Source organism: Lepidochelys kempii, chromosome 23, assembly GCF_965140265.1.
Source record: "Lepidochelys kempii isolate rLepKem1 chromosome 23, rLepKem1.hap2, whole genome shotgun sequence".
Lineage (NCBI taxonomy): Eukaryota > Metazoa > Chordata > Testudines > Cheloniidae > Lepidochelys > Lepidochelys kempii.
This window is the reverse complement of record NC_133278.1, coordinates 13748016-13872833: the sequence shown is the minus strand read 5'-3', so window position 1 is coordinate 13872833 and position 124818 is coordinate 13748016. Positions and strand designations below refer to the sequence as shown.

The window sequence follows — 124818 nt, the reverse complement described above, 5'->3', positions numbered from 1 at the left end:
GATGAGGTGTGGCAGATGGATGGATGGAGAGCTAGAGGGTTGTGTGGGGGTGGATGGATATGGGAGATGTGGGGGATGGATGGATGGACAGATGAGGTGTGGAGGGGGACGGATGGATCAGGTCTGGGGGATGGATGTATGGATGGAGAGGTAGAAGATGTGTGGGGAGGGTGGATGGATCTATGGATGAGGTGTGTGGGGACGGATGGATATGGGAGATGTGGGGGGATGGATGGACTATAGGTTTTTGATGGGAGGAAGGTTTTATAGCTAGCTCGACAGAGGAGTATGGGGCTTGATGGATGAGGGGTGGATGGGGATAGATGGATGGGGATGGATGGAGATAGATGGATGGGGGTGGATAGGGATAGATGGATGAGGGGTGTGTGGGGATAGATGGATGAGGGTGGATGGGGATAGATGGATGAGGGGTGTGTGGGGATAGATGGATGAGGGTGGATGGGGATAGATGGATGAGGGATGTGTAGGGATAGATGGATGAGGGGTGGATGGAGATAGATGGATGAGGGTGGATGGGGATAGATGGATGAGGGGTGTGTGGAGATAGATGGATGGGGGTGGATAGGGATAGATGGATGAGGGGTGTGGGGATAGATGGATGAGGGGTGTGTGGGGATAGATGGATGAGGGTGGATGGGGATAGATGGATGAGGGGTGTGTGGGGATAGATGGATGAGGGGTGGATGGAGATAGATGGATGGCTGAGGCGGGGGGTGGGGGTGTGGATGGACAATGGGGGAGCAGGGATTGGGAGCCAATGAGGGTGGGGGGGGGAGAGGGATCCACTGGGCAGGCTGGGGGTTGGGGGCCAATGGGAGGGATCCCCGTGGGGAGAAGGGAACAGGAGGCCAATGGGGTGCCAGCAGGGGGGCAGGGGAGGGGGATACAACCACCAATTTAGTGTGGCCACCAACGTGCTGCTGCCCCCAGCCTCAAGATGGGGCAGGGGCCTGGGGCCTCCCTCCCGTGACGCGACCCCCCACTGCGCCGGGCAGGGCCTCCTAGATCCGGCAGGGACCGGCCTGGTTTCGCTAAATGTCCTTCAGCCGGCAGCTCAAGGACAGAGCCTGGAGGCCGCTCCTGGCACTGCCCCGCCCCCGCCCCTCCGCGGCAGTTCTGGGGGGGCGCTGGCTGAATGAGAGGGGCGGGGGAGGCTGTGAGGGGGTGCTGCAGTGCCAGTTGCTCCTTGCCCAGCCCCTCACAGTCCCAGCAGCCACCACATGTGGGGCAGGGAAAGGCTCCCCCCAGCTCAGACCAGCAGAGACTCTGTGGGGTTCTCGTTTGCTGTGGGGCGCGGGGCACTTGCCCGGCTTATCTGGGGACTGCTCACGTAACCAATTCCCCAGCACTGCGGGGGTTATGGGGCCTGGCGGGGCGGGGGTCAGCCCCACTGGCAGGGATCCCAGGCTAGAAGGTTCCCTGGGAGGCGGAGTACCAGGGTGGATGGGCCAATGGGGCTGATCCCAGGGGGCCAGGAGAGGGGGTGGGGTACCAGGTAGATGGGCCCGTGAGGCTGGTGCTCGCCATGCCCAGCCCCCCTCCTGTTCTCCCACACCAGGGTCCCCCCTCCCCACGCCAGAGGCTCTGGGCACCCCACCTTCCTCAGCCATGCCAGCGTAAGTGCTCCCCTCTAGCTCACCCATCAGATCTGGGCTGGCCAGGGGGAGGTGCCCTGCCCTGGTCACTCGGGGCGGCTGATCAGAGCCGTTGCTTCAGGCCACAAGCTCCTGCAGTGGGTGGGGGGACATAGACTGGCCCCTGCTCCATCCCTCCTGCCCTCCTCCCACCTATGGGGCGCTCAGCCCTGGCCTGGGAGCTGGGGGGGTGGGGGAAGATGGGCCCAGGGAGAAAGTTTAGCCAGATTAAACTCAATGTGGGGGCCAAGGAGGGGACCGGCTGCCTCAGAGGGGTGGGGAATGGGACAGGGGGGACCCCATGGAAAAAGGGGTAAACAGTGAGGTGGCAAAATTTGCAGATGATACAAAACTACTGAAGAGAGTTAAGTCGCAGGCGGACGGCGAAGAGCTACAAAGGGATCTCCCGAAACTGGGTGACTGGGCAACAAACCGGCAGATGAAATTCCATGTTGATCAATGCAAAGTAATGCTCGTTGGAAAGCTTAATTCCAACTATGCATATAAAAATGATGGGGTCTAAATTACCTGTTACCCCTCAAGAAAGGTTTCAGAGTAGCAGCCGTGTTAGTCTGTATCCACAAAAAGAAAAGGAGGACTTTTGGCACCTTACAGACGAACAAATTTATTTGAGCATGAGCTTTCATGAGCTACAGCCCACTTCAGCGGCTGCATCTGTATCAGCAAAAAGAACGAGGAGTACTTCTGGCATCTTACAGACTAACATTTATTTGGGCATAAACTTTCGTGGGCTAGAACCCACTTCATCAGATGCATAGAATGGAACATATAGTCAGAAGATAGATATATACACACAGAGAACATGAAAAGGTGGAGTAAGAGGCTAATTAATTAAGAGAAGCTATTATCAGCAGGAGAAAAAAACGTTTGTAGTGATAATCAAGATGGCCCATTTAGACAGTTGACAAGAAGGTGTGAGGACACTTAACATGGGGAAATAGAGTCAATATGTGTAATGACCCAGCCACTCCCAGTCTCTATTCAAACCCAAGTTAATGGGCTCTCGTTTCCATATTAATTCAAGCTCAGCAGTTTCTCTTTGGAGTCTGTTTTTGAAGCTTTTCTGTTGCAAAATTGCCACCTTTAAGTCTGTTACTGAGTGGCCAGGGAGGTTGAAGTGTTCTCCGACTGGTTTTTGAATGTTATGATTCCTGATGTCAGATGTGTGTCCATTTATTCCTTTGCATAGAGACTGTCCAGTTTGGCCAATGTACATGGCAGAGGGGCATTGCTGGCACATGATGGCCTATATCACATTGGTAGATGTGCAGGTGAATGAGCCCCTGATGGCGTGGCTGATGTGCTTAGGTCCTATGATGGTGTTACGTGAATAAATATGTGGACAGAGCTGGCATCGGGCTTTGTTGCAAGGCTAGGTTCCTGGGTTAGTGTTTTTGTTGTGTGGTGCCTGGTTGCTGGTGAGTATTTGCTTCAGGTTGGGGGGCTGTCTGTAAGCGAGGACTGGCCTGTCCCCCAAGATCTGTGAGAGTGATGGGTCATCCTTCAGGATAGGTTGTAAATCTTTGATGATGCACTGGAGAGGTTTTAGTTGGGGGCTGAAGGTGACGGCTAGTGGCGTTCTGTTATTTTTTTTGTTGGGCCTGTCCTGTAGTAGGTGACTTCTGGGAACTCTTCTGGCTCTGTCAATCTGTTTTTTTCACTTCAGCAGGTGGGTATTGTAGTTTTAAGAACGCTTGATAGAGATCTTGTAGGTGTTTGTCTCTGTCTGAGAGGTTGGAGCAAATGCAGTTGTATCGTAGAGCTTGGCTGTAGACAATGGATCATGTGGTATGTCCTGGATGGAAGCTGGAGGCATGTAGGTAGGCATAGCGGTCAGTAGGTTTTCGGTACAGGGTGGTGTTTATGTGACCATTGCTTATTAGCACAGAAGTGTCCAGGAAGTGGATCTCTTGTGTGGACTGGTCCAGGCTGAGGTCGATGGTGGGATGGAAATTGTTGAAATCATGGTGGAATTCCTCAAGGGCTTCTTTTCCATGGGTCCAGATGATGGAGTCATTGTGGAGAGTTCTCTGAAATCATCCACTCAATGTGCAGCAGCTGTCAAAGAAGTGAACAGAGTGTTGGGAATCATCAAGAAAGGGCTAGATGATAAGACAGAAAATCTCATATCGTCTCTATGTAAATCCATGGTACGCCCACACCTTGAATACTGCGTACAGATGTGGTCGCCCCATCTCAAAAAAGATATTTTGGAATTGGAAAAGGTTCAGAGAAGGGCAACAAAAATGATAAGGGGTCTGGAATGGCTTTCAAATGAGGAGAGATTAATAAGACTGGGACTTTTCAGCTTGGAAATGAGACGACTAAGGGGGGATATGATTGAGGTCTATAAAATCACGACGGATGTAGAGAAAGTAAATGAGGAAGTGTTATTTACTCCTTCTCGTAACACGAGAACTAGGGGTCACCCAATGAAATGAATAGGCAGCAGGTTTAAAACAAACAAAAGAAAGTATTTCTTAACACAACACACAGTCAACCTGTGGAACTCCTTGCCACAGGATGTTGTGAAGGTCAAGACTGTAACAGGGTTCAATAAAGAGCTAGATAAGTTCATGGAGGATGGGTCCATCAATGGCTATTAGCCAGGCTGGGCAGGGATGGTGTCCCTAGCCTCTGTTTGCCAGAAGCTGGGAATGGGTGACAGGGGATGGATCACTTGATGATTCCCTGTTCTGTTCATTCACTCTGGGGCACCTGGCATTGGCCACTGTCATCAGAAAGGATACTGGGCTAGATGGACCTTTGGTCTGACCCAGTATAGCCGTTCTTATGTTCCCCAATAGGGGGTACCGGCCCCAGGGCAGGGACTGGCTGGCTCAGGGGGCAGGGAATGGGGCATGGGGCCTTTCTCCTCTAGGGGGCACTGACCCCAGGGCAGGGGACTGACTGACTGGGGGAGGGGGCTGGCAGGGGCTGGATCCCTTGCCAGAGATTAGATACTGACTTTGTTGTGAAATGCCACTTACAACCCTCCCCCTCCCCTCTGCTGTGCGAAAGCTAGTGTGGGGGACGGGACGGGGTGGTGGCGGCTGTGGGATCGGGGGAATGGCTCAGGGCAATTCCAGGTCCCTGCTAGGGGGGCGGGGGGTCTCTAGACACGTGTCCGCCCCTCTCCCCTGCCAAATTCTCATTGCAGAGTCATATCCTGGGCCTGACCTCTAGCTTGGGGAGGGGAGTGGGGTTAGGACAGTGGAGGGGGGGTGTGGCTGGGAGCCAGGACACTTCTGGCTCCCTTGCTGTATGGTGTTAGGCAAATCCCTGCCTCAGTTTCCCCTTGTGGAGAATGGGGACGTTATACTGAACCATGTCCCTGCTTGGTGATGGCGATGGTGGGGATAAATTTGCCTTTTGTGGGAAGACACACCCTAGGAAGCCAGACCTGAGCATGGGGTCCTGAGGCGGGGGGTGTCTCTCAAAACCCCTCCCTTTTCTGGGGCCTCTTTCCCTCCACAGCTCTCAGAACCCCCCAGGGACTATTCTGTGCACCCGCAAACTCCTGTTTAAGCCCACCCCACACCTCTCTCCCTGGCTCTGTCTGTTGATTCCCTCTTAGACAAGGGAAGGGGCGGGATACTGGGGTAGATGGGCCCATGGACCAGATTCAGGGGGGCAGGATACCAGGGCAGATGGGCCTGTGTGACTGATCCAGGGGGGCAGGGATGGGGTGGGATATCGGGATAGATGACCCCGTGGATCTAATCCAGGGGGCACGGAGGGGGCAGGACACTGCGGTAGATGGGCCCAGAGGACTGATCCAGGGGGGCAGCGATGGGGCGGGATACCGGGGTAGATGGGCCCATGGGTCTGGCAGGCAGGATACCGGGATAGATGGGGCTGATCCGGGAGAGCGGGGCACCGTGCCCCATGTCACACCCCTGCCCTGGCCACCTGCCATCCCCCCCCAGAGCCCCACGACCCCCCTCTCCTCAACCCTGCCCCTCCATCTCTCTCTCCCCCGCCCCCTCCAGGCTGGGCAGGACCCCGGGGCCGCCCCGAGCCGCCGTCTCCCGCTAACCGCCCCGCGCCCGCCGAGGCACCGAGCCGGGGCGGGGGGGGCCTCCCGGGCCATGGGGCCGGAGCCCCTGCGGGAGGAGGAGGAGGAGGACGGGGGGCCCCCCCGCCGCAGCCGCTTCGTGAGGAAGGACGGGCACTGCAATGTGGAGTTCGTCAACCTGGGGGAGAGGAGCCAGCGGTACCTGGGCGACCTGTTCACCACCTGCGTGGACGCCCGCTGGCACTGGCTGGCCCTGCTCTTCTCCCTGGCCTTCGTGCTCTCCTGGCTGCTCTTCGGCCTGGCCTTCTGGCTGGTGGCCGCCCTGCACGGCGACCTGGGCCCCGCGCCCGCCCCGCGCCCGCCCTGCTTCACCCAGGTCACCGGCCTGCTGGGCGCCTTCCTGCTCTCGCTGGAAACCCAGACCTCCATTGGCTACGGCTCGCGCAGCGTGACCGAGGCGTGCCCGGCGGCCGTGCTGGCCGTGGGGCTGCAGTGCGTGGCCGGCTGCCTGCTGGACGCCTTCCTGCTGGGGGCCATCGTGGCCAAGGTGGCCAGGCCCAAGAAGCGCAACCAGACGCTGCTGTTCAGCCGCTGCGCCGTGGTGGCCCTGCGGGACGGCGAGCTCTGCCTCATGTGGCGCGTGGCCAACCTGCGCCACAGCCACCTGGTGGAGGCCCACGTCCGCGCCCAGCTGCTGCAGGTGGGGGCCGGCGGGCGCGGGGGGGGGCGAGGGCTCGGGGAGGGGAGTGGGGCCTAGTGGTTAGAGCCGGGGGGGGGGCTGGGAGCCGGGACTCCTGGGTTCTCTCCCCAGCTCTGGGAGGGGAGTGGGGTCTAGTGGTTGGAGCGGGAGGGGGCTGGGAGCCAGGACTCCTGGGTTCTCTCCCCAGCTCTGGGAGGGGAGTGGGGTCTAGTGGTTAGAGCAGGAGGGGGCTGGGAGCCAGGACACCAGGGTTCTCTCCCCAGCTCTGAGAGGGGAGTGGGGTCTAGTGGTTGGAGCGGGAGGGGGCTGGGAGCCAGGACTCCTGGGTTCTCTCCCCGGCTCTGAGAGCGGAGTGGGGTCTAGTGGTTGGAGTGGTAGGGGGCTGGGAGCCAGGACTCCTGGGTTCTCTCCCCGGCTCTGGGAGAGGAGTGGGGTCAGGGGGCCGAAGCGGGCAGGGATACGGCTCCAGTGGCCGAGGACGGGGAGCTGACAGGGTGGGGGGTGGGTCTCCCCGCTTCCGTCCCATCACTAACCCCCCCGCCCCGTCGCCACCCCGCAGCCCCGCGTGACCCCCGAGGGCGAGTTCCTGCCCCTGGACCAGCGGGACGTGGACGTGGGCTTCGACAGCGGCACCGACCGCCTCTTCCTGGTCTCGCCCCTCACCGTGGTGCACCGGATCGACGACACCAGCCCCTTCTACGGGCTGGGGCCGGCCCAGCTGGCCCGGGCCGACTTCGAGCTGGTGGCCATCCTGGAAGGCATGGTGGAGGCCACAGCCATGACCACGCAGTGCCGCACCTCCTACCTGCCCGGCGAGCTGCTCTGGGGCCACTGCTTCGCCCCCGTCCTGGCCCGTTGCCACCGCGGGCGCTACCAGGTCGACTTCCACCACTTCCACCGCACCTACCCGGTGCCCGGCACCCCCCGCTGCAGCGCCCGGGAGCTGGGGCAGCAGAGCCCCGGCCCCGCCGGCGCCCCCCGCGCCTCCTTCTGCTACGTCAACGAGCTGGCCCTGCGCGAGCAGCAGCCGGAGGAGGAGGAGGAGGAGGACGGGGCCACGGGCGGCCACAGGGCCACGGAGATGTGATGGGACGGCCCCTGCGGGGAAGGGGGCTCATTGGGCGCCGCTCCGTGGGGCTGGATGGGGAGGGGTTGGGGGTTAGTTCCTGGGGGGGAGGCGAGGTTGGGGTTGGGGGTCAGTTCCTGGGGGGGAGGCGAGGTTGGGGGAGTCAGTTTCTGGGTGTTGGAAGGGCTGGGGGGCAGTTCCCTTGGGGGTTGGAGGTTGGCTCCTGGGTGCTATTGGGGGTCAGTTCTTGGTGGGGGGCTGGGAGGCAGTTCCTGGGGGGCTGGGTGTCAGGGGGGTTCAGTTCTTGGGGGGGTGGGGAGGCAGTTCCCGGGGTTGGTTGTTGGGGGGTCCATTCCTAGGGGGCTGGGTGTTGGGGGGCAGTTTCTCGGGGCTGGGTTTTGGGAAGGTCCTGGGGGCCTGGTTGTTGGGCGGGAGGTTGTTCCTGGTGAGCTGGGTTTTGGGGGAGTCAGTTCCTTGGGGTGTGGGAGGGGTCAGTTCCCGGGTGGTGTTTGTTGGGGGGGGGTCCGTTCCTGGGGGGCTGGAGGGGCAGACGTTGGGGGCTGGTTGTTGGGGCTGGGATGGAAGGAGCAGCCCCAGCTTGACTGGGCAGATCCTGACTCCGCCTGTCTGTCCATCCACCTGTCTGTCCCCCCACATGGCCCCAAAGCGACAACTGGTGACACAGAAATAAAGAGGATTTGGAGAGGGAAATTGGCTCCGTCTGATTATTGGGTGGTGAACGGGGTTTGGTGGGTGTCACTGCCCCCCCCGGACCCTCCCCACCCCGTCAGCTAATGCTGCCCCCCGGGGACCCCTCCATCCCATCAGCCAATGCTACCCCCCAGGGACTCCCCAAACCCTGTCATCCAACGCTGCCCCCCTGCATTCCCCTGTCAGCCAACGCTGCCCCCACAGGGTCCCTCCCACGCCATCAGCCAACGCTGCCCCCCCGGAAGCCCCACCCCAGGGACCCCCACTCTCCCCAGCCCTGCAGCGGGCGGGCGGGGGCTGTTCAGGTGGTTCCTGGCCAGGACTCAGATGCCCAAAATAACCAGCAGCAGAACCCATTTACTAGAAATAGAGATTCCCGGCGGGGGGGGGGGGCGGGTGATGGAAAGTTTGGAGAGAGTTGAGGGATGGAGGAGGGATGACAGACAGGATGGAGGGGGGATGGAGAGATGATAGAGGGATGGACGGAGGGATGGAGGGATGATAGAGGGATGATAAAGGGAGGGAGGGAGGAATGATAGAGGGATAATGGACAGAGGGATGGAGGGATGATGGAGGGATGACAGAGGGATGGAGGGATGATGGATGGAGAGAGGTTTGATAGAGGGATGGAGGGAGGGACGCAGGGATGATGGAGAGAGGGAGAGAGGGAAGGAGGGATGATGGAGGGATGCAGGGAGGGCTGATGGAGGGTTTCAGGGAAGCTGGAGGAGGTCTGGGAGCTCAGCTAAAGCTGACAGAGTTTCAATCACTAATCCCGGCCCCCGAGCCGGGGAGAGTGCGCCCTATTAACACCGCCCAGCCTGGCTCCTTCCACCACCCCCCCGCCGTCCCCCCAGCCCGGGCCAATCCCCCTCCCCCAGCCTGGGCTATCCATGGGGCAGGGTGTGGGGACCTCGGTGCTCAGCACCCACTCCAGCCCCTGCCCGGCGCTGCCGCGGGCATCTCTCTCACACCTTGTCCGGGCGATAAGGGGCAGGCCCAAAATAACCCCTCGAGTGCCCCTAATCTTGGGTCATGGGATGGGGGGAGGGGCGGCGCTGTCTGATCGGGCCCACCCCGCAACAAGGGGTGACCCCGGGGAAAGGGGCCCGGTCCAAATCCAGCCCTCCCCCCTCCTGAGCCCGAGGGCAGGAGATCAGAGATGGGGATTAGTGTGTGTGTGTGGGGGGGTGACACGGCCAGCTGTTCCCCCAGCCCCCCCCAGCCCCAGCTGCTAATTCCATCCCTGGGCATCCAGCCTGGTCCTTCCCTCGTCATCAGGGACACAGGGCTTGGCAGGGCGATGGGGGCACAGGCTGCCAGCCAGATGCTGCCAGCTGCCCCTGCCAGTGCCCTTCACTCCCGACCCACAGCCCCCCGCTAGGCCCCCCCAGCTCTGCCGGTGCCCCTCAATCCCACCCACAGCCCCCCGCTAGGCCACCTCTCCAGCTCTGCCGGAGCCCATCACTGCCGACCCCCAGCCCCCCGCTAGTCCCACCCCCCCAGCCCTGGAGGTGCCCCTCACTCCCGATCCACAGCCCCCCTCTAGGCCAGCCCTTCCCCACCCCAAAGCTCTGCCAGTGGTCCTCCCCGCCCCCCCCCCCCCAGCCCCGAGTCATTTCAGACCCCTGGGAGCTCTGCCTCCCCCCACAAAATAGCCATTTCTCAGAATAGCCCAGGGACAGACAGCTGCAGCTGGGGGGGGTTCACCCCCATTTTCCCAGCCCAGGGGGTAGACGGGGCCCCTGGATCTAAGCTAGGTTCCCGGCTGGTCCCCTTGGAGCCCGCAGAGACCCCCGCAAGTGAGATCAGATCGCCCCCTGGTGGCCTCACGGGCACATGGCAGGGCTGTCTATGGGACTGTCCATGGGGGTGTCTATGGGGCAGACGGGGTGGAGAAGGGAGGAGGGGGTGGTTATGGGGCTGGCTATGGGGAAGAGGGGGTGGCTATGGGGTGGAGGAGGGAGACTGTGGCTATGGGGGTTTCTATGGGACAGAGAGGGTGGAGGAGGGAGGCGTGTCTATGGGGCAGAGGGAGTGGCTATGGGGCAGAGGAGGGAGGGGGTGTTATTGGGAGTGTGTCTATGGGTCAGAGGAGGGGGTGTCCATGGGGGTGTCTATGGGGTGGAGGATGGAGGAGGGGGTGGCTATGGGGGAGGGGATGTCACTGGGGTTTCATTGGGGTGTCTATGGGATGGGGGGGCAGCTATGGGAGTGTCACTGGGGGTGTCTATGGGGCAGAGGGGGAGGCTATGGGGGTGTCACTGGGGGTGTCTATGGGGCAGAGGGGCGGCTATGGGGGTGTCACAGGGGGTGTATGGAGCAGAGGGGGAGGAGGTGGGAGGGGGTGTCACTGGGGGTGTCTATGGGGCAGAGGGGGAGGCTATGGGGGTGTCTATGGGGGTGTCTATGGGGCAGAGGGGGTGTCACTGGGGGTGTCTATGGGGCAGAGGGGCGGCTATGGGGGTGTCACGGGGGGTGTGTATGGAGCAGAGGGGGAGGAGGTGGGAGGGGGTGTCACTGGGGGTGTCTATGGGGCAGGGGGGCGACTACGGGGTGTCACTGGGGGTGTTTGTGGGGGAGGGGGGGTTATGGGGGTGTCACTGGGGGTGTCTATGGGGCAGGGGGGCGACTACGGGGTGTCACTGGGGGTGTTTGTGGGGGAGGGGGGGCTATGGGGGTGTCACTGGGGGTGTCTATGGGGCAGAGGGGCAGCTATGGGGGTGTCACGGGGGGTGTATGGAGCAGAGGGGGAGGAGGTGGGAGGGGGTGTCACTGGGGGTGTCTATGGGGCAGAGGGGGTGTCACTGGGGGTGTCTATGGGGCAGAGGGGCGGCTATGGGGGTGTCACGGGGGGTGTGTATGGAGCAGAGGGGGAGGAGGTGGGAGGGGGTGTCACTGGGGGTGTCTATGGGGCAGAGGGGCGGCTATGGGGGTGTCATGGGGGGGTGTATGGAGCAGAGGGGGAGGAGGTGGGAGGGGGTGTCACTGGGGGTGTCTATGGGGCAGAGGGGGTGTCACTGGGGGTGTCTATGGGGGTGTCTATGGGGCAGAGGGGCGGCTATGGGGGTGTCACGGGGGGTGTGTATGGAGCAGAGGGGGAGGAGGTGGGAGGGGGTGTCACTGGGGGTGTCTATGGGGCAGGGGGGCGACTACGGGGTGTCACTGGGGGTGTTTGTGGGGGAGGGGGGGCTATGGGGGTGTCACTGGGGGTGTCTATGGGGCAGGGGGGCGACTACGGGGTGTCACTGGGGGTGTTTGTGGGGAAGGGGGGGCTATGGGGGTGTCACTGGGGGTGTCTATGGGGCAGAGGGGCGGCTATGGGGGTGTCACGGGGGGTGTATGGAGCAGAGGGGATGGAGGTGGGAGGGGGTGTCACTGGGGGTGTCTATAGGGCAGAGGGGGTGTCACTGGGGGTGTCTATGGGGCAGAGGGGCGGCTATGGGGGTGTCACGGGGGGTGTGTATGGAGCAGAGGGGGAGGAGGTGGGAGGGGGTGTCACTGGGGGTGTCTATGGGGCAGGGGGGCGACTACGGGGTGTCACTGGGGGTGTTTGTGGGGGAGGGGGGGCTATGGGGGTGTCACTGGGGGTGTCTATGGGGCAGAGGGGCGGCTATGGGGGTGTCACGGGGGGTGTATGGAGCAGAGGGGGAGGAGGTGGGAGGGGGTGTCACTGGGGGTGTCTATAGGGCAGAGGGGGGGTGTCACTGGGGGTGTCTATGGGGCAGAGGGGCGGCTATGGGGGTGTCACGGGGGGGTGTATGGAGCAGAGGGGGAGGAGGTGGGAGGGGGTGTCACTGGGGGTGTCTATGGGGCAGAGGGGGTGTCACTGGGGGTGTCTATGGGGCAGAGGGGCGGCTATGGGGGTGTCACGGGGGGTGTGTATGGAGCAGAGGGGGAGGAGGTGGGAGGGGGTGTCACTGGGGGTGTCTATGGGGCAGAGGGGCGGCTATGGGGGTGTCATGGGGGGGTGTATGGAGCAGAGGGGGAGGAGGTGGGAGGGGGTGTCACTGGGGGTGTCTATGGGGCAGAGGGGGTGTCACTGGGGGTGTCTATGGGGGTGTCTATGGGACAGAGGGGCGGCTATGGGGGTGTCACGGGGGGTGTGTATGGAGCAGAGGGGGAGGAGGTGGGAGGGTGTGTCACTGGGGGTATCTATGGGGCAGAGGGGGTGTCACTGGGGGTGTCACTGGGGGTGTCTATGGGGCAGAGGGGGTGTCACTGGTGGTGTCCCTGGGGGTTTCTATGGGGCAGAGGGGGGCTATGGGGGTGTCACTGGGGGTGTCACTGGGGGTGTCTATGGGGCAGAGGGGGAGGCTATGGGGGTGTCACTGGGGGTGTCTATGGGGCAGAGGGGCGGCTATGGGGGTGTCACGGGGGGGTGTATGGAGCAGAGGGGGAGGAGGTGGGAGGGGGTGTCACTGGGGGTGTCTATGGGGCAGAGGGGGTGTCACTGGGGGTGTCTATGGGGCAGAGGGGCGGCTATGGGGGTGTCACGGGGGGTGTATGGAGCAGAGGGGGAGGAGGTGGGAGGGGGTGTCACTGGGGGTGTCTATAGGGCAGAGGGGGTGTCACTGGGGGTGTCTATGGGGCAGAGGGGCAGCTATGGGGGTGTCACGGGGGGTGTGTATGGAGCAGAGGGGGAGGAGGTGGGAGGGGGTGTCACTGGGGGTGTCTATGGGGCAGAGGGGCGGCTATGGGGGTGTCACGGGGGGTGTATGGAGCAGAGGGGGAGGAGGTGGGAGGGGGTGTCACTGGGGGTGTCTATGGGGCAGAGGGGGCGACTACGGGGGTGTCACTGGGGGTGTTTGTGGGGGAGGGGGTGTCACTGGGGGTGTCCCTGGGGGTGTCTATGGGGCAGAGGGGGTGTCACTGGGGGTGTCACTGGGGGTGTCTATGGGGCAGAGGGAGAGGCTATGGGGGTGTCACTGGGGGTGTCTATGGGGCAGAGGGGCGGCTATGGGGGTGTCACGAGGGGTGTGTATGGAGCAGAGGGGGAGGAGGTGGGAGGGGGTGTCACTGGGGGTGTCTATGGGGCAGAGGGGGCGACTACGGGGTGTCACTGGGGGTGTGTATGGAGCAGAGGGGGAGGAGGTGGGAGGGGGTGTCCCTCGGGGTGTCTATGGGGCAGAGGGGCGGCTATGGGGGTGTCACGGGGGGTGTATGGAGCAGAGGGGGAGGAGGTGGGAAGGGGTGTCACTGGGGGTGTCTATGGGGCATGGGGGCGACTACGGGGTGTCACTGGGGGTGTTTGTGGGGGAGGGGCGGCTATGGGGGTGTCACTGGGGGTGTCTATGGGGCAGAGGGGCGGCTATGGGGGTGTCACGGGGGGTGTATGGAGCAGAGGGGGAGGAGGTGGGAGGGGGTGTCACTGGGGGTGTCTATAGGGCAGAGGGGGGGTGTCACTGGGGGTGTCTATGGGGCAGAGGGGCGGCTATGGGGTTGTCAGGGGGGGGTGTATGGAGCAGAGGGGGAGGAGGTGGGAGGGGGTGTCACTGGGGGTGTCTATGGGGCAGAGGGGGTGTCACTGGGGGTGTCACTGGGGGTGTCTATGGGGCAGAGGGGGAGGCTATGGGGGTGTCACTGGGGGTGTCTATGGGGCAGAGGGGCGGCTATGGGGGTGTCACGGGGGGGTGTATGGAGCAGAGGGGGAGGAGGTGGGAGGGGGTGTCACTGGGGGTGTCTATGGGGCAGAGGGGGTGTCACTGGGGGTGTCTATGGGGCAGAGGGGCGGCTATGGGGGTGTCACGGGGGGTGTGTATGGGGCAGAGGGGGTGTCACTGGGGGTGTCTATGGGGGTGTCTATGGGGCAGAGGGGCGGCTATGGGGGTGTCGCGGGGGGTGTGTATGGAGCAGAGGGGGAGGAGGTGGGAGGGTGTGTCACTGGGGGTATCTATGGGGCAGAGGGGGTGTCACTGGGGGTGTCACTGGGGGTGTCTATGGGGCAGAGGGAGAGGCTATGGGGGTGTCACTGGGGGTGTCTATGGGGCGGAGGGGCGGCTATGGGGGTGTCACGGGGGGTGTGTATGGAGCAGAGGGGGAGGAGGTGGGAGGGGGTGTCACTGGGGGTGTCTATGGGGCAGAGGGGCGGCTATGGGGGTGTCACGGGGGGTGTATGGAGCAGAGGGGGAGGAGGTGGGAGGGGGTGTCACTGGGGGTGTCTATGGGGCAGAGGGGGTGTCACTGGGAGTGTCTATGGGGCAGAGGGGCGGCTATGGGGGTGTCATGGGGGGGTGTATGGAGCAGAGGGGGAGGAGGTGGGAGGGGGTGTCACTGGGGGTGTCTATGGGGCAGAGGGGGTGTCACTGGGGGTGTCTATGGGGGTGTCTATGGGGCAGAGGGGCGGCTATGGGGGTGTCACGGGGGGTGTGTATGGAGGAGAGGGGGAGGAGGTGGGAGGGGGTGTCACTGGGGGTGTCTATGGGGCAGGGGGGCGACTATGGGGTGTCACTGGGGGTGTTTGTGGGGGAGGGGGGGCTATGGGGGTGTCACTGGGGGTGTCTATGGGGCAGGGGGGCGACTACGGGGTGTCACTGGGGGTGTTTGTGGGGGAGGGGGGCTATGGGGGTGTCACTGGGGGTGTCTATGGGGCAGAGGGGCGGCTATGGGGGTGTCACGGGGGGTGTATGGAGCAGAGGGGGAGGAGGTGGGAGGGGGTGTCACTGGGGGTGTCTATAGGGCAGAGGGGGTGTCACTGGGGGTGTCTATGGGGCAGAGGGGCGGCTATGGGGGTGTCATGGGGGGGTGTATGGAGCAGAGGGGGAGGAGGTGGGAGGGGGTGTCACTGGGGGTATCTATGGGGCAGAGGGGGTGTCACTGGGGGTGTCACTGGGGGTGTCTATGGGGCAGAGGGGGAGGCTATGGGGGTGTCACTGGGGGTGTCTATGGGGCAGAGGGGCGGCTATGGGGGTGTCACGGGGGGTGTGTATGGAGCAGAGGGGGAGGAGGTGGGAGGGGGTGTCACTGGGGGTATCTATGGGGCAGAGGGGGTGTCACTGGTGGTGTCCCTGGGGGTTTCTATGGGGCAGAGGGGGGCTATGGGGGTGTCACTGGGGGTGTCACTGGGGGTGTCTATGGGGCAGAGGGAGAGGCTATGGGGGTGTCACTGGGGGTGTCTATGGGGCAGAGGGGGGCTATGGGGGTGTCCCTGGGGGTGTCTATGGGGCAGAGGGGGTTATGGGGTGTCACTGGGGGGGTCTGTCTCTGTCCGTGTAGCCGGGGGGGCCGGGCCCGGGGGGGCGCAGGGGGACACCGGGTTGCCCTGGTGACGGGGTCCCTGGATGGTCGGGGGGGCAGGGCTCATGCCACCTGTACGCTGAATATTAATAAGGGATCATTAATATTCACGATACACTGATTAATTATTCATAAAGATAGGCCCTTAGCAACGGCCAAGGCCCCAGTAGGCCCTTAGTAACAGATTGTTCTCTTTCAAATCTGTCATCTGGACACTGTTAGGGACGGAGGCCAAGGAATGGCTGATTCGATCTTCTGTTGGCTGGCTTGTCTGTCATTTATAGTGATTGACAGCCAAAGTGAGTGAATTATGACTATTCGTACTCCCATTGGCTGCTTGAGCTGTCGATCTAACCAAGGGGGTGAGCCTGTTGGATCTTAGGCATTGATTGGCCGGTCTGAATGTCAATTACTAATAGGGCAGGCTGTTGAACTCGTTGCGTGGTCTCATTGGTCAATCTACATCTCAATCTCGGAAGTGGGGCGGAGTTTAACCAAACCTCTGGAGTCCATTGGTTGTTCTATCTATCATTCTTACAAGCTGACGGGTTCATACGGGAGTTGCCTCCTCCCATTGGTTGTCCCCAGCGGGCAGGGGTCGGGTTTCTTGGCATTCCGCTCCCCCATTGGTTGGTTCTGGGGAAGGAGGCGGGACGTTCTCCTCAGTGCCGGGCCGGGCGGCTGCGGGAGGAGGAAGCAGCCGCCGCCGCGGCAGGAGAGACGGGACGAGCCGAGGGGCCGGAGCAGCCCCGGCGGCCGGTGCGGGCGCCATGGAGGACGGAGTCTATGGTAGGGGCCTGGGACTGTACCACTCTCGGGGCGGGCCATACTATTGCGGGGCCCCGCCCATTCACGGCTGGCTGTCGGGGGGGCGGGGCTGGGTTGGGCTGAACCGAACCATTCCCGCCTTTGTAGGGGTGTTTGGGCTGCACCATTCTCTTGCTGGTCGGGAGGTGGCAGGGCTGTACCATTCCTCCCCTTAATGGGGGGGGGAAGGGTGGCCTGAACCATTCCCACCCCGAATGGGTAGCTTGCCCCCTTACAGTGTAGGGCTGGACTGTGCCATTCTTTTCCTTATGGGGCGTGAGCTGTACCATTGCTTCCCATAATGGAGAGCGGGAGGGGTTGAGGAGGGGGTTGGGCTCAACCATTCCCTCCCAGAGGGGGAATGAGGAGAGGGTTGGGCTGTGCCATTCCGGAAATGAAGAGGGGGGTTGGGCTGAACCATTCCCGGTGTTTGGGCGATACCATTCTCTTGCTCATGGAGGAGCTGGGTTGTATTAATGCTCATAATGGAGAGTGGGCTCCCTTTTGGGGGGAGGTGGGGAGGAAAGGGTTGGGCTGAACCATTTATTCCCCTATGGGGAGGGTGGTGTCGGACTGAACCATTACCACTTGCTCCTCACCTGCCCACCCCTCTCCATTGACTCCCCTGCCCCCCCCCCGGCCTTGTCCTTCGCCCGCCCCCCGGATTGTTAGCAGCATTTATGAATTGGAAGCTCCTTGGGGCAGGGGGCTTTGTTCTGTGTTTGTACAATCCCTGGCTGACAGGATCCAACTAATACATACCCCTGTACAGCTCCTGGCGCCGTGGGGCCTGATCCGGGGCTGGAGCTCCCAGGGGCCGACAGGATTCAAATAATACATACCCGTGTACAGCTCCTGGCGCCGTGGGGCCCGGGGCTGGGGCTTGCAGTGGTCCTGCACTGCAAATAAACAATGGGACAGGGCTGGTATCCTGGAAGGCCCTGGGACGTCACATCGGAAGGCAACTAAACCTGAGCTCTCAGCCTCCTGCCACAGCTAAGGCCTGGAACTTGCACAGATTTTGTGCTGGTCTAACCATGTTGGTAAAAATACCTCTCCCTATGGGCCCTGCAGGGGCAGGAAATAGCTGCAGTGCAGGGCACCCTGGCCATGCCCCCCATCTGCCCCCTATGGCAGCTGCGTCTCTGCACTGGGCAGGGGATCCCTGTATAAACAGCCCCTCTGCCCACCTCACCCTGCAGGTGTCACATGAAATTCAAGAAACACTCACATGCATCCCGCTTCCTCCCTCGCTCCTAGAACAGGGGGTTCCTGCCTCAGGCTAACCTCTGATTTCCATCCCAGTGCCCCCGGACCTGACCCCCGAGGAGCGGCTGGAGCTGGAGAACATCCGGCGGCGGAAACAAGAGCTGCTGGTGGAAATCCAGCGGCTGCGGGATGAGCTGAGCGAGGCCATGAATGAGGTGGAAGGTCTGGAGGCGAATGAGGGCAGGTAATGAATGTGCTGATCCTGAGGAGCTGTGTCCCAGCGCTGGGCGAGGGATCCCCGTATACCCAGCCCCCATGTCCCACCCCAGAAGGGTCGCATCTCAGTGTTGGGCCCCTGTATACCAAGCCCCTGCCCCACCATGGTCTTGTACGCTGCTGGGGCTATTCCAAGTGCTGAATCCTGTGGTTTTTCTCCATCCAACCCACAGCAAAACCCTTCAGAGGAACCGGAAGATAGGGATGGGCCGCAAGAAATTCAACATGGATCCTAAAAAGGTAAGAGGGGAGGGGGCTGGGAGCTAGGACGCCTGGGTTCTATCCCAGCTCTGGGAGGGGAGTGGGGGCCAGTGGGCAAAGCAGCGGGGGCTGGGAGCCAGGACTCCTGAGCTATATGTCTCGTCCCTTTCCCTCCGTGTGCATCAGTTTCCCCGGTGGAAGGGGAGGTGATGGCTGGGGCGGGGGGCTGGGAGCCAAGGGGTGCGGTCAGGCACCTGACTCCACTCGCTCGGTCCTTGGCACAGGGCATCCAGTTCCTGGTGGAGAATGAGCTGCTGCACAACACGCCGGAGGAGATCGCCCGGTTCCTCTACAAGGGGGAGGGGCTCAACAAGACGGCCATCGGGGACTACCTGGGGGAGAGGTGAGGGGGCGGGACCATCGGGGGCTAGCTGGGTGAGAAGGGAAGGGCTGGGGCCATTGGGGACTAGCCGGGGGGAGATGGGCGGGGGTGGAGCCATTGGGGACTAGCTGTGGGGGGGGCATCAGGGACTAGCCAGGGGGGTGCGGGCCTGTGGGTAGGGGCTGCAGCCATTGGGCTCCGCCAGGGATGGGAGCTCTGGGAGTTCTGTCTCATGGGGAGGGGGACAGACCGGGGTGGGGGAGGGTATTTCGCCTCTGACCCCGGCCCCGCCCCCCGCAGGGAGGACTTTAACATCGCGGTGCTGCACGCCTTCGTCGACCTGCACGAGTTCACTGACCTCAACCTGGTGCAGGCGCTGCGGTGAGCTGGGGGGGCGGGGATGTGGAGGGGGAAGATGGGAAGGTTTGGGGGCAGAGAGGGATCAGGGGGCTGGGGGAGGGGGATGTGGAGGGGGAGGGTGGGAAGGTTTGGGGGCAGAGAGGGATCAGGGGGCTGGGGGAGGGGGATGTGGAGGGGGAGGGTGGGAAGGTTTGGGGGCAGAGAGGGATCAGGGGGCTGGGGGAGGGGGATGTGGAGGGGGAGGGGGAGGGTGGGAAGGTTTGGGGGCAGAGCGGGATCGGGGGGCTGGGGGAGGGGGATGTGGAGGGGGAGGGTGGGAAGGTTTGGGGGCAGAGCGGGATCGGGGGGAGGGGGCTCGGGGGGCAGCTCACCCTCCCCTTTATCCCAGGGGTGGGGAGGCTGGTGCGGGTCCCCTACTTACGTGCCCCCCCCCCCCCAGGCAGTTCCTATGGAGCTTCCGCCTGCCCGGGGAGGCCCAGAAGATCGACCGCATGATGGAGGCCTTCGCCCAGCGTTACTGTCTCTGCAACCCCGGCGTCTTCCAGTCCACAGGTACCGCGGGGCCCGGACGCCTGGGTTCTCTCCCCAACCCGGGGAAGGGGGTAGGGCGTAATGGTTAGAGCAGGGGGAGGCTCATAGCCAGGACGCCTGGATTCTCTCGCCAGCTCAGGGAGGGGAGTGGGGGCTAGTGGTTAGAGTGAGGGGAGGGCTAGGAGCCAGGACGCCTGGGTTCTCTCCCTGTTCTGGGATGAGGGTGGGGTCTAGTGGGTGCATTCCTCCTACCGTCCCCCCTTCCTCCCCCAGACACCTGCTACGTGCTCTCCTTCGCCGTCATCATGCTGAACACCAGTCTGCACAACCCCAACGTGCGAGACAAACCCACGGTGGAGAGATTCATCACCATGAACCGGGGCATCAACGACGGGGGCGACCTGCCCGAGGAGCTGCTGCGGGTGAGGGCGGGATACCGGGCAGGGGTCTGATCCGGGGGGCGGGATACTGGGGTACATGGGCCCATGGGTCTGGCCTGCTGGTGAGGACGGGGTGTAGCTTGTCTTACTCCACCCCTCAGGAAAAGGGGTATGGGCTCTGACTGTTGTCGTTGGGGGTATGGCCTTATTCTGACCGCACCCCTTGAGTGGGGCGTGGCCTCTTTTGACTCCACCCCCTTCCCCCCCCAGAACCTGTACGACAGCATCCGGAACGAGCCGTTCAAGATCCCGGAGGACGATGGGAACGACCTGACCCACACGTTCTTCAATCCAGACCGGGAGGGCTGGCTGCTGAAGCTGGGTGAGAGCAGGGACCCCCCTCCCCGAACCTCTACACTCCCCATCCCCACCTCCGCGATCTCTGCATGCCTCTGCGCTCTCCTCTCTCTGTGTCCCACCGACCTCCCGCTGTGTCCTCAAAGCACCGACCTTCCTTCCGCAGCTCCAGGAATAATACCCGCCCCCCAACCCCGCCCAGCCCGGGCTAGGATGCCTGGGTCCGTCCCCCCACCCCGGCTAGGGCTCCTGGATCCATCCCCTCCCAAGCCTCGGCTAGGACTCCTGAGTCCATCCCCGCCGCAGACTCCAGCCTCGGCTAGGGCTCCTGGGTCCGCCTGCTCCCTCCCGGCCTTGGCTCGTGTTCCTGGGTCCGCCCCCCCATCTCCCCCGGCTAGGGCTCCTGGGTCTGCCCCCTACCCCGGCCTCAGCTAGGGCTCCTGGGTCCCCTCCCCCCACCCCTCCAGCCTTCAGTTGGCCCCTGTCTGTGTCCGTCTGTCCCTGCCCCGCTCGCTGGGCCTCCCCTAGGCCACCTGAGTCTGACTCTGCTTCCTTCCCCACGGGGCCTTTGAGGGCACCACCCCGCCCCTCAATTCCCCCGCCCAGGGTTGAGTGTTCCGGGGGGGGCGCTACACAGCTATAGGGGGAGCCCCCCACCCCCAAGGCATTGGGATCCCAGTTCACAGCACCCCCAGGTTCAACGCAGGTGCCTCCCAGACTAGCGGGGCCATGAGGGGTCAGGATGGGGGTCACACGGACCCCATGGCAGCTCAGTCAGAAGCACAGGCTGGATTTGGGGGGATTGGGGTCACAGGTGGGTAAGGGGGAGGTGTCCAAAGCTGGGTGGGGTTGTTCTGGAGACTGGGAGGGTTGCTGCGGTGGGGGGGTAGGCGGAGGGATCTATGGGGGGTGATGGGGAAGGGAGGTGGGTACAGACCTGGATGGACCTTGGTTGAGGCCTGACTCCCTTGCTGCCTCTAGGGGGCAGCAGAGAGCTATTGGGAGGGGGGTGAGCAGGGATCAGCTCCCAGGAGCCAGGAAGGGGGCTGGGGATCAGGACGCCTGGGTTCCATCATCGCTCTGGGAAGGGAGTGGGGGCTAGTGGTTAGAGCAGGGGGCTGGGAGCCAGGACGTCTGGGTTCTCTCCCATCTCTGGGAGGATAGTGGGGGGCTAGTGGTTAGAGCTGCGGGTTAGAGGTGAGCGCCGGGCTCCAGGACTCCTGGGTCCTATTTAATCTTATCCCCAGCCCCCGGGGCAGGGAATGGCCATCCGGGACGATGGGTGCTGTCCCTCGCAGGGAAAAGCTGGACAGAGCCCCCCCGCCCCCCCACTCCCTCGCTTTGTGTATCAAACCCCTGTGGCCCCCCACAGCCAGCAAAAAGGACATTCCCTCCCCCCTCCCTGAGATTCCCCCCCTCCGCGCTGATCCCTGCGGCAGGGGTGTTATTTGACCGTGTTTTTTCCTCCTCACATGGATATAACTGATTTTTCCTCTTTCTCTCTCTTCTCTCTTCTCTTCCCCCCGCTCCCCTCTTTCTTTCTCTCCCTCCCCCGTTTTCCTTCCCGCCCCCCACGGCCCCCCCACCCCCACCCCCACGCCGCTGATGCCACTTGTGCTCGGGTCTCACCGTTCCTCCCCAGGAGGTAGGTAACGGAGGGGGAAGCCGCTGCTGGAATGGGGGGTGGGGATCCCAGCCCCAAATAGCGCCTCGCCCCGTTAGGGCCGCATCACCGCAGTAGAGATTCGCCCCAACACCTGACCCCCCGGAGTGTTGGAACTGGGTGCGGGGGGGCGGGTCTGGCCCCTTGAGGGCAGGGGGTTGCCGGAAGCCCCCTGGAATCTCCGCACAGGTTGCAAAGGTCCCGGATGAGGGATTGTCTCAGGGACAGTCGTGCCACACGGGGTCCCCCCAAATGGGACCTGGTGGTTAGAGCGGGGGGGCGGGGGCTGGGAGCCAGGACTCCTGGGTTCTCTCCCCAGCTCTGGGAGGAGAGTTCTGCCAGTGACAACAGTTTCTCAGGCTTCCCTCCGCCCCGCGGGTCACCCGCTTGGAGTCAAGGGGCAGCTGCGTGGGGTCTTATGCCTGAAATTGTCCCCCCCCCACATGTGCCCAGGCGAGGGTACTGTGTCTATCCCAGCATGCCCTGGGGCAGGCCTGGTCCTCTTCTCACGCTGCCCCTGAGTGGACCGGCCCAACAGGATCGATAGCTGCCCCCCCAGAAGCCCCCGTCACTGAGCCCCCAATCTCTGCTTCCCCTGCAGGCGGGCGCGTGAAAACATGGAAAAGACGCTGGTTCATTCTGACGGACAACTGCCTGTACTATTTCGAGTACACCACGGTGAGCCCCCCAGCCCCCCGGAGCAGCCCCCACGGGGTCCGCCCACAAGGCCCCCCCCCCCCCCCCGCCTTGGTACCTGGTTTCTGACAATGCCCAGCGCTGCCGGCTTCAGAGGAAGACCCAAGCGCTCCCCTAGTGGTCAGTGATGGAATCGCCTGCCCCTTGCGTGAGCCCCCTGCCCCCAGTCACTATGGGGTTGGGCTGGGCCCCACAGACAGCCCCTGCAGGAACCCAGGGGCTTCTGCCACTCGCCCTTCTGGGCCTGGGGCTCCCTGGCTCTCCCCACTTAGCTCCGTAGCCAGTGGCAGGGAGTCCCGCAGGCCGCTCCTCATCTCCCCTGACTCCAGCTTTGTTCCCCACTCAGGACAAGGAGCCGCGGGGGATCATCCCACTGGAGAACCTGAGCATCCGGGAGGTGGAGGACCCCCGCAAGCCGGTGAGCGCAGCGCCCCGTGCTCCCCCACCCCTCAGGGCCTTCTTGCCCCCGATGTTCACCTTGTCTGTCCTTCGTCAGCCTGTCCTTATCCTCTCCTTCATGGCCGCCCTCCTCCTCCTGTCTATCCATCCGCGCGGCCGCCCCCTCCATCCATCCACATCCACCCCTCCATCCCTCCGCGCATCTTCCCCATCCCTCCTCCGCTCCATCCATCCCCGCCCCCTCCATTCATCCCTCCATCCATCCATCCACGCATCTTCCCCCTCCATCCATCCATCCACGCATCTTCCCCCTCCATCCATCCCTCCATCCATCCATCCACGCATCTTCCCCCTCCCTCCCTCCATCCACGCACCCGCCCCCTCCATCCGTCCACGCATCTTCCTCCTCCCTCCATCCATGCACCTGCCCCCTCCATCCATCCATCCACACGTCTTCCCCATCCCTCCCTCCCTTGCTCCATCCATCCATGCATCTTACTCCTCCCTCCATCCGTGCATCCTACCCATCCCTCCCTCCCCCCATCGATCTGCGCACCTGACCCCTCCATCCATCCACACCCTTCACTCCATCCATCCACGCATCTTCCCCATCCCTCCCTCCTCGCTCCATCCATCCACACACCTTCCCCGCCTTCCCTCGCTCCCTCCATCCATTCATACACCCCCTGTCCATCCTACGCACCTTCCCCCCATCCCTCCCTCCATCCCTCCATGCATGCACCCCCCGCCTCCATCCGCATCCCCCTTCTTTCCTCCATCCATTCCTGCAGCTTTTGACCCTTGTAGATCAGGCTCCACTCACATTGTGCTCTCAACTCCAACCTTTCATTTCAAGCAAAAATGACTTGACGTTGCCTGAGTTTGCCGAGAGCCTGAGCCCATCGTTGCGGGTTGGGGGGAATCATCCCTGGGTGTCACCGATGTGGCCTGAGCCCGCTGAGAGCTTGAGCCCATCCCTGGGTGTGTTGGGGGAGGCAAATCGTTCCTGGGGCTGGGGGGGGAGGGAATCGACGCAACCTGAGCCCATGGCTGATTCTGTCTCCCCCCCCGCCCCCGTTCCCCCCAGAACTGCTTTGAGCTGTACATTCCCAACAACAAGGGCCAGCTGATCAAGGCCTGCAAGACGGAGGCCGACGGGCGGGTGGTGGAAGGGAACCACCTGGTCTATCGCATCTCGGCCCCCACGCAGGAGGAGAAGGACGAGTGGATCAAATCCATCAAGTGAGGAGCACCCCCACCTGCCCCCACCCCCTCCCAGAGCTGGGGATAGAACCCAGGGGTCCTGGCTCCCAACCCCCTCCCAGGGTATTGTGGGTGGATGGTTCCAGCTTGTGATGGGGGGGGGGGGTGGCAGGTGAAGTCTGATCCATCCCATTTGGTGGCGGGGGGGAGAGACAGGGCATGTGCGGGCAGGGGCGTTCCCAGCAAGGGTGGAGGGGCCGTGCGGCCCCCATGGTGTGACTCCCCCAAGCCCAGGGGTCTGTCTCAGCCTCCCCCTCTCAGGCACCTGGCTGCAGCGAGATTCCCTGCCCACCACTGACCCCCCGCTCCCCGCAGGGCTGCCGTCAGCGTGGACCCCTTCTACGAGATGCTGGCCGCCCGCAAGAAGCGCATCTCAGTCAAGAAGAAACAGGAGCAGGCGTGAGCTGGGCTGGCCAGCAGGCTGCCTTTCCGTGCCCCCCCTAACCCACCTCCCTGGGCGCCTCTAAAACTGACACCCCCCTGGGCCGGGGGGGCCCAGCCACGGACAGACAGACGGACAGAGCAGCACTGACTTCCCCTCCCCCAGCATCTGTGTGCACCGCCAGCCGGATCTGTCTTCCCCACCCCTACTCCCCCCAGGGACCCTACTTTGGGATACAGCCCCTCTCCAGGAGCCACTGGGTACCATGGGCCAGCAACCCCTTCCTCGCCCGTGGGGGCTGCAGCCTGGGCCAGGGGCCTCTGCCATGCCCTGGGCTCAGGACCTTGCAGCAGGTTGTGATCAGGAGTGACTCCAGATCCACCCTGAGGGAGCCGAGATCAGAATCCGACCCTGCCCCCATTGCAATTAGGAGGGACTCTGGAATCTGACCCTGCCCCCATTGCAATTAGGAGGGACTCTGGAATCTGGCCCTGCCCCCACTGCAAACAGGAGTGACTCCGGTTTGGCCCTGACTCCGTATCCTCAGCACTTTCCTTCACGGGTCTCTGGATTTTCACTGGCTGACGCCAAGCTCCTATCTACACTAATTAGCCCCGAGATGCAATAAGCTCTTGCCTAGCAGCCCCTGAGACAGCCGCCCCTTCCCTTCCAGCTGGCTGGGAATTTCCCCCCCATGCTATGCTCCCACCATGGCACTCAGCACCAGGGGCTAGCGGGGTCCTATGGTGCACTGGTGCAGATGCGCTGCTGTCTTTGGGGTCTTCCCCCCCCCCCCCCCCGCGTATTCCAGCAATGCCAGGCATGGGGTGGGGGGCATTCCTCCCCCCCTCCCCCCACCGGCAATGCCGACGGGCCCTCTGCAGCGCCCCCTGGCAGCCAGCAGGGGGAACTGAAGTTCTTCCCTCCTCGGGGCAGCTAGCGGAGGGGGAGTTTTAGCCCGCCCCGTGGCCTGCCCCTCACCAGCTCATCTTTAAATCTCCCCAACGGGGGGTAGCCCCCCCACCCCCATGTATACACTATTGGCTCTAGAGCTGGGGGTCCATCTGGAGCCCCTCTATTTCCATGCACCCCCTCTGGGCTCCAGGAACGTACACTACGGACTGGGAGGGGGCTGGGGAGCGCCCCCCGAGGTTGAAAGCCCTTTGCTTTCGCCTGCTGTGGAATCCCGTCCTTCTGATTACTCTCCTGCCACGAGCGCGAGGCGCCGTCGGAAAGCCTGGCCTGGCGCCGCCGGGAGCAGATGTGGGGCCCCCGCACCGGGACCAATCCCTGGGCCCCCTCCCCACCTTTCTGGCTCAGCCCCCGCAGGGCGTCCTGGGAGGAACCCCCGGATCGTCGGCTCCCAGAGGCAACCGCGTGGCAACAGGACCAAGCCGGTGGGACCCATCTCCTCCCACACCTGGGACCCCCTGGACTTGCTGCCTCCTCCCGACGCAGGGGGATTTCACCCCACCCCAGGCGCTGGTGTGGACAGAGAGGGGCAGGCGCCAGCCCCGGGCCTGCCACGGGATTCCAGGGCGGGTTCAGGTTTTTGTAATTGTTATTTAAGGATTTAATGGATGCAACTTTCAACGGAATAAAAACACTACAGTCTTGAGTACAGCCAGGGGGCCGCTGGGTGTCTGGGGGCGGGCGGGGGGGTATCCACTCAGGGCATCAAACACCCAGGGCCAGCATGGGGAAGGAGCACCGAACTGGCCTGGCACCAGCAGCAGCTTAAACTCTGTTTGGGGCTGGGAGCCAGGACTCCTGGGTTCTATCCTGGCTCTGGGAGGGGAGTGGGGCCTAGTGGCTAGAGCAGGGGGTGGCGGGGAGCCAGGACTCCTGGGTTCTGTTACACTGAGCTGGGGGGCTGGATGATGCAGGTGGCTTCTGGCGCAGGATTTGAGCACCCCGTGGCACCGTGAGCTTGGCTGACCTCTGTCCGTCCCCCCTGCCTCTAGCCAGCGGCGGGGGCCGGGTGCTGGGGCGTGGGGCTCTTTAGCCAGGGACCTACGTTCCCTCTAAGCTGCGCGGGCAGCAGACTCTCAAGGGCCTCTCCCCGGCCCTCAGCTGTTGTGGCGAGACAGGGCTGGGGGGAGTCCTCTCTCCTTGGGGCAGCCTGCACCCCAAATCCCTCATCCCTGGCCCCACCACAGAGTCTGCAGTCCCAGCTGGAGCCCTCACACCCCCTGCCCCAGCCTGGAGCCCTCACACACCCCCAGCCCTGAGGCCCCTCCTATACCCCAAACCCCTCATCTCCGGCCCCACCCCAAATCCTGCACCCCCAACTGGAGCCTTCATGCCCCACCTAACCCCCGGCTCCAGCCTGGAGCCCCCTCCTGCACCTAAACTCGCTCCTGGAGCCTGCAGCACTCCAGCCCTGAGCTCCCTCCTGCACCCCAACCCCTTCATCCCTGGCCCCACCCCAGAGCCTGCACCCCCCACACACTCCAACCCTCTGCCCCAGCCCTGAGCCTCCCACCATGCTCCAAACCCTTCAGGCCCACCCCTGCCGCATGAGTTTTGTAGTTCATTCTGCAGATTGAGGTAAAAAAGTAGAGGGAACACTGGGGGACCCCTTGCCCGCTGGTGGGATGCGGCCACTTCTGGGGTGGGGCGTGTTGGGTATTTGGCGCACTCAGACAAAGCACTGACTCACAGCGCTGGGGCGGCTGCTGCTCCCTTGGCAGGTTTATTCTGTCCTTTCCGAGGAAGAAAATAGCATCGAATCCTACATAAAACAGCGCCGAGCTACGCGACACGGGACACCGCGTATGTACCGCCAGCCGCAGGCCAACAGCCACAGCTATATACAACAGGAGAGGAAGGGGGTCTCCCAGCCCCCCTGCTCTAACCACTAGACCCCACTCCTCTCCCAGACTTGGGGAAAGAACCCAGGCGTCCTCCCAGCCCCTCACACAACTAGACTCCACTCCCCTCTCTCCCAAAGGCAAGGATAGAACCCAGGAGCCCTGGCTTCCAGCCCCCCATCCTTCCCCCGCTGTCATCACTCGCCCCCACTCCTCTTCCTGAGCTGAAGAGAACCCAGGCATCCGGGCCTCCAGCCCCCTGTGGGCCAGGGCTCAGTGGCAGGCATTGAAGGGCAGCTTGGCCACCCCCCCGTGCAGCTCCATGGTGCCCTCAGCCCAGGCCACAATGTCCCCATGGGCGTGGCCAGCGCAGGTGGCCAGCCTGTAGACCTCGCCCGGCGCCAGGACGTGGCTCCACACGTGGAAGTCTGCCAGCTCCCCGATGAAAGCCTGCGTGGCATCGAACCGGCCGCCCAGCGTGTCCTGGGGAGGGGGAGAGCAGAGAGGCCAGGGGTAGATTAGGGAGGGCACAAGCCACCCAACAAGGGGGCTAACCCTGGAGCGGATGCTCTTGCCCTGGGGTGTGTGTGGGGGGGTCTCTTACCTGCTCCTGCCCCAGGATGAAGATGCCCCCTGGCTTGATGGGGTGCCAGGGGGCCAGGTTCTCGCCGCTGCCCCGTCGCACCCCGTCCTGGTAGCTCTCCCAGACGCCGTCCCGCGTCGACCAGGTCACGCAGATGTGATGCCACTTGGCGTCGTGGATGGCCAGGGGCAAGGTGGCAGCCTGGGGGTTGGGGCGTGGGGGGGAAAGGGTTAAGGGCAGTGCTCGCCTCTCCCCCACCAACCCCACCCACGATGGGAGCCCCCCCCGCCCAGCTCCCTGCAGCTGAGCACTCCCTGCTGAACCCCCTGTCCTGCTCCCTACAGCCCAGTGCCCCCCTGCTGAGCTCCCTGCAGCATCGCATCCTCTGCTGACCATGGCAGTCCCCAGCCCCACACCTTGTCATTGATGAGCAGCTCCATGGGGTTATTGCCCCACTCAATGAGCACCAGCTCGTTGGCCTGGCCAGGCACGGAGTAGGAGAAGGGAGTGCCAACACCAGGCGCCGAGCTGGACTTGAGCCAGAGGCAGACAGTGAAGGCGAAGATCTCGTGATGCAGTGTCCTCTTCACCTTGACGTACATGTAGTTGGTGCGGAGGGGGAAGCCCACACGGAAAACCTCGTCTGGCTTCTCCGCCTTGTGCCCTAGAGGGACAAGGTCAGTGCCAGGGCGGCCAGACACAACCAGCCCCGGGGGAGAGGGGACTCTGGCCAATAGCCAGTCAGTCATCTCCCCATGCACTGCTACATCCATCAAATCATCATTCCTTCCAGCTGTTCCTTCAAGTAGCCAGCCCTCATTTCATCCATCCATCCATCCATCCATCCATCCATCCATCCATCTATCCAGGTACCATTTCATCCATGCATTCAGTGCTCCATCCATTGATCCATCCCTCATTTCCTCCATCCATCCATCCATCCATGTACCATTTAATCCACCCATTCAACGCTCCATCCATCGATCCATCCCTCATTTCCTCCATCCATCCATCCATGTATCATTTCATTCACCCATTCAATGCTCCATCCATCCATCCAGGTACCAGTTCATCCATCCATTCAACGCTCCATCCATCGACCCATCCCTCATTTCCTCCATCCATCCATTGATCCATTCCTCATTTCCTCCTTCCATCCATCCATCCAGGTACCAGTTCATCCATCCATTCAGTGCTCCATCCATCGATCCATCCCTCATTTCCTCCATCCATCCATCCATCCATGTACCATTTCATCCACCCATTCAATGCTCCATCCATCCATCCATCCAGGTACCATTTCCTCCATCCATTCAACACTCCATCCATAGCTTCACCCATCAGTGATTCCATCCATCCATTCAATTATCAATTCAGCCATCCATAAGTCCATCCATGCAACTATCTCGCTTTGTAGCTACAATTCCACCCATCTGTCTATTCCGTTATCCCCCGTCCATCCCTGCCGCGAGTCCTATTCATCCATCCACAGCTGCAGTCTGGATCCTTTGCTGCCCACCACCACCCGCTATCCATCTGTCGATGCCCCTGCAACCCTGCCCCTCACCCTTCTCATGAGGCCCGTGGACCCTGTTCTTGTGCCACCGCAGCTCCTCGTGACCATGGTGCGGCTCCCCGTGGCCATGGTGCGGCTCCTCGTGGCTGTGGTGATGGTGCTTGGTGGCGTTGAGTTTCTCTTGGATCTGATGCTCCAAAATGCTGATTTTCTTCTGCAGGGCGTCACGCAGGGAGATGGAGAACAGGGAACTGTTGCGGCTGCGCTGGGGGGTGGGGGTGGGGGTGGGAGGAGGGGACTGTGAGCAAGACCCATCATCCTCTCGGTGCCCATCTACCTTGGTATCCCGCCCCATCCCTGCTACCCTGGATCATCCCCGTGGGCCCATCTACCCTGGTATCCTGCCCCATCCCTGCTACTCTGGATCATCCCCATGGGCCCATCTACCCTGGTATCCCGCCCCATCCCTGCTACTCTGGATCAGCCCCATGGGCCCATCCACCTTGGTATCCCACCCATACCTGCTACCCTGGATCAGCCCCGTGGGCCCATCTACCCTGGTATCCCGCCCCGTCCCTGCTACCCTGGATTAGCCCCATAGGCCCATCTAGCCCAGCATCCCACCCCCTGCCACCCTCCTGGATCATAGAGTCATAAATCCCAAAGCCAGGAAGGGCCAGTGTGCTCACCTAGTCTGACCTGTATCATACAGGCCAGAGACCTGCCCTGCAATAATTCCTATGGAAGACCTTTCAGAGAAATTGCCCCGCTCGACTGAAAACGTGGCCGTGATGGAGAAACCACCACGCTCCTGGGTAAATGGCGCTCACTGTCACCTTATTTCCAGTCCAATTGGGTCTTGGTTCAACCTCCAGCCAACAGATCGGGTCCTCAGCTAGATGGAAGAGCCCATTATTAAATATTTGTTCCCCCTCCATATTGGGATCAAGTCCCGCCTTCCCCTTCTCGTTGTCGAGCTAAATAGCTGGAACTCCTGGCGCCTCTTGCTCTAAGGCGGGTTTTCTAATCCTTTAATCACCCCCGTGGCTCTTCTCTGCCCCCTCGCCAACCGAGCAACGCTCTCCTTGGACGGGGGGGGCACCAGAACCGGATGCAGGAGCCCCGCAGCATCGCCCCAGGGCCAAACCACCTCTCTGCTCCTACTCGAGATTCCCCTGGGGATGCTTCCCAGGTTCCCATTAGCCCTTTTAACCTTTGCATCACACAGGGTAGCTCAGGTTCAACTGATTGGCTGCTACGACCCACCCCCAAATCTTTTCCAGAGTTCCTGCTTCCCAGAAGAGAGCCCCCTGCCCCATCCTGGGAGTCCGGCCAGCATTTGTTCCTAGATGGATACAGGGACATTGAGCCATGTGAAAACCCACATTGCTTGCGGCCAGTTTACCAAGTAATCCAGCCAGCTCTGTAGCTGCGCCCTGTCCTTTACGAAGTTAACCCCCATCCTCAGCTGTCGTGTCCTGTGTAAAAGTCACCAGTGACAATTTCACATTTTCTTCCAGGTCGAAAACGTTAACTCGCCTCAGGACCAGGGCCAATCCTTGCGCTGGGCATCACAAAATGCGGAAGAGATGGCCAGCCCTCTGTGGAGATAGAGGCGGTTAGGGACTATTTAGAAAAGCTGGACGTGCACAAGTCCATGGGGCCGGACGAGTTGCATCCGAGAGTGCTGAAGGAATTGGCGGCTGTGATTGCAGAGCCACTGGCCATTATCTTTGAAAACTCGTGGCGAACCGGGGAAGTCCCGGATGACTGGAAAAAGGCTAATGTAGTGCCAATCTTTAAAAAAGGGAAGAAGGAAGATCCTGGGAACTACAGACCAGTCAGCCTCACCTCAGTCCCTGGAAAAATCATGGAGCAGGTCCTCAAAGAATCAATCCTGAAGCACTTGCATGAGAGGAAAGTGATCAGGAACAGCCAGCATGGATTCACCAAGGGAAGGTCATGCCTGACTAATCTAATCGCCTTTTATGATGAGATTACTGGTTCTGTGGATGAAGGGAAAGCAGTGGATGTATTGTTTCTTGACTTTAGCAAAGCTTTTGACACGGTCTCCCATAGTATTCTTGTCAGCAAGTTAAGGAAGTATGGGCTGGAAGAATGCACTATAAGGTGGGTAGAAAGCTGGCTAAATTGTCGGGCTCAACGGGTAGTGATCAATGGCTCCATGTCTAGTTGGCAGCCGGTATCAAGTGGAGTGCCCCAAGGGTCGGTCCTGGGGCCGGTTTTATTCAATATCTTCATAAATGATCTGGAGGATGGTGTGGATTGCACTCTCAGCAAATTTGCGGATGATACTAAACTGGGAGGAGTGGTAGATACGCTGGAGGGGAGGGATAGGATACAGAAGGACCTAGACCAATTGGAAGATTGGGCCAAAAGGAATCTGATGAGGTTCAATAAGGATAAGTGCAGGGTCCTGCACTTAGGACGGAAGAACCCAATGCACAGCTACAGACTAGGGACCGAATGGCTAGGCAGCAGTTCTGCAGAAAAGGACCTAGGGGTGACAGTGGACGAGAAGCTGGATATGAGTCAGCAGTGTGCCCTTGTTGCCAAGAAGGCCAATGGCATTTTGGGATGTATAAGTAGGGGCATAGCGAGCAGATCGAGGGACGTGATCGTTCCCCTCTATTCGACATTGGTGAGGCCTCATCTGGAGTACTGTGTCCAGTTTTGGGCCCCACACTTCAAGAAGGATGTGGATAAATTGGAGAGAGTCCAGCGAAGGGCAACAAAAATGATTAGGGGTCTGGAACACATGAGTTATGAGGAGAGGCTGAGGGAGCTGGGATTGTTTAGCCTGCAGAAGAGAAGAATGAGGGGGGATTTGATAGCTGCTTTCAACTACCTGAAAGGGGGTTCCAAAGAGGATGGCTCTAGACTGTTCTCAATGGTAGCAGATGACAGAACGAGGAGTAATGGTCTCAAGTTGCAGTGGGGGAGGTTTAGATTGGATATTAGGAAAAACTTTTTCACTAAGAGGGTGGTGAAACACTGGAATGCGTTACCTAGGGAGGTGGTAGAATCTCCTTCCTTAGAGGTTTTTAAGGTCAGGCTTGACAAAGCCCTGGCTGGGATGATTTAACTGGGAATTGGTCCTGCTTTGAGCAGGGGGTTGGACTAGATGACCTTCAGGGGTCCCTTCCAACCCTGATATTCTATGATTCTATGATTCTATGACTCCAGTAGAAACACGCCCGCTCGATGGCGACGCCCTGTTTGCAGTCATGTTTTGAGACCTAGCGTTGGCCGGTTTTTAGTCCACGTCTGTGTGGGCCGTGCGGGTTTATAGCGGTCTGGAGTTTTTAATCAAAATGCCGTGTGCTCCCGCGCGAAACGCCGCCCAGCAGTGGCGGTATATTACAGCAACTCGGTTATCGTTAGCACCCAAACTTGTCGGCTCAGCCAAAAGCGAGATCAAGTCAGTTTGACAGGATCTATTTCCCATAAACCCGTGCTGATTGGCTTTAAGTACATTGCCCTCCTTCAATTCTTTATTGAGTCTTGTATCAGTCACTCCATTAACTTGACACCATCAGATCAGGATTAAACAAAGACGGTGACTGGCTCGCCAACTACAAAAGCAGTTTCTCCTCCCTTGGTATTCACACCTCAACTGCTAGAAGAGGGCCTCATCCTCCCTGATTGAACTAACCTCGTTATCCCTCGCCTGAGTCTTGCTTGCATATTTATAGCTGCCTCTGGAAATTTCCACTACATGCATCTGACGAAGTGGGTATTCACCCATAAAAGCTTATGCTCCAATATGTCTATTAGTCTATAAGGTGCCACAGGACTCTTTGCCGCTTTTACAGATCCAGACTAACATAGCTACCCCTCTGATACTTGACTCCATTAACTTGCTAGGGATTGATGTCAGATCGACAGGCCTGGAACTGCCCGGGGTCATATGCTTTATGCTTTTTAAATAGTGGCACATTAGGTTTCTTCCAGTCTTATGCAACTTTCCCAGTGCTCCAAGACTTACTGGAAATCAACATTAATGGCGCAGAGAGCACCTCAGCTAGCTCTTTTAAAACTCTTGGTTGCAAGTTATCTGGACCTGCTGATTTTAAAAGTCTAACTGTAGTTGCTGCTGTTTACCATCCTCCTGAGATACTAGTGGAATGGAAAGTATGGTATCATATGATAGGCCATCATCTATTTTTCCTCAAATACACAACAGAAATATTTGTTGAACAATTCTACCTTTTCTGCTTTATTGTTCATAATTCTACCATTTCCATCTAGAAATGGACCAATTCCATTGCCAGGATTCTTTTTATATTTAATATACTTAAAAAAACCTTCCTTCTTTTTGCACCTAACTCTGCTGGACATAGACAGCTACTTCTGTCTCTTTGCTTCCCTTATCAATTTTCTACAATTCATAGTTTCTGATTTATATTCATTACTGTCAGCTTCTCCTTTGCTTCTGATTTATATTCATTACTATCAACTTCCCCGTTGCTTCTGATTTATATTCATTACTATCAACTTCCCCGTTGCTTCTGATTTATATTCATTACTATGAGCTTCCCCTATCTTCTAGTTGTTATACCTATCAATCTCGCTATCTGCCTTCACTTCCGCTCTAAGGTTGTGTTGTTAACCAGCACAGCCTTCTTTCTCAGCTGTGGTTTTTGGCCTTCTGATTTAGTGTTCTTAGGCAATTTCCAATGATCATTCACATTTTTCTGATTAAATTCTTCCTTCCAGCTCATTTGGCTTATAATTATATTCAGCTTTGGACTCTGGACTTTACTCTGTTTGCACATTATGAATACCATAAAGCCTGGGTCCCTTGTACCAGAGCCATCATTAATGTCGTGATCAGTTCCTCATTCTCTGTTAGGATGAAATTTTATCCAGAATTCCCCCATGTCAGTGGCTACAGCATTTGAGATAGGAAATTGTCAACTAAGATGTTGAGAAATTCCCAGAATGATTTTGTGTTGGCAGCACATGGCCTCCAAAGTATATTACCCAAATTGAAGCCCCAGTGATCATGCAGCTTTTGTTCCTATACATTATAGGGGGCATAAGTTGTTGTTCACTCTGGTCCCTAGTGTGATTTGAGGGGCCTGTAGCAGACTCCAACTAATAACCCTTCTTGTTCTTTATCTGTTAGGCCATTGATCCCAAAGCGTAGATCATTTCCTTCCGTGTTGAGGCGGAAACAGGGCGTGCCATTGGTGGCGTGGATTTCCCTTTCATCCACCAGGTTTCAGTGATACCAGCTAGATTACCCACATGCGAGCAAGGCCAAAGCCTCTTGGTTGTTACCCAGGCGCCGAGCTTTGCTATACAGGCAACTCAAGGCTTTTTCTCCCCTCACAGCCTTTGCTTCATTATTTTTTCCCTCAGAATCCTGATTTTGGGAGAAGCTCCTCCGCTAGGCCCCACTCCCCTCCCACCATGCTGTGGGGGCAGGCCGGCCAGAGCCGTCAAGCCGAGATCTAACCCAGCTGGACGCAACATTAAGGGAGACCCCCCCAGACCCGCCTGGCCTGGTATTTAGGCCCAGTGCCCAGCTGAGGCCCTGATCTCCTCCCCCAACACCCCTGTCATGGGGGGGGGGATCTGACCCCTACCCCCCACGAGCCAGGCTGTTTACGTTTCCCAGACGCGCTAAGAAGGGACAAGCAGGAAGGAAGAAGCCAAGGGGGTTTATATTTAGCTGAATGCTCCGTCTGGGACCCGAGCTGCTCCCGCTAATCCATCCCCCTCCTCCCACGCAGATGCCCCAAACCCACTGATGCCCCCTGAGCAGCCTTTGTACGGTGCTGGGGGGCAGGCAGCCTGATCCTCATTTAGACCCTACTCCCCTCCCAGAGCCAAGGAGAGACCCCAGGAGTCCTGACTCCCAGCTGCCCTTCCTCTACGTGGGGCATGAATATTCAGTAACGGACTCTCCCCTGTAGCAGAGGAAGGTCGAGCCTGATCCCAGGGCTGGATGTTGAAGCGAGACACATTCCCGCGGGAAACAATGTGCACATTTCTCACGGGGAGAGGCATTAACCAGCGGGACGACGGCCGGGCGGGCGGTGGATTCTCCCTCACCGGCAGCGTTGGGCTGTTCCTCTGAACGCTGGCCCTGGGAACAGCTGGGGGCCGGCCTCGGGCCTGTGCTGTGCAGGAGTTCAGACCACCTGACCACAACAGTCCCTGCTGGCCTTGGAGCTACGACTCTAACCACTAGACCCCACTCCCGTCTCTTGCGCCTTGAGGAATGGGGCACGGGGCCTTTGCCCTCTGGGGGCGCCAGCTCTGATTTGCTCCAGGGCAGGTGGGCTGGCTCAGGGGGGGCGGGGAATGGGGCTTGGGGCCCGTCCCCTCTAGGGGGCGCCGGCTCCCACCCGGCCCCAGGGCAGGGACTGGCTGGCTGCATCCCAGGACCCCATGGAATACGTTAGTCTTCCAGAACGGTCCCAGTAATTCAAGGGCAAAGGGGTCTTAACTGGGGTCTTGGCAGATGTCTTGAAATAGGATCAATCAGGTAATTCCTCCGGGCTCGGATTTGGGGGCTGTTTCTACTTAATTAGTTAAAGCCGGAGGCAGGGGGCTGGGAGCCTGGACTCCTGGGTTCTATCTCTGGCTCTGGGAGGGGGGTGGGGGCTAGTGATCACAGGGGGGTGGGGGCAGCAGGCCATGAGGTTCCTAATTGGGGGAGGGATAAGAGAGGTTGAGATGGAGGAAGGGGTGGGGGGTGTAAACTGAGGTAATGGGGGAGGGGCTGGGCAAGCAATGGCCAAGGATGCAGGGGGATGGGGTAGGGGGCTGACCCTACCCTATCATAGGGGGTGATCCTGCCGCAGGGTGAGAAGGGAGGTTATGGGGGTGACAGCTGGGGACTGATAGGGTAGGGTAGGGTGGGGTGGGGGGGAGGGGGCTGCTCATTGAGCCACTGCAGCATTTAGGGAGGAGGTGGCTGGGGCGTGGGGTGAATGGGGCCCCACAGTATCTGCTGATGCTCCAGCCCCTCCTAGAATGAGTCCAGGGTGTGGAGGGGGGGCACTGGTGGGGGGGGCAGATGATAGGGGTCAGTGGGCAAAGGGGAGAGGTTAATAGGCAGGGCCTGGGGTCGCTGGGGAAGGTAAGAGGGGGAGGCAAAGAGGTGGGATGGGTCCATGGGAAGGGGATGGGGGTCAATGGTTGGGGTGTGGGGGGAGCTGGGGGTCAGTGAGGGTCAGTGGGAGTGGTCGGGAGGGCTGGGGGTCAGTCAGGAGGGGGGTTGATGGGAGGGTTGGGAGGAGGGGGTAAATGGGAGAGGGACTGGGGGTCAGTGAGGAGGGGGAGTCAATGGCTGGGGGTGCTGGCGGTCAGTGAGGAGAAGGGTTGAAGAGAGGGTTGGGGGGCCTGGGGGTCAGTGAGGAGGGGGGTGGATGAGAGGGTTGGGGGCGGGGGTCAGTGAGGAGGGGGATCGATGGTGGGGGGGCTGGGGGTCAGCGAGGAGGGGGTTGATGGGAGGGTTGGGTTGGTGGGGGTTAGCGGGGGGGTTGTTGGCTGGGGGGGGCCAATCCCCCCCTTACCTGGAGGTGCTCCAGCCTCTCCTTGAGCGACTCCAGCATGCGTTCCAGCTGGGGGGGCCGGCGGGCACCTCCCGGGGGGGGTCCTCCATGGTGTTGGGGGTGGCGCTGGCCTTGCGGAAGGCGGCCTCGCTCCCGGCACCACCCAGGGACTCGGGGTGCTCACGGGGCCCGAAGTGGGGGTACTCGTTCTCCCCGGCCGGCCCCCTCCCGGTGCCCGTGGCTCAGGTTGTCCTCGTGCCCATCCAGCCCGGGCTCCCCGCCCGCCCGGCCCTCGCACCGGCTCAGCTTGGCCGTCAGCTCCCGCACCGTCTCCCGCTGGTCCAGGATGGTCTCCTTCTGGTGCACCACCGTCTCCCGCAGGTGCAGGATGGTCTCTTTGGCCTCCTCCAGCGTGCCCGCCCAGTGCCCCCCGGCCCGCGGCTGCGGGGCCTGCTGGCAGCCCGTCTCCGGCTCCAGGGGCATGGGGCTGCAGACGAATTTGGGCAGGGCATACTCCCCCCTGCCGCCGGGCACCCAGCAGAGGGCCCAGAGGAGAGCCCAGGCCAGCCGCATCCCGGCACCCGCCGGACCCCTCGCCACCGCCCCAGCCTTCCTCCCACGGAGGCGCCCGGACGATCTGTGCCTGCAGCCACTTGGCTCGGCGAGCAGCTGGGACTTTTCTTTTCTCTCGCCACCCCCCCCCCCCCCGCTACTGTCCCGTCCGCCTTGATTTCCCAAATCCCCTGGTGATGGGCGGAGGGTGCCCGTCTCCCCGGAGACGGGGAATTAGACAGGCAGGTTAATGGGCTTAAGGAGTCGTGGCAAAGCTCCCCCCACCCCTCCGCCTCTGGCAACGGGACCCAGGCGTCCTACAGCCAAGCTGGCAGGGGTCAGGGGCTTTTGGCAGCTCAAAGGATGCTAACGAACTGGGAGGGATTTAGGGAGGGGAAGTGACACGCCGGGACAGCGGGGATGAGCCCCAGCACGGCGCGGGAGGGGGTGCACGCCCAGACTCAAGCGCAGCTTCCCGGGGATCGATCTGGAGTCACCCCTGACTGCAGTGGGGACGGCACCGGGTTCTGATCTCTGCTATCCCAGGGTCGATCCGGAGTCACCCCTGACTGCAAAGGGGGCAGGGTCGGGTTCTGATCTCAGCCCCCTGGAGTCGATCCATTGTCACCCCGATTGCAGTGGGGACAGCACCGGGTTCTGATCTCTGCTATCCCAGGGTCGATCCGGAGTCACCCCTTACTGCACAGGATGCAGGGTCGGGTTCTGATCTCAGCCCCCTGGGGTCGATCCATTGTCACCCCGATTGCAGTGGGGACAGCACCGGGTTCTGATCTCTGCTATCCCAGGGTCGATCCGGAGTCACACCTGACTGCACGGGGGGCAGGGTTGGGTTCTGCTCTCAGCCCCCTGGAGTCAATCCAGAGTCACCCCTGACTGCACTGGAGGTAGTCCAGATTTGCACCAGGGGGCCATGGGCCAGTTAAGCCCTCCCCCCATGCCCCCCCCAAGCCATGGGCTGTTGGCTATAACACAGGAAACAATCCAGCTTTATTCTGTAGAGCGCCTACATACATTGTGGTGGGGGTCGCTGCCTCCTGCTGGCTGGAACAAGCCCCGCACGCCGCTGTGTCATCGTCCTCGTACCGCTCCAGGCTGAGGGGGAGTCTCAGACTGCACCGGCTGCAGAGGCTGGGGTGTGGTTCTCTCCCCACAGCCCCCGGCTGGGGTTACTCGGCCAGGTTGAACTGCACCATCCCCCCGGCTTCCTCGCTGGCCCCCAGGGCCTCCCGCAGCTGGGTCCAGAAGACGTCCTGGGCCTCGGGCTGCTCCGGCCAGTGCAGGTAGCTGCCCTGCTTCACCAGCCTCCGCAGGCGGTGGTAGGGGGAGAGGCTGCGGGGGCAAGAGGCCGAGATCTGAGCCCCAGGGCCCATGGCACCCGCTCCCCACGGCGCCCCCAGGAGCAAACCCCGCAGCCAGCGCCCACTCTCCTGCTCCCCACAGTGCCCCCGGGAGCTCCCCCCGCAGCCAGCGCCCACCCTCCTGCTCCCCAAGGCCAGCGCCCCCCCCGCTTCCCCCACGGCGCCTGCAGGTGCTCCCCCCGCAGCCAGCCCCCCTCCCGCTCCCCACAGCGCCACCGGGAGCTCCCCCCACAGCCAGTGCCCCTCCCGCTCCCCACGGTGCCCACAGGAGCTCCCCCCGCAGCCAGTGCCCCCTCCTGCTCCCCACAGCGCCCGCGGGAGCTCTCCCCGCAGCCGGCGCCCCCCCTGGATCCCCACAGCGCTCCCAGGAGCTCCCCCCACAACCAGCTCCCTCCCGTTCCCCACAGCGCCCCCGGGAGCTCCCCCCACAGCCAGCACCCCCCCGCCCCGGCTCCTCACAGCTCCCCCGGGAGCTCCCCCCGCAGCCAGCTCTCTCCCACTCCCCACAGCTCCCCCCGCAGCCAGCACCCCTCCCGTTCCCCCACGCGCCCCCAGGAGCTCCCCCACAGCCAGCCCCCCCCCCCACGGCTCCCCACAGCACCCCTGGGAGCTCCCCCCGCAGCCAACCCCCCTCCCACTCCCCACAGCACCCCCGGGAGCTCCCCCCACAGCCAGCTCCCCCTGTTCCCCACAGCACCCCCGGGAGCTCCCCCCGCAGCCAGCTCCCCCCTATTCCCCACAGCACCCCCGGAGCTCCCCCCACAGCCAACCCCCCTCCCACTCCCCACAGCGCCCCCGGGAGCTCCCCCCACAGCCAGCTCCCCCCTATTCCCCACAGCACCCCCGGGAGCTCCCCCCACAGCCAACCCCCCTCCCACTCCCCACAGCGCCCCGGGAGCTCCCCCCGCAGCCAGCTCCCCCCTCCCGGCTCCCCACAGCGCCCCCAGCTGGGAGAGGCGGGGCCAGGCTAGCCGCGTGCCCCCCGCCGGGGGAGCCTCACCGGTAGTTGGGGATGTCCTCGAGGAAGACGACGACCAGCGGGTCGTGGCCCTGGTCGTAGGTGCGGGCGCAGGCCAGCTGGATCTCCAGCGAGCACCACTCACTCTCCAGGGCGCGGGCACTCAGCAGGCACAGGGCCTTGCGGCTGCTGCTCACGCCCTGCTGCACGTTGTCCAGGTAATAGGCCCCGGGGGCGAAGTCGCGGGGCCCGAAGCAGAGCCGGAGCCGGGGCCGCCCTTCCTCCTCCAGCTTGGCCAGCAGCGTGCGCACCGCCCAGGCCTCGTCCTCGGGGCAGCAGGAGACGTAGGCGTCATACTGGTAGCCCCGCCGGCCCCGCCGCAGCCGGCCCCGGCCCCAGGCCCGCAGCAGGTAGTAGCCGTAGCGCAGGGTCCAGCCCAGCTTGGCCCCGGCCAGGGACCCCGCCAGCGCCAGGAAGGTGGCGGCGAACGACCCCGCGAAGAAGACCGCGCCCAGGTCCGCCCAGCAGAAGGCGAGATCGTGGGCTTGGAAGAGCCCCTGGCTCACGCCGGGCCCCAGGCAGAGGTAGGAGCCCAGCAGGGCCACCTGGACCCCCGGCTCCGCCGCCGACCAGTTCTGGAACCAGACGTTCTCGCAGCAGCAGGCCAAGGGGTTGCCGGCCACGTCCAGGTAGCGCAGCGCGGGCAGGTGGGCCAGCGGGGCCCGGCTCACGTTCCGCAGCCGTTCTCCCCGCAGCGAGAGCCACTCCAGGGAGGCCAGGCTGGAGAAGACCTCGCCGGGCAGGTCCCGGAGGGAGCTGCCGTCCAGCCGGAGCCGCCGCAGGCCGCCCAGGCCTCGGAAGAGCCCCGGGCGGAGGCTGAAGAGCCCTTCCCGGCCCGGGTAGATGTCGGAGAGATCCAGGGAGTGGAGGCTGGCCAAGGGAGCCAGCGAGAGGTTGAGGAAGACGCCGCTGGGGTTGTCCCTCAGGCTGAGCTCCTGGAGGTTCCCCAGCCCTTGGAAGAGATTGGAGGGCAGCCGGACGGGGGGCCGGGCCTCCTGCGAGCTGAGATCCAGGCCCCGCAGGGCCGGCAGGCCGGCAAAGGGGGCAGGCGAGTCGTACTTGCAGTAGGCCAGGAGGCGGTTGCGGCTGAGGTCCAGGGTCTCCAGGGCCTTCAGGCCCAGGAAGGAGCCCTGGGAGAGTTTGTAGAGGCCGTTCTGGGCCAGCGAGAGGTGGCGGAGGGAGGTGAGGCCCTTGAAGGCCCCTTTCTGGAGGGTGAGGATGCGGTTGCCGGAGAGCAGCAGGGTGCGGAGACGGTGGAGGCTCAGGAAGGCAGAGGTCTTGATGTACTGGAGGTTGTTGTCGCTCAGGTCCAGGGTCTCCAGCTTGCGGGTGTAGGCGAAGGTGTCGCGGGTGACGGCCGCCAGCTGGCAGCCCTGCAGAAGCAAGGTCCTCAGGGAGGTCATGCCCAGAAAGGACCCCTTGTAGACGTAGGTCAGGCGGTTCCTGGACAGGTCCAGGTGGGCCAAGCTGCCGAGGGGCCGGAAGACGCGGTCTTCCAGCTTGGTGAGGTGGTTGCGTCGCAGGACGAGGACCCGGAGCCAGGGCAGCGACCCGCCCCAGGCACTCTGCTTCAGCCGCTTGACCTTGCACTTGTCCAGCGAGAGGGACTCCAGGCGGGGGAACGAGCGGAAGACGCCCCCCTCCAGCTGGCTCAGCGGGGTGGTGGACAGGTCCAGCCAGGTCAGGTTGGTGCAAGCGCCCAGTTGGCCCAGCCGGGACGGCGGGAGCTTGGAGTGTTTGATGTCCAGGGTGGTCAGCGCCGGCAGGCTCCCCAAGACCTGGCAGGCCAGCCCGAGGTCCGCGTCCAGCACCGGGCGCATGCTGGACCAGTGCAGGGCTGTGAGGTTGGGCAGCGGCAGGTCCAGGAGGTAGGAGATGTTGAGGGGGTTTTCGTCCAAACTCAGCTCCTCCAGGCCGGGCACGGCGCCGAAGGAAGCGGCCTCCAGCCGACTCATGTTGTTGTGGGTCAGGTTGAGAGAGCGCAGGCCGGGCAGGGAGCAGTGGGCGAGGTCCAGCCAGGCGATGCTGTTATTCCGCAGGTTGAGGTCCCGCAGGAAGGGCATAGAGAGCAGGCCGGGCCCAGGGCACGGGGCGGAGATCCGGTTGGAGTCCAGGTCGAGGAGGGAGAGGTTGGCCAAGCCGCTGGCGACCGCGGCCACCTCCTGGAGCCGGGAGAGCCGATTGTGGGGCAGATGGAGCTCCTGCAGACCGGGCTGGGCCGCCAGGGCGGCAGGGTGGAGGGCGGCCAGGGCGTTGCCCCTCAGAAGCAGGACCCGCAGGCCCGTCAGCCCCGCCAGCGCCGCGGGGCCCAGGGCCGCCAGCCGGTTCTGGCTGAGGTCCAGCAGCTCCAGCTCCTGCAGGCCCTGGAAGGCGCCGATCTGCAGGGCGCGGAGGCGGTTGAGGTCGAGCCGCAGCTCCCGCAGGCGGGGCAGGTGGGCGAAGGTGGCGGGCGCCAGGTCCTGCAGGGCGTTCTGGGAGGCGTTGAGCCAGAGGGTGGAGTTGGGCAGCGGGGCGATGGCCGGGCCCAGCTGGGTGATGCCGTGCCCGGCGCAGCTGGCGTAGCCTGGCAGCTCGTAGGGCAGCTGGCACCAGGCAAAGCCGAAGGCACTGGCATGGCGGGCACAGAGGACGGCTGCAAGGAGCCAGAGGGGCAGAGCCAGGGGCATGGCGGGGGGGGGGGGGCTGTGTGTGCTGCCCTCTGCTGGTTGTGTGTGTGCACGCCTGGGACTGGCACAGCACAGAACACGCCCCGCTTACGCCCCCCACCCCACCCGCTGACCCCCGCACCCAGTGACCTCCACCCACTCCCGGCAGCGAGTGACCTGGGGCCGGGGCTTCTAGCTACACCCCCCCCCCACTCCCAAGGATTGCCTCCCCTATCCGATGGCAGGCGCCTTAAAAGAGCCCCCGTTTCCTGCCCCGGCTGGGGCTGAGCCGAGCGACCCGGCACACAGACACCTGCAACGAGAACGAGAAAAACAAATTGCACTCCCGTCACTAGTGGTTAGAGTTGTGCGGGGGGGGGGGGGGCTGGAAGCCCGGACTCCTGGGTTCTCTCCCCAGCTCAGGGAGGAGAGTGGGGTCTAGTGATTAGAGGGGGGAGGCTGGAAGCCCTGACTCCTGGGTTCTCTCCCCAGCTCAGGGAGGAGAGTGGGGTCTAGTGATTAGAGGGGGGAGGCTGGGAGCCCGGACTCCTGGGTTCTCTCCCCAGCTCAGGGAGGAGAGTGGGGTCTAGTGATTAGAGGGGGGAGGCTGGGAGCCCGGACTCCTGGGTTCTCTCCCCAGCTCAGGGAGGAGAGTGGGGGTCTAGTGATTAGAGGGGGGAGGCTGGGAGCCCGGACTCCTGGGTTCTCTCCCCAGCTCAGGGAGAGGAGGGGTGGGCTAGTGGTTAGAGGGGGACTGGGTCCTGTTCCCTCAGCTAACACCAACTGTATGTGACCTCACGGGGTCAGACGTAATTTCTCCATTTCACTTCCCTTCTGCAAAGCCGGGCACAGGAAATTCGCTCTGCAGCCCGGAGGTCCGTGGACTCAGGGAGCTAATGACCGGAAAGGGCTTAAATCCGGGCTAAGCAGGGGCAGTATTGGCAGCCGCCCCAGGGCGGGGACTGGCTGGCTCAGGCGGGTGGGGAATGGGGCACGGGGCCTTTCCCTCTAGGGGGCACCGGCTCCCATCCGGTCCCAGAGCAGGGGCTGTTGGGGGGGGGGGCATAGATAATGGTTGCCTCCTGGCCAGGCTGGAGGGGTTCGGGGGGGGGGGTGTCTTTGGATGCAATTGTGCCCCCTAGTGGCAGGAAATCGCAGCTGCTGATCCCCCCCCCCGCCACTCTTCGCTCTACCTTTCTTGTGGTTGCAAATGAAACCAGCTCTGGGAACTGAGCCGTCACCCCCCCCCCCCCCTGCCGCCAGGGCTCTGACCCAGCACCCCGAGGGACACTGTCAGCCGGGATGCCGTCGGGGGGAGTGAGTCGGGGGGGGTGTCTCAGCTGGGGGATGGGCTCCCCAGGGGCCTTCGTGGTCTGGGTTGAAGCTGTCCCATCCTTGCTGAGGGCTGCCGGGGGGATTGGGAGCATCTAGGGGCCTGCAAGTGCATGGTGGGAGGGGGGATGTCTATGTGACCAGACCCCCAACTTGGCTGGTGCCCCTCACTCCCGACCCGCAGCCCCCTGCTAGCCCAGCCCTGAGCTCCTGCCCCCCCCCAGCCCCCCCCCCCCAGCTCTGCTGGTGCCCCTCACTCCCGACCCGCAGCCTCCTGCCTCTCTCTCACCTGCTGTCTCAGAGCTCAGACTTTCGGCACCACCTGTCCCGACTCCTGGGATGAGTCAAAACTTGTCTTCGGGCGTCGCTGGCCGCTACTTCCTCCCTGTGCAACGCGCCGACACCATCAGAAACTTGCTGCGGAAATTGCAGCACCCAGGCGTATGCGCAGGGTGTGCAAAAGGGGGCGCCCTCCCCCACAGGGGTCACTGACCCCCACTGAGCCTCTCCCCGCCCTGCTGCCCCCCGCCCCGCTCCCCGCAGCCCTGCGCCCCCTGCAGAGCCCCCCGCCCCGCTCCCCGCAGCCCAGCGCCCCCCGCTGAGCCCCCCGCCCCGCTCCCCGCAGCCCTGCGCCCCCCGCTGAGCCCCCCGCCCCGCTCCCCGCAGCCCAGCGCCCCCTGCTGAGCCCCCGGCCCCGCTCCCCGCAGCCCAGCGCCCCCCCGCCCCGCTCCCCGCAGCCCAGCGCCCCCCGCTGAGCCCCCCGCCCCGCTCCCCGCAGCCCAGCGCCCCCCGCTGAGCCCCCCGCCCCGCTCCCCGCAGCCCAGCGCCCCCCGCTGAGCCCCCCGCCCTGCTCCCCGCAACCCAGCGCCCCCTGCTGAGCCACCCGCCCTGCTCCCCTCAGCCCAGCGCCCCCCGCTGAGTCCCCCGCCCCGCTCCCCGCAACCCAGCGCCCCCTGCTGAGCCCCCTGCCCTGCTCCCTTCAGCCCAGTGGCCCCTCGCACCATGCTGGGGCATTGAGGCCAACCCTGACTGCTGGGGAGCTGCAGTGGCAGGGGGTGGGCAGCAGGGGGCAGTCTGAGCCCAGGCTCCGGGCTGAGCCCGAGACCATCCAAATCCGGGCTGTGAGATTGCGGTGCCGGAGAGATGCTGGCCGCAGTCCCATGGGAACGGGAAGCCCAGAGCACCGTGGACGTGCCTGGGAGCCCAGCCAGCCCCGGGGGGGAGAGGGAGGGGAGATGCTGCTAACGCCAGGTCCGGGGGGGGGGGGTCACGCAGACCTGGGGGTGAGGTGGGCACCAGGAATCCAGGGAAGTGGAGGCTTCAGCAGACACGTCTTGGCGTCTGGAACCGGGTCAGGGAACCCAGGGAGTGGAGATGGGGGAAGAGAGGGTGAGGGCAGAGCCCTGCCCGTGCCCCTCACTCCCGACCCGCAGCCCCCTGCCAGCCCAGCCCTGGGCTCCCCCACCCCAGTCCTGGCGGTGCCCGTCACTCCTGACCCCCAGTCCCCATTGCACATCTGAGACATATGTTACAATGACCATTCATATTTGGCCACTGACCTTAGTACTTAGAAGGCAGAGCGCCCCCTGCAGAGCCCCCCCGCCCCGCTCCCCACAGCCCAGCGCCCCCTGCTGCTCCCCCGCCCCGCTCCCCGCAGATCAGCGCCCCCTGCAGAGCCCGCAGCCCAGCGCCCCCTACTACCCCCCCACCCCGCTCACCAGCGCCCCCTGCAGAGCCCCCCTCCCCGCAGCCCAGCGCCCCCTGCAGAGCCCCCCTCCCCGCTCCCCGCAGCCCAGCGCCGCTGGGTCCAACTATGGAGCTGGTTCCAGTGAAGCCAACGCGCCTCGTCCGGGGCGGGGCGTATTTCACGGGGTGGGGGGAGGGGGCGCGTTAGCCTGTCTCTTTAAATATGGAAATGAGCCAAAGAGGCCACGCCCATTCATGCTAAAGTGGCCCAGATTTCGAGGGGAGGGGAAGGATGGGGCGGTCACGGGCGACTCCTGATTGGCTGGAAAGTTTATTTTCAGGCTGGCGTTTTGGCAGGACCTTTTCCTGTCTGTCTCTCTCAGTGGCCCCCCACCGCACCCCCCATAACTCCTCCCCCGCAGCACCCCGCCCCCCAGAAGCCCCCTCTTCCCCGCAACTCCTCCTCCCCCTCCTAGAATCCCTCCCACACCTCCCCCATAAACTCTGCCCCCCCCAGCCCCTGGCCCCCCAGCCCCAACTCCGCCCTCCCCCACCCGCTGGTGCTGCCCACCCCGCCCTCCGGTCCCTGCCTCGGGGCTCGCTGCGTCCCAGCTCCCGGCCGGTCCCCGGCGCCAGCATGTCCCGCTCGGACGAGGTCAACCGGCTCACGGAGAGTGTCTATAGGGTGAGCCCTACCGGCCCCCCCCGTCGGTCTCCCCCCTTCCCCCGCCGGTCCCTTCTCTCCTCCTCCCGCCGGCTCCCCCCCCCTTGCAGGTCCCTTCTCTGCTCCCCCCACCAGTTTCCCCCTCCGGGTCTCCCCTGCCGGTCCCTTCCCGGCACCTTCCCTGCTCCACCGCCGGCTCCCGCCCCCCCCCCCCGCGCCGGTCCCTTCCCTGCTCCCCCCGTCGGTCCCCCCCACTCCTCTAGTCCCTTCCCTGCTCCCCCCGCCTCCTCTGCGCCCCCTTGCCTGCGCAGTTATTCTACTCCCTGGCCCCGGCCATACCCCCCCCCCCCCGCATTCCCTCCATCTCCCTGGCCTGGAGCTTTTCTCTATACTCCCCCTGGAGTCTGGAGCCCCTTTGTTAGCCTGGCAGGGAAACGTCTGGGGAAGTGTTTTGGGGAGGGGGGTTGCGGTGGAGGGTGCATGTGTGGAGGTAGATGGTGAGGGGGGAGTGGGGCCTGAGGGGGTGGGGGGCCTGAGATTCCGTTGTCCCCCGTTTGCTCCGCCTCCCCGTGGGGGTTGGGGTGCTGGGGGCCCTGCCGCTCACCCAGACTTCCACTGAGCGATGGGGATGGGTCGGTTGCCAGGGTCTGGTCCCCTCAGCTTCTGGCTCTTTCTGGGGCTATGGGTTTTAACCCCAGCCCATGGGGCAGCCCTGAGGGGGTGGGGTCAATCTGGAGTCACCCCTGATTGCAACAGGGCCAGGTTCTGATCCCAGCGTCAAACTGGAGTCACCCCTGATTGCAGCGCGGCCGGATTCTGATCTCAGACCCTCTGGTGTCAATCCGGAGTGAACCCTGATTGCAATGGCACCGGGTTCTGATCCCAGCTCCCTCTCAGGGTCAATCCGGAGTCACCCCTGTTTGCAGCAGGGCCAGGTTCTGATCTCAGTCACCCAGCTCCGCCCGGAGGATTCCCCCAGGAGCTTGGACTCGTTCCTGCTCAGCAGGGAGCGAAGGGGAAAAATGAACCCGCAAATGCTGGGGCGCGGGAGGGGGTCGGGGGGATGGTTTCCTGCCCATGTCGCTGAGGGGTTCATCTGGCATCCGTGGGGAGGGTCGGGCGCTGGGGTCTCGGCTCCTTTCTATCCATCCATCCATCCTCCCATGCACCCTTCCATCCCTGTCTGCACCTCTCCATCCCCCAATCTAATCACTCTGTCCTCCCCCCAGTTATGCCAGCCACGGCTCCGGCCCTGGGACCCCTCGTTCCATTCCCCTCCATGCAGCCCCCAATCGGGGGTCCCCCCCAGGATGGGATGTGACCCCCCCAAAGGGCCAGGGTGCAGAGCACTGTTGCGGGGGGGCTGCATCTTGTGTGGATTCCCAGCCCCCTGTCCCAGCTGACTGGGGATTAAATGTGCGGGGGCAGGGGGGGACTGCAATTTCTGGCTGGATCAGATTCTTTTAAAAGGCTAACTCGTTCCCGGGGAAACAGCCTGTGGGAGCCGAGAGAAATCGGGCTGGGCTCCAGCTGCCTCTTGGATCCTCCCCCCACAGGGCCTGGGGGCCAGGGAACAGCCCCAGCTCAGGGCCCCCCGGCTACACCCCTCTGGCTCCAGTGTTTCCATGAGGGGTATCAGTCCATCTGTCCGCGTCTACATGTCTAGCGATAGCTACATGTCCTGCTTCATTATTGTAGGCTGCTTTACCATTGTAGGGTTGCTTGGGAACCCAGGAGTCCTGGCTCCCAGCCTCTCTGCCCCCCGCTCTAAGCACTAGTCCTCCCCCTCCCCTCCCCGAGACAGGGAGAGAACCCAGGGGTCCTGGCTCCACCGCCCCGCCCCGGGGGACAGTGTCTTTGCGCCCGACCCGCTGACCCCAAAGCCATCGGGCTGAGCCGACTGATCCGGGCTGAGCTGGTGCTGGGCTCCCGTGTGCCGGGCGGGGAAGGGTGGGCAGTCGGCCGCGGCCCAGCGCCCAGGAGCCTTCGCCCAGCCAGCCGCCCTCCTGCTGGGCTGGGCCTGGTGCTGATCGGCCCTCAGCTGGCCCCCGTCTGCCGCCTGCTGGGGATTAGGGGTGCCAGAGTCCTGGGGCTCAGTACGGTGTCTGTCCCCCCCTCACATCATCCATCTGTCCATCCATCTTCACACACATCCTTCTCTCCATCCGTCCGTCCACCCCTCTATGCGTCCATCCATCCCTCTATCCATCTGTACCTCCACCCTTCTATCCATCCATGCCCACACAGCTCCTCATTTGTCCCTCTATCCATCCATTCACCCACCTGTCCATCCCCACACTCACCCCTCCACCCACCTGTCCATCTGTCCATCCCCATATGTGCTCCTCCGTCCATCCCCATCCATCCCTCTCCACACACTCCCCAGATCCGTTCCTCGCTCCTCCTCCTAGCCCCCCACTCACCCCTCCAAGTGTCACTTTGCTTAGGAATATAATACCTTGGTGTCTAACAATGTAAATCTTCAAAAACGAGGAGCCCGCTGGCACCTTAAAGACGAACAGATTTATTTGGGCCTAAGCTTTCGTGGTGAATACCCCACTTCTTCAGATGCAAGTGCAATGTAAATCCTGTGCCACCCCCCCACCCAGGATACCCAACCCCCGCGCCCCACCCCAGAGGGGTTGCATCCCAGCACCAGGCGAGGGGTCCCTGTATACCCAGCCCTTGCGCCCCACCCCAGAGGGGCCACATCCCAGCGCTTGGTGACAGCACGAGCTGTGATCACCACTCTGTTTGGTGCAGGTGATTCTGGACCAGTTCAACCCCGGCCTGAGGAGTTTTGTCACAATGGGGAAGAGTTACCAACGAGCGCTCTCAGGTAAACTGCGATTTTCCCACGGACCTCCCCAGCCCATCCAGCCAGCGCCCCCCAGAGGGGAAAGGCCCCATGCCCCATTCCCTGCTCCCCTGTGCCAGCCGGTCCCTGCCCTAGGGCCGGGTGGGAGCCGGCACCCCCTAGAGGGGAAAGGCCCCGTGTCATTCACTCCCTCCTGCTCTCTCTGTCCCAGCAGGGGTGACCGTAGCGGCCAAGGGTTATTTCGACGCCCTGGTGAAGCTGGGGGAATTGGCCAGCGACAGCCAAGGGTCCAAGGAACTGGGTAGGTGATACCTGGGGGACATGGCTGTGGGGCGGGGGGAGAGGGCTGGGCCGTCTGCTCCAGGTCAGACCCACAGGCCCATCTACCCCGGTGTCGTGCCTCCTCCCTGCCCGCCTGGATCAGAACTATGGGCCCATCGCCCCTGGCATCCCACCCCACCCCCCAGGTCTCCGTGCTGGGGACTTCCTGCTGCAGGAAGCTGCTGTTTTCTTGCTGGAAGCTGTGATTTCCTCCTGTCTCCCCTCCCCTGTCCGGGGCTGGGCCAGCCTTGCAGACTGGGTGGGGGGGGGAGATATGTGTCCTGAGAAATGCCCCCCCCCCACTACCATAGCTCAAGGCCCAGCCATCCCCTTTCCTCTCCCTTCGCCTTGCCTAGCAACCCCCCCCCCCCGCCCAAGGTTCCAGTTTTAACCCTTCACGGCCTGGGGGGCCAGCTCCCCCCACACACCTTTCAACCCCCACACACACTTTGCTGCCAGAGCCCAAATTCCCCCTCCCCCAGGGTGTGACCTGCCTGGGCGGAGGGAAGGGGGAGTTGAGAGGAGGGGGGGCTCAAATAGGTGGTGGGGTGGAGTGAGGGGGGCTGAAGGGGGGATTGTGTCCCTCTGCCTCTGGGGGAGGGGGCCATGGGGCACATTGGGGGCGTGGGCCCATGGGGTGCACACTGAGGGGCATGTGTCATGCATGGGGGGTTGTGTGCACAATAGGGGGGGGTGCAAGCAGGGGTGTGTGCGGCTGGTGAGCAGCGTGTGAAGAGGGGCGTGCGGGGGTGTAGCCAGTGGGGAGTGTCTGGGAATTTGGAGAGGGGATTGTGTGTGTGCAAATCGTGGCAGGTGTGCACAGGTTGTGGGTGTGAGGGTGCGCGCAGAGGGCAGGAACCGGGAGGCGGGCGTGCACCAACGGGCAGACTGCGAGTTGTAGGGCAGCGTGGGGGTGACCGCGGGGAGCCTCCACATTGTGTGACCCGGTGGGGGAGGGAGCCGGCCCCACTCGCCACGGCTAGCGTGTGAGCACCGGGCATGTGTGTTAACGGGTGGGGGGCCCTGCTCACACACGTGTGGAAATGGCGCACGAGGCCTCGGGTGTGGGGGGCAGACGGGGATGGGCCCTTTCGCCACGTGGGGGATTATGGGATGGATTAACGCTCCCCCACCCCCCCATATACACACACCTGTCGTTTCCCCGTCCCGCAGGAGACACCCTGTTCCAGATGGCTGAGGTGCATCGGCAGATCCAGGTGCAGCTGGAGGAAACTGTGAGTATCTCCCTCCCGCCCCCCATCGTGTTATCTCTTCCCCCCCTCCATCGGTTCCCCTCCCCAGCTAGCTCCCCACCTCCCCAAAGCCCTGGGGCGCCTCCCCCTCCAGCCCTGCTGCCTTCTCAGTCCCCCCCCACACACGAGACCCCCCCTGCACCCAGAACTTTTCATTCCCGGAGAACAGTTGGGGGCGGGGATGGGACCCTGCATTCTCAGCCGAGGCCGGGGTAGGGGGGTGGGATACCAGGGGAGGAGGGGGATATCAAGGGGGTTGGGATGACATGGGGGGGATATAATGGGGGAGATGTACTGAGGGGGAGGGGATCCCTCGTTCACTGTCCCCCTCTTGCCCCCCCCCCCCGTGCCCCCGCCGCCCGCTTGTAGCTGAAACTTTTTCACTCGGAGCTGCTGGCCCAGCTGGAGCAGAAACTGGAGCTGGATGTCAAGTACCTGCTGGTAAGAGTCCCCCCAGCATAGGGTTCCCCCCAGCCCTGCAGGGCCCCCCCAGGTCGGTGCCTGCCCCTTCCTGCTCCCCCCGTGCCCGCCAGCCCCCCTGCACCCACCCCGGTGCCCCTGACTCCCCCCCAGCCCGGCATCTGCCCCTCCCTGCACCCCAATCCACCCAGCCCCCCCATGTGCCCCCCATTTTCCCCTTTTCAATTTCCCACCCCCACCAAAGGGTTCTGCCCATTGTGGCCGTGAAAGGCGTTTGCCCTCTCCCTGCCTCAGTTTCTCCAGTTGCACCATTCATAAGTTCAGACACAGATTGGGGTCCCTGTCACACTGGTTACTGCACTCACCCGTACTCCCCCCCCCCCCAGTGACTCGGGACTGGGGGAGGTCCCCATCATGGTGCATAGAACCGCTCTGACTGAGATCTGTGGGGGGGGTCTCTATCATACCGGGCGCTGTGCAGACCGAGCTGGCCCTGCTGAGGGTCCTGGGAAGTCCCGTTCCCTCTCTCCCCACCCCCATCCTGCCCCATCCCTGGGGCGAGCTGACTCCCCCCCCCCCCGCCCCGCTCTCCGGCGCCCCCGCAGGCTACCCTGAAGAAGTACCAGAGCGAGCACCGGGCCAAGGTGGAGGCCATTGAGAAGTGTCAAGCTGAGCTGAAGAAACTGCGCAAGAAATGCCAGAGCAGCAAGAACCCCCAGAAATATGGGGACCGCGAGGTGCAGGTGAGGGGGGGAGTAGGGCTGGGGTGGGGGGGACCATGAGGTGCAGGGGAGGGGGGGACTGCAGGGGGAGGGGCTCTCAGGGGGGTGGGAACCAGGAGGTGCTGGGGATTGTAAATCTGGTTGGGGGGGCACTTAATCTGGGAGCAAGGTCTGGGATAGGGGTCTGCCCCACAGGGCCGAGACCCTCCCCTTCCCCCCACGTGGTGATGTTCCTGCCCAGTCGCACGCACGGCGTGCTCGGCCCGGGCTAGACAGTAGCGGAGACGCCCCGAACACGCCCACACGTGAGCCCGACACGCTCAAACACGGGGAAATGCTAACACACGTGGCACACACGGTGTCCCCGGGCTGGAATGTCACGAACGGTACACACGTGACAGACACCCACACCCACCCGCGGGCACATGCCTGGGCACACAGACACTGGCCAAAGCCTCGATACCTCCAGGGCTGGCTGATTTGGGGGGGGCAGAAAGGACCCCAGGCCTCAACCCCCCCTCTCCCTCAGCCCCCCAAGGGGCCCCTGGCAGCTAGGGGCAGAGCTTGGGAAAACAATGGGATCGGCCAGGCTCCCGCAGGAGACACGGGGCCGTCACGTCCGGCCGGAAGCCGCAGCAGGATGTCCCGCTGGAGGCGGGGGGAGGCCAGGAGCTCCCCCACCCCGCTCTCTCTGGCGCCCCCGGCGGGCAGAGGCGGGCGTTGCTGTCTTGGGAACGGTGGCTCGGGGCGCGGGTGGGATCGGGGACCTGAGGGGCTCGCGGCTCCGAAGGGTTTTAACATTCTTTGGCCAGCTGGTGCCTGGGACCCTAATCTCCATAAGGGGCTTTGGGTGGATGGACTCGGGAGGGTGGGGGGTGGAACGCACACGGGGGGGGGGGAACGCTGGGGAGGGCGCCCACATGGGGGGCGGGAGGAGACACAATTGGGGGATGCAGAGTGGAAGAGTTTCTGGCAAGTGTCTCCTGGGCCCCCCCCCCCCGGTAGTTCTCTGCCCCCCCTCGCCTCTGCTCAAGGGTCCCCCCCCTCACTCCCCTCCCCCCCTCATTAGCATGTCAGGCGCCTGCTCCCTCCCCTCCCCCCTGCCCACTCCCCGCCTTGGCTCCGGAAGGCCCCCCTTTGTCGACACCCATTGCCTGGGGAACCATTACTTCGGGGTCACGGCCCCCATTCTACAGGCTGCCAGGGGGAGGAGGGGGAAGTGGGGCGGGCAAAGGGGGGATGGTGGTAACCCTTCCCCCCACCAGGGCCTGCTACGGGGAGGGGGGGGCAGAGGAGTGTGTGGGGGGTGTTAACCCTTCCCCCACCGAATCCAGTCAGGGCCTGATGGGGGGTGTTATTTGGGGTCCAATGTGGGGTGTCAGGGTCTGATGTGGGGCGGGGGTTGGGTTCTGATATGGGGTGTCCAAGTCTGATGTGGGGGGTTATTTGGGGTCCAATATGGGGTGTCAGGGTCTGATGTGGGGGGGTTTTGGGGTCTGATGTGGGGGGGTTTTGGGGTCTGATATGGGGTGTCCAAGTCTGATGGGGGGTGTTATTTGGGGTCCAATGTGGGGTGTCAGGGTCTGATGTGGGGGGGTTTTGGGGTCTGATATGGGGTGTCCAAGTCTGATGTGGGGGGTTATTTGGGGTCCAATGTGGGGTGTCAGGGTCTGATGTGGGGGGCTATATGGGGTTTGATATGGGGTGTCAGGCCAATATGGGGGGGATTATCTGTGGTCAGATGCAGGGTTGATATCTAGGCCCAACTCTGAGGTGGTGAGGTCTGATATAGGGGTGATTCAGCCCCCCCATTCTCTGATACCCCCTTGGGACTCTTTTCTCCCCCCGCTCCCAGTATGTGGAGGTGATGAGCGCCAAGCAGAGCGAGCTGGACTGCTTTGTGGCGGAGGGATACAAGGGTGCCCTGACCGAGGAGCGCCGCCGGTACTCGTTCCTGGTGGATCGCCAGTGCGCTGTGTCCAAGCACTTCGGTGCCTACCACGCCAAGGTGAGCCGCCCTCCACGTATCCCTCCGCCCCCAGGGGCGGGGCACGCACACGCCGTATCCCTCCGCTCCGTATCCTTCCACCCGCTGGGGAGGGGGCCGCACGCCCCGTATCCCTCCGCCTGCTGGGGAGGGGGCTTTCCACCCCATATCCTTCCGCCCCGTATCCCTCCACCCACTGGGGAGAGGTCACGCACTCTCTGTATCCTTCCACCCGCTGGGGTGCGGTCACGCACTCCCCATATCCTTCCGCCCCGTATCCCTCCGCCCCCACAGGCCCCATGTTAGGGGGACGGAGGGGGGGAGTGGTGTAGTTCCTACGGGGCCCTGGTTGGGGGTCGCGCTGTGGGCTGGGTGGGGGGGGAGTGGGAGCCCCGTAGAGGGTGGGGGGTCCCCTGGGTGGGGCACGAGGGGCAGTGTAGGCCCCCCCATTCTGCCCCCCCTCACTCATCTCTGCCCCCCACCCCGCAGGTGAAGGAGCTGCTGGGGGCCAAGCTGCCCGGCTGGCAGCAGTCCTGTGTCCAGCCCACCCGCCTGCCCGACCGCGCTCTGGCCCTGGTGAAGCAGACGGCCAACAGCCCCGCCGCGCCCGCCGTCTCCGACCCGCTGCCTGCCCCCCAGCCCCTGGAGGTGCCCGCGGAGCTGGCGCCCCTGCTGGGGGGTGGGGGGCTGGCCCTCAACCACGTATGTCTCTGCCCACGGGGGAGGGCCGCTGTCGCCAGGGGGTGGGGCCCCTCGGGAGAGACCCGGACTCCTGGGTCCCCTTCCGAACAGGGATGGTGACTTGGGGACTACGGGAGAGGGGTAGGGTCCCCCTGGCAGTGACCTTGTGTCCTGGGTCCTCATCCCCAGCTAGGTCAGTGACCCGGACTCCTGGGTTCATTCTGCAAGGGCAGAGCCCCTGGGAGGGTGACTCGGACTCCTGGGTCCCCAAGCCCAGCTGGGTGGGTGTCCCTGATCCCCAGTGAGCAGAGCCCCTCCCCCTGCCCCCCGTCTCTCCTTCCGCAGCGCGTCTCACTGCAGGAAGCGACTCCGCTCCCCAACGGCGACTCTCACCGCACCCGGGGCTCCCGTGACCTGGGGCCCCCGCCTGCCAGAGAGCCCCTCACTGTCCCGCTAGGCCTGCCGGCCCCACAGCCCGCACCAGCCACGCAGACCCCCCCGCCGCCCAGGGCCAGCGACAGCTACTCCTGTACCCTGCCCATCCCCCGCAAAGCCTCTGCGGAGACCCGCCTCGCCACGCTGAGTAAGTGCCCGTTGGTGCCCCTCTCTGCCGACCCGCAGCACCTGCTAGCCCACCCCTTCCCCCCCCCGAGCCCTGCCGGTGCCCCTCACTCCCGACCCGCAGCCCCCTGCTAGCCCAGCCCTGGTCTGAGCTGGCCAGCTCAGATACATTTGCTACTGGAGCTGAGCCTGACCGGCTCGTCTCACATGTGCCCCCAGATGGGGGTGTCCCAGCCCCCACTGGTTTCCAGCCTCCCTGGCACATGATGCAGGCTCCGTGGGGGGTTGTTGGGGGGGGGAGGGTGACCCCATTCTGGGGGGAAACTGCCCCACCCCCACCCCCCAGGTCTGGGCGCTTTGCCCAGACTAAGCCAATTAACAGTCCAGCGCTGAGCGGCTTGTTCAGATTTCATACCCTGGGCTGACCCGGCCGGGGCTGGGAGGGAGATTGGGGCTGTGTGGGGGGCTCTGCGGGTTCCTGGCCAGTTACACACAACGCGCCCCCCCCCGAGTTCTCCTCTCCCCCCAATCCAGCTTTTATCTCTATCCGCTGGTGCCCCCCCCAGGCTCCTTGTGTGTACCCTGGGACACCCCAAGCCCCACCCGATGCCCCCCTATAAGACCCCCACCATATATCCCCCGTGTGCCCCTTTCTCAGTCTCTTGGCCCCTCTCCAGAGGCAGGAAGGCAAGGAATCCCCAGCCTGACCTCCCCCACTTTTCCCACCCCCCAGCAGAGAACAGGACCCTGCCGCGGAGTGGGGTGTGGGTCGAGCGGCGCCGGGTGCAGGCCGTGTTCTCCCACGCACCCGGTGAGAGCAGCACCCTGCTCAACTTCCAGGAGGGCGACGTCATTGCGCTGCTGGTGGCCGAGGCCCGGGACGGCTGGCATTACGGGGAGAACGAGGCCACGCACATGTGAGTGCTCCCCTCCCCTTGTTAACCATTAGCCCTCTCCCCTCCCCTCCTCCCACAGCTGGGGAGAGAACCCAGGAATCCTGGCTCCCAGCCCCCCCTCACCACTAGCCCCCACTCCCCTCCCAGACCCGGGGATGATGGATCCGGGCTCCTGGGTTCTAAGTCCCAGATCCGGGTCCCAGCGGGGCCCTTGCCGGCCTCTGTGGGGCTGTGACCTCAGCCGCCCTTTGTGGGGAGGGTCTGGGCGTGTCTCCGTCCTGCCTGACCTCTGCTCCCCCCACCCCCAGGAAAGGCTGGTTCCCCTTCTCGTACACCCGTCCTGTCCCCCCTGCCGAGACCCCTGAGAAACCCCATGGCAGGTGAGCTGGGGGCTGGGTGTGCCACGTGGTGGGAGGGGAGAGGAGGAGTAGGGGGTGACAGATGGAGGAGGCTGGGGTTGGGACTGGGGAGGCAGGGGGCTTGGAGGGGATGGGGGGAAATGGGGGGCTGGCAGTGGTACTGAGCTGGGGGACGAGAGGGGGCAGAGCGGGATGGGGAGAGGGTGGTGCTGAGCTGGTGGCAGGATGCGGGGCACAGAGAGGGGGAGATTGGGGCTGGGGGGAAGTATTTTGGGGGGACCTGTGCAGCTCCAGGGCCTCGTTTTAACCCCCACCTCTCCTCCCCCTTGCCCCCCCAGTTTTCCCCTGAGCAAACTCAACAGCTGCAGCACGGGGACCCTGGACAAAGCGGGGTGTGTGGCCCCCAGCCCGGAGGGGGGCCATGGGGGGGACGCCTTGCGCTACACCCCCTCCCCCCGCCCCAGCACCTTCCGCCAGCGCCCCTACAGCATGATGAACCCTGACCTGTCACAGGTGAGTTGGGGGAGGAGCTTCCAGGTGAGTGCCCCCCTGCTGGCCACTTGCTGGACCTGGGGTCCCTCGGCTCCTCTCGGGGCACAGCTCCTCCCCCCAGTCTCCTCCCCCCTGAAGCCTGCTGCCCAGCCTTGAGCGTGCCCCAACCCTTGAGACCCCCCCCCGCTCCCCTCCCCGGCACCCAGCCACCGCTCCAGGGGCAGTAGCTCACCGGAGCCTCCTGAGCCGCTCCATTGCAATGGCCGGGCACTTCGCCTCGATGACCCTCCGTGGGTGGCGCTTGGCCTGCCCGCCCCCAGGGTGCCAGCCAGGCCGGGGGCGCAGGGGGCCGGCAGCATGGCACCGAGGCAGGGAGCGAATTGGTCGGTTGTCCAGTGCCACCAAATTGCCACCAAGGGGGCCCCACTGAGGAACCCCCCCCACATTTCTTCTGCAGGCCCCTTTGCCAGCTGCCACCTGGGGGCAAGTGTGTGTATTGCAGGGCCAGCCTGGTGACTGCCACGTGCCCTGCCCCCTGCAACCCCCCCCCTCCAACCTCACCTTCCGGCTAATGTGATTCTCTCCTTCCTCTTCCCAGTTAGCGAACGAATTTGGGAGCCCCCTGAACTCCTCCCCGTCCAGGTGAGAGCAGCGAGGCCCCCCACCCATCAGGATCCCCCCCCGTGGGAACTAGCACCTGGATTTATCCCCCCTACAACTGCCATGGAGGCCCCATGACCCCTGCCCTCTCTCTCTCTCTCCCCCCTTCCCCCCCAGGTCTAACCCCTTCGCTCACGTCAGGCTGAAGCGGACTGTGACCAATGACCGCTCGGCCCCGCTGATCCAGTGAGGCCCTGAGGGCGCCCGCCTCGCCCGCCGACAGCCCCCTGGGGGAGAGATGCCAGGAGCCCCCCCCTCCCCCGCTCAGGAAGGACTCGGGAGCTGGCGGGGGCCTCCCCCCCAAATGCAGCCTGCAGCTCTCTCTAGTGGCTGCTTTGCAGAAGAGCATCCCAAAAGCCGGGCCCCGTATTGCGCAGCGGCCAGGGAGGGGAGGGGGTCGGGGTTCGAATCCCGCCGGCGATGCCTGGAGGGGGAGGCAGGAACGGAGCTGGGCCCTGGGGAGCCAGTGTGTGTGTGGGGGTGGGGGAAGGGAGAGAGAAGGGAGGGGGAGAGGCTTCCCCCCAAGACAGAAATGCCTCCTGAGGGCTCTGCCTGCCCTAAAGCGACCACTTCTATGGGCTAGGTGTGTATCTGTCCATCCCCCCGTGCACCCCTCTATCATCCGCCTACACACATCCATCCCCTCTGTCTACCCCCCATGCGCCCATCCATCTGTCTGTCCTCCTGTGCACACATCCGCCCCCCTGCCCTCCCACCTATCCATCGGTCCCAGCTCCCCCAGGGGGGCTGCTGTGCCCTAGCTTTTCGCCAGTCCTTCGGAGCAACCCGTCAGTGCCAGGCCCCGTGCCCTTCCCCCGTTCAGAGACTGAGCCCCTGGGCTCCAGCCCCCCTGCTTCCTCCCAGGAGCCCTGCCCAGCCGGCCCGCCCAAGCCAGCCACTGGGGGGAGACCCTCACCCTCTGCAGTGCCCCCTGGCAGCGCTGCCCGGATGTGGGGAGCCCCAAGGTTCGCCACCCACCGCCGCCTCGGCCCATTGTCCCTGCAGGGCTCCAGGCTGGAGCGTCCCCTCCTTGGGGGTTAATTGTCCAACATGTAACTGGGGCAGGTGGCTAATGGGAGGCTGGTTTTTAAGCCCAGCATCAATGCCAGGCCCACGGGGTGAAACTCGAGGGCAGAGCAGAAGGCGCTGAGAGGTAGGGGAAGGCGGGTCAGTGGGGAAGGGAAATCCCTCTCTCGCCCAGCGGCTGGAATCCGAGGGGGGCACCTGACATGTGGCCAAGGGGGCGGGTGGGTCTAGCGTCCTTGGACAAGGCTCTGAAGCAAAGCAGGCCGGGCCCAGGGGGAAGGGGGCTGGTGATGCAGTGGCTGGTGAAAAGACAGGAGACAAAGGGGAAAGGGGCCGTTTTCAGACCGGAGCACGGTTGAGCGGGGGGGTCCCCCAGGGGTCTGCGCTGTGCAAAAGGCAAAAGGGGCGAACGCTGAGCGAACACGTGCAGACGAGAGAAAATGACTCCGGATCATTAAGTCCAAAGCGCCCGGTGAAGAGCCCCCCAAAAGATCTCACAGACAGGGGGACGGGGCGTTGATAAATGCGACGTGGGAAACCGTTGTCCCAGCCGTACCCACGTGAGGAAGGGCTCTAGAGTTGCCGAGGCAGAGATGGTGGAGTCAGGATCGGTCTCAGCAAACGCCATGTAAGAGGAGGCTGGGGACCACGAGGAAAGGGGGGAGAATCGGACCGACAATACCCTAATGCCGCTCTATAAACTGAGGGCGCGCCCAGCCCTTGAATTCGGCAGGCAGTTCGGGTCGCCCCAGCTCCAAGGAGATCTGTTAGCGTTGGGAAAGGTGTGGAGAAGGTCAGAGAAATGATGTGGGGCTGGCACAGCTTCTGGCTGAGGAGAGATGAAAAGGACGGGCACTGTTCAGGTTGGGGGAGACACGGCGAAGGGGGGATGTGAGAGAGGGCTGTGAAATCGTGACGGGGATGGAGCTGGGGAACAGGGACGTGCTATTTACCCCTTCACATGAGGCGAGAACCAGGGCTTAGCGGATGAAATGACCAAGCAGCAGGTTGAAAACAAACCAAGGGCAGCCCGTCAACCTGGGGAACTCCCTGCCGGGGGATGCTGGGAAGGGCACAAGTTGAACAGGGTTCGAGAGTGGGTCCAGCACTGGTGGGGCAGGGAGGCAAGCCAGGCTCTGGGTGTCCCTAAACCTCTGCCTGCCCGAAGCCAGGAGCGGTCGATGGGGTGCTTACGCGACACCTTGTTCTGTTCCTTCTCCGTGACGCACCAGGCTCTGGCCACTGGTGGCAACAAGCCACTGGGCCAGCGGGACCTTTTGTTGGCCCCAGCGCTGCTGTTCTTCTGCGGGGGCCCGTTGGCTATGTGGTTCCTCCATCGATCGGGGTCGCTTCCAGCTGCCCTTTTAACACCCCGTTCACCCCACCCTCTGCGGTCTGTGGCCCCACCCCCATGGCGCCGGCTCTGTAACCCTTCGGCCCCCACAGGGGAGCAGCGCGAAGCACAGAGGGAAACATGGGCCTCAAAAATATTACAGCAAATTCCCATTTCCTCATGCCATCCATCAATATGATCATAGGTATGTTTCCGTCTTCCGCCCCACACCCCCTCTATCCATCCATCCCTGTCTCTATCCATCTGTTTCCCCCCCACCCCCTTATTCATCCATCCCCCACCCCCCTGTATCCATCCCCCAACCCCTCTATCTATTCATCCATCCATCTTCCCCCAACCCCTCTATCCATCCATCCCCCACCCCTGTATCTATCTATCCATCTTCCCCCCACTCCCTTATTCATCCATCCCCCGCCCCTGTATCTATCCATCCATCTTTGCCCCCAACCCCCTAATTCATCCATCCCCCACTCCTGTATCTATCCATCCATCTTTCCCCCACTCCCTCAATCATCCATCCCCCACCCCTGTATCCATCCCCCAACCCCTCTATTCATCCCCCAACCCCGTATCTATCCATCCATCTTCCCCCCACTCCCTTATTCATCCCCACCCCCCTGTATCCATCCTCCAACCCCTCTATTCATCCATCCATCTTCCCCCCACCCCTGTATGTATCCATCCATCCCCCAACCCCTCTATCTATTCATCCATCCATTTTCCCCCCACCCCTGTATCCATCCATCCATCCCTCCCCAACCCCTCTATCTATTCATCCATCCCCCACCCCTGTATCTATCCATACATCCCCCAACCCCTCTATTCATCCACCCCCACCCCTGTATCTATCTATCCATCCATCTTCCCCCCTACTCCCTTATTCATCCATCCCCCACACCCTTGTATCCATCCATCCCTTCTTCCACACCCCCTCTGTCCATCCCCTGCCCCCTCTATCCATCCATCCCAGCACACCCCGCTCTATGTCCAGCCCTCTCCAGCTGACACAAGTTGCCTGGGGTGGGAACAACCCATGACACCCTGAAAAGTGCCTTGTCCGTTCCTAGCCCCACAGCTGGGGGGGGGGGTGCTGAGCCCTATAACCCCTCTTCTTCTCCCCCGCCCCAAGACTATGGCTGGAGAATGCTGTATTCAGAACTGCATCAAACGGAACCATGGATGACCCCCGCTCCTGGGGGGAGGGCAGCACCCCCTGCTGGGCACATGGGGGGGCAGCACCAGGCTGTGAGCTGGGGCGGGGGGTGGTGGCTGTTAGAGCCTTGATGCTACTGTGGGAATTACACCTAGACTGATATTAAACTGCATGTGCGTCTGGCTGTCCCTGCGCCCCCTGCTGGAGGGGCCGGCTCCTGTGCTCTGTGTGTGTCCCTGGCGCCCCCTGCTGGAGGGGCCGGCTCCTGTGCTCTGTGTGTGTCCCTGGCGCCCCCTGCTGGAGGGGCTGGGTCCTGCGCCGTGTGTGTCCCTGGCGCCCCCTGCTGGAGGGCCGGGCCCTGCACTGGGGTGGGGGGGATGATGCTGGAGCAAGCCCTTCAGTAGCTTGGACAATGCTGCCTCTGACCCCACCATTAATAAAGTTTAATTTAAATCCCTCCCCAAGTCCTCGCTGAACTGGGGGGGGCAGTGCTGCCCCCCAGTGGCTGGGAGAACTACCCCACACGGGGGGGGGGGAGCATCTCATGGCCGGCCCGTCTCATCCCTTCTACCTGCTCTGTTTGTCCAGCCATCTCCCCCCCTGCCACCCCCCCATGTACCTCTCCCCATCCATCCTTCCCCCCACTGACCACTCCATCCTGCTATCCCGTACAATGCAGCACTCGATCCCTCCATCTATCACCCCACAGCCTCCTTCCCCCCCGACACACACACACCTCGCCCCCCCCAACCCCACCGCCATCCATGGGGCCAGCCTCCCCTCGTGACTCGCTCGCTCGTGGGTAGGAGACACTTGGGGTTTAATATTCACTCTTTTTTAATCTCTTTGTTCATTTTGGCAAATTGGGAGCAGGCCAAAGGTCTCCCCATGCCCACGTATTTACAGACCCGGCCTTGTTTGGCAGCTGCCTGGCAGGTGGTGGTGGTGGTGGGGGGGGCTCAGTTCTTGCCGGAGGGGGCAGGTGGATCACCCCATTAATGACAAACTGATCCAGAAACGCACGCTGGAGGGTGCCGGTGAAATCCAGGCCCAGCCCCACTTCTGACACAGGCCAGATAGGGCTAGGCGAGGGGGTGGGACCCATGGGTAGAGGGACCTGTGGGTCTGATCCAGGGGGGCAGGACACCAGGCTAGAGGGACCCATGGGTCTGATCTGTGAGGGAGGGGGCAGGATACCAGGTAGATGAGCCCCCTAGAGGGGACAGGCCCCATGTCCCATTCCCTGCCCCCCTGAGCCAGCCAGTCCCCCCACCCTGGGGCCAGATGGGAACTGGCACCCCCTAGAGGAGAAAGGCCCCGTGCCCCATTCACTAAGCCTATCCCCATGCACCCCAATGGGCAAAAGGCAGGGGATGGGCCCCACGACTAGAAAATATACCCAGTGAACCCCCCCCCAAAAGGCTCTGTAACCCCCATGGACTCCATCAGGCTTCCAGTATAAACCGGTGGTGCCCCCCTCCAGTGCTGGTAATAACCCAGCAGCCGCCTGCCCCAGCCCAGGGTCTCCACTCTGCCCCCAGTACAAACCAGTGAGCGTCAGACCTTTTAAGACAAACCATCTCCCCCCACCCCGCCATTCCCCCTCCCCGCTGAACCCCAGGGCCCCAGCTGATCTCCAGCTGCGGGGGAGGGGGGAGGGGGTGCTCCATTGTCAGTGCATATCCTGGGGGGGGCCACGAAGGTGTCTGTATAATGATGCCCCCCCTTGTCCATCCATCAGGTGGCATCTGGTGCCAGGAGGGGGAAGCGGGTGGCAGCTTTGGGGCCTACATTCCACAGTGCGGGGGGGCAGGGCTGGTTGGGGGGATCCCCCCATTGCTGATGAGTTATGGGGCATTTCCCCTCTTTGCTTGAGACACAAAGAGTTAAACAAACCGGTAGGGGGACCAATTCCAGGCCCCACCCCCACGCGCTCGGGGGGGCAGTCTGAGCCCCCCACCCTGATACGTAGCTCGCTGCCCCTCGAGGTTGGATTTGGCACAAGACAGAGTTTTGACAGCAAACTCCCATGTGGGGGGAAGTGGGCAGAGAGGGGCACGGTGGGGCGGGTACATTCAGCAGCCTGGCTGCCCCCCTGCTTGCCCCCCATCGTCTGAGTCACTGTAAAAAAATTGTCCAGAGAAGCAAGTTCTTGTGGGGGCACTCGTGGGGGGAGGGATCCCCAAAATGCTGGCTGTCCCCCCCGTCCGGGCGCCAATGGGTCTCTGTGTCCCCCAGAACATGCCTGGCGCATGCGTCTCCCAGCCAGGCTAGCGGGTGAGGGTGCGGGGGGGGGGGGGCGATGGCCTGGCGCCACCCCATGGAGTCCCTGATTGCTGCGGAGTGGGTCCCCGCCTCAGTTCTCAATGGGGTCTGGAAGAGAAAGAGAGAGGAGCAGAAGGACAGAGCAAAAAGACCTGGATCAGCCCCACACATCCATCACCCCAATACCCGGCCCCTTCCCTGTCCCTGGATCAGCCCCATGAGCCCATCTACCCCAGTATCCTGCTCCTCCCTGCCCCGCTGGATCAGGCCCATGGGCCGGGCACATCACCCCAGTATCCTGCCCTCTCTCTGCCCCTGGAGAGCCCCATGGGCCCATCTACCCTGGTATCCCGCCACCTCCCTGTCCCTGGATGAGCCCCAGAGGCCCATCAGCCCGGTCTCCCGTCTCACTCACTGGCTGTGGGCGCCAGCTCGGCCTCGCGGGGGGCCAGGTGGGGCTCGAGGGCGGGGGAGACGGTGAAGCGGGAGAAGCGCAGGGCATCCATCAGGCTGGGCTCTGCCCCCTTGGCTGGGAGCAGCACGGGGGGCGGCGTCGGGAGAGCCCCCGAGCTGGGGTCTGTCACCATGGAGACGAAAGATGGGTTCTGGGCCATCAGCGGGAAATCGTCGTCCCATTCAAAGCTGCCACCTGGGGGCAGGGGGAGGGTGAGAGGGGGCATGGCCAGCCCCACTCCACTGCCAATGGCCCCTCCTCAGGGAGGGATCCCCACTGGGGCCGATGCCCCTTTTCCCATTGGTCAGCACAGCTGACCTCCCCTCCCCTCATTGGTCATCATGGCTGATGTCCCCTCCCCAATTGGTTAGCACGGCCAACGCCCATTTCCCCATTGGGCAACGCCAAGGCCCCCTTCCCCCTTCCCCATGGGGATATGTGGCCTGTGTCTAGCCCCCCATCTCCTCCTGAGCCCCCTTGAGCACCCACCTCCCCCTGGCTCAGCTTCCTCCCCTGCCGCCCGCCTCGGGGCACCCTGGCAAGGGGGTGTCGACCGGCAGCTGCTGTTTATGGCTGTATGCAAATGAGCATTTTAAAATAAGCAAATGAGCCCATGAAATAATTGGTGATGGCTTAGCCCCACCCACCCCCCGGGGAGCCATTCCCACCCCCGTGGTGCGGGGCTCACTGAATCCGTCGGCGGGCGGGAAGGCCTCGAGGGCAGGCTGCCCCGTGGGGCCCTGGGTGGTGCCGCCCTCGCCCTCCGGGCCGCTCTGTGAGCTCAGCTCGTTGGTGGGTGTCTCCTAGGAGCAGACGGGGGAGAATTAATCCATAGGCCCCGCCCACTCCCGGCCTGGCCCCGCCCCCTTCCCATCACCCCCACACCCATGGCTCCTCCCTATTCCTTATCCCCGCCTTCCTAAACCAGACTCGACCTGCTGCTCTCCTGGCCCCGCCCTCCATCCCCAGGCCCCGCCCACATCCCCAGGCCCCGCCCACATCCTCAGGCCCCGCCCACATCCCCAGGCCCCGCCCTCACCTGGTCAAAGAGGTAGACGGTGAGGTCGTCGAAGAAGGACACCATCTTGCGTTTCCGGTCCAGCCCCAGTCCCCCGGACCCCGCCCACCTCCCCTGGCCCCGCCCTCACCTGGTCGAAGAGGTAGACGGTGACGTCGTCGTAGAAGGACACCATCTTGCGTTTCCGGTCCAGCCCCAGTCCCCCGGGCCCCGCCCACCTCCCCCGGCCCCGCCCTCACCTGGTCGAACAGGTAGACGGTGACGTCGTCGTAGAAGGACACCATCTTGCGTTTCCGGTCCAGCCCCAGTCCCCCGGGCCCCGCCCACATCCCCCGGGCCCCGCCCTCACCTGGTTGAAGAGGTAGACGGTGACGTCGTCGTAGAAGGACACCATCTTGCGTTTCCGGTCCAGCCCCAGTCCCCCGGGCCCCGCCCACCTCCCCCGGCCCCGCCCTCACCTGGTCGAAGAGGTAGACGGTGACGTCGTTGTAGAAGGACACCATCTTGCGTTTCCGGTCCAGCCCCAGTCCCCCGGGCCCCGCCCACCTCCCCCGGCCCCGCCCTCACCTGGTCGAAGAGGTAGACGGTGACGTCGTCGTAGAAGGACACCATCTTGCGTTTCCGGTCCAGCCCCAGTCCCCCGCCCACCTCCCCCGGCCCCGCCCTCACCTGGTCGAAGAGGTAGACGGTGACGTCGTCGTAGAAGGACACCATCTTGCGTTTCCGGTCCAGCCCTAGTCCCCCGGGCCCCGCCCACCTCCCCCGGCCCCGCCCTCACCTGGTTGAAGAGGTAGACGGTGACGTCGTCGTAGAAGGACACCATCTTGCGTTTCTGGTCCAGCCCCAGTCCCCCGGACCCCGCCCACCTCCCCTGGCCCCGCCCTCACCTGGTCGAAGAGGTAGACGGTGACGTCGTCGTAGAAGGACACCATCTTGCGTTTCCGGTCCAGCCCTAGTCCCCCGGGCCCCGCCCACCTCCCCCGGCCCCGCCCTCACCTGGTCGAAGAGGTAGACGGTGACGTCGTCGTAGAAGGACACCATCTTGCGTTTCCGGTCCAGCTCGGCAGCCTCCTCGGCCGAGCGCGGGGACTTGAGCAGCCCGCGCAGGTTGCGCCCGTCGTCCGAGTCGCTGACCACGATGGGGACGCCCCCGGCGCCCGGCGCCTCCTCGTCCTCCTCCTCCTCGCCCGGCCCCAGCGCCCCCCGCCCGGCCCCCTCCTCCTCCGGCGCCAGCCCCCCGCAGCCCTTCCGCCCTCCCGGGCCGGCGAAGGGCTGCAGGCTCAGCGGGGGCAGCGACAGAGACAGGCGCGAGACCTTGGCTGCAGGCGGGGATGGGGCAGGGGGAGAGAAGGGGGGGCAAAGGTCAGGGTCAGGGTTGAGAGGTCAGGGTCGCCGCCCCCCCCATCCATCCCTGCCACCGTCCCCGCCGCCCCACACCCCCATCCTCCCTCCTTCCACCCCCCCACACCTCCCTTCCTCTGTCCTGCAGAGGGTACCCTTCCCCCTCACACGGTCCCTCTCCCTGCCCCCAGATGGCACCCCCTTCCCCCCAGACGGTCCCCATCCCTTCCCCCAGATGGCACCCCCTTCCCCCCCCGATGGTCCCCATCCCTTCCCCCAGATGGCACCCCCTTCCCCCCAAGATGGTCCCCATCCCTTCCCCCAGATGGCACCCCCTTCCCCCCCAGACGGTCCCCATCCCTTCCCCCAGATGGCACCCCCTTCCCCCCCCAGATGGTCCCCATCCCTTCCCCCAGATGGCACCCCCTTCCCCCCAAGATGGTCCCCATCCCTTCCCCCAGATGGCCCCTATCCCTCCCCCCAGACGGTCCCTGCCCCCTCCCTCCGATGGCATCCCCGGCCCCTGGCGTCTCCCCACCTTTGATGTCCTCGCTGCCTGGGCTCCCCGCCGTGCTGAAGTCCGAGTGGGGCTGCGGCTGCTCAGACGCCAGGTCGGCCCCCTCGGGGCTGGGGACAGGGGCCTCCCCGCTCAGCTCCGGCGCCCCCTGGCCGTCCAGCTGCCCTTCCTCGCTCTCCGCCCCTTGCTCCTCTTCCTGGGGCGGCCCGCCTGCCGCCTCTCCGCTGCCCCCTTCCTCCTCGTCTTGGGTGCCCTGGGCCCCCTCGGGCTCCAGGGCCCAGAGCCGGATCACGGCCTCCTCCTTGGCAGCTGGGGCCCCGGACGCCGGGGTCCTTGGGTCCCGGTAGCTGCAGAGCAGGTTGCGGGTGATGTTCTCCCGCAGCGACACCAGCAGCTGCTCCTTGCACACCTGCACCACGAAGCCGGCCTCTGTCTTGGCCAGCTGCCCCCCGCCCTGCCCCGCTGCCGGCACCTCCTCCTCCCCCTGGCCCCCCTCTGCCTCGCCGTCCGAAAAACAGGCCAGCCCCCGCCCCACGTCCACCTCCTCCTCCATCCCCGGCGTCGCCTCCGACAGTGTCAGGTCGCTGGTGGACTCCGAGAGGGGCGTGGGGGGCAGCTGGGGGGCGTCCCCTTGGCCGGGCAGCTCCCCGTCCTCTTCCTCCTCAGTCCGCTCCTCGGCCTCCCGGACGAGGAGCTCCGGGGAGAAGGTGCTCTCCGTCTCGTAGCCCGCTGTCGGGGAACTTCTGGCCCGGCGAGGAGAAGCGGGAGGCCGGGCTGCAGCCCTCGGAGGAGCTGGCGTTGGAGGGGAGGTCCAGCGAGTCCCCGGAGTCCAGCGGGCCCTTCGGCCGGCCCGCCAGGGCCAGGCCGATCTGGGGGCCGTCCGCGAAGCCGTCCGCAGCCTTGGGCACGATGGCGATGGTCTCCTCGTCGGTGCTCTCCGCCAGCGTGGCCAGGGGCGGGATCTCCACCGGCATGATGGCGCTGCAGCAGGCGGCCGTCAGGCCGGGGAAGGGCGAGCCCGGCGGCCGCCCGGCCGCCCCCCGCTTGGGGTAGTCCTGGAGTTCGTAGCTCACCACGGCCGCGCCCATCAGCGGGTCGTAGAAGGCCGAGGGCGGGGGCGGGGCGGGGGGCTCGGCCCCGCCCTCTCCGGCCCCGGGGGGCCCCTCTCCCAGCAGGATGGGGCAGTCGGCCAGGGAGCCCCGCTCCACCTTGAGGGAGGAGTCGTCCTCGGTGCCGTAGCTGTCGCGGTGGGGCCGGGGGATGGGGGCGTGGTTGCTCCAGCCACTCACGACCTCCCCCCGGCCCGGGGCGCAGCGGCACCGCCCGCCCCGGCTGCAGAGGGGGCAGAGCAGGGGGTTGCGGCGCCCGGCCCCCCCGCTGCTGGCGTCCTCCCCGTCCGTGCTGCCGGCTGAGCTCTGCTCCTCCATCAGCGAGGGCTCCCGGTCCCAGGGGGGCGAGGGGCGGAACTCCGAGGGGTCCCCCGCCAGCGTCTCCCCGGCCCCCCGCTCCTCCAGCCCCTCGCAGTCCCAGCCGTGCTGCTGCTCCTTCAGCTCCCGGTACACGTGCAGGAGCGACTCCCCCAGGAAGACGCCCCCTGGCGCCGGCTCCGTCAGCGAGGTCTCCTGGATCTCGGCCCGGAAGGGGTTGGCGCCATGCCGCACCGGCTCCCGGGACGCCGAGATGAAGGGGTTGGTGGCACCGGGGGCCCAGCTGGACGGCCCCTCTGGCAGGAGGCGGCGGCGGGCTGGTGGCGGGGGGCTGCCCCGGCCTGCTTCAATGGGGTCCCAGTCGGAAGGGAAGAGGGGCTCTGGCGGGGAGCCGGGCACCCCGTATTGGCGCTCGTAGACGGGGCTGGGGGTGCAGACAGGGCCCTCGGGCCCTTCCCCGTCCCCGTGCTCCTCCAGCCGGATGTAGTACTCGCTGCTGACCGAGGGGCTGCGGGCGCTAATCACCGGGACCACGCTGGGCGTCTCCAGGCTCTGCCGCGCGGGCGCCTCGTAGAAGGGGTTGGCGCCGGGCACGGCCAGGCCGCCGTTGCTGGAGGGGGCAGCCCCGGCCTTCCAGCGCCCCAGCCGGGCCTTCTCCCACATGTACTCGAAGTTCAGCCCCCGGCTGCTCTCGGTGACCGTCAGGACATCGTCCAGGTCGGCCCCCTGGAAGCCATCCAGCAGCGGGTAGGCCGAGATCTCCTCCGAGCGGCGCCGGCTTGCGGGGGAGGCGGCCGGCGAGCGCTTGGGCTTCAGGGCATTCCAGCGCCACTCGAAACTCTCCTCCGCCTGCGCATGGCAGCGCTCCGTCAGCAGGTAGGTCAGCTGCAGGTGCAGCTCCTCCAGCGTGGGACGCTGTGGCGCTGGCAGCCAGCAGGACTGCATCACCTCGTACCTGCAATGGGAGGGAGAGGGGGCGGTCAGGGCAGGGCGGGATGGAACAGTCAGAGAAGAACAGTCGGAAAACAAACAGCTGGAGAGGTGGAAGAAGCACCAGAGGGAGAGAGAGAGAAGAGTCAGGAATAAGCCAGCTGTAGAGACTGAAGAACAGCCAGAGAGACACAGAAGGACCGGCAGAAAACAACAGCCAGAGAAACAGCTGGAGAGAGGTGAAAGAACAGTCTGAAAACAACTGCCAGAAAGAGACAGAAGAATTGGAAAACAGACAGAGCAGTCAGAAAGTAACAGCCAAAGATACAGAAGAACTGTCAAAAAGAAGCAGAACAGCCAGAAAAAAACTCAGAGAGAGACAGAAGAACAGGCAGAAACAGAAGAACAGTCGGGGGGAAAAACAGCCTGTCAGAGAGAGACAGAAGAACAGCCAGAAAAAACAAACAAACAGAAAAGTAGAAAGTAAAATCTGTAGAGACAGAAAAACAGTCGGAGACGGAAGAACAGTCAGAAAAACACAGCTAGAGAGGGAGGCAGAGGACCATTCGGAAAACAACGGTCAGAGAGAAAGAAGAACAGTCAGAAAACAACAGCCGGAGACACAGAGCAAAGCAGGACAAGATGAACGGCGAAATGAAGCAGTGATGGGGCCCAGCAACAGCCCAGCCAGGAACCACCCATGGCTGTCAGCGATGGAAGAGCCCATCAGGCGCACACCGAGTCCGGTGGTCCTCAGCCCTTTGGAGCGGCTGTACCAGGCTAGGGTCATGGCCAGCTAGCTCCCCACAGACCCAGCCGCTTGCTGGGACCTGCCGGGGAGCTGGGGCGGCTGTGGGGCAGGGAGCCAGCACTCACCAGTAGTCGGAGTAGGGCAGCTTCAGGCGTGGCTTGGCCAGCTTCATCTGCTGCTCTTTGATGACGAAGGCGAGAACCTCCTCGTCCGACAGGTGCCGGTAGGGCTGGCTGCCGAATTCAAACAGCTCCCACATCGTCACCCCCAGGGACCTGGGCAAAGCAGGGTTACGGGGTGAGTGCGGGGACCCCTTGCCCGGCGCTGAGATGCAGCTGCTCTGGGGTGAGGCGCGGCGGCTGGGTATACGGGGACCCCTCGTGTGGTGCTTGGATGTGGCCCCTGTGGAGTGGAGTGCAGGGGCTGGGTATACGGGACCCCAGCGCTGGGACGCAGCCCCTCTGGGGTGGACACATGGGCTGGTTAAACGGGGACTCCTCACCAGTGCTCAGATGCGGCCCCTCTCGGGTGGGGCATGGGCGGGGGTATATGGGAACCCCTCACCTGCTGCTGAGACGCAGCCCCTGTGGGGTGGGGGGTGGGGGCTGGTTATATAGGGACCCCTTGCCCGGTGCTGGGATGCGGCCCCTCTGGGGTTGGGCGCGGGGGCGGGTTAACAGCCACGTAGAACAGGTAGCTCTGAGACAGTGCTCCCGCCAAAGCTTCCCCCTTACTGACCCTTTGCCCCTCAGGCTGGGGGCGGCCCTGGCTGCCCCGGGGCTCGGCAGGGGGCAGAGGGCTCCGGGACACAGTGCGGGACTCACCAGACGTTGCTCTCCTTGCTCTGATCCACCACCACGAGCGTCCCGTGAACTTCGTCCAGCAGCTCCGGCGCCGCCCAGCGCAGCGGGATCCACAGCCGGTCGGGGGTGATGTAATAATCCTCCTGCACAGGGGGGAGAGGGGTCAGCACCGGGCAGGAACCCCCCTGAGTCCCCTGAGCCAGCCAGTCCCTGCCCTGGGGCCGGGTGGGAGCCGGCGCCCCCTAGAGGGGAAAGGCCCCATGACCCATTCCCCACCCCCCTGAGCCAGCCAGTCCCTGCCCTGGGGCCGGGTGGGAGCCGGCGCCCCCTAGAGGGGAAAGGCCAGCCCCATTTCCCACCCCCCTGAGCCAGCCAGTCCCCGCCCTGGGGCCGGGTGGGAGCCGGCGCCCCCTAGAGGGGAAAGGCCCCATGACCCATTTCCCACCCCCCTGAGCCAGCCAGTCCCTGCCCTGGGGCCGGGTGGGAGCCGGCGCCCCCTAGAGGGGAAAGGCCCCATGACCCATTCCCCACCCCCCTGAGCCAGCCAGTCCCTGCCCTGGGGCCGGGTGGGAGCCGGCGCCCCCTAGAGGGGAAAGGCCAGCCCCATTTCCCACCCCCCTGAGCCAGCCAGTCCCTGCCCTGGGGCCAGGTGGGAGCCGGCGCCCCCTAGAGGGGAAAGGCCCCATGACCCATTCCCCACCCCCCTGAGCCAGCCAGTCCCCGCCCTGGGGCCGGGTGGGAGCCGGCGCCCCCTAGAGGGGAAAGGCCCCATGACCCATTTCCCACCCCCCTGAGCCAGCCAGTCCCCGCCCCACCCCAGGGCTCGCACCTTGTAGTTGTTGTGCGAGAGGCCATAGTCGCCGACCCGGACGGTGAGGTCGGAGGTCAGCAGGCAGTTCCGCAGGGCTAGGTCGCTGTGGGGGAATGTGGGGAGACCCCAGTCAGCAGCCGGCAGCTTCCCCTGGGGACACCCCACCTGTGTCACACCTGCCCTGGGGAGAGCGCTACCTCCCAGACACCCCCACTCTAATCCCTCCATCCCCCTCCCCTCCCGGAGGTGGGATAGAACCCAGGAGTCCTGGCCCCCAGCCCTCCCTGCTCTAACCACTAAACCCCCCCTCCCCTCTCGGAGGTGGAATAGAACCCAGGAGTCCTGGCCCCCAGCCCTCCCTGCTCTAACCACTAGACCCCCCTCCCCTCTCGGAGGTGGGATAGAACCCAGGAGTCCTGGCCCCCAGTCCTCCCTCCTGGCACTAACCCCCTGAATCCCCTCCCCTCCCGCAGCCGGGAGAGAACCCCGGCGTCCGGGTGCTCACCTGTGGATGTAATTGTTCTTGTGGAGGTGCAGCAGCCCCAAGGTGAGCTCATAGGCCATGCGCTGCAGGGTGCCGAGGTCGCGGGTCAGCAGGTCGGGGGTCAGCCCCTCGGCCTGGCGCTGGGCTCGCAGGTAGCGCTTCAAGTCGCCCTGGGGCAACGGGGGAGGGATGGGGGGGAGGTCAGGCAGGCCGGGGCACAGATGGGGGCACCGGGGACCCCGCGGGGGCCACCGTACCCCTCCAGCAACCGGCAGCAACCTTGGAGCCCACAGCAGCTGGTAGAGTGGGGATTCCCCACCCAGCTTCCGGCAGCATGGGGCTATGACACACAGGTCGGCAGTGCGCACTGCCCCCAGGAGAGGGCGCACTCCCCTTCTCGGACAGACACACACACGCCCAGCGGGGAGTTCTGCTCCCAGCCACCAGAGAGCAGTGGGACGACACAAACACAAAGAGAGCCATTCTGAGCCCAGCCATCAGGGGACACACACACACACAAAGCCCCCCCACACCCCCACAGGGCTGTTCTGAGCCCAGCCACGAGGGGACAGCGCTGCGCCCCCCCCCCATCCCCACGCAGCCCCCGCCCGCGCTCACCAGCTGGCAGAACTCCATGATGAGCAGGAAGGGGATGGTCTCCGTGCACAGCCCCAGACACTGCAGGATGTTCGGGTGCTGAAGGCTTCTTCAAAGCCGGGGGGACAGAGAGAGAGAGAGCGAGAGCACTGTCATTCCCCATGGCAACAGCGGCACCCGGATGCCTGGGTTCTATCCTGGCTCTGGGAGGGGAGGGGAGTCTGGTGGTTAGAGTGGGGAGGGGGCTGGGAGCCAGGACTCCTGGGTTCTCTCGGCAGCTCTGACAATGATTTAGTCTGGGCAAGCCCCTCCCCCACGTGCCTCGATTTCCCCCTCCGCAAAGTGTGTGTGTGTGGGGGGGAGGCTCCTGCCCTTTCCACAGGGGGCAGAAAGTTTCCCAAAGGGCTGGAAAATGCTGTGGGATCCTCAGTGGAGAGGGGTGGGGGACGATCCCAGTGACTAGCTCCTCGAAACCCTTCCCAGATCCTCCCCTACTGATGGGCTGGGGAAGGAGGCGTGGGGGTGTGTGTGTGTGTGTGGTGATTTTTAGCGGTGGGACTTTTATCTCGACGCTGTGGCTTTAAACACAGGTGTGGCAAGCCCTGCCCCCAATCTCAGTAAGTCTGGGTTGAAACAGGACCACCATGGGCTGCTTTCACACCACTGCATGATACAGGTTTCCTCTTATCTTTGTGCTCTAAGGATGCTGAGATGTGACTGCTTCTGGGGTGGGGCGCGAGGCCTGGGTATACGGGGACCCCTCGCCCGGCACTGAGGTGCAGCCACCTCTGGGGTGCGGCACAGGGACTGAGTATACGGGGACCCCTCGCCCAGCGCTGAGATGCAGCCACTTCTGGGGATCCCCCATCCCCTAATTACCGGTAGGGCTGAGCCTCCGACAGGAACTTCCTCTGCTCCAGGGGTCCGGCGCTGACCCGGAGCTCCTTCACCACCACCTGGGCTGGGGTGAAGTCAGAGAAGATCTCCCCCAGGATCACCTAGGAGACAGATCTGACAGTCATACCACAGGGTCTGCACCCCAGTGGGGCCCAATCCCCCCCCCATGCCTCCGCCTGTGGTGGGGGGCCCCCACTAGGGGGGCAGATTAGCGTGCAGTCTCTGAGGCCCGTCCAGCCCTCGGCCTCTCTGGTGCGGGGGCTGCTGAGACCCCGCAAACTTGTTTCACACAGGGGCAACAAAATGGCGTGTCAGATGGGAACAGCTCCCCGTCACTAGAGCGGAAAGGCCCTGAGCCCCATTCCCACTCCCACCCCAAGCCAGCCAGTCCCTGCCCTGGGGCGGGGTGGGAGTTGGCGTCCTCTAGAGGGGAAAGGCCCCGTGCCCCATTCCCTGCCCCCTTGAGCCAGCTAGTCCCTGCCCTGGGGACAGGTGGGAACCGGCTCTCCCTGGATGTGACACCTGTGGAGGCCGGGGGGGCGGGGAGCAGGTAGCAAAGTGGCAGGGGAGGCGCACTCACCTTCCCAAACCAGCCGTTCCCGATCTCCTGCAGGTAGCTGAGGTGCTGCCGGCTCAAGCCCAGATGCTTCACTAGGTCTGGAAGGGGACACAGGAGGGTGAGGAGGGGCTGAACCCTGCCAGCACCTCCACTGGGGAGAAGGGAGCTCCCGTGACGGCCCTCTACCCACCTTCATCCGATCCCTCCTCCTAGCAGGAAAGAGGTTAGGACCAGGGGGTCGCAATCCTCCTTCAGAGGCCCCCAGGAGGCTGGGTCATCGGCTCCTCCGCAACATGGCTTCCAGAATCACTGGCTAATCTAGAACCATGTTCCCAGAGTCACTGCATCCCCATTGGGTCATCTAGAACATGGCTTCGAATGGAGCGGACACCTCGATTGCTAGTCTAGAATGTGCTTTCCAGAGTTGCTTCATCTGCACCCACTCATCTAGAACCTCACTGGTCTAGAATCGGGTTGCGAGAGTCATTGCATCTGAGAACATTTTTTTGAATATACCCCTAGTGTCATAGACTAATCTAGAACATGGTGTCCAGAGCTGCTTTGTCCACACTAGTTAGTCTAGAACATTACTTGTCTATAAAGAGATTTCCAGAGCTAGAACATTGTTAGTCTAGACCCTCTTTCCCAGTGTCATTACTTCCACATTTGGTTAGTCTAGAGTCTGCTTTACAGTGTCACTGCTGCCTCATTGATTGGTCTAGAACCTGCTTTCTTGATTTGCTGCATTTACATTGGCTACTCTAGATCCCAGCCTCCAGTCACTGAATCTTCACTGTTTAATGTAGAATGTGGTTACCAGAATCTCTGCGTCCTCATTGGGTAGTCTAGAACATGGTCTGTGGTCTTTTGCCCTATCTGCTGATCCAGAATGTGGCATCTAATGCCATTGTGTCCCGGATGCTAGTTCAAGGCTGCAGCCATTTCAGCCCCTTTGTCAGGTCTAGTTTTGACCTAATAAATAATTAGTGGCTGATCTAGATCCTGGTGGGTCTACACATAGTGTCTCAACACTCACTGGGTAGCTTAGAACCTTATTTCCAGAGCCATTTCATCCCCATTGGCTAGCCTGGAAACGGAGTCAGTCCATCTCCACTGACCAGAATAACCTCTTCCATGTTGATTAGCCTAGAACCAGAGCTTTCTCATCCTCGTCAACTACCTAAAATAAGAGTCACCACATCCCAGTTGACTAGTGTAGAACCAATGCCTCCCCATGGACTAGCTTAGAACCAGTACCACCAATCCCACTGACAAGCCTAGAACCAGAGTCTCCCTGCCTCCATAGACTAGTCTAGAACCAGAACTCCCCCTTGCCCATTGACTAACCAAGAACCAGAGGCACCCAGTCTCCATTGACTAGCCTAGAACCAAGCTAACATAGCCCATTCCCACTGGACAACCAAGAACCTGGTTTTCCAAACCACCCCATCCCCACAGTCCAGGCATGTATCACACCCAGTTGGGAGACAAGCATGTCCTCTACCTGTCTTGGGCATCTGCTGGCTGGGAGCCGGGAGCGAGACCTCAGAGAGCGGCAGGATGTAGACGTCTGGGATGGACTGGGACGATGAGGTCTCCTCGGCGGGTGGCGTGTACTCCCCTGAATACTCCTCCCCATCCGGGTTCTCGAACTCCTGCAGGGTGCAAGCAGACAGGGACGCATGAGGACCTGGGGTGTCGTGTCTCTCTCCACTTGCTCCCTCCTTTCTAGGGCCTATGTCTCTCAAGGCACAGGGCCTGGGAACCACAAATCCCAGGGGTGGAAGGCAGGTGGTCCCGGGCTCAGAACAGGGGTGTTCCAGGTGTGTGGTTTTCCCTTAAAAGGCCAGCATGCCCTGTGACACCCAGCTGTGCTCCTCCCCAGCCCCAGCCACCTCTCACCTTGAAGCCAACATCGCCCCGTTTGCAGCACAGACAGGTGAGCAGGAGAAAGATGAAGGCCAGGAGACCTGAACAGGAGATCAAGACCACGGCATATGGGGGTGCAAGAGGGAACCGGCCTTGGGACAGACCATCTAGGGGAGAGAGAAATGAGAGTAAGAACTGGCCCGGTGCTGAGATGCAGCCCCTCTGGGGCAGGGCACGGGAGCTGGTTATACAGGGATCCCTTGCATGGCACTGAGATGCGGCCACCTCTGGGGCAGGGCGGGGGACGGGTTAGACCACTGTGCTCAGCTATTGATATAACAGCTCATTTCTGCATAGCTCCCACACGGTCGTTAATTCAGGCCCCCTCCCCGCTCTTGAAGACCACTGCCCAGACTCCTCTTCCCCCCGTCACAACATGCCCCAGTGGTCCGGACCCTCCCCCATTCCTGGGACTGTCGTGATTGAGCTCTGTGGGGAAAACCCCATTGGAACCGCTACCAGTTCCGGGCGTTACAGGGCAAATAACGCCCAGTCCCCGTTGAAATGGTAATTCGTGGCAAATGCAGGATTTAGGGAGGGGGCGAGGGATGGATGGATGGATGTGGAGCGCGGACAGACAGACAGACTTCTCCGAATTCACCCATCAGGAATTGGGCCAAGACCCCTCCCCAAATCACTGACTAGGAATTGGGCCTTGATCCCCAACTGCCCCACTAGTAACCGGGCCAAGACACTACCTGCAACTCACCCACCGGGCACCAGGCCGACAGCTCTTGTACCCCAAATTACCCCTCCCGAAACCTGACCCAAAACCACCCCCAAACACCTGCTCTGGGGACTGGACCCAGACACGCCCCCTCAACCAACTTGCTGGGAACCAGGCCCAGGTCCCACACACTCCCGTCATACCAGGGTGCCACCGATCAGTGGCCCAACAGGCCCAGCCGCCCGAAATGTGGACCTCTCCCCTCCCCGCAAAATCCATAACGCACCCCCCCCACCAGCACCCCAACTCCCAACACCCCATCCCCACCCTCCTGCCGCCACACAAACACATGTCACTAGCCCGGGACTGACTAAGCCGCTCTGTGGAGGGGACAGGCCTGGCCACCTAAGAAGAGAAACTTACAACCCAGCCACGGGGGAGGAAAACCCCCATCCCGACCCAGCCCCCCAAATGACACACAAAGTGATGGGGTCGTGTCGGGGCGTGCAACCAGGTGGTGCTCGATGGAGGGGTGGAAAACAGGTGGGACAGAAGTAAGGAAGGAGAAATGGGACATGGCGGGGAGGGAGCGAAGGAAGGGATGGAGGAGGAAGGGGACAGCGGATGGAGGGAGCGAAGGAAGGGAGGGAGAGGAAGGGGACGGCAGAGGGATGAAGGAGGAATGGGATGGCGGAGGGAGGGAGCGAAGGAAGGGGACGGCGGAGGGAGGAAACGAAGGAAGGGATGGAGGAGGACAGCGGATGGAGGGAGCGAAGGAAGGGATGGAGGAGGGAGGGGAAGGCGGATGGAGGGAGCGAAGGAAGGGATGGAGGAGGAAGGGGAAGGCGGATGGAGGGAGCAAAGGAAGGGATGGAGGAGGAAGGGGACAGCAGAGGGAGTGAGCGAAGGAAGGGATGGAGGAGGAAGGGGACAGCGGAGGGAGGGAGCGAAGGAAGGGATGAAGGAGGAAGGGGATGGCAGAGGGATGAAGGAGGAAGGGGACAGAGGATAGAGGGAGTGAAGGAAGGGATGGAGGAGGAAGGGGACGGCGGATGGAGGGAACAAAGGAAGGGATGGAGGAGGAAGGGGATGGCAGAGGTAGGGAGCAAAGGAAGAGATGGAGGAGGAAGGGGACGGCGGAGGGAGGGAGCGAAGGAAGGGATGAAGGAGGAAGGGGACGGCGGAGGGAGGGAGCAAAAGAAGGGATGGAGGAGGAAGGGGATGGCGGATGGAGGGAGCGAAGGAAGGGATGGAGGAGGAAGGGGACGGCGGATGGAGGGAGCGAAGGAAGGCATGAAGGAGGAAGGGGACGGTGGATGGAGGGAGCAAAGGAAGGGATGGAGGAGGAAGGGGACGTCAGAGGGAGGGAGCGAAGGGAGAGATGGAGGAGGAATGGAATGGTGGAGGGATGAAGGAGGAAAGGGATGGCGAAGGGAGGGAGAGAAGGAAGGAATGAAGGAGAAAAGGGATGGCAGAGGGAGGTAGCGAAGGGAGGGATAAAGGAGGAAGGGGACGGCAGAGGGATGAAGGAAGAAGGGGACATCGGAAGGAGAGAGTGAAGGAAGGGCTGGAGGAGGAAGGGGACGGCAGAGGTAGGGAGCGAAGGAAGGGCTGGAGGAGGAAGGGAATGGTGGAGGGAGGGAGCGAAGGGAGGGATGAAGGAGAAAAGGGATGGCAGAGGGAAGTAGAGAAGGGAGGGATGAAGGAAGTATGGAGAGCAGGTTAGAGCGAACAAGGAAGGGATGGAGGAGGAATGGTAAGCAGGTTACAGCGACGGAAGGGATGAAGGAGAAAGGGGATGTCGGAGGGAGGGAGCAAAGGAAGGGATGGAGGAGGAAGGGGACGTTGGAGGGAGGGAGCGAAGGAAGGGATGAAGGAGGAAAGGGATGGCGGAGGGAGGTAGCGAAGGAAGGGATGAAGGAGGAAGGGAACAGCGGAGGGAGGAAGGAGGAATGGGGCGGCGGACGGAGGGAGTGAAGGAAGGGATGAAGGAGGAATGGGACAGCGGAGGGAGGAAGGAGGAATGGGGTGGCGGATGGAACAAGCGAAGGAAGGGATGAAGGAGGAAGCGGACGGCGGAGGGAGGGAGCGAAGGAAGGCATGAAGGAGGAAAGGGATGGCAGAGGGAGTGAAGGAAGGGATGAATGAGGAAGGGGATGGCAGAGGGATGAAGGAGGAATGGGACAGCGGATGAGGGAGCGAAGGAAGGGATGAAGGAGGAAGGGGATGGCGGAGGGATGAAGGAGGAATGGGACGGTGGACGGAGGGAGTGAAGGAAGGGATGAAGGAGGAATGGGACAGCGGAGGGATGAAGGAGGAAGGGGATGTCGGAGGGAGGGAGTGAAGGGAGAGATGGAGGAGGAATGGGACAGCGGAGGGATGAAGGAGGAAGGGGATGTCAGAGGGAGGGAGTGAAGGGAGAGATGGAGGAGGAATGGGACAGCGGAGGGAGGAAGGAGGCATGGGACGGCGGATGGAATGAGTGAAGTAAGGGATGGAGGAGGAAGGGGATGGCGGAGGGATGAAGGAGGAATGGGACGGTGGACGGAGGGAGCGAAGGAAGGGGATGGCGGAGGGAGGGAGCGAAGGAAGGCATGAAGGAGGAAGGGGATGGCAGAGGGATGAAGGAGGAATGGGACAGCGGATGGAGGGAGCGAAGGAAGGGGATGGCGGAGGGAGGGAGCGAAGGGAGGGATGGCGGAAGAAAGGAAAGCAGGTTAGAGCGAACAAGGAAGGGATGGAGGAGGGATGGTAAGCAGGTTACAGCGACAGAAGGGATGAAGGAAGCAGAGGAGGGATGAAGAGGTGGAAGGACCGGAGGGGGGGGATCCGCCAGGGGATCTGTCCCCTCCGCATGCCCAGACACCAGGGAGGCCGTCCAGGCCCGGGGCTCACCGTTCTCCAGCGGCGCTGCCAAGGCTCTGTCCGGGTTGAAATACGACATAGAGGCGGCCAGCAGGACGACAGGCCCCTGTCTTAGCATTGTCGGGGCTCGGCGGGCATCAATCGGCGGGGGCCACCGGCGGGGAGATGGCCTAGGTCCGGGGAGGGAGCGGGGGGGACCCGGGGTAGGGAAGCCAGGCGCGGGCCCCGCCGCCTGAAACGGGGGAGGTGCGCGGGACAGGGGGGGCGTGCCCGGTGGCTTTCACACATCCGACGGGACGAGGGGGACCCGGGCCAGAGGGCACCCCGGCTTCGCATCTCCGGGAAGATGGGCCGGCCTGGCCTGGGCTGCTACCGGGTTTTCATCCCGAAGCATCTTCCTTCCTTCCTCCGCCTCAGGGCCCCCAGGGGAAGGAGGGAAGGGGCCAATCCGCCCAGCGGAGGGCTGGCGGGGGCCAAGCGATAGGAAGGATCAGGCACGGGCTATGCCCATGCCAACAATAGAGTGGGGGGAGAAGAATTGGGGAGGGTGGGATGCAGGGCGGAAAGGAAGACTGGGGCGGGGGAGGGGAGATCCCGGCCGACGTCTGGGTTTCCCCCCCTTTTCCAGGGATGGGGGGGGGCGGGGAAGTGGATGAGGGGGGGAAGGGGAGAAGAAAAGGAGGATCAAATCCAATGGGAGGCTGGCTGATTTCGGCATCCGCCTGGCTGGGGAGCGGGGCTGCTGGAATTGATGGAGACAAGACCCACCCCCTTCGGACAGACCCCCCCCCCAAGTCACCGCCGGGCTCGCTGATTGGGCCCAGGAGCTGTCCGTCAGGGCCAGAAGCCCAAAGAAAGGAGAGAGGAAGGGAGAGGGGGAGGGCGGAGAGATGCAGGAGATGGATGGGGGGAGCGTCTCCATGGTTACCTTCTCCCTGGTACCAGCCTCAGCAGCACTGGGGCACTGTGGGAGAGGGATGGGGAGGGAAGGTGTGTGTGTGTTGGGGGGGGTATTTTGGGGAGAGGGTGGAGTTTGGGGGTGCAGGGTGTTGGGGGGAGCCACCGGGGGATTCCCCAAGCCAGAGTGTGGGGAGAGAGCTGGGTGGAGGTGTCATGTGCAAACACACGCAGTGTCACACACACAATGGGCCACACACACACACACACAAACATACACGGCTCGCACACACCCTGACAGTGTCAGATACACAAACGGCTCACACACACCCTGACTGTCACACACACACGGCCTGCACGCACCCTGTCACACACACACGGCTCGCACGCACCCTGACAGTGTCACATACACATGGCTCGCACACACCCTGACAGTGTCATACACACACCCCCTGACAGTGTCACATACACACATGGCTCATGCACACACCCTGACAGTGTCACACACACATGGCTTGCACACACACCGCTCATACACACCCTGTCACACACACATGGCTTGCACGCACACTGACTGTCACACATATGTGGCTCACACACACCCAGCTTGCGTGCACACACTGACTGTCACACAGACACACCCAGCTCAAACACACACTGACAGAGTCACACCCACACACACACAGCTTGTACACATCCCAACAGTGTCACACACACACAGTTCATACACACCCTGACAGTGTCACACACACATGCCTCATACACTCACTAAGCGCTACACACACGCGGCTCATACACACACTGCACCCTCACACGCAGACATGTCCGTGTGATGTCTCATACACACACAGAGTGTCACACACACATCCTGGCTCCTGCATACTCACAAGGCCCCCCCCCCCACACGGCGTCACACACACACAGTTTCACATACCCACACAGTCTCTCTCTCCCTTTCACAGAGAATCACACACACACGTGAAGTTTCACGTACCCAGACATAGTCTCTCTTTCTCTCTTTCACACACACACCAAGTCTAAAACACAAACACACACACAGCGTATCACACTAGCTAAGCAAGGGGCCTCCAAATGCCCCTGAAAACAGGGCACCCTCCTTGAGTGGGTGTGTTTCCGGGGGGGGGGGCACCAGGCTCGGTTCTTGGACATGTTTATTGTCAATGACCCGGGAGCAAACAGAGCACCCCGTGCCGATAACGCCAACGACCCGCTGATGAGGGCTGCGGTAAATGCCGCCGAGGACAGGCCACCGAGACAGAGCGACCAGGATCGCTGGGGGCACACAAAAAACATGCACTGGGCTTCGGTGAAATGCAGAGTCCTCCGCCCAGGAGCAAGGAACCAAGGCCCGTGCTATTGGACTGGGCGGGGACTCGGTGCCAGGACGCGGCATCTGGAAAAGATCTGGGGTCTTGTTGGAGAATCAGCTGACCACACGGGCACTACGGCCTAAAGGGGTAAGGCCAGCTGGGGATGCACAAACAGGGGGATCTCAAAGAGTTTATTTCACCTCTGGGTTTGGCCTTGGTGCGACCGCGGCTGGACTCCAAGAAGGACGGTGCTCAGTCGATAGGGCCCTATCAAATTCACGACCATGGAAAACGTGGCACGGACCGTGAAATCTGGTCTCCCCCGTGAAATCTCATATTACCTTATGCTGTACCGATTTCACGGGGGAGACCAGCGTTTCTCCAGCTGGGGGGCCTGAGACAAAAGGGGGTCATGGGGAGGGGTCACAAGGATATTGTAGGGGGGTGACGTTATCGCCACCCTTACTTCTGCACTGCCTTCAGAGCTGGGTGGCCGGACAGCAGCAGCTGCTGGCTGAGGGCCCAGCTCTGAAGGCAGGGCTGCTGTCAGCAGCAGCGCAGAAGTAAGGGTAGCTAGTACTGCGGCCCCCCTACAATCACCTTGTGACCCCCCTTTTGGGTCAGGACCCCTACAATTACACCAGCATGACAGTTCAGAGTTGAATACCTGAACTCACGACATTTAAAATTTTTAAAATCCTATGACCCATGAAATTGACCAACATGGACCATGAATTTGGTAGGGCCCCATCAATCGGCGAGGGGGCCAGAGAAGAGTTCTCTCATGTGGGGAACAAATATTTAATCACGGGCTCCTCAGCCTGGCAAGGGATGGTTGGAGCCTGATCCCACGGCTGGTGGTTGGAGCTAGACGCATTCAGATGGCAAATCGGGGCCGGGTTTTGAAGAGGGAGGGGAAGTTACCAAGGGGCCTGGTGGATTCTCCTGCCCTGGCAATTACTCAGCCCAGGTGGCTGGTTTTGGGGATCTGCTCTCGTCAACCGGGAATGAATTCAGGGCAGCGCCCTGGGTGGGGTCATACAGGAGGTCAAATGAGCTGATCGCAAGGGTCCCTGCTGGCCATGAATCTATGAACCTAGGAATCATGGCATCAGACACACACACACAGCCACCCACACACACCCCCAACACAGCCAGGCAGGGGCGGAGGGCGCAGTCCCAGGCCAGTAGTCATCCTGGTTGGGGGCGCAAGATGTGTTGGGTGCAGTTGAAAACCACCCCCACGTGCACACACACACAGGGAACCAGCACCGAATGTGAGCAAACATCTCTCATGCATCCAGCACCCCTATGCTGGGATCCCCCCTCATCCCACCCCCCCCACCCGCTGGGATGCCCCCTTCCCTCCCCTCCCAGCCCCCTCCCCTGCTGGGTTCCCCCTCCACCCCACAGCCCCTCCACTGGGATCCCACTCCCCTCCACACCACAGCCCCCCTCTGCTGGGATCCCACTTTGCACCCCTGGCCTCTATCACAGCCCCCCACCCCGCGATGCTGAGTGGGTAGCATAGAACCCACAGCCCCACTGCTCAGCCCCGCCAGGGGATCGCTGAGCTGAGAGACCCCGGAAAGCTGAGTCAGTTTCTAGATGGGGCACAGGCGGGGGGGGGGGGGAGCTGAGAGGAATGTGATGTCATCGTTGTCACAGACAGACAGACTCGCGTGCGCACACAGTCTAGACACACACATCCCCAACCACAGAGACAGACAGCCCCCCAACCACACAGACACACACACCCCAGCCACACACACACAACCCCAGCCACACAGACACAAATACACAGAACCCCAACCACATAGACACCCTCCCCCAACCACACAGACACACACACAATCCCAGCCACACAGACACAAATACACAGAACCCCAACCACATAGACACCCCCCAACCACAGACATCCCCACCACACAGACACACCCACCCACAACCACACAGATACACAACCCCAACCATGCAGACACCCCAAACCCCACAGACACACAACCCCAACCATACACACACACACAACCCCAAACACAGACAAGCCCAAACACACAGATATAACCCCAAACACGCAGAAATATAGAAACAACCCCAAACACAGAAATCCAACCCCAAACACACAGACACTTTCATACGCAGAGACAATCCCAAATATACATGCCAAACACAAACACACAGACACTCACACAACCCCACATACTCATGCACACATGCACAAACAACCCCAAACACACACACATGTGTATGCATGCACCTACAGCCCCAAACACACACACATGTGTATGCATGCACCTACAGCCCCAAACACACACCCAGAGACACACACAAACACACACAGATGCACCCACACAGACCCGAGTGTGCACAGCCACAGAGATGCCCCCACACACAGCCACAAACATTCCCCCACACATAGGAGACACACAAACCCCGCCCCCCTCACCCCAAGTGCGCATGAAGAAAACAGCCGCCACAAACAGCCGTCCCCCCTCACACACAGCCACTCCCCCACACTGACTGCACACAGACAAATACCACCTGCTACTGCCTGTCTGCATCTCACTCGTCTCTGGGCAGGGCGGGGGGGTCTAGTGGTTAGAGCAGGGGGACTGGGGGTCCAGACTCCTGGGTTCTATACCTGGCTCTGGGAGGGGAGTGGTGTCTTGTGGTTAGAGCAAGAGGGCTGGGGATTCAGCACAGTCGGCTTCTCACACAAATACCAGGTTAGGAGAAAAACACCCAGTAAATCAGCAGCTTAATTCTCTGCCATTTGCGGCGGCTGGGCACTTTACAGCTTCCCCAATGAAAAGGGAGATTTACAGGCTCCCGGCTCAGCCTGGGCCACCAGCCACGGGCTGTGTCTGGGATGGGGGAGCGGGCCAAGGGGAACCGGCCAGACCTCAAAGGGCTACAGACACATGGCCCTTCAGACTAGTCACCCCTGACTGCAGCGGGGGCAGGGCTGGGTTCTGATCTCAGCTAGACCAGTATAAAATCCACGCAATCAGACCCAGGCCTGGGACGGGAGGATTCGTTCACATTATTCTCTCCACTCCAGTTCCACTGTCCATTTCCATTGAGATGGTCCCTCTACCCCCTCCTTTCTGCTGCCTTTTTCCTCCTGCTCTTTTTCCTCCTAAACTTCCCCTAAGACAGACCCAAACCCTGCGAAAGGTTTGGCGTGAGATGGGGGGGATCCGGTGCTTGCAACCCCTCTCTTCCTTTTATCATACACTCAACGGCTTCCAACGTTTTCTTTGGAAGTTGATCTCAATCCCACCCCATGGGTGGCCATGCCAGGGTCCCCACCACACGCTGGGCACCTCCCATGTGATGCCAGGCGCTCTGGCCTCCCACCGGCTGTGGCTCATACTGGGTGGAGCAAGTCTACGATCTACAGGCCATGGTCGGTTGGCAACTAAAATAAACCAGCCCGGGCGCATCACACCCCCAGTATCAGACTGCCCCAGGTGCGCCGAGCACCAATTAATTCAAGCAAGGTCCATATGCAATGCCCACCGAAATCAGCGGGGAAACGCCCACTGATGGGTCAGTTCTCCAGCCGGTGACTTCCCTGGAGCTAGGCCGATTTATGCCAGCCAGGGACCTGGTCCCACGGGTCGTGCTCTGGTTTACGAGGTCTCACCCTGCTCCCACTGAATCTAGAGCAAAACCCCTGTGGGTTTCATGGGGGGGGCAGGACTAGCCCCAGTCTGGGGAGAGACGCACGGGCCATACAGAGGCTGCGTTATCTAGGGAATCATTTCCCAAACAAGGGGTCCCAACCCACCAGTGGGTCGCAGGGAGATTCTAGATGGGTTGCCTTAGTGAAGGGAAGGGGGTTCACCCCCACACAGCAATGGCGGCCGCTCCCCCCTGGGACGGGAGGAGGGTTCACCCCCACACAGCAATGGCGGCCGCTCCCCCCTGGGACGGGAGGAGGGTTCACCCCCACACAGCAATGGCGGCCGCTCCCCCCTGGGACGGGAAGGGGGTTCACCCCCACACAGCAATGGCGGCCGCTCCCCCCTGGGACGGGAAGGGGGTTCACCCCCCCACAGCAATGGCCACCCCCAGCCACTCTCCCACGCGTGTACGACCCTCTAGGAATCTCTCTCTATGACCCCGGGAGCATTCAGTCATTGGCCAGCGGGTGGCGCGAGGCACCGCCCCTCCATTGGTCATCGGGGCCCGACGGCGCCCGGCCATTGGTTAACGCTTCGGAGGGCGGAGCCTTTTCCGTGCCCTATATAAGGCAGCCCCCGGGTACGCCGCTCTCTTTTTTTTCATCCGCCATCGCTGTGGCTGTTCCTGTGAGGTGAGGCCAGGGCGGGGCGCGCTGGGCCGGGGCTGGGGGCCGGGCGGCCGCAGGGGGGAGGAGGGCCGGGCCGAGGGGGCGAGCGCGCGGCAGAAGGCGGGCGCGCGGGGCTCTCCGCGGGGCCGGCGCGCATGCGCAGAGGCGGCCGGCGCGCTAGCGACACGGGCGCGTGCGGCCCCTGGGCCTGGCGCGCGCTGCTGCTGCAGCGGGAGGGGTTTGCAAGGGGGGAGGGGCACAGCACGTGGCCCGGGAGGCTCCTTCCCCCAGCCCCGTGCATTGTGGGGGCGGGATTCGTCTCTCCCCCCCCCCCCGCCTGGTGCAGCGGGGTCGGGCAAGTGGCTCCCCCGGTTGTGCCTCAGTTTCCCCACCTGCAAAGCGCCCGCAGCGCTGCGGGGTTCTCGCAAACAGGGCTGCGAAGGAGAGACCAGCTGCCCCCGTGCCGGCCCCCAGGGCACCCCCTACACACCCCGCAGATGCCCCTGTCGCTTCCAGCCTTGCTGCGGGCTGGCCCGCAGCGCCTCCCTCTTCACCCCGGCACGGGAGGGGCCCTGGGCTCTGCTGGCTGCAGGGGCCTGGCAGCCCTGGGGCCCCTGTCCTCGTGCATGGTGTCACCCTTGCCCCTGATTCCTGTAACGAGGGTTGGGTCCGCGGCACCGTGCAGTGGGTTGTGTAACTGCTGCGCTTGGTGCTGTACAGATCCCCAACAAAGACTCCCCCTCTGAGGGCTTGTGGGTCCCAGCTTCATAGCTTTGCTGACTTCATTGCACCCACCACGGGCTCCTGCAATCCCCCACCCTTATGCCAGGAGCTGTATGTGCCCCCTTCTCCAAAGTGTGAAACGAGTGTCCTGGTCTGACAGCCGTTCCCTCCCGGGAAAAGCTGCACCCTGGGTTTGTGGGGTGGCTGGGGATGCAGCAGAATTGTCCTGTCTCTTCCTGGCTCATTCCCTCTGCCTCTCCCGCAGGGTCAGAGCCCACAGCTTTGGTCGCGATGCCCGTTGCCAGGAGCTGGGTGTGCCGGAAGACCTATGTCACCCCCCGGCGCCCCTTTGAGAAATCCCGCCTCGACCAGGAGCTGAAGCTCATTGGTGAGTTTTGGGGGTGGGGGGGACTCAGGCTGGTGCCTGGCTGGAGCTTAGCAGGAGGCACTGTGCTGGGGGGGGGCTCATAGGGGGCACTGCTCCAGGGAGTGGGTCAAGGGTGCTCTCCCTTGGCAGTCAGGGCTGGCCCTGGGGCTACGTTAGGGGGTGCTGGGCTGCAGGAAGCAGGGTGGGGGGGCTCAGCAGGGGGCGCTCTCACTCGCAGTCAGGGCTGGCACTAGGGGGCGCTGTGCCACCATATGCAGCTTGTGTTAGATGCAGCATTAATGGCCCAGTGGTTTGTTTTCTGATCTTTAGGAGATTTAACCCCATTAAGCCAGGTAATATTCAACCTGCTGCCTCTCTAGTCAGTAGGATACAGTCCTGAACTGTGTCCCAGTGCCTGGTGAGGGGTCCCCCATATAACCAGCCCCTGCGCCCCACCCCAGAAGTGGCTGCCTGTTGGTAACAGCCCTGCTCCTCCCCAGGTGAATACGGGCTGCGGAACAAGCGTGAGGTTTGGCGGGTGAAGTTCACCCTGGCCAAGATCCGCAAGGCGGCCCGTGAGCTGCTCACGCTGGATGAGAAGGACCCCAAGCGCCTCTTTGAAGGTAGGGGGGCAGGATATGGGGGGTGACATGGTGGAGGGTGCTGGGAGCTGGTCCCAGTGGATGTCTGAAGTTGGGAGGGGAAGGGGCAGGGTCCCTGGGATCTGACTCCTGTCTCACCCCCCCCCCCCACCCCCAGGCAATGCCCTGCTGCGACGGCTGGTGCGCATCGGGGTGCTGGATGAGGGCAAGATGAAGCTGGATTATATCCTGGGCCTCAAGATTGAGGATTTCCTGGAGCGGCGCCTCCAGACCCAGGTCTTCAAGCTGGGGCTGGCCAAGTCCATCCACCATGCCCGGGTGCTGATCCGCCAGAGGCACATCCGGTAGGGCAGCTGTGCCACGCTCTGTGTGTATGGGGGGGTGGGGGGGGTCTAGTGGGTTACATCAGGGGTGAGGGCTGAGAGCCAGGACTCCTGGGTTCTCTTCCCTGGCTCTGGGAGGGGAGGGTCTAGTAGGGGGTTACAGTAGGGGTGGGGGCTGGGAGCCAGGACTCCTGGGTTCAGTTATTGACTCTGCCACCTGGACCTGCTGGTTCGCTGGGGTGGTATCTCCCCCGGCTGGTGAGTTCGTGAGGAGGGGCCATGTGGCAGGCAGGTCAGTGGCCCTGTTCTCGGTGATTGACCCTGCCAAGGACCCAGGGCAAAGCTGATCCCAAGGACGTGGGGAGTTTGGCTGTTGCTCCGACCCTCCCCGTGCTAAAGCTTTGCTCTTGCTGTGTTGTGTAGCCCTCCTGGATGAGCCTGTGAGGTGCATGGAGCCCCCTGCCCAGAGGGGCAGGCTCTGGCCTGGGGAACCCCCCGGTTGGTCTAACCCTGCGCTCCGGGTAGTGGGCGGTAGGGCTGCCCATGTCGGCAAGGCTCACTGCGGCAGAGCCGTACACCTTGCGAAGGGCCAGGCCATTCCACCAGCCCCCTGCGCTTGGGGCTGCTGCAAAGGTAATGAGCCACCGCCTGCTCCGTGCCCCACGCTGGGAGGGGTCTGCCAATGGAGATTGGATCTCAGGGCTACCTGGGAATGGAGCTTGGTTCAGTGGGACCTGGTTCTGATCTCGGCTCCCCTGGTGTCAATCTGGAGTCACTCCTCTTTTGCAGTGGGAATAGGGCTGGCTTCTGATCGCTGCTCCTAGCATCAATCCAGAGGGTCACCCCTTTTCTTTGGACTCTGGATTCACACCTGGTAACAGCAGGAGCTGGCTTGGAGGGTGGGGTGGAGGGGACTGGGAATCTAGGAGCAGCTGATGTGCAGCTGGCTCTGGGGAGTGTCTGGGAGGAGCTAAGAGATGGCGAAGGGGTGGAGCATTTTCCCCAGGGGTTGCATGTTAAATCCTGAGGGGTCCCATTGCCCCAGAGCACTGTGGGTAGGTGGCTTCCTGTGCCTGCCCTCACCCCTCTCCCTTTCCCCAGTGTGCGGAAGCAGGTCGTGAACATCCCATCCTTCATCGTGCGCCTGGACTCGCAGAAGCACATCGACTTCTCGCTGCGCTCGCCCTATGGGGGCGGCCGGCCTGGCCGTGTCAAGAGGAAGAACGCCAAGAAGGGGCAGGGTGGCGCTGGTGGGGCAGATGAGGAAGAGGAGGATTAAAGGCTGGGCGGCTCCCCTTGCTGGGCAGCCTGCGTTGCTGTATCTCTCAATAAACCAGTTTGGAGTGGAGCTTGTACTGGACTCCCCCTGCCCTGGGATTGGACTGTTAGTGGGGTCCTTGCATTGGGGCATCAGGGCTGCTGGACCCCAGCCTCACAGCAAATGCTCAGACCTCTCTGTGCCTCACTTGGGGGGGGGGGCGGCTCTGGGCTGTGAGCGGGAGGCCCTTTGCAGTGTCTCCTGGGCCCTGCCGCAGGCAGTTTCCCCAGCTTGTTCTGTCTGGAAGTGAGCCCTGTCCTGCCTGCTGCTTGCCCTTCCCCCCTGCAGGCTGCACCGGCCCTTGGAAATAAAACTGGGGCATGGACCTGCTGCCTGTTTCCACACTGGGGGTGTGGTTGGGTTGGAGGGTTAACCCTGATCAGTGGCTGGCTGATGCTAATGGGGGTGGAGGCTACTCCCAGGGAGGGGCAGGAAGGGGAAGTAGCTGGGGGCTGTGTCACAAAGGCCATAGGGCCCAGTTCAGTATGGCTGGGCCCTCCCTCTCCCTGCCCCCCAGCTCAACACTGGGGGAGGAGCTTGGCCTGTTTGTGCCCTGGGCTGGGTTCTCCAGGTGCTGGCTGCTTCAGGGACATTTCTAGGATGCCTCTGTTCTGGGGTTAGACTGGGGCATTTGGGGGGGGGGTGAAGAGGAGTACCCCTCCCTCACACTGAATGGTCCCCTGGGTCCTAGCCCCTCTGGCCCAATGCTGCCCCAGCCAAGCTTGGGGGTGGGGTGGGGGGAGAGATGTGCTGGGGTCTGGGCACATGGGTAAGAGGTGTGCCATGGCCTTGGGGGCTTCAAGAAGAGGGGAAAGGCCCATTCTTGGTGGGACCCCTGCCCTGCCCTGCTGTTTCCTGCCTCATGGCACTGGGGGATGCCAGGCTGCTGTCAGCTAGACCTCACTCCCCTCGTATTGTGCCAGAAGCTGGCAGTGGTCACACCGGGATGGATCAGTGGGTGGTCACCTGTTGTGTTCATTCCCTGGGGGGGCACCTGGCCCTGGCAGAAGTTGGGGTCCAGGGGTAGCTGGACCTTTGGTCTGACCCAGTCCGGCTGCTCTTCGCTCACCCCAGGAGTCCTCCTGGCCTGAGAAGGGGGCTGGGGCCCCTGCCTGGCTGAGAAGCAAACGGGGCAGCAAGCAACTGGCTGGACGGTGGCTTTACGGGGGGCTGGTTAAGGAGAAGGGGGTGAGACCTGCCCTGTCCCCAGCACCTGGTGCTGTATCACCTGGGGGAGCCCCGCCCCACCCCCCAGAGGGAGCTGGGTCCAGGGCTGGGACCTGCTGGGAAATGAAGGTGAAAGGCTGGAGCTGGGCCAGGGATGGGAAAGGGGGGGGTTGGGGGAACAGCCCTGGGCTGTAATAACTGGCACAGTGCAGCTGGGGGCCCCCCCACACCGGCCCCTTGACCCTCAGCCCAGCTGCTGGGGGAAACGAAAGCCGGAGGGGGGGGGAAGCAGCTGGGTTTTTTCCTGAACCGTGGAGCGACTTTCAGTAACTTTGCTCCCCTGAGTCAGCGGATGTGGTGCCAAGAGCCTTACGGGAACAGCCGGGCGCGGAAGGGAGTCAGGACGGGGTCAACTCTAGATGCAGCAGCCTCTGGGGTGGGGCCCGGGGGGGCTGTTTACAGGAGGCTCCCTCAACCAGCGGCTGAGCTGCAGCCACTGCTCTGGGGGGCACCAGCCCGGCTCTGGTCCCAGGCCTGGGTCTTGGCGGGCTCATGGGGCTTTTCCCTCTTAGGGTGTGGGGGCTCTGAGGGGCTGCCCCTGTATCCCCCGGGTCCCAGGCAGCCCCAAAGCAGTGGCGGGAGGCAGGGTGCAGCAGACCGAGGTTTATTCTGTCCCGACGCAGCGGTACAAGCCCACGGCCCAGCCCGGCTGGTAGTGACGGGGCCGCGAGCGCTCCTGGGGGGAAGACGAGGTCCGTGAGGTTGGCGGGACGCCCTCCAGGGGATGAGGTGGGAGCCCCAACACGGGGCCACGGTCCGCTTTGACTCCTCTGGCTATAGGTGGGATGTAGACCCCATGCCCTCCCCAGAGCTGGGGAGAGAGCCCAGGAGTCCTGGCTCCTAGTCCCCTCCCTCCAATCGCTAGATCCCGCTCCCCAGAGTTGGAGAGAGAACCCAGGAGTCCTGGCTTCCAGTCCCCACTAATTCCTGTGTCCCCCTCCCAGTTCTTATCCTGGGTCGCAGCCCTGGCCCAAAGAGCCCCATCCACTCCAGGCCTTTCCCCCCTCCAGTCCCGTCTCTCCCACACGCCGGAGCTGCCAGGGGGCTGAAGCCAGTCTCCCCCCCCCCGGTCTCTCCCAACCCTGTGGTGCTGGGTTTTCCACAGGGTGTGGGGTACAGACCCCTTCCCTGGTCTTCCTCCCGCTGCGCTGGAAATAGCGGGGGTGTCCCAGAGGGGGTCCTGCTCTGGGGTTTCCTCCCCTCCCCCACCTGTTACGGGAGGCTCCCTGGACCCCCCCCCCCCTCGCTCCTCTCCCCTCCCGCTGGGCCGACAGTTCGGTAGGGCCTGGGGCGCGGCCCCCTAGCAGCGCAGGGAGTTGCGCAGGGCCCGGGGCACGGGCAGCCCCTCCAGATCGGGCCCCCCCGTCCCTGCCCGGACGCTGGCCCGCACGGCCCGCCGGCACAGCTCCTGCAGCGAGGCCACCTTGCAGCGCAGCGGGCGGGCCAGGGCCAGGGGCTCGGGGCGGCTGCCCTGGGCCTCCAGGTAGCAGGGGGCCCCCGGGTGCCCGGCCCGCCCCAGGTAGTGCTCTACCAGTTGCACCACGCAGGCGAAGGCGGGCGGGCCGGGGGCCCCCGGCTGGGTCTCCAGGTGGAAGGCGGCCCCCCGCTGCTGGATGCGCAGGTTGGTGATGCCGGCCCCGGTGCGGAGGCTGAGGGTGAAGAGGTGCCGGTGGTCGGAGGAGTCGCGGACCAGGAAAGCCCCCGGCGGGTGGGGGCTCAGCAGCCGCTTGGCCTCCGCCCCCGACAGGCTGCCCCAGTAGAAGCCGCTGGCCTCCAGCCTCTCCAGCGCCGTCTCCACCCGCTCGAAGTCCCCGCAGAAGCTCCGGTAGCGGTAGGACGGGCCGGGGGGCCGCGGGGCGGGGGGCCGGCTCATGGCGGCCGGGGGGTCCGGGCAGCAGCGCACGCAGGGCCAACACAGCGGGACCATCGCGCTGCCCAGGCCGGATTCTCCTCCCCCCCCCGCCCACCCCGCTGAGTCCTCCGGCTCACCGGGGTCCCTCCCGCGGGATCATCTGTGGAGAGAAGGGGGGAGGGGGGTCAATGGAAAGGGGGGGGGGGGGGGAGCCCGGGGCTGTGGGTCGGGAGTGAGGGGCGTCTCAGGGCAGGTACCTGCAAGGTCTCGCACAGAATCCAACACGGGCTATTAACGCTCCTCACGATCTAACGACCCTGGGGCTGGGGAGAGAACCCAGGAGTCCTGGCCCCCAGCCCCCCCCCCCCCGCTCTAATCAGTAGACCCCACTCCCCTCGCAGAGGCGGGGAGAGAACCCAGGAGTCCTGGCCTCCAGCCCCCACGGCTCTTACCACTAGACCCCACTCCCCTCCCAGAGGCGGGGAGAGAACCCAGGAGTCCTGGCCTCCAGCCCCCACGGCTCTTACCACTAGACCCCACTCCCCTCCCAGAGGCGGGGAGAGAACCCAGGAGTCCTGGCTCCCAGCCCCCCTTCTCTAACCAGTCTAGTATTGGAATCACCTCCAGGTGTAAAGGGGTGTGTGTACACTTACTTGCGTGCTGGGATTTCTGTGCAGGACACACACACACACAGCGACAAAGGTGCACACAAGCAGGCTCAGACACACATGTACCCCACAGAAACATACCCTTAGAGTCACCTACAACGTCCATCACACACACACACACACACACACACGTACCCAAAGGTCACACTGTGGCCAGCCAGCAACACACAGCAAACTGCACCAAATACAGTTACACACAAACACACACAAAACATACACACACTCACTCCCAGAAGCACCTCTGCATACCAGGGATACACACACATAATCACACCCCACAGAAGAACATACCTAAAAATCTATGGTGTGTGGGTGCACGCCTGCCGCCCCGTGCTGGAGGGGATGAGCTCTGCACTGTGTGTGTTTGTATACACACCATACACTTAAGACGCACCCACAAAATATACACACAAACAAACCACCCCCACATCCACACACTTATAACACACTCCTCAGAAACCCCATCGCAGATCTACACACGCAACATATTATTCCATATAATTATACACACACACTGAAAACACACCTGTGCAAACACAAGCATTCACAACTACCCATACACACACCCTCTCACACACGTATAACATACAAATGCACACAGATATGGTAAACACAAAGATAAATGTATATCTCCTGTATGTCTGGTTTCTTTGTGTACATTATACACAAAGCATGAGAGGCATAAACACACACACACAATATATACACACAGAGAGGAGTGTGTGGAAGACACTCATGGACAAAACGTGTACATTCACACCAACAGAATATGCAAACATACTCATAACATATACAAGCAAAATGTACACCCACCCACTCAATCCTCCCCTCCCCACACACAATGTACACACACACAATCCTCACACAAAATGTACACACAGTACACACACACTCCTCCCCGCACAAAATGTACACACTCACACACATACCCCCCCCAAATGTACAGACGCACACACCTCCCCACACAGAATGTACACACACACACAAACTGTACACACTCACACAATCCTCCCCACTCAAAATGTACACACACACACCTCCCCACACAAAATGTACACCCTCACACACACAGTGTACACACTCACACACATACAAAATGTACACACCCACACACACCTCCCCACACAAAATGTACAGACGCACACACCTCCCCACACAGAATGTACACACACACACACAAACTGTACACACTCACACAATCCTCCCCACTCAAAATGTACACACACATACAAAATGTACACACACACACCTCCCCACACAAAATGTACACCCTCACACACACAGTGTACACACTCACACACATACAAAATGTACACACCCACACACACCTCCCCACACAAAATGTACAGACGCACACACCTCCCCACACAGAATGTATACACACACACACAAACTGTACACACTCACACAATCCTCCCCACTCAAAATGTACACACACATACAAAATGTACACACACACACACCTCCCCACACAAAATTTACGTACACACACACACACTCACACAATCCTCCCCACTCAAAATGTACACACACACACACACCTCCCCACACAAAATGTACACACACACACACAGACACACAGACACACCACCACAAACTCTTCTGCTCTCTGCCTGCCGCTGCCCCAGCCCAGCAGCCCCAGAGAACAGGGAGCAAATCCCACTTTGTCTCTGTGTGTGTGTGTGTGTGGGGTGGGGGCAAAGGGGAACAAACATTTTAAGGCTGCGCCAAATTCACTCCCTGCTCCAACTTCCTCCAGGAAACCCTGAGGCTGGAACAAACCTCCAGCTCCGGGGGAACAGGAACTCTTGTTGGGCCTAAAAAACAAGAAACCCGGCGGGTAGATTATTTCAAACCAAGCTCTTATAAAAAACCTGACCCTATGAAATGAACGAAGGGCCTGAGCTGCATCGTGCTCCACGAAATCGGGGAGCCCAGTTCTGGGAACCCTTTTCCTAAGGCTCATGCAAACCCTCCCGGGTCAAAGCCTCGAGCCTGGCACAGATTTCCTCACCCGCTTGGATTTGTCCCATTGATTGCAGTGAAACACACTCCCGCACGTCACTTCTTTGGATGTACCGGGGCCCAGAGCCAGTGTGACGGGCACCCGCGGCCCGGGCATCCCAGTGTGAGCCCAAGTAACTACACTAAATGTCAAAAAACCCAACCCGTCAACTGGCCCCAACTAGCAAGTGTGAAAAACCGTGACGGGGTGGAAGGTAATAGGTGGGGATATTAGACAAAGCCCTGAATATCGGCATGGTCCTTATAAAATCGAGACATCCAGTCCCCCATAACCCCAAATAACTAACCTAAAACCAATATTAACCCCCCTACCCCCAAAGCAGCCCGGAAACTGACCCCAAATAACTAACCTAAAACCAATGTTAACCCCCCCACCCCCAAAGCAGCCAGAAACTGACCCCAAATAACTAACCTAAAACCAATGTTAACCCCCCCACCCCCAAAGCAGCCAGAAACTGACCCCAAATAACTAACCTAAAACCAATGTTAACCCCCCCACCCCCAAAGCAGCCAGAAACTGACCCCAAATAACTAACCTAAAACCAATGTTAACCCCCCTACCCCCAACCAGCCCAGAAACTGACCCCAAATAACTAACCTAAAACCAATGTTAACCCCCCTACCCCCAACCAGCCCAGAAACTGACCCCAAATAACTAACCTAAAACCAATATTAACCCCCCACAAACCAGCCTGGAAACTGACCCCAAATAACTAACCTAAAACCAAGGTTAAAAAACAAACCCCAAGTGTAAACTGACCCCAAATCAGTGGGATATTAACAATTAACAATTAAGGAATGGCAGAATTAAAACAGTGGCAAAAAGAGACAGGTCAGGAGGGTCGGGGGGGGGGGGGAGGACAAAAATTGTTCTTAAAAAAAACCAAAACCCCGTGAAAACTTTAAAATAATCCCTTTAAACCAGGCATTGGAAAGCTCTTCCTTCAAATCAACCAGCCCCCAATTTCTCCCAGGCAGGCCCCTTCTTAATGAGGATTGTTGTTATCCTCATTAACAGCCCGGGCTCCTTGGAGCAGGGAGTTGGGTGTTGCTAAAAGCACCCTAAAGTCCCATTGTCTTGCCGGCTGCTCTGCTCCATGGGTGACGGGGGGCAGGGGGCAGCGGGGCAAATTTGGGGGCAGTTGTGCCAGGGGTGCCTAGGTCCAGGCCCCCCACCCCGGGCAAAAAATAAAAACGACTTGCAAAATCCCCTGGTGGGTAGTTTTTGTGAGTGTCTGCCCACGGTCGCTCACGCCCGAAATAATCGCCCGTTTTAACTCACCCCTTTCTGATCCCAAACCAGTCCAGATTGATGCGATTTCGCTCGCCGCCCGTGTAGACCTATTCTGGCGTGATGGGAAGGGAAGCTATTCCTGGAGTCCTCTCTGGGCAGGGGAGGGGGGGGGAGGGAAACAAAGCAAATCAACTCCACTCCCCCAAGTCACAGGAAAGCCTCCCCCTTGGGGGGCACATCCTGGCCAGGCAGCCGGCCCCCCAATCTCCCGGGGGGGGGGGAGGGAGCAGGGCCCCTGGAGAGGGGAGCTGCCGGGAAGCCGCGGTAGGCACCGCAGGGGGAAGGAGGAAAAACCACTTTCCCTTTCGCACAAGCAGGAGGCTTGGATGCTTTGGGAGTTGTGGGTCTGGGGCGGGGGGGTGGGGGCGGCACAGGAAAGGTCTTTCCCCCCCCACCTCCCCCGCCCAGCCCGGCCCCTAATCTCGTCAATTTCACACCCCACCCCACCCATTCAGGCTGAAATTGACACGCGGCCAGAGTCTCTCCTGGCTGGACTGGGGAGGGGGGGGTATCCTGGGATGGGGGTGGGGGGGTCTCATATTTATTTTTGTGAATGGGCCCCATCCCCATCCCATTGGCCACAGGGGGTGCTCGGGGCCGGCGGGCTGGGCTGTGATTGGCAGGCGAAGCTGGGTTAACCCCCCCAGGCTCAGGGTGATTCCTGGAAGTGTGCAGGGCACTGTTGGTAAAAGGGAGGGGATCTTCGCCGCGGTCCCTCCCCCTCGCTGCCTGCACGGGGCTGAGGGACACCGGGGAGGGGGCAGGGCTGGCTTTCCTCCCCTTTCCCTCCTGGGGGGGGAGTCCCGTAACCCCCCGCCCCCGCCAAGAAACACACAGCCCAGGCGTTAACCCTTCCGCCCAAGCACAGGGGACGGTCACAGACCTTCCCAAAGGCTGGGAGCGGAGCTCACCCCCCCCTTCGTCTGCCCCTTCCCCCCCACACTGTCCCCCCCGCTTTCCCCCTGCCCGCTCCCTTCCCCCACCTCCTTCCCCCCTCCTCCGTCTACCTCTTCCCTCCCTGCCCTCCCCTCAATCCCCCTGCCCCGCCGCCCTCTCCCACCTCCTTCCCCCTCCTCCGTCTACCTCTTCCCTCCCTGCCCTCCCTTCAATCCCCCTGCCCCGCCGCCCTCTCCCACCTCCTTCCCCCTCCTCCGTCTACCTCTTCCCTCCCTGCCCTCCCTTCAATCCCCCTGCCCCGCCGCCCTCTCCCACCTCCTTCCCCCTCCTCCTTCGTCTGCTCCTCCCCCACCACTGCGCTCCCCCCGACGCCCCTGCCCGCTCCCCTCTCCCACCTTTCCCCCTCCTCCGTCTACCTCTTCCCTCCCTGCCCTCCCCTCAATCCCCCTGCCCCGCTGCCCCTCTCCCACCTCCTTCCCCCCTCCTCCGTCTACCTCTTCCCTCCCTGCCCTCCCCTCAATCCCCCTGCCCCGCCGCCCTCTCCCACCTCCTTCCCCCTCCTCCGTCTACCTCTTCCCTCCCTGCCCTCCCTTCAATCCCCCTGCCCCGCCGCCCTCTCCCACCTCCTTCCCCCTCCTCCTTCGTCTGCTCCTCCCCCACCACTGCGCTCCCCCCGACGCCCCTGCCCGCTCCCCTCTCCCACCTTTCCCCCTCCTCCGTCTACCTCTTCCCTCCCTGCCCTCCCCTCAATCCCCCTGCCCCGCTGCCCCTCTCCCACCTCCTTCCCCCCTCCTCCGTCTACCTCTTCCCTCCCTGCCCTCCCCTCAATCCCCCTGCCCCGCCGCCCTCTCCCACCTCCTTCCCCCTCCTCCTTCGTCTGCTCCTCCCCCACCACTGCGCTCCCCCCCGACGCCCCTGCCCGCTCCCCTCTCCCACCTCCTTCCCCCCTCCTCCGTCTACCCCTTCCCTCCCTGCCCTCCCCTCAATCCCCCTGCCCCGCTGCCCCTCTCCCACCTCCTTCCCCCTCCTCCTTCCTCTGCTCTTCCCCCCCCACTGTTCTCCCCCCTGCCCCACTTCCCTCTCCCACCTCCTTCCCCCTCCTCCTTCATCTGCTCTCCCCCCCCACTGCGCTCCCCCCCAGACTCCCCTGCCCACTCCCCTCTCCCATCTCCTTCCCCCTCCTCCTTCTACTTTGTGCTTTCCCCCCTTTCTGTCCTACCCCTCTCCCTTTGTGTCCTTCCCCCTCCCTCTCCCTCTTTCTTTCTTCGCACTTCACATTTTTCTCTTTCTTTATCTCATCCCTGAAGTCCCCCCCCCACACGGGGGGGTGGGGGTAAAAAGGGGCCAGTATCCCTGGCCCTTCCAGGGCTCCACTAAACCACCTGGCGGAGGAGAGGGCTGCACATTGTGGGTGCCCAGGAAGCAGGGCTGAGACCCAACAAACTCATTACACACACGAGTCACCCAAGAAGGACTTTTGGTATCTACTGATCTAGGGCTGGATCTCAGCTGGCGCCCCCTAGAGGGGAGGGGCTTCCTGCCCCATTCCCCGCCCCCCTGAGCCAGCCAGTCCCTGGACTGTGGCCAGATGGGAGCTGAACAAGGGATATAACGAAAAACCATTTAAAATCTGGGGGCCTGCTGGTGCCCCCCGCTGGGGGAGGGCACCCCTCCAATACCAGCCACTATCCCCCCACCTCCAATAGAGCAGCAGGCATAGTGGCCCCTGTCCCCCAGAGAGAGAGTCTGGGGGAACCTCTGCAGAACCCAGGAGTCCGGAGGGAGAATCCCTGCTATCCCCCCCACTGAGGTTCGGCCACCCCTGAGGTATTGGGGAGTGGCCAGGGGGTGTCAGAGCCCTATGGTGGAGTAGGGGGGGTTGACGGATGATTGACAGGTGTCAGTAGCACCTGGCTGGGTGCTCAGTTCTCCCTGCTGCCTGTTCTCAGAGCCAGGTCCCGGGGGTCCTGAGCCCTCGCTGGGTCTCCTCCATCGCCGGCCCCCGGATGTGGGCTGGATGCCTGAACACAGCCCATGGCCCTTTGCTGGGAATTCACCAACTCTTGCAACCCTCCCCTGGGGCCAGCCAAGAGCCCTCACCCCATGGGGCAGATGGGGAAACTGAGGCACTGAGAATGGATTTGTCCACAGCTGTGGCAGAACTGGGCTGAGAACCCAGGAGTCCTGCCCTCTCACAACCACTATACCAAGCTCAAACGACTAGACCCTGCTCCCCTCCCAGAGGTGGGCATAGAACCCAGTAGTCCTGGCTCCCAGCCCCCACCCCCATCCTCTTCTCTTTTTCCCCTTTCACTCCTTGCCCCCCTCCCTTCCCCACGCCATGTGCAGGAACCCTGCTCACCCCCCACCCCTCACGACAGGTTCCCCTTTGGCTGCAGCTGGTTGGCAGTGAGTTCATTTCATTTCCCAGCCTGAGTAACACACACAGAGCCCCAGAGGACAGCGTGCGAGAGGGACGCCCCATCCGGCCCCAGCGCAGGGACTGGCTGGCTCAGGGGGGGCGCAGAATGGGGCACGGGGCCTCTTCCCTCTGGGGATGCCGGCTCCCATCCGGCCCCAGCACGGGCACTGGCTGGCTCAGAGGGGTGGGGAATGGAGCGCAGGACCTTTCCCCTCTAGGGGGCGCAGCTCCCATCTGGCCCCAGCACGGGGACTGGCTGGCTCAGCGGGGGCGGGGAATGGGGTGCGGGGCCTTTCCCCTCTAGGGGGCACCGGCTCCCATCCGGCCCCAGGGCGGGGACTGGCTGGCTCAGCGGGGGTGGGGAATGGGGCGCGGGGCCTTTCCCCTCTAGGGGGCACCGGCTCCCATCCCGCCCCAGGGCGGGGACTGGCTGGCTCAGGGGGGTGGGGAATGGGGCACGGGGCGTCTCCCCTCTAGGGGGTGCCGGCTCCCACCCAGTAGTGTTATTCCTGTTCTGTGGCCTTCACGCTGGGTCTCAGCCCCTCTCCCAGGTGTCTCCCTCCCACCCCCCCAGGCATGACACCCCATGGTGCCACCTGTCCCCCGTTCCACCCCAAAAGAGAGGCCCAGTCCCAGAGGTCCCTTCTGCCCCTTGCTGGGGGTGGGGATGGGGGTGCATCGGTGGAGGGAGGAGCTGTGTATGTTGCTCTGGGTGGGGGTGTGTGTGGGGTGCTCCAGGCCCACTTACCCCCGTGGCACACACAGTCGTGGGGAGGGGAGCCCTCCCACGGGGTTTCTGGCTGGCCCGGTGTTTACAAGCAGCTGGTTCCTGGCAGAGGCGAGATGCCGGTAAGGCCGCCGGCTTCCTAGCAGCCCTTAGCGGAGGCACACGGCAGAATGCTAAACAGCAATCACAACAAAGGCCGTGCGCTGGGGGGGGGGCGGTGGGGGGCTGCCGGTCGCTCCCCAGAGCCCCCCCCCATTGCCATCAAAGCACCCTCCCCCCTGCCCACGAGGGTTCTCCACCCACTCCCCTGTTCGGCCCTTGGCGTCGGTGCCACCTGGCAACCCGGAGCTGAGGCCTGGCAGCTCGGTGCATGAGTGGGGATGGGAATGGGTCTGCTAGAGCAGCTCCCCCACCCCTGCAAGGCCCAAAGGGGGGGAGGGGCTGCCAGGGGGGATGTCAGAGTGCGGGGCATATGTTTGTGTGTCCCGATCGCCCCCTGCTGGAGGGAACCAGGAATGCCCTGCTCTGTGTCGTAGCCCCCACACTGCTCCCAGCTAGCGGGGATTCCCCGGTCGGCCCAGCGGCAGGGCCCGGGGCCCCTGTGGGGAAGGGCCAGGCGGGCGGGGGGCTGGAGCACCAGGTTACACTGCTTCCGGGCCGGCCGTTCTCTCCTGCCCGTGCCGCTCGGCCAGCTCGGTCCCCGGGCCCGTCCGGTTCGCAGCCATCGACTCTCTGGGTGGAACAGCTGCCGCACCCCACCCCAGAGGTGTCACGTCCCAGTGCTGGGCGAGGGGTCCCTGGATACCCAGCCCCCGCGCTCCACCCCAGAGTGATCCCACCTCCCCCAGGTGAAACACACACTCCCGGCGCGGGTACAGGGGGGCTGCAGGGTGCCCGGGGGAGGGCAGGTTTGTGGTTCTGTGTTTATTACAAATCTGGAGATTAACAGGATACAAAATAACACAAACAGCTGCCACGGCGTGTCCCCTCCCCCCTCCTGGCGCTGAGCCCTCCTGGCCCCCCACCCATGGGGCTGGGTGGGGCGGCACCAGCTGGAGGGAGGGCTGCGGGGGGGCTATAAGCCGAGCCCGTTCTCTGGGGGGGGGGAATCAATCTGTCACCCCCTGGTGGCCGCCGCTCCCTGTCCCGTCGCTCTGATGACTCCCCCTGGGTTCACGCTGTGGGGGGGCGCCCCTGCACCCCCGGCTCACGCTGATGGCAGGACGGGCTCGGGGGCAGGGGTCGGACACCCCCCGCTTGGCCTACAGCACCTGGGTGTCCACCTCAGCGTAGTCGGGGTCGGGCTCCTGGGGCTGGGGGGGGAGAGAGGCAACGGGGTGCTAACACCAACCCACACACATCAGACTGTTCTGATCCCAGCCACTAGGGGGCAGCGATGCCCCCCACAGCTCCGCCCCCATGCACAGTTGCTCTGACATGCTCTGTCCTGTCCAGCAGGGGGCTCCTGAGAGCTGCTCTTCCCCCTGCCCCCCAGGGAATCCAGGATCACCCCCCCTCCCTGCCCGCTCACTCCAGCCCACAGAGCCCCATGGGGCAGAGATGAGGGAAATTCCCCCACCCTGGCAGCTGCCCCCCATGGAATTCCGCTGACCCTCCGCAAATCTCATGCAAACGTTTGCAGGATGGTTTGAGGGGGTCAAGCTGAGTTTGCGGGGTGCAGGGTCAGGCTCTTATTCTCTGTGTTCTGGGTCTCCCGCCCCTCTCCTGGGGGAGCCTCGGTGCTGATCCCCACCTCCGGTGTCTGCCCTGAGGGGGCACGGGGGAGGGGAGGGTGAGAGACCAGGCAGAGTCTGGGGGGCCAGCGTCAGAACATGGCTCTAGTGGGACCTGTGCAGGGCTGGATGGTGGCTGGGCGGGGGGAGGCTGGATGGTCCATTGGTGCTGGGGGGGGGGGGTGAGGAGTGGGGGCCACTTACCAGGACATCCAGCTCCTTTCCTTCGCCGATGAGGGTGTCTGTGGAATAGACACACACACACGCACCTCGGTGAGTGGCTGGGTCCCTCACCCCGGGCCCAGCTCCCCACCCCCATCTGAGCCAGCCTGCCCCCCAGCGCACTGGGGTGGGGCAGGGTCACTAGCCCCATGGTGCAGCAGGGGAAACTGAGATACAGAGTGTGGCAAGGGTGCCCCCAAAGGTACACAGTGAGCCAGGGGAGCACCCACATCAGCATTAACCCCGCCCCCCCCAGGACACGGCCCCTGCCAGGGGACCCTTCCCCCCTGCTCCATGGCTGCCCCCTCATGTGTGACTTACAGACTGTGGCTGCAGCATTGGACTCCCTACTGGGAGAAAGAGAGAGGTAGTGATAGAACCCAGGAGTCCTGGCTCCTAGCCCCCCCCCCCCCCCGTTGTAACCACTAGATGCCACTTCCCATCCCGAGTCGGGGACAGAAACCAGGAGTCCTGGCTCCCAGCCCCCCCTGATCTATCAATTAGATCTCACTCCCCTCCTAGAACCCTTCCCTCCCAGAGCCAGGGAGAGAACCCAGGAGTCCGGACTCCCAGCCGCCCCCAATCTAACCATAGATCCCACTCCCCTCCCTGAGCTGGGGAGAGAACCCAGGAATCCTGGCTCCCAGCCCTCCTGATCTAACCACTAGATCCTAGTCGCATCTCTGAGCTGGGGAGAGAACCCAGGAGTCCTGTGTCGTGGGGCAGGTAGATCGGGGGTGGGGAGCGGAGCTGGGGTCTCATCTGCTCTGTCTTGGGTCTGGTGCTTTCCCTGAGTCGACCTGGATCCCCATGTACCAGCCCTGCCCCCCAGCCCTATAGGGCAGCTGGGATGGGGGGCCCAGGAGGGAGTCCCACACACCGCTCTGCCCGGGGAGCCCTGCCCCCTCCAGCTGCAGAGCCTGGATACCTTAGAGACAGGTCCCTGCCCCCTGCAGCACAGCGCCCCCTAGTGCCCCCATTGCCCTTTTTACTGCAGCACAGCGCCCCCTGGTGCTGCCCATGGGGTCTGGGGCCCGCTCTCACTGTAGGGTGACCAGAAGTCCTGATTTTAGAGGACAGTCCTGATTTTGGGGGCGTTTTCTCACATAGGCTCTTATTACCCCCCACCCCCTGTCCCGATTTTTTACCCTTGCTATCTGGTCACCCTCTCTCACTGTCAGGGGAGAGCATCCCCTGAGGCCTGTCTCCCATCCAAGCCGTGACCCCTTCCCAGCCCGGCTTAGCAGCGGGTTTAACCCTTCCCTCGCTGGGCGGGGCACTCACTTCCTCGGGTGCTTCTGTAGCAGAGGAAGGCCAGGAGGAAAAGGAGGAGGCCGGCGGCCGCCGCGCTCACCCCGGCCATGATGCGGCGGGTCAGATCCGGTGCTGCGCTTGGTTCCGATCCACCTGGGAAGCAGCACCAGGCCGTGAGCGCCATGAGCGGCTGGTTCGTTACCTGCTGCCCCAGAGCCTTCCCCTCGAGGACCCAGGGACCCACAGCAGAATATTCTGTGGGGCTAATGGGGGGAGGGGCAGGAGCAGAGGGGATTCTGGGTAATAGTGGTCAGGGGGTTCCCTCCCAAAGGCAGAGGGCTGTACTGAGGTGGGGGCAGAGTGTGTGTGGGGGGCCCCGTGCTTGTGAAGCCAGCTGGGCCCAGATCCTGCATCACCCGCCCCCCTGCCCTCGGGTCCTGCCCCTGTCCTGGAAATTTTTCAGCAGCTTCAGCTCACTTCTGCATAGGAACCATATGGGTGGGGGATGGCAGTTGGAGGGGGCTTCTGGCCCGAGAGGGCGCTTTGAGATCATTGGGAGAACTGTGCCCTGGTGAAGTGATCAGCAGCGGAAGATGTAACGGTGTTGTCATTGGAACAGCCATCATTAGGTTCCAGAGTCAGCAATATGTCACTCTGAATCAGTGGGTTCAAGTGTTAACGCCATGTCTATCTGCATTCATAGGTTCCAGGGATAATGCCACACTGGGCAGCACCCCTGCAAAGGGGGATCCCTGCTTCTGAGCCATTCCCCAGGGCTGTCTGTAGACTCAAGCAGACAGATGGGATACACGGGATCATTATCCCCAGTGCCGTTCTCCAGGGGGATACGCAGTGAGCTATGCCCCACACGGGTGGCTTTGTGGTGCCAGTGGGCAGCATAGCAACCCAGTTTGTGGGGCCACCGAGGTGGGATTGTTTCCAGGGCTGGTTTGATGTTGATTACCCCCCACCAGCCCCGGTACCTGGCCCCGTGCTGCCTGGGCAGGTGGAAACTGGCATCGCTCCTGACCGAGTCGGGTCAGTTCCCTCTGAGGGAATAGAACCAGCGTCTGTCCGGGCAGGGGACAGGGGTGAGAAACCTGGAGCCCTAGTGTCTGTGGTTAGTTATACGGGGACCCTCTCCTCCCCGCAACCGGCAATGGTGGCTTTTCCCCGGGCTGAGCCGACGTCCCTGGGGAGAGGACATGACCCAGGGATTCAGGCTGGCTCAGCAGCCCTGGGATCCCAGAACGGGGAGGATCGGCCCAGTGAGACCCTAAGCACAGATACAGCCCCTGCCTGGCTCCACGGAAACTGAAACCAAAATCATTACTGACTAGTATTAATCACCAGGAGCCCCCATCATGAACCAGCTGCCCCGTGTGCTCGGAGCTATACGGACAAATGACACAGAGATGGTCCCTGCCCCAGCCAGGTGCCATTCCCCCCTGGAGTCACTGCAGAGCAGGTCTGGGAGCGGCTCTTCCTATTTCAGAGGAGGAACATCCCTGTATCTACAGAGGTACAGGTGAGCTCATCTGCCCAACGGGGCTGTATCGACCCAGGGGGCGCGAATTCCAACAGCCCAGACTCGCTCTGAGATCACCGGGGGGGTTGGGAACGACACAGGATTCAACATTTGGGTCCAGTTATCACGTAGACAAGGTCTTAGTCCATCTTTCCATCCCTCACCAGACGTGCTCCCATCTGTCCACCGCCCTATGTTCCTAAGGACCCACATCCCCACCGACCCGTGGCCGTCCGTCCCCATGGATCTGTCCAACACCCTCTATACAGAAGAACTGAACCCATCAGTTCTGTCTGCAGGGATCAGCCACCCCCAAACGGCCTGAAGGCCCCGTGGGCATCTGAACGGGGAGCCCTGTTCCCTGGGGGATGAATTGTTCCATTTCTCCCACTCACCTTCTCCCGCTGGCTCCATGGGCAGATGGGGGATCCGGCTGCTGGCGCCCAGCTGGGTCAGTTCCCTCAATGGGATGCAAACGAGCATGGGCTGGGATGGGGGAGGGAGGGAACCGAGCCCCGAGCCATCAGCCCTGAAACTCCAGCGGCTGCTGCCGCCCCCTAGCTGGGGAACCCCCCAGTGACTCTGTCCCCGCTCCCCACCGGGGGGTCCCTTCTGCTGGGTCCAGGGCTCAGGCCAGAGCCTGGCCCTGAGCATCCCACTGGGGCCAAGACCCCCTGAGGGTCCGGCTGTGGGAGGGGCTGCGTGCGGGGACGCCGAGCCAGGACCCTCACCTGCTACCACCAGCTGCACAGGGTCGCTGGGCTCGGACCAGACGGGCGAGTCCCACTTGGTGCTATATTGGCAGCTGTAGCCTCCTCCATCTCCCCCGTCTGTGGGACCCCCGGAGTGAGGCTCTCCGTTGCGGGGAAGCTCTCCCAGGCCCTGTCCCCACCAAGCTAATCTGGCATCTTTCCAGTGACACCCTCCCCCCCACATATGAAATGAATCTGGGGGGGGGGGGGAGGTTTCAGATGGGGCATTCGCTTTGGGGATCTGCCCCTGTGCCAAGCAGACAGCCCCTCGTGGCTCCCCCTGAGGGCGGCTCCTTGGGCTGCACAAACCTGCTTCTGCGGGGGTTGATGGCGATTTCCTGCCCCCAGTACTGCTACCTGGTCCCGTGCTGCCTGGGCGGGTGGGAGCCAGCGTCGTTCCCGGCTGAGTCAGTTGGGTTCCCCCTGCGGGAATAGAACCAGCGTCTGTCAGGGGCTCCATGGCTCCATGGCTCCATGGTGGGGTGGGGGGTCCGGCTACTGGGGCCCAGCTGGGTCAGTTCCCTCAATGGGATGCAAACGAGCATGGGCTGGGATGGGGGAGGGAGGGAACCGAGCCCCGAGCCATCAGCCCTGAAACTCCAGCGGCTGCTGCTGCCCCCTGGCTGGGGAACCCCCCAGTGACTCTGTCCCCGCTCCCCACCGGGGGGTCCCTTGTGCTGGGTCCAGGGCTCAGGCCAGAGCCTGGCCCTGAGCATCTGTGATGATGTGACTCAGCAGGGAGGGGGGAGTGTTGACCTGGGAATGTGCCCTGGGGATGGGAGACCTGAGAGCCTGTAACCAGAGCCAGGAGTGGGAGTGGGAGGTAACACATCTGCCAGGTATGTGGACAGAGGCTGCAGCAGGGAACCTGCTGGTGGGGGGTTTAGTTTCAGTTTGGGGCTGGGTGGAGGAACACAGGGAACCCCAGGGCTGGGGTCCCTGCTCCCCCAGAAGGACTCGACTGAGGGGTCCTGGTTGTACCCACAAGCTCTGTTTTGGACTGTGTTCCTGTTGTCCAATAAACCTTCTGTTTTACTGGCTGGCTGAGAGTCTCAGTGAATCCCAGGAAGAGGGGTGCAGGGCCTGGACTCCCCCACACTCCGTGACAGCATCCCACTGGGGCCAAGACCCCCTGAGGGTCCGGCTGTGGGAGGGGCTGCGTGCGGGGACGCTGAGCCAGGACCCTCACCTGCTACCACCAGCTGCACAGGGTCGCTGGGCTCGGACCAGACGGGCGAGTCCCACTTGGTGCTATATTGGCAGCTGTAGCCTCCTCCATCTCCCCCGTCTGTGGGACCCCCGGAGTGAGGCTCTCCGTTGTGGGGAAGCTCTCCCAGGCCCTGTCCCCACCAAGCTAATCTGGCATCTTTCCAGTGACACCCTCCCCCCGCGTATGAAATGAATCTGGGGGGGGAGGTTTCAGATGGGGCATTCGCTTTGGGGATCTGCCCCTGTCCCAAGCAGACAGCCCCTCGTGGCTCCCCCTGAGGGCGGCTCCTTGGGCTGCACAAACCTGCTTCTGGGGGGGTTGATGGCGATTTCCTGCCCCCAGTACTGCTACCTGGTCCCGTGCTGCCTGGGCGGGTGGGAGCCAGCGTCGTTCCCGGCTGAGTCAGTTGGGTTCCCCCTGTGGGAATAGAACCAGCGTCTGTCAGGGGCGGGGCACAGTGGAGAGAAAGCTGGAGGCCTGGTCTATGTGGTTGGTTATACAGGGAACCTCTCCTCCCCCAAGCAGCAATCGCGGCTCTTCCCTGGGCTGAGCTGGCGTCCCTGGGGAGAGGATGGGACCCAGGGACTCGGGCCAGCTCAGCACCCTGGGGATCCCAGAATGGGAAAGATCGGCCCAGCAGCACCCTGAGTGCAGATACAGGCCCTGCCTGGCTCCACAACAGCCGGAACCAAAATCATTACTGACTAGTATTAATTACCAGAAGCCCCTGTCGTGGGCCAGCTCCCCCATGTGCTCGGAGCTGTACAAACACAGACAGTCCCCGCCCCAGCCAGGTGCCATTCACCCTTGGAGTCACTGCGGAGCAGGCCTGGGCATGGCTGTCCCTATTTCGGAGGAGGAACGTCCCTGTGTCTACAGAGGTACAGGTGAGCTCGTCGTCTGCCCAACGGGGCTGTATGAACCCAGGGGGCGCGAATTCCGACAGCCCAGACTCGCTCTGAGATCACCAGTGGGGGTTGGGAACCACACAGGATTCGTCATTTTGGATCCAGTTATCATGTAGACAAGATCTTGATCCATCTTTCCATCCCTCACCAGACGTGCTCCCATCTGCCCACCGCCCTATGTTCCCAAGGACCCACATCCCCTCGACCCGTGGCCGTCCGTCCCCATGGATCTGTCCATCACCCTCTATATCAGAGGTGGGCAAACCATGGCCTGTGGGCCACATCCGGCCTGTGGGACTGTCCTGCCTGGCACTTTTGCTCCCGGCCGGGGAGGCTAGCCCCTGGCCCTGCACCGGCAGCCTCTGCTCACCGCACCGCCAGCGCTCTGGGAGGCGGGGCTGCGAGCTACTGAGAGGTGCAGTGTGTTAAATTGCTCTCCGTAGGAATGTCCTACACACAGAGCACCAGGACTGGCAGCTGTAAATCGTACACAGTGCATAGCACATTCCTATGGGGAGCAATTTAACACACTACAGGCTGTGACGAAGCGGGACTGTTCTTAATGTTTCCTCTGAATAGTGTGGGGGTGCCTCAGTTTCCCCTCGGCAGTTCTCAAGTCTCTAGGGGGTGGGGTAAGGGTGTATGATCCTTGCAGAGCCCTAGAGGGCAGGTGTGGGCAGGGGTCTGGACACAGAGAATGGCCGACACCCTGTTTCCTGGCAACTGATGGCCTGGGCCCTTCCCCCCTGCAAGGTGAGAGCTAAAGGGTTGGAGAACAAAGGAATCAGGTGGCCTCCTGGCCCTGGAAAGGGACAAAGCCCAGAGGAGGAGGGGCTGGAGGGAGTTTCAGTTTGGGCTGGCTGGGACATGGAGTGAAGGGCAGATGAGATTGTCTGGCTCACTGCCCCCCAAAATGGACCCGGCTGAGGAGTCCTGTTCTCTGCACCTACAAGCTCTGTGTTAGACCATGTTCCTGTCATCTAATAAACCTTCTGTTTTACTGGCTGGCTGAGAGTCACGTCTGACTGCGGAGTTGGGGGGCAGGACCCTCTGGCTTCCCCAGGACCCCGCCTGGGTGGACTCGCTGAGGGAAGCGCACGGAGGGGCAGAGGAGGCTGAATGCTCCGAGGTCAGACCCAGGAAGGTGGAAGCTGGGTGAGCTGTGTGTCCTGCAGACAGGCTGCTCCCAGAGAGGAGACTTCCCCAGAGTCCTGCCTGGCTTCATGGGGAGCAGATCCAGAGCACCGCCCAGGGACTCCGTGACAACAGGTACCTGGGTCGAAGCTGCCTATGCAGGTTGGAGCCGGCGTCATTCCCGGCTGAGTCAGGTTGGTTCCCTCTGTGGGAATAGAACCAGCGTCTGGAAGGGACGGGGTGTGGGGATGAGAAAGCTGGAGCCCTGGTGTCTGTTGTTAGTTATACAGGGAACCGACATCCCTGGGAAGAGGACAGGACCCGGGGATTTGGGCCTGTTCAGCACCCCCGGGATCCCAGAACGGGGAGGATCAGCCCAGCGAGACCCTGAGCGCAGATACGGCCCCTGCCTGGCTCCATGGAAACCAGAACCAAAATCATCACTGACTAGTGTTAATCACCAGGAGCCCCTGTCGTGGGCCAGCTCCCCCATGTGCTCGAAGCTGTACTCTAGAGTTCAGAGTGGGGAAGGAACCTTGACAGGGGTGCTGCAGGGTGGCTGGTGCCTTCACTGTGTATTTCCTGGGGGGCAGAGCTTTGAGTGCAGGGGACTTCATGCTGTGTGGTGCCCATCTCTGTAATGAGCGGGGCGAGGTCTCAGTCCCCACTTCCGGGTGTGGAAGGGAGCATGGGTCTGACAGGATCATCCCTTTGTGGGATCTGCACCCCTCACCCCCACCCATGTTCCTCATCCTTTATGTGGAAATTCCCCCAGCTGCCCCATTCCCCACAGATACTCACGTCCAGACACCCCGCTCCGCCCGGCCAGCCAGCAGCCTGGAAAGGAGATGGGCCATTAGGGACCAGATCCCAGAACAGCGGGAGCCTACACCATGGTCTCAGATCCCACCCCCGCAATGGGCACACACCCTGGTCTCACAACCCCCACCATGGACACATGTCCTGGTCTCAGATTTCCCTCCTCCCCATGGACACACGCCCTGGTCTCAGATCCCCCCGCCCTATGGACACAAGCCCTGGCTGTCTCCGATACTCACTAAGGAGGAGGACGGTGAGAGCAGATGCCATGATGGGGGCAGTGAGTGGCCCCTCCGCAAGCCGCCAACACCCCAGTGTCCAGCTCCACCGAGACCCAAATAAAGAACTCAGCTGCTGGCTGCTGCTACAGGAAGTCCACAATGTCTCGTCTCTTCCTCCATCCATCACATGTTGTCTCTAATCTGCAGGTGAAATCTAGTGCATTGAAAGTAAGCAGAGGTCCCTTCAAAACCCAAGAAACCCAGGGACCGTCAGCCTGGCCAAGCATCATGTAGCTCCCAGCTTGTCTGTGTCTCTGTGGAGAGGGGGGACAGGTCACCCGCAACGCACCCTGCAGCCTTGAGGAAGGTGCCTCAGGCTGAGAGCCGGGCGCCCACGAGGTCTGGTCTTCAATCTGCCACTGACCACGATTGCCATGAAAATTCCATCCCCTTTTCATTCTGGGTTCAAGCCCGGCTGGTGACCCATGTAGGTAATGTTAATACATGATCGTGCAATTGAAGGCTGGCTTTGTAATGGACCTGCATGAGGGAGCACACTTAAGGTTGTTCAGAAAACCGTAACTGTGGCATTTCCTGGTGCTGGAGGGTTTGACTCTGCAGCCTTCCCGCTCAGCCTGCCAAGTTGCCCACCTGTGACAGGAGCCGTGGCACCGTGTGAGGAGTGGGCGCGATGGGGGACGCCTGGATTTCCTGCCCCTTGGGCCCTAGCTGAGCGGTGATGACGGGTTTACGCTGTAACGCCTGGTTCGAAGGGGCTTTTCTCAGCGTGTGAATAAAATGAACCAGGTTCAAAAGAAAACAGGAGGAAGAGAAATTCCATCCCAGGCCCCCAACGGGTCACCAGCCAGGAGAGACCCAGGGACCTTCTAATGCCCCCACAGAGACCCTGCCCCCGAGCTGGAGGAGACCCTGTCAGTGGTTATGTGGCCAGGCCCCGAGAGAGGGACATGACACAGGCTTTGTCATTCAAGCAAATCCATTCACACCCCCCCATACGCCGACCCCGTCTCTGTGAGCGGGGAGCCATCCCCATCCCCCCATCCCGCTCTCCCCCATTCTCCTTCCTCCTCCTCCCGCTCTCCCATCTCCTCTGAAACGCCCGTCCGGTCGCCAGCACCCACACATCTGCCCCCTTTGTGTCTCCCCTCATATTCCTGTCCCCACTCCCTCCCTGATCTCAGCCTGTCTCCCGTCTAACCCCTACATCCCTCTCAACCTCGACCTATACCCCACATTCCCGGAGCCCTGCTGCTCTTTGCAGAGGGTCTCACAGGCCCAGAGGGCTCAGGGGGGTTGGAAACTCCCTCCCTCGCCAGCGTCACACAGGCTGGGGGCCGGAGGGGGCTCGTTTCAAACCAAGCCCCTGGTTCTACTCGGCTCCTGGGCAAACCCCCAGCAGCAGCCATTCAAAGGCAAAGCTTTTGGGTTAAACCCCCGGACAAGGAATCAAACCCAGCCTGTCTATTGAAACGGGGGCTGAGCAGCCGCGGCCAATAGCCGGAGTCAGACCGGCTCCAAGTCCCTGCTCCTTCGGGAGTCACCGGAGCAGAGCCGCTAGTTTCCAGAACAGCCGGGCTTTGTGGAGATGGACCGGTTCATTTCACTCTCCGGACGGACGGGCAGGGCGGCCGCTGACCCCGCTCCTAGTGTAAGCGGGGGAATGGTCCTGCTATTGTGGGGAACTTTGCTGGCTTATACACGCCCCGGTGGGATTGACTGGCGAAAGGATCATAGAATCATAGAATCATAGAATATCAGGGTTGGAAGGGACCCCTGAAGGTCATCTAGTCCAACCCCCTGCTCGAAGCAGGACCAATTCCCAGTTAAATCATCCCAGCCAGGGCTTTGTCAAGCCTGACCTTAAAAACCTCTAAGGAAGGAGATTCCACCACCTCCCTAGGTAACGCATTCCAGTGTTTCACCACCCTCATAGTGAAAAAGTTTTTCCTAATATCCAATCTAAACCTCCCCCACTGCAACTTGAGACCATTACTCCTCGTTCTGTCATCTGCTACCATTGAGAACAGTCTAGAGCCATCCTCTCTGGAACCCCCTTTCAGGTAGTTGAAAGCAGCTATCAAATCCCCCCTCATTCTTCTCTTCTGCAGGCTAAACAATCCCAGCTCCCTCAGCCTCTCCTCATAAGTCATGTATTCCAGACCCCTAATCATTTTTGTTGCCCTTCGCTGGACTCTCTCCAATTTCTCCACATCCTTCTTGTAGTGTGGGGCCCAAAACTGGACACAGTACTCCAGATGAGGCCTCACCAATGTCGAATAGAGGGGAACGATCACATCCCTCGATCTGCTTGCTATGCCCCTACTTATACATCCCAAAATGCCATTGGCCTTCTTGGCAACAAGGGCACACGGCTGACTCATATCCAGCTTCTCGTCCACTGTCACCCCTAGGTCCTTTTCCGCAGAACTGCTGCCGAGCCATTCGGCCCCTAGTCTGTAGCGGTGCATTGGGTTCTTCCGTCCTAAGTGCAGGACCCTGCACTTATCCTTATTGAACCTCATCAGATTTCTCAGGATCTGAGTCTTCGCTCCCACTCCCTTTACCCAGAGGCCTGCCTGACCTCGAGGGCTCCCCTTCCTCCCTCCCGTGCAGCAGAGGCCTCATAACCCCGGCAGGGCTGGGCCCTGGATCCCTGCGGGCTCGACCCCCAGTCTTGTCGTGGTCACTTAGGACAGTGGCGAGGTTGTCCCCACTCTGGGGCACTCTCTTTGCACCGGATGTTTCCCTGTCCCACGGATCATTACATAGAGTTCAGAGCACGTACAATTTATTAAACAGCAACGCATAAAAAACAAGTAAAAATGGGGAAGGTGAAAGGAAACAAGTGACCTCGCCCTTTGGGCAGGGGACACCACAGACAGCCACTTCTGCAAGGGAAAGGAAGTTCACAGTCTGTTTCCCAGGCCCTGGTCATGTCAGGGTGATATCACAGGGTGACAATCTGTACCTCAGAGTAGCACCGTGGAGCCCCCGTGTTCACCACTGCGATAGAACTATGGTAGGTTGGGTCCAAAGTTGCCTTGTGAGGCATCATTTTAAAAGTCTTGATCCCTTGAACATTCCTGTCCTGGTGCACTGTATGTGTGACCCTTGTAGGGGAAGGGATGAAGCATTGCTGTGTGTGCTACTGAAACGTGGCGTGAGGTTGGCAGACACCCACAGCCAATTTTCAACTGCAACAAAGGACCAGGCAGACGCTCTTCGTGGCTCATCAACACCCCTCAAGGAAAGAACCCACCATCCCAGAGACTGGGTACAATGGAGATTGCTTGACCACTGGGGACTGCCTGATCCCCCGGTCACAGCAAAGATCTTTCCAGCAAACTGGAAAAAAATATCAGTGAGGGGAAGGGACATAATCCCTGGCCTTCTCTTCCCCACAAATCAACACCTGGAGGAACATCTGGAGGACAAAGGCTTTGAACTGGAGAAGGGTGGTCCCAGGCTGGGATGGAGTCCAGTGTGTGTACTGAGGATCTGTAACCTGCTTGCACCATCTGTCAGGGGAAGACACCGCCTGATTCAAATCCTGTTTCGTTTGTAGAACTTAGACTGCAAATATTTCTTAAGTAGCCAACTCTGATCTCTGCGCCTGCTCCTTATAACCACTTAAAATCTCTCCTTCTGCAGTTAATAAATCTGGTTTATATTTGACCTAAAACAGTGTGTTTTGGTTGAAGTGCTTGGGAAATCTCCGCTCCGTTTACAAAGGCTAGCGTGTGTCCACTCCACACGGAGAGAGGGGGCGAACGTAATGAACTTACACCAGACTGGTTTCTGACAAGGGCAGGATGGTACCGATCTGGGGTGCAAGGCTGCGAGCTGGCGGAAATTGGCTGGAACCTCCCTATTAATGGTTCCTGAGTGGCTGGGAGATCATTCTGTGACGTTGCACGTCATATGGTTTATGGAAATATGCTTATGAATATGCCATAACTGGAATATGCTTTACGCTAAATACCCCTTGTATGGTGTCATGAGAAAGTTTGTTTGCTTGTATTATTTCTATATCTGGAGTTAGGAGAATAAGATATAAACTTGTATCACTCCTGTAAACACATTAAGTGGAGCCAGGGCCCTCCCTCACCTGCTACAATCATCTCGATGGGGTCGCTGGGATTTGACCAGCAATTCTGTTCCGTTATGGAGCGATATTCGCAGGTGTAGCTCCTTCCATCTTCCTGGCTGACACTGGGGGTGGGTGTCCAGCTTTACACAGAAAGAACTTCATGGATTGGTACCAACCCGCAGAGCGGATGGTAACGTTTCCCCTGAGCACCAGCACCCTGCCGGGGCTCACCCAGATGGGGGGTGTGAGGAAGTGGGGGGTTTTCTTGGTGTTTCCTTGGTTTTTCCAATGGTTTGCATGCAGCAGGGGTGGGACTCAGCTTCCCTGGGTGTTACTGGTTTCACGAGGTGCTGGGAGAGGGAGTTGGTTGGTACAGGGGACTGGCGACGGAACTTGGGACCCCGGCCAATGGCCTGGAGATTGGAGATCCCAGCGACTGGTGACGTGTCCAAACCACGTTTCCCAGTAAACCCAGATAAAGTTTCTTGGTGGCAGTGGAAATCCAAGGGTAAAATAATTTTGTACCTTGGGGAAGTTTTAACCTAAACTGGTAAAAGTAAGTTTAGGAGGTTTTCATGCAGGTACCCAGTTTCATGTACCCTAGAGTTCAGATTGGGGAAGGAACCCTGACACCTTACAAGAGACCTTTTGAATAAAGCATATTCCGGTTACATTATATTTACACCCATAAGCATTTTTCCATAAACATATGGAGTGCAACGTCACACACGGCATCGAGGGTTCAATCCTGGGGAGCTGTGGTGAGGTCAGGAGCTGTTGCGGGGTGGGATTCTCTGAGGCAGGGGTATTTGGAGGGTAGCGGGGTTTGTGCCGGAGTCTCAGCACCCCACGGGGAAGCGGCTCATCCCCTGGGAGATTCTCTTCCCTGCACAGCTGGATCCAGGATAAGCCCCAGGATGAGCAGGACCACGGTGCCCAGCACCAGGCGGGCGATGTTGGCGTTGGTGAAATCCGGGGGGGCTGCTGCTGCGGGGGGAAGGGAAGAGTCACTTGGTGGCGCGAACGGGGAGATCAGCAGCTGGCGCTGCTCTGGGAGCGAAGCCCCCAACCCCCTGTCCGGCAGGTATGGCCCAGCCTGCCTCTGGGGGTCTCCCAGGCACTGTGGCTCTGGGGACTCCCTGGGGCCAGACCCCCTCAGGGGAGGCTGCGTCCTGCTGCCCCGGGGGTCCTGAGCCTCAGATTCCCTGGGGAAGGGGGCTCCCAGGTGGACGAACTGCCCCCGAGACACCCCAGGACCAGGCCAGGGGATTAGGACAATCAGAGCCTCAGGGTCTTAGCCCCCCACAACAGGGAACCACCCCAGCTCCCTGTCCCCATAGGACCCCTCTGTCCACCCCCACAGGTACCTCTGCCCCGGCCTGTCTGCTGTGCAGTGAGCCCATCCCTGGGGTATCTTGGCTACTGCCAAACACAACCAGGCAGTGCGCGCAAGGAGAGGCTGGTACGTGACCTGCTGCCCCCCCACACTCGGGCGGTGCCCAGGGCCCTGGGGACCAGGGTGCAGGCAGAAGCAGCAGAACATCTATTGGGGGGAGGGTCAGGGGGTCCCGAGACCCCAGTGGGGGAGGGGAAGCAAGAACCAAGGGAATTCTGGATGTAAGCAAAGTCAGGATGAGCTCCACCCTGACATCTGGTGCTGAGGTGTGGCAAGTTGTGGAAAAGAACTTCAGGGGCCGATCTCATTTGCATAGGCACACCCACCCCGCCTAGAATGAGGCCATAGCTGCCCAAATGGTCACTTTGGCTGCTGTGGGATCCCCAGTGTCTCTGTTATTGGGGCAGGAAGAATAAATTGTTATTATCCTGATTATGGGAATCAAGGACAGTGGAACTGCATTTGGCTTTTTGGTCTGATGGAGGGACTCGCCATCAACTAAGTAGCACTCGCTAGGCAAGGGACATGGGTTCCAAAACTCTTTGAATAGAGAGAGGCTGGGGGCAGGTGTTAAAACTTGGGGTATGGGGACATGTTAATTGCACTTCCTCCTCTTTCCACTGTGGAATATCAGAGATAATTTTGATTCTACTAGGAGTCTAGTTACAGGCTGCTGAGCTGAGTTCACTTTGGGCTAATGGTGCCCCAGCACTGAGGCTCCCCTGCTACAAGCTGAAATTGCAAAAGAGCTGAAATCACTGAGTGTTGTGTTAAGTAGTGGGGGAGCCTGCAGATATATGGCGGAGCAGTCTGCGGGACGGCGAGCAGAGCGGCTGGTGGAACAGAGCAGTTTGTCGGATGCCTGGAGCAGCTCATGGGGCGGCTGGCAGAGCGGAGCCCCATGGAGAGGTGGGGCCATCAGCTTTGGACCACGTAAGGTGCCCCTTAAACCACCCCCCCCACAATCTCCACCCAGGTTGGGAGGTAAAACTCTGCAGATAAACTTTCGAACTCTGGGGCTGCCCTGACCAGGGACAGAGACTTTTGGGTCGTTGGACTTTTGGGACTTTGAGTGATTTTCGGTTGCTGGACTCAAGAACCAAAGGGAAAGGACACACCCCAATTTGCACCAGGAGGCGTCGGCAGGTGTAGCCCAGTCTCCGGTGGCTGACGGCGCTTGCCCACAATTGGTGGGTTTAGGCTGCAGTCTGGGGTGTCCCTGGACTCCCCGCGGCCGCTGAGCTCTCACGTAGCAGTGCCCATGAGCAGCGCTTTCCCCCAGCTGCGCTGGGCTAGGAGACGCCGTCCCATCCTGCCCGCAGTGACCTGCCCTCGGGTCACGCCACGGACACCTCTTGGCCGGATAGCGCTGTGATACAGCTGGGCAGGAAGCCGTCAGCCCTTCGCAGACTCCGCCTGGGTCAGATGCGGCTCCTCCCCAGCACAGGCTGCTGCGAGGACATCACACCCGGTCCCTGCTCCCTACATCAGCTTCCCACAGCGGGAGTCAAGTCCGCGGTCTCTGTCCTGATCTCCGAGGTGGCCCGATGTATAAAAAGGGGAAACTGAGGCACAAACTCACCCACTAAAGGAAAAAGTGTTCGCATTAATCCAGGAAACAGGATTTAAGGTAGCCTTGGATAAGGCTCAAGTGGTGCAGCCCCAAGTCACAGGTCTGGGTATAATTATTGGACAAGAAGGAAGGCCAATAGATCAGCGCAAGGTGAGAGCCCAAGTAGAAATGCCGGCTCCTAGTGACGCCCACTCTTTAAGCGTACTGCTAGGAGGAGTCAATTGACTGAGACCACACATTTATAAATATGTTGCAATAACTCACCCATTGTGGAAACTGCTAAAGGAAAAGATAAAAGGGGAATGGGGAACAGAGCAGGGCTCTGCTTTAACCCTGCTAAAACTGAAGGCTCTCACAGCCCCAGCCCTGTGTTTCACAGCCTTTTGTTAGCCGTTTGGTGGCCAATAACATGGCCTTGGCGGCCACACTACTACAAAATATTGAAAAAGGGAACCGACATGAATGCCCAGAGATCATTCTGGAGCGAGGTACCCCCACTAGAAGAATTAGATACCGTGGGCCAAGAAAAGTACGTCCGGTTTACTGACGGGAATACAATGGTAGGAAAAGGGAAAAGATGGGTAAAATACGCTGCCATTAACTTAGAAGAGGAAGTCATTCAGAGACATTAAGACCACGGATCGGCTCATCATGCCGAGCCCCACGCAATTTATCAGGTTTTAAGGCGATATGAAAATTCCCCACGGCCCGTGTATATTTATGCTGACTGATTTTTGTGTGAAGGGGATACAGTTTTGGATACATGATTGGTATAGGAATGGGTGGAAAGCAGCAGATGGAAAGGATATTGCATATTCAGAGGAATGGAAATGGATTTACCAGTGGATAACACAGAACCCTAAAGAGTTAAAGGTGCGACATGTAAAGGCACACAATAAAGGAACAGGTATGGAGGCAGGGTGACCAGATGTCCCGATTTTATAGGGACAGTCCCGATTTCTGGGTCTTTTTCCTATATAGGCTCCTATTACCCCCCACCCCCGTCCTGATTTTTCCCATTTGCTGTTTGGTCACCCTATATGGAGGCCACCCAGAATAATCGGGGAGATACAATAGCCCGACAGCATGATATAGCGGTGGTAACCAGAAGTGAGAAAAGGAATGTCTGTGCCGACACCTCTGAGCCAACAGATGGCACTACAGACCGCCCCAACCGAGTGCCAGGAAAAATAGAAAGACAAGATTCAGAACAGCTTTCAAAGTAGCAGCCATGTTAGTCTGTATCCGCAAAAAGAACAGGAGGACTTGTGGCACCTTAGAGACTAGCAAATTTAGAGCATAAGCTTTCGTGAGCTACAGCCCACTTCATCAGATGCAACTGTATCAGCAAAAAGAACGAGGAGTACTTCTGGCATCTTACAGACTAACACATTTATTGGGCATAAGCTTTCGTGGGTCGGAACCCACTTCATCAGATGCATGGAGTGGAACATACCGTAGGTAGATATATATATATATATATATATATATACACACAGAGAACATGAAAAGATGGGGGTTGCCTTACCAAGACAAAACAAAAGACAAGATTTACTTAATGTAGCCCATCAGTTTATGCATGAAGGAGTGGAAGGGACTTTAAGAAGGCTAAAGCAAGTAGCAGAATGGGAGTGTATGGCAGATGATGTTAAAACATGGGTGCAAAATTGTGTGCAGTGCGTGCAGAACAAGGCAACTGCACTGGCAACCCAGGATGCACCAACGAAGGCTTGGGCCGTGGCACAGGATTCCAACTGATTTTACTGATACATTGCCACGGAGTAAGGAAGGATTCCAGTATTTATTGGTGATAATTTGTTCCTTTTCAGGATGGGTGGAGGCTTTTCCTACTAAAGATACTAGGACCTGGGTAGCGGCCAAAAAGTTCTTTAATGAGGTAGTGTGTAGATATGGCACCCCCGAAATAATAGATTCTAATAATGGGGGAGCCTTTGTAGGAGGAATTTTTACAACAGTGATACAAGCCTTGGGAATTAAACAAAAACGCCATGTACCATACCGGCCTCAGTCCTCAGGCCAAGTAAAGTGCATGAACCGCACTATTCAGGAAGCACTCCGGAAGGTAGTAAATCACACAAGGAAAGACTGGCCAGATAAACTGCCTCTGGTTTTGGCTGCCATCCACAGCAGTAATAGACTAAGGACAAAAATTCAACCCTTCCAAATTCTTTTTGGACATCCAATGCGCCTAATGATGGATCCTAGTTACCTGGTACAGGGTCAAGATGAGAACTCTAATATAACCCGGCATGACTATTTTCAATGGCTTAAACAGGTACAAGAAGATAAAACCGTAAAGGGTTAATCAGGCCATCGAACACATGAACAACAAAATTCAGAAACAAAGGCCCTGTGGGAAACAGGGGACCAAGTCATGTACCTTAAAATGGGGAAAAGGGGTCACTCAATGGAATCAAAATGGATAGGCCCTTACTCCATATTGGACCGCCTTAGCCCATGGGTATACCGCATTGAAAAAGATGGAAAACTGAAATGGGTCCATGTTTCACAAATTACATTGTTTACATACATAACGACGTTTGAATTCTTTGCAGAAAAGGACATCCCGGAACGTGAGCACGGGGCGCTGCTTAACAACTACAACTTTAATCCACAGAAAATGAGACTCCAGTGTAAGGTCTGGCTGTACCGGCTTCTGGGAACTTTTAGCGCCCAGATAATTCGAGCGAACATGGGAGAAGATGCAGCCCTCCTTATAACCCAATCTTTAAGGAATAATTCACTCCCCGCCAACCAATCATGGATTCCTACCTGTGATCCGGTGATCCTCATGGAATGGTAAATAAAAACACTAGCCAAATCTTAAAACCTTGGGAAATACCAATGTGAACTTAAGGGTCACCTTACAAACACCACAAGAATACCAAACCACTGGGAAATAGAAGTTAAAATAGAGGGTCCCTACGGGGATACCGCCTGGAGTTCCAGCTTCCCACGATTACCATATCAGTGGGATGAACCTGTTCAGATAGGAACAATACTAACAGTTATGGGATCCTGTCCAATACCCCGAAGTGAATTGAACCTATGGTTCCCGGACACATGCACCAGAACCTGGACCAGAGACTATGCATTCGAAAGATAAAAAAATTAAGATAAAAAAAAAAAAAAAGTTGTTTGTGACTCAAAGTGATCCAGTAAAAGTCTTGTTAAATCCACTATTAGTAAAAATGAAAATGGGTATGGATTGGACTCAGCTGAGCATGTCTAAATTGGAGCCCAAATGTTCACCCTACTCCCTTCCTATTACAACGGCCTGGTTAAAAACACATCAACACTCCAATGGCTGATCAAAACGAGATGTAGTAGACACCATATTAGGAGTTGGATTTGGAGTAGGAATAATGAACACTGTGGGCCTGGAGGTAATTAAGAATAAGATAAGTTTCTTGTCACAACTGCAAGATAGTCTCATTCACAAGCAGGCAGATACTACTGTGGATCTGGTACAAACAGGTCCAGGAAACCTAAAAGCAACATGGACTATGTGGCGGTGGCTGAACACCACCTCCTGGCTGCTGTATAAACAACAAAGAGAAGTAGGGAATAAAACTGCCTTGGCCCTGGGATACAGTGAGATGCAAATTCTTAGGTTAGCCTCACTTGAACACGAACTGTTTTGGGCAATATCTGGGAATGTTCGGGTATTAACGCATCTTTTCAAACAACGGAAGAGGTCCTTGTTCGACACCTACAAATATGAATGGATGCAATATGTTTCCAGCATGGTTAAGCCTGATTTGATATTAGGAGAAATTACTGTTAAAATTGCTCACCCACAGTCTGTGGAGACAGAAATATGGAAAGTGAGCCCGCTCCCAAAACTGACCATGGGATCCTTTTGGCTACCCCGGGTTATGGGTCAGTGGGCTGGGAAAGAGGAGCAATTATTGGACACCGAGGGTGTAGGGAATGGAGCCCTCAGAAATGGGTGTGCTTGTCCCCACCTGTCACCCCAGAACCACGCAGCAAAGACACATGCTTGGGAACATGTGTAAGGGACAAACTAGAAAAACAGACACAGACGGATACAGGGAAGCGTTATCATTCAAATATTACATGCCAGTGGAAAATTGCTAAGTCTGAAAAAGAGCCGACAGCCTGTCATCGGTACGATGTTTTTACAGGCTGGTCCCCGACCTCTAAGGGCATATTGTCTATTACGTTTCACCCATTACGAGTTGTGGTAATAGCGTCCTGTGTTTGCTTGCTAGCCATGTGCTGTTGGACAAAAAGAAAGTTTGTTACATTAGAACCACAAGCTCAAACTGTCTCTCAGTGCACTGCGATGACACACCTGGATAAAATATGACCCACTCAAGAATTGTTCTTGAGGGGTCAAAAGGGGGACATGTGGTAGTAGGATTTTATGTTTGTATTTTATACCATTTAGAATGAAGGATAAAGAATAATAACGTAGCCTGTATTAAATGTAGTGGGGTATGATTTGACCACATCCTGCCAGCCACCCTTTTTGAATAGCAGAAAGGAATGGGCCTAAAGGGCCAATCGGTAGAGATGCATCAGACGGCATCTTTGTCTGGGCCGATTTCAAAGCCGTAACAGACCTTTGAGGGTCACCACTTTGTTGGGGGTTTCGCATTTTAAAATACGTTAAAAAATGCCGTGATTGTCTTCTTTTGCTTTGCAACTTGATGTTCCTGTTCAAAATGTTCTGTGCTTTGTGTGTGAATGAGGAATGTGTGTTAAGAGATAAGTGTGAAGGCCATCGCTGAACGAGATGGTCTAGGGAGGAACCGGAGACAGACGCAAGGGTGCCAGGAGGCTGCAACACACCCCTATTGAAATGTCAGAGGAGGGCAGATTGATGACTCTAAAGATGAGACAGGCACCTAACAGTGGGGACAAGATAGCTGTGATCAAAACCAGCCTGGGGTAACTCCCTGAGAGACTGATGAAAGAACAAGATAAAGGATGAGAAGGACAATTTAAGAAAACAAGCACTCATCAAACAACAATTGATTACAGCGTGAGGGTGGAAAACGCAATGGCCCCAATGAAGGAAAATCACGATAAAAATAGGGGGCCTTGCCGTGAAACTTTGGGTTCGTCCTGCCAAGACTTCCCAGGAGCATCGTGTCACAACCGACAGAACCCGGCTCCTCCCTACCTGTGATCAACCAAGCTGGCCACTAGCTTGATCCGGACTCTGGTCTGGTAACTATAACATTGACTGGCAGGACAGTGTGGGTGTGGGTGTGGGTGGGGGTGTGTGTGTGGGTGTGGTGTGATTGAATGCATATGCTAATTGTTGTCTCTTCAGTAAACGCAGCATATTGCCTTTTCCCCTGAAAAAGATCCTTTGTGCTTCTTATAAGCGTAACACCCCAAAGCCCCCATATCCTGCCCCACCTGACCCGATCAGGGAGGGAGGCTGAGGGGACGTGGGGGCCATTATAGACTAGGCAGCGTGTCGGGCAGGGGGAGGGAGGGAAGAAGACTGTGGTGGGAGGAGGAAGGAAAGGGGGGCTGAGACTGAGGGGAGGCTGGGGCAAGACAGTGACAGAGGAGGGGGGATTTGGGGTCCCCCCGTGTGTATTCCAGGCTGAACCTGGCCATGGGGGGGCCCCCCATCACCTCTCCCTCCCGCCTCCGCAGGGGTTTTGGCTGGAAACAATCCTGGCCCCCACTCCCAGCTCAGACCCACTGTGGGTGGGGGGCCTACATGGCAAAGTGTGGGGAGCAGAGAAGGGGGGTCAGGAAAGGTTATTGGGGGGCTGGAAATATGGGTGGGTCAGGAGTATATAGAGGGGAGGGGGAGGTATGGGGGGCCTTTATGGGGCAGGGAATGTGGGGCAGAGGGGGCTGTAGGGGGCTGTGGGGGGCAGGAGACTGAGGGGCCAGAAAGTGGGTAACCCAGGACTGAGGGGGCAGGAGTAGAAGGGGGAAGCGAGAGAGGATCCTGCTAAGGCATAAAAATCGCACCTCCCTCCTGGGGGGGCACCATCAGCCCTTCCCCCCTCACAGCCCCAAACAATCCTGCCCCCCCGGCTCTGACCTTCTGGGGGGGGCCCCTGTCTGCCCTCAAACTCCTGTCCCCCATCCGGCCTCTGTCCCCTCAGCCCCCCTCCCGACACCCCCAACCTACTTCCCCCAAACTTCCGGCTCCCCCCAAACTCCCGGCTCCCCCCCCGGGGGCCCCCAGTGTGCCCTGTTGTGTTCACTGAGACGCAATAAAGGGCCCAAGGCACAAACACACCCCAGCCCCTGCCCCATGCAGAACAGGGTTAAACACGGGCCGGGGGCGGGGTCCAGACCCTGCAGCCTGCTCAGCCCCACGGCAAACCCCCAGTGACCCCTGGGACCGGCTGTGACAGACCCAGCAGAGCAGGAACCAGGGAGCCGTGGCAGGTGCCGTATGAAACGAGGGGTTTGTTCCAGCCCCGGCCCTCTTACATCCAGAATTACCTCTGGCCCATCCGGCGGATTCCTACACAATCCCCTTTCAGGCAAACTTACAGACTTCCTAGATAAAAGGTTAGAAGCATTCTCCTTCCCTTTGCCACACACAAGTTCAGGAATCTTTTCCTTCTTGCTACAGGTTTCCACACCCTCAGTAGGTAACACAATCACATCACCTTCATGCTCTCCTTGTGCCCTGGCTAGGATCTCACCCTGATTAGACAGAGTTGCTCCACCCTTTCCAACAACACACTAGCAACAGGCAAAATACAAGCACCAGAATTGTCTGGTCTCTGGGATTTTACATAGACACTAACTGGATGCGACCTAGTTACAGGGCCATTCTCCCGAGCAGACACAAACTTAGGACCCTTCCCTTCCTGGGCTTTAGCTGAATCCAGAACCAGCTCTGAGACAACTGCACAACCCTCGACCATCACAGGCTGAAAGGCCCCTTCTGTCTCCTCCACGGACAAAGAAGAGCCGGACACACTTTCTTCTTTACCAGACACCGAGCTTGGGATCTCATTCCCCTTGTCCCAGCACACAAGGCTGGTCGCAGACAACTGCTTGGAGATCAGGGTAGCTCCCTCCATAGGCAAGTCAATACCCCTGACAGACACAGGCACATTTCCTTCACTGTCCCAATTCTCCACCCAGCTAACAGGTACGGTCCAGGGACACTCATCTTCCACTCTCCTCGCCTTCCCACCCTGCTGACTAGACACAGCCATCAGCTCACAAGGCTGCCTAGGCTCATCCAGACTTTCCTTACCGAGCACCTTGCCACTCCCCAAAGATCCCCTGCCCTGCCTGTGTCTCCCCCCACTCAGCTGGGGTCTCAGCTCCCTCTGTGCTCAGCGCTGCCCTTGCTGTCCCAGTGGGGGTAGGCAGCGAGCTCGCTGCTTTCCTCACTGCATCAGAGCCAGCGTGAGCCCCCTCTCTGGTGTACAAGGGGGGCGGGGAGCCCCAGGGGGCTGGTTACAGGCAGGCAGGTAGCCTGAGCCTAGCAGCTCCTCCCAGCTGCCAGCCAGGTCATCTGCATTTTCACTGACCATTTCCCTCTCCGCAGATTGGTTCCCTGGATTCAAATTCAAACCCTCAGCAGTTACAGGAGCAGGGCCTGGATCCTGTTCCAAAGAGACACAGTCACCCCACAACAGGGTCTCACAGCTGGTATCCTGGAGCACCCCAACGACCAGCCAGCCCCACCCCTCCTGGGTCTGCACAGGGATCTGGGCCATAGGCAGGGCGACGGGCTTCGTCCCTGGGACCCTCACCCAGCTCACCCAGCCCCTCAGCATCTGAGGCTGCACCACCCAGGGCCTGACAACAGTTCTCTCTGTCCCCGGATCTCGCCACCCCAGGAATGTCTCCCCATTGACCATCACCTTCTGCTCCCACTGGGGGTCCAAGGGGCCTGACCCCAGGAAACTCCACACAGACATATTGGTTGGCGTCAGGAGTGGGA

The 124818-nt window shown here is 61.5% G+C and overlaps 8 protein-coding genes and 1 long non-coding RNA gene across 20 annotated transcripts; 4 read left to right on the top strand and 5 right to left on the bottom strand.

Moving 5' to 3' along the window:
* Positions 1-5671: 5671 nt before the first annotated feature.
* KCNJ14 (potassium inwardly rectifying channel subfamily J member 14) lies at positions 5672-7481 on the top strand. The gene is made up of 2 exons (XM_073321298.1): positions 5672-6394; positions 6954-7481. The coding sequence occupies exons 1-2, from the start codon at positions 5768-5770 to the stop codon at positions 7479-7481; spliced, it is 1155 nt and encodes a 384-aa protein (XP_073177399.1). The 5' UTR covers positions 5672-5767.
* Positions 7482-16060: 8579 nt separating this feature from the next.
* On the top strand, positions 16061-25936 carry CYTH2 (cytohesin 2). Its single transcript, XM_073322077.1, has 12 exons — positions 16061-16196; positions 17520-17667; positions 17873-17939; positions 18185-18303; positions 18583-18663; positions 19082-19194; positions 19447-19595; positions 19824-19935; positions 22175-22251; positions 22616-22687; positions 23756-23910; positions 24247-25936. The coding sequence occupies exons 1-12, from the start codon at positions 16178-16180 to the stop codon at positions 24332-24334; spliced, it is 1200 nt and encodes a 399-aa protein (XP_073178178.1). The 5' UTR covers positions 16061-16177; the 3' UTR covers positions 24335-25936.
* Positions 25937-27326: 1390 nt separating this feature from the next.
* Positions 27327-37397, bottom strand: LOC140902211 (neuronal pentraxin-1-like). The gene is given in 7 exon segments (XM_073322057.1): positions 27327-27609; positions 27731-27910; positions 28126-28373; positions 29277-29490; positions 36779-36834; positions 36837-36969; positions 36971-37397. Coding segments are annotated over 7 exon segments (1401 nt in total). The 5' UTR covers positions 37331-37397; the 3' UTR covers positions 27327-27399.
* An 896-nt stretch (positions 37398-38293) lies between these two features.
* LOC140902183 (uncharacterized) lies at positions 38294-42518 on the bottom strand. Its single transcript, XM_073321988.1, has 2 exons — positions 39689-42518; positions 38294-38659 (listed from the first exon to the last, which is right to left on the bottom strand). Exons 1-2 carry the CDS (start codon positions 42370-42372, stop codon positions 38497-38499), a joined length of 2847 nt encoding a protein of 948 aa, XP_073178089.1. The 5' UTR covers positions 42373-42518; the 3' UTR covers positions 38294-38496.
* Positions 42519-45945: 3427 nt separating this feature from the next.
* LOC140902202 (BAR/IMD domain-containing adapter protein 2-like) lies at positions 45946-57638 on the top strand. Of its 6 annotated transcripts, none has more exons than XM_073322036.1 (14): positions 45946-46054; positions 48797-48872; positions 49066-49152; positions 50346-50407; positions 50795-50866; positions 51451-51588; positions 53423-53575; positions 54044-54256; positions 54581-54818; positions 55530-55713; positions 56001-56072; positions 56390-56564; positions 57142-57185; positions 57321-57638. In XM_073322036.1, exons 1-14 carry the CDS (start codon positions 46007-46009, stop codon positions 57391-57393), a joined length of 1635 nt encoding a protein of 544 aa, XP_073178137.1. In that variant the 5' UTR covers positions 45946-46006; the 3' UTR covers positions 57394-57638. The 6 variants fall into 6 exon arrangements, with proteins under 6 accessions (XP_073178137.1, XP_073178138.1, XP_073178135.1 ...); XM_073322037.1 differs by having other exon boundaries at positions 49063-49152; positions 54044-54202; XM_073322034.1 differs by having other exon boundaries at positions 49063-49152.
* A 3917-nt stretch (positions 57639-61555) lies between these two features.
* LMTK3 (lemur tyrosine kinase 3) lies at positions 61556-79815 on the bottom strand. The gene is given in 16 exon segments (XM_073322201.1): positions 61556-63109; positions 63417-63650; positions 64144-64258; positions 65470-65792; positions 66353-67058; positions 67060-68713; positions 69565-69714; positions 70264-70385; positions 71072-71156; positions 71559-71707; positions 72156-72243; positions 73014-73132; positions 73612-73688; positions 75095-75245; positions 75493-75626; positions 79082-79815. Coding segments are annotated over 16 exon segments (4212 nt in total). The 5' UTR covers positions 79170-79815; the 3' UTR covers positions 61556-63092.
* A 5683-nt stretch (positions 79816-85498) lies between these two features.
* On the top strand, positions 85499-88939 carry RPS9 (ribosomal protein S9). Its single transcript, XM_073322190.1, has 5 exons — positions 85499-85600; positions 86565-86687; positions 87167-87289; positions 87426-87612; positions 88693-88939. Exons 2-5 carry the CDS (start codon positions 86591-86593, stop codon positions 88868-88870), a joined length of 585 nt encoding a protein of 194 aa, XP_073178291.1. The 5' UTR covers positions 85499-85600; positions 86565-86590; the 3' UTR covers positions 88871-88939.
* A 2449-nt stretch (positions 88940-91388) lies between these two features.
* LOC140902268 (suppressor of cytokine signaling 3-like) lies at positions 91389-96473 on the bottom strand. Of its 7 annotated transcripts, none has more exons than XM_073322183.1 (3): positions 95964-96352; positions 93981-94473; positions 91389-93905 (listed from the first exon to the last, which is right to left on the bottom strand). In XM_073322183.1, exon 3 carries the CDS (start codon positions 92061-92063, stop codon positions 91437-91439), a length of 627 nt encoding a protein of 208 aa, XP_073178284.1. In that variant the 5' UTR covers positions 92064-93905; positions 93981-94473; positions 95964-96352; the 3' UTR covers positions 91389-91436. The 7 variants fall into 7 exon arrangements, 4 of the variants coding, with proteins under 4 accessions (XP_073178284.1, XP_073178283.1, XP_073178285.1 ...); XM_073322182.1 differs by having other exon boundaries at positions 91389-94119; positions 94196-94473; XM_073322184.1 differs by having other exon boundaries at positions 91389-92148; positions 94370-94473.
* A 9350-nt stretch (positions 96474-105823) lies between these two features.
* On the bottom strand, positions 105824-109912 carry LOC140902285 (uncharacterized). Its single transcript, XR_012156037.1, has 4 exons — positions 109821-109912; positions 109564-109599; positions 107024-107137; positions 105824-105933 (listed from the first exon to the last, which is right to left on the bottom strand). It is a non-coding gene; the product is annotated as an uncharacterized lncRNA (long non-coding RNA).
* Between the last annotated feature and the right edge of the window lie 14906 nt (positions 109913-124818).

What these genes read in the sequence shown, in the direction of transcription:
- KCNJ14 (XM_073321298.1), top strand. Translation starts at nt 5,768, where the DNA reads ATGGGGCCGGAGCCCCTGCGGGAGGAGGAGGAGGAGGACGGGGGGCCC. An exon ending in TCCGCGCCCAGCTGCTGCAG is followed by an intron (nt 6,395 to 6,953) that starts GTGGGGGCCGGC and finishes GCCACCCCGCAG; the next exon opens with CCCCGCGTGACCCCCGAGGG.
- CYTH2 (XM_073322077.1), top strand. An exon ending in CTGGAGGCGAATGAGGGCAG is followed by an intron (nt 17,668 to 17,872) that starts GTAATGAATGTG and finishes TCCAACCCACAG; the next exon opens with CAAAACCCTTCAGAGGAACC. An exon ending in CGGCGTCTTCCAGTCCACAG is followed by an intron (nt 19,195 to 19,446) that starts GTACCGCGGGGC and finishes TTCCTCCCCCAG; the next exon opens with ACACCTGCTACGTGCTCTCC.
- LOC140902183 (XM_073321988.1), bottom strand. Translation starts at nt 42,372, where the DNA reads ATGCCCCTGGCTCTGCCCCTCTGGCTCCTTGCAGCCGTCCTCTGTGCC. An exon ending in GAGGACATCCCCAACTACCG is followed by an intron (nt 38,660 to 39,688) that starts GTGAGGCTCCCC and finishes TTGCCCCCGCAG; the next exon opens with CCTCTCCCCCTACCACCGCC.
- LOC140902202 (XM_073322034.1), top strand. Translation starts at nt 46,007, where the DNA reads ATGTCCCGCTCGGACGAGGTCAACCGGCTCACGGAGAGTGTCTATAGG. An exon ending in CCAAGGGTCCAAGGAACTGG is followed by an intron (nt 49,153 to 50,345) that starts GTAGGTGATACC and finishes CCCGTCCCGCAG; the next exon opens with GAGACACCCTGTTCCAGATG. An exon ending in GAGAACGAGGCCACGCACAT is followed by an intron (nt 55,714 to 56,000) that starts GTGAGTGCTCCC and finishes CCCCACCCCCAG; the next exon opens with GAAAGGCTGGTTCCCCTTCT.
- RPS9 (XM_073322190.1), top strand. Translation starts at nt 86,591, where the DNA reads ATGCCCGTTGCCAGGAGCTGGGTGTGCCGGAAGACCTATGTCACCCCC. An exon ending in CCAGGAGCTGAAGCTCATTG is followed by an intron (nt 86,688 to 87,166) that starts GTGAGTTTTGGG and finishes GCTCCTCCCCAG; the next exon opens with GTGAATACGGGCTGCGGAAC. An exon ending in ATCCGCCAGAGGCACATCCG is followed by an intron (nt 87,613 to 88,692) that starts GTAGGGCAGCTG and finishes CCCTTTCCCCAG; the next exon opens with TGTGCGGAAGCAGGTCGTGA.
- LOC140902268 (XM_073322183.1), bottom strand. Translation starts at nt 92,063, where the DNA reads ATGGTCCCGCTGTGTTGGCCCTGCGTGCGCTGCTGCCCGGACCCCCCG.